This window comes from Sorex fumeus, unplaced genomic scaffold, assembly GCF_029834395.1.
Source record: "Sorex fumeus unplaced genomic scaffold, SorFum_2.1 ptg000072l, whole genome shotgun sequence".
Classification (NCBI taxonomy): Eukaryota; Metazoa; Chordata; class Mammalia; order Eulipotyphla; family Soricidae; genus Sorex; species Sorex fumeus.
In genome coordinates this window covers 14,321,618-14,462,425 of record NW_026606129.1, presented here as the reverse complement: position 1 = coordinate 14,462,425, position 140,808 = coordinate 14,321,618, and the positions used below count along the sequence as shown (strand labels likewise).

Sequence of the window (140,808 nt, the reverse complement as noted above, 5' to 3'; positions counted from 1 at the left end):
CTCACACATGGACACACACACCTGGACATGAGCACCTGGACTCGCACACCTGGACACACACACCAGAACACACACACCTGGACACGCACATCTGCTTTTCCCTAGCACATTTTCTGTGCAGGAGATTCGAGGCTCCTAGGTGAAGCCAGCCAGGTAGCGGTGACACTTCAGGTGTGATCAACTGTCCTCTGTGATAAACAAGTCACCAAGGACAAAGAACTGCTCCTTCAGGGACCAGAATGGTAGGACAGCAGGGAGGGCATTTGCCTTGCATATGGCCAACATGGTTCAATTCCTGGCATCCCATAGGTTCCCTGAGTACAGCCAGGAGTAATTCCAGAGCACAGAACCCCTGAGCACCACTGGGGCTGTCTGTCTGCTGTCTGTCCTGCCGTTGTTCATCAATTTGCTCGAGCGGGCCCAGTAACGTCTCCATTTTGAAACTTGTTGTTACTGTTTTTGGCATATTGAATACATCATGGGTAGCTTGCCAGGCTTTGCCATGTGGGCGTGATACTCTCGGTAGCTTGCCAGGCTCTCCGAGAGGGGCAGAGGAATCGAACCCGGCTTGGCCGGGCTGGCTGCATGCAAGGCAAATGCCCTACTGCTGTGCTATCACACAGCCCCCTCCCAAAAAATAACAACAAAAGAACTATTTCTTCAACTGGACAAACCCACGAGCACCCTCTCTGCTCCAAACATGGGGTGGTTTATGGGCAAGGAGTTCAAACAGCGGCAGTTAGTCAGCGCCTCCAGCCCTCAGAGTGAACAGGATCCTATGTTCCTGTCATATAACAGAGCCTGTCCTGGATGCAGGGCTGTGGCGGGGGCCAGCATTAGTGAGGACCAGATAGGGCTCTTCGGGGAGGTCAGAGAAAGGAAGGGCTGGCAGGAAAGACCCAAGGACCCTCGAAGTTCCCACTGGCACCCACTCCCCACACCCCAGCCCTTGCCAAGGGTCACCAGCCTGCCAGGGATGCTGGGAGGGTGCTTGTGCCCAGAGAGAGGAGCTCCTCACGGCACTCACACGGCAACGCATGAAGGGACTGGCAGCCAGCTTGAGGCAAGGGTCCCTATCTGGGTGACAAGCCACCCGAGTTAACACCGCTGACCTTAAGAGCTGGGAAGCCAGGGTATTTAGCCAACAGCTGCTAATGTCCTGGGGCCGAGTCAGAGAGAGAAGAGGAAGATGGAGGGAAGCCAGTTCCAGGATGGGGGGGGGGGGGTGACCAGGGAGGGTCTCTGAGGAGGCGGCTCTGTGGAGTCTGAGGCGGGGCAAGAGGAAAGGGCGGCCCAGGGCAGCTGGCAGGTGCCAAGACCCGAGGCAGGAGCGAGGCTGACGCATGCAGCGTTGACAGGAAGCTGAAGCCCAGGACCAGCTGTGAGGCTGTGAGGGTGGGGTATGTGGAAAGTGGGGGGGACAGGGGTCCCCAGAATTAGTATCACAGCCCACAGGAAGATGCCACCTCAGGCTCCAGAGGTGTGTCTGTTAGTGAAAGAGAATCTCACAGGCCGTCTCTCAACAGAAATCCTCACCCCCCACTGACTCCTCCCACCACCTCCCAATCCTGAATTCCCACGGTACCCCCCCACCCACAGTCCTCACACCATCCCCACACTCCTGAACCCTCGCACCATCTCCCAACTCCCAGTTCTCACACCATCCCCCAGTCAGCAACCCCCATAGCCTCCCCCAACCACGTGTGCCCACCCCGCCTCCACCCTGCTCTTCACAACCACGATGACAATCATCCTGTTGTTCGTCGATTGCCTCGAGCAGGCACCAGTAACATCTCCTTCTTCCTAGCCCTGAGATTTTATAAGAGCCATATTCAATGCTCTTTCAGGGCTAGGAGAATGAGACCCATCATTGTTACTGATATTTGGCATATTGAGTACGACACGAGAAGTTTGCCAGACTCTGCCGTGCGGGCAGGATACTTTTGGTAGCCTGCTGGGTTCTCCAAAGTCACTTAATCACTTAACTTCCCGTTAGTCGTCGATTTGCTCGAGCGGGCGCCAGTAACGTCTCCATTTGTCCCTGTCGCGTGCTAGTGTAGCCCAATGGCATCTCTTCGCTCCGGGAACATGGAGGGCCTCAAACCGATCGTTCATGACCTTGACAAAGAAGTCTGACCATCTGGTAGGTGGGCGGCCACGCGGTCTCTTGACATCCCGTGGAATCCAATCAGTAACAGCTCTAGTCCAACGGTCGTCTTTAAATCTCATTACGTGACCAGCCCATCTGATTTTCGACACCTTGGCAAATGAGACAGCGTCCCTGATCCTTGATCGTCGACGGATGTCAGAACTCCGGATTCGTTCTCTCATTTGAGTGAAACGTGATATTCCAAGCATAGCTCTTTCTATTCTTCTTTGGGAGACCTGAATGGCGTTCTCATCTTGTTTGCGTAGGGCCCAGGTCTCTGAGGCATATGTTAATGCAGGAAGAACAGTGGAATCAAAGAGATGTGCCCGGAGCCGGAGGTTCTTCGTCCTCTTAGCTATTTCTTCGACGTTCTTGAAGGCGTTCCAAGCCGCTCTCTTCCTCCTGCGCAGCTCAGGTGCCAGGTCATTTGTCATGTTGACCTCTCGACCTAGGTACACATAGCTGTTGCATTCGGAGATGGTCGTTCCATTGAGAGCGAATGGGGCGTCAGGAACAAGGCTGTTTCTCATAAACATTGTCTTCGTAAGATTCAGCTGTAGTCCTACCTTTCCACACTCACGGTCAAAGTCGGCCAGCATTTGTGCCGCTTGGCTGATGTTTGGTGTTATTAAAACAATGTCATCAGCAAAGCGGAGGTGTTGTAGTTGCCGACCATCTATCTTCACTCCCATTCCTTCCCATTCCAGTCGTCGCATGATGTTCTCGAGGGTGGCACTGAAGAGTTTTGGTGAAATGGTATCACCCTGCCGCACCCCTCTCTTGACATCAATGATCACTTCTTTGTAGAATGGTGAGATCCTGGTAGTGAATCCGCAATACAGCTCACGGAGGATCCTGATGTATTGGGCTTGAATGCCCTGATTGGCTAGGGCTTCAATGACCGCTTCCGTCTCAACAGAATCAAAGGCCTTCTTTAAATCAATGAACGTTAAGCAGAGCGGCATCTTGAACTCCCGAGAAACCTCAATGAGTTTGGTTATCGTGTGGATATGGTCGATGGTGCTGAATCCTTTGCGGAACCCTGCTTGCTCACATGGTTGTCCTTCATCTAGTGTTCTGCCAATCCTATTCAGGATGACTCGAGTGAACAACTTGTAGATGACAGACAATAGGCAGATCGGGCGATAGTTGCCAATGTCATGGATGTCTCCCTTCTTGAACAGTAGTACGGTCCTGCTGGTTTTCCATTGAGATGGAACCTTGCATTCAGACAGGTAGCGAGTGAAGAGCCGAGCCAGTGTATTGATGAGTACTGACGGCAGGTTCTTCAGGTGTTCAGGTCTGACCTTGTCTGGGCCGGGTGCTGTTTGCTTCTTTACTGACGAAATGGCGTGTCGGATTTCGGAAGGGAGAACGTTGGGAACGACATACCCATCCTGTGGAATTTGGTATGTCGGCAAGTGGACATGGCTATCGAAGAGATTTGAGTAGAAGTCATGGATAATCTTCTCCACTGCCGTTCTGGAGGATGTGATGGATCCATCAGGACGTCGGAGGGCAGTCACCTTGGTCTTATAGTTGGCGAAGGACAGGCGGGCCTTACGAATACTTTTCCCGGCTTCTGCCGCATCTACCAGTACTTCTGCTCTTCTCTCTTTGAGGTCTTCCTTGATCGCATCTCTGCACTGCTTTGCAAGCTTGGACTTTAGCTTGCGGTTGCCTGAGGCATGCGCCAAACCACGCTGGCGAATTAGCTCAAGAGTTTTCGAAGATAGGCGATTTTTTGTGGCTATCTCTCTCTTGGCGTTCCTCGCACATTCATGGAGGTGCTGAACCAGTCGATTGTATTCCTCGTCAATGTTGTCAACAATGGCATCTTCCCATGTTGCCGCAATAGTACCAAAGAGTTCCCAGTTGGTGGTCGTTCTGGGAGTTCTCTTTTTGAACTTTGCAGCCCTTTCTCCCCGCTCTGTGAAGTAGAATTTTGCACGAAGGAGACGGTGGTCCGATCCCGTTCGAAATTTTGGGACAACAGCGACATCAGTCAGGCAAAACCGTCGATTGAATATGATGTGGTCTATTTCGTTGTGGAATCGTCCACCGGGAGACTCCCATGTCCATCGTTTAGATTCTGCCTTCTGGAACTGTGAGTTACCATGAATGGTCTTGGTCGACATGATGAACTCAGACAGTCTCTCACCCTGTTCGTTCCATTCTAGGCCATGGGTTCCGATGTGAAGTTCTTCAGCTGATCTTCTCTGTCCTATCTTGGCATTAAAATCACCCACAATGATCTTGTAGAAGGTGTGGTCTTCTTTATAGAACTTCTCTAGCTCCATGTAGAACTTCTCGATTTCTCTTTCATCATAATGAGATGTTGGTGCGTAGACAACGAAGATAGAAACTGCAGGCAGTGAGCCACATCTATTCAAATGTAAACGTCCGATTCGGGTTGTTAGGCATTCGAATGAATCAATGCTCTTGGCCAAATTTGTGTTGACAAGGACACCGACGCCTCCAACACCTCTTTTATCGCATGTTCCGAGGAACAATTCTTCTCCAGTGTCGAAAACGGCATGGTGAGATTCGTGTCTTCTTGTCTCGGTCAGACCAATGATGTCGTACTTGATCACAACTGAAGACCCACAGAACAAGGTAAGCGGAACTCTCTGAGACCTTGGACTCCAGGCTCGGCGGACCCAGGGACAGAGCTTCTCTGCTTGCTCCCACCACCACAGGTGACAAAGGGATTCTAATCAGGAGCCCCACCCTACCCTGCCCTGTCTGCTTCCATCAACCACCCAGGGATCGAATTGTGCACAGGAGACCCACCCTACCCAGATAAATACCCCACTGGCAGACTTCCACTCTCGACACTACTTCCACTACCCAGCCGTCGCCACACTCCAGGACGCTTTCCGGACCCGCGCGGCCGCTTTGCGACACATCATAAGACACTAAATACCCGTCTTCTGGAATTGTCGTACCATATTTGATAGGGTTCAAATATGGTAACACCTACAAGGGTGATTAGAGGTCACCCCAAAAGCCTCTATACCTCTCGGAAAGACTGGCAAGCTACCGAGAGTATTCCGCCCGCACGGAAGAGCCTGGCAAGCTATCCGCTGTGTATTCGATATGCCAAAACCAGTAACTACAACTGGTCTCATTCACCTGACCCTGAAGGCTTCACCGACATGGCAGCACTGAGAAGGATGAGAAAGGAGAGGCCGACAAAATCTCAAGGCCGACCTAGACTGCCACAACGAAGGAAGACAAAAATGATCGTCTGTACTTTCTCCAAAGTAAAAATGAGATTATAAGATGTCGCACGGCCGCCAATGTGGCCGCATGCTTCTGGGAGCTGAGTTTTATAGTCTCTCTGGGTCTTGGCCGTTGATAGGACCACTGGCGCTGGCAGCAGCTGGTGGATGTAATGCCTACCTACTGGAAGATGGGGGATCTGGGTGGAGAAGGCCCAGTCCCAGTCCGAGCAGGCTTGGAGATCTCAGCCCCGGGACCTGCATGCCTGGGTTCCTCTTCCAGTTCCTTCATACATGAGGCTTGTCCGGACGTGTGGAGAGTGGTCTCAGCATGGCTGTGGCTGGTTCTGGAGGTCTTTGGCTGCTGGGGCTCTGCTCAGGGTGGGGAGGGAAACTCAACCCGCCCCCCACCAAGGGGCCCCAGTGAGGACAGCCAGGCGCAGGGGCAGGAGACCTTCACCCTGCTCTTACTGACTTTATTCCCTCCAAGGCAGGCCATGGAAGAACAAGAGCTCCTGTCACACTAGGTGCCACGAAAGGAATAATAGCCTCCAGGAACACTAGGGGCCATGGTTTTCTGTCACATGAGGGGCCCACAGGAGGAATGTGGTCTCCTTCTACACTCAGGCCACAGAAGGAACACACAATCCTGTCACAGTCAGGCCACAGAAGGACACGGACTCCTGCCACACTGGGTGCCACGGAAGGAACTGGCCTCCTGCCCTACTCAGGCCAATGCTCTTTACAGGGCAACCAAGATTCTGCTTGGGGTCTCAGGGCAGTACATGCTACAGTCACCAGATGGTTCTTCTGGGGTGTGTGTGTGTGTGTGTGTGTGTGTGTGTGTGTGTGTAGCAGGCTCTGTGGGACCCTGTCATGCAGTAGGTGTCCAGCAGGACAAGAAAGTGATCCTACACAGGCTGAAGGGACCAAATTCACAGTAAGACTCTTGACAAGACGGGGAAGGTCAGGGTAGTGGGGGTCCACCTGAGGGTGGGGAGGTGTGAGTAGGTCACCTCAGGTGCCAGACAGGAAGAAGAGGAACACACCCCCCCTCTCTGTGTCCCCCATCACTCTAGGGGCCTCCTTGCAGCCCTGCCAAGCCAGACAAGGCAGTGGAGGCCCCAGGCCCCAGCCCAGAAGTCAGCCTCCTGGACCAGGCCACAAGGGGCAGTGCATGGACAGTGACCCCCATGCTCAGATGAGGGAGGGTCAGGCGAGCGACAGGCACGCTCAGATTAGCTGCTAGACACAAATGAGAAAAAGGATCTGCTTCCTCTTCAAGCCTGTTTGGAAAAGACAAGATGGGACCAGAGTGATAGAACAGCAAGTAGGGTGACTTGCTTGCACGTGGACCTGGGCTTGATCCCGGCACCCCACAAGGTCTTCCGAGCCCTGCCGGAAGTGAGCCCTGAGCACAGAGCCAGGAGTCAGCCCTGAGCACTGAGCACTACTGGGTCAGCCGGAAAAAAATTAAAAAGGACAAGAGGGGGAGAGGCGAGATGTGGGTTGGGGGGTTCCGGTTTGGAGGCACACAGATTCCGAGTCAGCCCACTTGGGCACAGACCTGGTGGGGGGCCCTCTGTGCGGAGTCACTGGAAGCCCCCCGCCCCCCAATGACAACAGGGTTGGTGGGGGGTCAGGGGAAGCAACTCAGACATCTCACCCAGGCATCTTTCCTCAGAGTGTCCTTTGGGACAAGGGAGGGGTTATGCTGGAACATTCTGAAGACAACAGCAAAACACTGGACCAAGATGGAGCTCTGCCTGGGATGGGGTTTGGGGTTCGGGGGCCCCAGCCAGCAGGAAGAAGGAGGCCAGAGGTTCTCCCAGACCCGGCGGGCTCGGGGAAGAGCCCAGCCATGTCTGGCCACTGCCCTGCTTCTGGAGTCCATCCCCCGTCTGCTTTGCTGCTACTTCCAACTGCCCGGGGACAGTGCCAAGTGCACTCAGCGAGGTTAAAAACAGAACTCCAGAGCCAGAGCTATCCAACAGCGGGCAGGCGGGTGCTTGCCTCGCACACGGCTGACCCAGGGTAAGCTCCTGCTCCCCATAGGGTCCTGAGCCCCGCCAGGAGTGATTGCTGAGCACAGAGCCGGAAGGAAGCCATCAGTGTGGCCCAAAATCTACGACGATGAAACACAGCAGACCTCGTGGGAAAGGATGGGACTGAAAAGGAGAGAGAAACTCGGAGCAGATCTCACTCAGAGCAGATCTCACAGTGGGCGAGCACAGCTCCGGGAACTGGGCTGTTGGGGGTTGCTTTTTTTTTTTTTAATTTTTTTCCTCCTTTTCTTTTGTTTCGATTTTTCGGCCATACCCACCAGTCCTTGGGGGTTCCTCCTGGCTCTGTCCCGGGGGGAGGGGGTTTCTCCCAGCAGTGTTGGGGATCAGTCCTAGGTTGGCAAGTGCCTTAACCCCTGTACTATCCCTCCAGACCCTCAAAGTGCTTTTCTTTAGTTAGGTGATAGAGATGTTTTTTTCTGGAGGTGTGTTGGGGTGTGGGGAGGGTCTGCATTTCCAGGCAAGGGTCCTGGCTTCCTTCCTCCATTGGCACATCAGACCCCACACAGGAAGCTCCCCGAGGCTGTGCTGTCCCCCAGGAATGTGTGTAAATGCTGCTGAGAAGGACACTGAGGGCCAGGGAGAAAGGGTGGCCTGTCCAGGACCATTCAGCCAGAGCCCCGAGTGCCGGGAGTGGCGAGAAGAGCAACGAGGAGGAGTTGGCACTGAGGTGACAGCTGTGTGTGTGTGTGTGTGTGTGTGTGTGTGTGTGTGTGTGTCTGCCACCCGCCAGCTCCTTATGCCTCAGCAGCCCAGAGCTTCCTGTTAAGAAGGGAGCTTAAGTGTAACCTGGACGAACCAGACGTTCATTCCAGTTAGACTGGAACGACAAGACACGTCCTTCTCAGGACTGCAGGAACAGCGGGCACGCGAGATGTGAGGCCCCACCAGGGTGAGACTCACAGGAGACTGTCACTGCCCTTGAGCCTGGCATGTGCAAAGGCCCTGGGGTGATAAACCGAGAGAGAGAGAGAGAGAGAGAGAGAGAGAGAGAGAGAGAGAGAGAGGCCGAAGCACCCATACCAAAGGGTGGGTCCATTGCTTGCCAGGGGCTGTCGCATGGCAGCCCTACCTGGTTCAAACAGGATGGTACACTGAGTGACAACCTGGGCCGAAGCCCAGGAAGGTGCCAAGGAGTGAAAATCTACTTACAGAGATACAAGCAGTCCCCGCTTCTGGGTGCCAGCTGCTGGGCAATGACCACACGTGTTTGTTTTTAGTATAGTGGTTTTTTCTATGTGATTTGTGTGCACAGCCAAGAAGGGGCATGGAAAAACGCACATCCCTCCGGCTGCCCCCAGCCCTTGGCACGGCCAGGTCTGTGACTGGCAGATAAGCATCTTCGCCTTTAAAACAAGAGCAGGATTCCAACTGCAGCGTCCTCAGCTGTGGCTCCCCCTGCTGCTGCAGCAAGGGCCCCCACACCCCACCCACTGGAATGGCTTTTGCTCCCCAGGAATGTGTCTGGAGCAGAAGGGGCCTGCAGGGAGGGGGAGGGGCATGGGGGGCAAGCGTGTGCTTTTGTTTGATTGGGGGGCCACACCCCACAGTGCTCAGGGCCTGATCCTGACTCCACACTCAGGGGCCACTCTTGGTGGGGCTAGGGACCTCATGGGGATGGAAACAAGGTGGGCTGTGTGCAGGGCTGAAACCCTCCCCACTGAGCGAGGGTTCTAACCCCCGCGTGTGTTTTCAGAGTTGGTGGGAGATCTGGGCGGAGTCTGGGGAACTCTCAGGTACAATCCTGGAAATAGACTTACTTGGAACCAGGGCTCCAGGCCCCTTCCTGTTCTCTCGTTCTCCTCCTACACACACACACACACACACACACACACACACACACACACACACACTGTCTCCCCAGTGCCCAGGACACCAGCACCCCCACCCCACTCCCTGCTTCTGGGCCTCTGCTGGGCCAGGCCTGGGCTCCCCATCCTGTGAGGGGGAGCAGAAGACCTCCTCGGAGCCAGGCGCCCCACCCCCATGTTCTGAGCCCTCAGGTTCCACTGCTCTTCCGGTGTCTTCACCACCCGCTCTCCCCCAGCCAGTCTCGGGCCGTCCTTCCTAGGGCCAAGACCTCTTCAGTGACCTGGAAATGGGCTTTGACCTGGTCCTTGTCCTGCCGAAGACCGTTTTCCATGCCTCTGGCCACTTCTTGCAAGAGCAAATGTTTCTCATTCAGCGTTGGGCGCGTTGCCACATTGAAGGGGCCAGGGAAGCGCAGGAGCCTTTGGTGGGAGTCCTGTGTGGTCCGTGGACTCGGGGCAATACGCTGGGGGGCTGGGGTGCACCCCCGTCACTGCAGTGCCTCTCAGATATGCACCCAAAGGAGGGCAGCTTAAAGAGATGGGGGTCTCCACACCCAGGGAGCCCCAGGAAGCTGCCTTTTCCCACACGCTCCCCTGGAACATGCCTGGAGGGGCGTGTGGCTCCACCTTGGGCCATGGTGTATCCGAGGGGATAGGTACCAGCTGGGCATCAGGGCCACGATGAATGCATGGGCAGAGATGCCTGCCCCCGGGAGCCCCTCATTCTCGGGGCACGCGAAACCACGGAAAGAAGACCTGTGTTGTGAGTGGCAGGAAGGCAAGGTTGGGGCCCGTAGGAGGATGTGGGGAGGCAAGGTGACAACACTCGCAGAGAAAGGGGAGCGCTGAGCCTGCCCAGGAGGACCGGCAGCCCAGGCGCAAGCCATCAGGCTGGGATGGGCCACTCAGCAGCACCGCTCACCTTCCTGGAGGTGCAGGGGGTCCCTCCAGCTCCCCAGATCACCGGTTCCCTCTGTCCCCTCCTCCGAGTGGATTTCACCCTGCAAAGGGCCGCGGGCCCCTGGGCAGACCAGGGCAGCAGGAGGTAACCAGGAGCTCGGTGTGCAGTGCTCCATCCTTCCAACCCCAGCCCGACCTTTCAGGGTGTCTTCTCCCACTTCCCTCGTCCCCAGATTTGCATTCCTGTGGAGGCTGCATGGACGCCCCCCAGCAGGGACAGGACTGGGCAGGCAGGTGGCCGACCAGGCCAAGCAGACAGGCAGGGCTGGAGACGGGGCCAGGCACAGAGTGAGTGTCCCCGGGCGGGGGGGGGGGGGGCTGCTACGTGTGCACCAGCCATCAGTGCTGAGCTTGGGGAGGTCACAGAGGCGAGGGGACCCCAGGGTCTCACATCCACCGCCTGCTCAGGGGCTTGCCAGCTAGCCCAGTTTGTTGTGGACGTCGCCAGGACCCCACTGCCCACTCTGTGCAGCCAAGCAGTCAACGGTCAGCCCAGGTTTCACCCTGCAAAGGGCCACGGGCCCCTGGGCAGACCCAGACAGCGGGAGGCAACCAGGAGCTCAGTGTGCAGTGCTCCATCCCCCCACTCCAGCCCAACCTTTCAGAGTGTCTTCATCCACCCAAGCCTGTTTGTCAAGGGCAAAGCAGAAGCCGCATCCTCGAGAGGAATTTCCAGTTCCTTCCAGGGAGACCTCAGGCACTCGGTATTTTCCTTCCAAGTATGCCCAAATGCCCGGCGGGTCATCAATGGGCGTGCGCTCACTCGTCTCCCTCTCTCCCTCCCCCTCCCTCTTTCCCTATCTCTTTCTCTCTTCCTCTCTCTCTCCCTCTCTCCCTCTCTCTCCTCCACTCTCTCTCCTCTTTCTCCCCCTCTCTCCCTCTCTTTTCCCTTGTCTCCCCTCTCTCTCTCTTTCCCTCTGTCTCCTTCTCTCCATCTCTGTCTCTCTCTGTCTCTCTCTCTCTCTCCCTCATCCCATCCCTCCCTCCGTCCCTTCATCCCTCCCTCTAACATCACCTCTACAAAGGGAGGCATCTTTCATTCTTTGGCACCAGGGCATGTGTATATGTGTGGTGCGTATGTATGGTATGTGTGTATGTATGGTGTGTTTGTGTATATGTGTGGTGCATGTGTATATGTGATGTGTAGATGTGGATGTGTGCAAGTGCGGGGTGTGTATACATATGGTGTATATATGTGAGGCATCATATATATACCCCATATACATCTGTGTATATGGGGTGTGGTAGGTATTAGTGTGTGTGTGTGTAAATGTGTGTATAATTGTGTGTATGTGTGTGAATGTATGTGTATGTGTGTATGTGAGTATGTGTGTGGTGTGTGCAGCTGTGAGTAGATGTGGTGTGTGTGAGTGTGTGTGTGGTATGTATGTAAGTATGTGTTGTAAATGGGGGTGTGATGTATTATGTGTTGAGTGTGTGCTGTAAGTTGAGTGTGTGTGTTGTGAGTGCATATGTGAGTGTGTGATGTGTACAGTGTGTGGTGTGTGTATGTGAGTGTGGACTGTGTTGTGTGTGAATGTGGTGTGTATTGTGTGTGCTGTATGTGTGGTGTGTGTATATGTGTGGTGTTTGTGTGTATGCTGTGTGGTGTGTGTGGTGTGTGCGTGTGTGTGGTGTCTGTGTGAGTGTGTGTGGTGCGTGGCTTGTGTTGGTATGTGCGGTGTGTGTATGTATGTGGTGTTTGTGTGAGTGTGTATTGTGTGTGTTGTGTTGTGTATGTGATGTGTAGTGTGTGTGTTGTGTGTGTATGGTGTTTGTGTGAGTGTGTGGTGTGTGTGGTGTGAATGAGTGTGGTGGTGTGTGTGAGCACATGTGGAGCGCAGTGAGTCCTTGGTGGTGATCGGGGCCTCCTCCTCCTTTGCAAACATGTGTAAATGGCCTCTTCAGCCAGGGTTCAGGGAACAGTAGGTGGCCAGGCACTGCAGGCAGTTCACCCTGGGGCCGGCTGGACACAGGCTTCCTGCCCCCTCACTGCCCTGGGCTCCATGGGGCTCCCCTCTCTGGCCTCCTGCCTGGTCCCCGGCCCCCTTTCCCTCTGCTGTCCCCAGCAGGGCTCTGCAGTGACCTCTGGGTCTGAGTCCTCAGGCCCCAGGCGTGTGGCCCCAGCAGCCCCTGGGCTCATCTTTGTCGTGCTTCTGAGGAAGCTGACATTCTTAGACTTGGGGTGAGACCTGAGGGGCCAGAGGGAGTGGCAGGACCCCCGGACGGCAGCAGGGCGGGCCCACGTTCCTCCCAGCGCCCGTCCAGGCAGCAGGTGTGCACCAGAGAGGTGTCTCTCTTCTGCTGTGCCCTCTACCCTGTGAGTGCTTGAGTCACTACCATGGAGGACAAGAGCTGTTGGGGTGAGGAGGTGCACGTCCCCCCTCTCCGAAGCAGGGGGCACACCTGACAGAGCTGGGACCGCTCTCTCTTCCTGGCTCGGTGCTCGGGGTCACTCCTGGCCACTCTCACCAGACCTGGCCAAGTCTCTGCAAACGTGGTGTGAATGGCTGACTGGATCCTGACACCGAGAGGGGAGCCCCAGGCCTCCTGGCTGCCCGATGGGCCCCTGGGACTTGGTACCTGCCGAGGATGCCAGCCTGGCTCTGCTCTCAGGGCTTCTGTTCATACCCGCTTGGGCGGGGAGTGGCCACCTCGGCTCCATCTGGCATCAACTGTGTCCTTGTCACCTGCAACAGACTGCGTCACAGTCTCTTGTCCCCATGCTCCTCTGAGGACTAACATGCCGAGAGAGGGCCTTGCTCATGTGCCTGGGGACTGTGCATTCTCAGATGTCACCCCTGCCGAGCCCCAGCCACAGCGACCACACGTGGCCTGCCCACGTGGCCAGGGCACCTGCTCATAAGGAGACTAGTTTCCGGCTCCGAGGGTGCCAAGAGAGAGCCAAGAGGAACCCATCACTGATGATGATCCGGTTTGGAAAGTCAGACGACCCTCTGTCTGCCATGGTCCCGCTGTCTGGATGGTGACAGAGCCCTGCCCACCTGCCCCCATCTGGTGGGGGAGGGAAGTTTTTGTGTCCTGAGAGAAAAGAAGATTCTAGAAGAGCATGTGGTACCAGTATACGCCTTTGTCTATTGTCGGAAACTATGATTTGCCACAATAGGTCACCGAATATCCCAGGAGACAACCGTCGCTGCCGAGAATTCCACACCCAGTGAGCCGCCTGGCTTTTCAGGAATCGAGTCTCAGAGGTGTGAATCTTTCTTAGAAAGCTACAAAATGAATGCCTGACTCAACTCAAGAATGCAGGGCTGCATTGCCTCTTTTGCAAACCACAATACCCAATAAGAGAGAGAGAACAAAAGGGAATGCCCTGCCACAGAGGCAGGGTGGGATGAGGCGGGATGGGGGGTGGGAGGGATACTGGGATCCGTGGTGGTGGGAAATGGGCATTGGTGGAGGGATGGGCACTCAATCATTGTTTAACTGAAACCCAAGCACAAAAATTTCTAAATCTACAACTGTACCTCATGATGTCTCACTAATAAAAATTGAAAAAAACAAAAGAATGCGGGGCTGGCAAGATAGCATAGGGGCTAAAGTGTTTGCCTTACATGCGGCAGACCCCGAGTCAATCCATGGCACCACATACAGCCCCTCTGAGTACCACCAGGCCCTCTGAATACCACCAGGCCCCCTGAGTTCTACCTGGCACCCTGAGTACCACCAAGCCCCAAGTACTACCTGAACACAGAGTCAGGAAAGCTCAAAAGTGCTTCTGAGTATGGCCCTAAAACCCAATCCCACCACCACCACCATCACCACCACCACCACACACACACACACACACACTAATAATAGTAATAGTAATAATAACAGTCACTGTCACTGTCCCCCCGTTGTCCACTGATTTGCTAGAGTGGGCCCAGTAACATTGTGAGACTTGTTGTTACTGTGTTTGGCATATTGAACACGTCACGGGTAGCTTGCCAGGCTTTGCCGTGCGTGCGAGATACTCTCGGTAGCTTGCCGGGCTCTCCGAGAGGGGCGGAGGAATCAAATTCGGGTTGGCCATGTTGGCTGCTTGCAAGGCAAACACCCTACCCACTGTGCTATCGCTCCAGCCCATAATAACAGTAATAATAATAATAATATAAAACAACAAAGAAATTCCCTTTGGGAAGCAGAGGCTGTTCACTCCTGGAATCCAATTTAAACAGTGCTAGCTAAGAGGAGCTAGAGAGGCAGGACAATCTGTAGGGCATTTGTCTTGCACACAGCTGACCTGGATTAGATCCCCAGCATCTCATATGGTCCCCCATGCATCGCCAGGAGTAATTTCTGAGCACAGATTCAGAAGTAACCCCTAGCATTGCTGGGTATGATCCCAAAACCAACAAAAACCAAAAATGCTAAGAGGATATTGTGTTGAAAGCCAAGAAATGTCTCAGTGGGCATTAGAGCAAGATGTGGGGTACCTAGAAGAGGGAGGTACAAAAAGCATTGAACCCTTCTATGATCTTTATCTTGTGTGTCTGTCCCTTAGAAAATGATACAAAGGGGTCCCAGAGTGATAATACAGTGAGTACAGCACTTGCCTTGTATGTGAGCAACCTGGATTCGATCCCTGGCATCCCATATGGTCCCCTGAGCACCATCAAGAGTGATTCCTGAGTAACCAAGAGTAACCCCTGAGCATCGCCAGTGTGGCCCCCCAAAATAAAAACATAAATAAAAATTAAAAAGAAGAAAATAAAATGATACATAGAGTAGTTGTGAGATTTGATGATGATAACGTAGATGCTCAGATAACAGAGACCAACAGGATGGAACAGGGCCAAGATGGAGAGCCACAGTTCACTGGACACTTAGGACACAGCTGTGGTAACTGCACCCACAGGGAAGAGGGACTCTTCAACCCTTGGACCACAGCACCAGCTCAGTCAACTGAGGACAAAGTGAGGCTCAACCCAGACGAGACACACAAAGAACATCCACCTGAATTGAAGACCAATGGCTGCAGGGCAAATCTGTCGAGTTTCTGGGAAATGAAGTTCTCTGTCATGCATCCATCTCTTGAACCAGGGAAGAGACTGCACGGCCCAGCAAGAATTCCTGGGCAAGGCTTTGAGAGATGATCTGTGGGGCCATGGTGGAGCGTTTGAAGTGCCAGGCCAGAGCGAAGCAAAAGGAGCCTGGGTCTGAATTTACAGGGGTCTGGCCCATCCAGGGCACAGCGCCCCACCCAGCCGGGCAGAGACGTACACAGCTGGAAGGAGCCGGGAAGAGAGTCCTAAGGCGGGACCATGGGCTGGAGGCACCGTGTAACCTCCCACACCCATGGTCTCTGGCCTTGAGCACTGCTGCCAGTGACACCCTAGGCACCTGAGCACCACTGGAGGTGGCCCACAAACCAAGCAAAGAAAGAGAGAGGGACTAGAGAGATGGGACAGTGGACAAGGCCCTGGCCTTGCACGTGGCCGACCTGGTTTCATTCCCAGCATCCCATATGACCCCCACCCTGGGCACTGCCAGGAGTAATCCCTGAGCGTGGAGCCAGGACCAAACCCTGAGCCACAGCTGGATGTGGGCCCCCCACCACAGAAAAAGGGAAATTTCTGCCAATGTACCAGGACCAGTCCTAGAGGGCAAATAGCCTCAGGCAAGGCTTTGAGAGACGATCTGTGGGGCCGGGGTGGAGCGTTTGAAGTGCCAGGCCAGAGCGAAGCAAAAGGAGCCTGGGTCTGAATTTACAGGGGTCTGACCCACCCAGGGCACAGCGCCCCACCCAGCCGGGCAGAGACGTACACAGCTGGAAGGAGCAAACCTCATACCCCCAGAGGCGGCCAGTTGTGGGCACATGCGTCCTCAGACTGCAGAGCATCTCTGTGTCAGAAGCGATTCATCCCTGCCGGGTGGTGCCCACAAGAACCAAGCCGGAGGGTACATGTGACTGACACAGCGCAAGAGAGGCCTCGTGGATCCCCCCCCCCCCCCACACTGCTATGGGTAATACTCCATGCCGCACTGTCTCAAAGCTGAAGGAGTACTCGAGTGAGCCCCGCCCCAAAGGGGCACAACCAGATTGCAAACCAGCGGTTCTTGGAGGTTTGTGCAGAGAAGAGCACCGGAATGGTGAAAGGGACATTGACATTGAACTCCCTCCGTTGGGTCCTTTGGTTTTGTTGCACCCACTAAGTATTCGAGCATTTCTAGCCACTTTTTTGGGGGGGTCACACCTGGAGATGCACAGGGCTTACTCCCGGCTCTGCACTCAGGAGTTACTCCTGGCGGTGCTCAGGGAACCATATGGGATGCTGGGAATCGAACCTGGGTCGGCCGCGTGCAAGGCAAACGCCCTACCCTCTGTGCTATCTCTCCAGGCCCTTTTCTGTGTTTCAAGCCGTTTCTGAATTCACGCTTGGGTCTGAAGCCGGCTCAGATTGGGATGGAATGAAGTTTGATGGCCTCTAAATTCAGAGGTGCCCTGGGCCTGGTAGCAAAGTGCCTGCCTTGCAAGGAGAAATCGCTTTCCCTCCCCTACCCAGTCCAAAGGCCCCAGTGAATCCAGCACCTGCAGGAGAGCACGGTCTGGGGGCTACGGCAGCCAAGCATATGCAAGCAGAACCAGGCGTGGACCCATATCAACATCCAAGGTGGGAGACAGGGCCAGGGAGGGTTTAACCCCCCCCCCCCCCCCCCCCCCCCCCCCCCCCGCCAGGAGATTGAGAAGATGGGGCGGGGCTTGGGGGTAGGGTCTGACCAAGCAAGGGGACCTCCTCAGACTATATTGACATCCAAGGCAGCAGAAGGGGGTCAGGGGCTGACTGCCTTTCTGGCCATCAGAGTAAGAAGCAGCTTGGGGGTAGGGTCTGACTGGTGCTAGAAGGCACAGCCGAGTTGGAATAGAAATTAGAGGCCTGAAGGGCCCACAGGGCGCTCCCCTTGCACACAGCCCACCCAGGCTAGGCTAGATTCCCCGCATCCCGGATGGTTCTTCCCCATCCCCACTCCAACAGCTAGGAGTGATTTTTGAGCTTTGAGGCAACGAGAAGCAATCCCTGGGGTGTGGCTCCTACCCCAAAACATACAAACAAATAAACAAACATAAATGCAGACCAAAGAGGGAGGAAGGAAGGAAGGAAGGAAGGAAGGAAGGAAGGAAGGAAGGAAGGAAGGAAGGAAGAGAAGGGGAGGGGAGGGGAGGGGAGGGGAGGGAGGGAGGGAGCTGGGAGGGAGGGTGGGAGGGAGAAAGGAAGGAGAGAAAGGAAGAAAAGAGAGAGAAAAAGAAAGAAAGAAAGAAAGAAAGAAAGAAAGAAAGAAAGAAAGAAAGAAAGAAAGAAAGGAAGAAGAGAGAGAAAAGGGAGGGGAAAGAAGAAAGAAAGAAAGAAAGAAAGAAAGAAAGAAAGAAAGAAAGAAAGAAAGAAAGAAGGAAGGAAGGAGAGGAGAAAGAAAGAAAAGAGAAAAGAGGAGAGAAAAGGAAGGGAGGGAGGAAGGGAGGAAGGAAGAACGGATAGAAGGAAGGAGAAAGGAGAGGGGAAAGAAAAAAGAAAAGGAAGGAAGGAAGGAAGGAAGGAAGGAAGGAAGGAAGGAAGGAAGGAAGGAAGGAAGGAAGGAAGGAAGGAAGAACGCGGTTCTGAATTTAGAACAAATTAGAATTCCACTGGGCTGGTGGGCTGTCCCGTTCGGTTTGGAATCCTGTGGGTTCGAAAGTGTGGGGGTGTTCGCTTTGAGGTGGGCGAACGGCTTCGCAGGTTTGGAGGGCCCGACCCCCACCCCAACACCTCCCTACAGCTTTCTGAGCGCCTCTGAGTCCCCCACGGGACTCCGGGCCGCAGCCCCGCCGCGCAGCTCCGCCGACTCGACCCGGCGCTGTGCGCCCACCCGGCCTCAGACCCCGACCCGGCCGGGCGCGCGGAGCCAAGGTCGCCGCCGAGGCCCTGTTTGCGCGTCTCCCTTGACGTGGGCCGTCGCGCAGCGCTTTTTCAACTTGTTTACTAGCCTGCGTCACTCAGGAACCTTTCACCGCTGCCTGGGACAAAAGGTTCCTCTTTTGCAAGTTCCCTTTGGGCAGACGGGGCAGGCACCCGGGCCCGGTACGCAGGTGGTGAGGGGCGCCACCCCGCGGTGGATTGGCACCACACTGCCCTTGGGCTCAAGAATCTAGGCACTGTACCCTCCCCTGCAGCTCATCCATGCCTTCCCACCATCTTCCGTCCTTCCAACCATCCACCCACCCACCCACCTATCCACCCATCCATCTACCCACTCATCCATCCACCCACCCATTCATCCATCTGTCCATCTATCCGTCCACATATTCATCCATCCACATTCATCCATCCAGCCATTCAGCCATCCACCCATCCATCCACCCACTCATCCATCCACCCATCCATCCATCCACATTCATCCATCCACCCATCCATCCACACATTCATCCATCACCCACTCATCCATCCACCCATCCATCCATCCACATATTCATCCATCCACATTCATCCATCCACCCATCCATCCATCCACACATTTATCCATTCACATTCATCCATCCACCCATCCATCCATTCACACACCCATCCATCCACCCACTCATCCATCCACCCACTCATCCATCCACCCATCCATCCATCCATCCACATTCATCCATCCATATTCATCCATCCATATTCATCCATCCATCCACACACCCATCCATCCACCCACTCATCCATCCACCCATCCATCCATCCATCCACATTATCCATCCATATTCATCCATCCACCCATCCATCCATCCACACACCTGTCCATCCACCCACTCATCCATTCATCCACCCACCCATCCATCCATCCATCCACATTCATCCATTCACCCATCCATCCATCCATCCACACACCCATCCGTCCACCCACTCATCCATCCATCCATACATCCACACATTCATCCATCTACATTCATCCATCCACCCATCCATCCATCCATCCATCCATCTACACATTCATCCGTCCACACATTCCATCATCCACAGACATCCACGCATTCATTCATGCTATCCCCATCCTGTCACTATAATTCACCTTTTTTCCGTGTAAATGTATGTCCTCCCATTCACCATCTGTCTACTCACTCTCCTCTCTCCATTGCTTCATTTTGACAAGGCACAAGATGGAGCTCCTGTGTGCCAGCCCTGCACAAAGGATTTGGGTCACGAGGGCACAGGACACATTCCTGTTCTTAGGGAAGAGAGGTAGACACCACAGTGGTCCAGCGAAATGGCCTTTGCTCTGAAAAGGCTCCAGGGCAATGTAACACATCTGTCAGCCTAGACTGAGGGTCCAAGAATAGCTGGGATGGTCAAAGGACTTCTACAGCTGAGACTAAAGTAATCGCTGGGGACCAGAGAGAAAGTTCAATGGGATGAGATTTGAGAGCATCTCTGTTTTGTCTTGAGCCACATCCAGCTGTACTCGGGGCCTATTCCTGACTCCGCGTTCCAGGATCACCTGTGGTAGTGCTCAGGGACTATATGCAGTGCTAGCTATTAAACTGAGGACAGCTCTACATCAAATATTTTATCAGCTCCACTATCTCTCCTGGCCCTGAAGACATGCTTTCTCATGTAAGAATAACCACCAGGAGTGACTTGAGAGCAAAGGCCAGACTGTTTTGCCAACAACGTCACAGAAGAGTTTCCTCTTTTCTCTGAGCATTTTCTTTGTTACAGAAACAATGCAACCTTTCTGTAAATTTCAAAGAGAGAGAGGAAGGGCTGGAGAAACCAGACCAGTGGTTAAGGTGCTTGATTGCAATGCAAGCAATGGGTGTTCAATCTCCAGCACTACATATGGCTCCCTGAACATAGCCAGGAGTCACTCCTGAGCCCAGAGCCAGGAATAGCCCCTGAGTGATGCAGGTGTGGCCCTATCCATCCCCTCCCCCCAACACACACACACACACACACACACACACACACACACAATAGTGAAAAATCAGTGAGTTAATATAGCCCATAATCCAACCCTACAGATACTCTGGTACACATTCCGGGGCTGCTGGCATTGTGCCCCTTTGCAAATATTCTCTCCCTTTCTCTTGATCTTTGGTGGCATCATTGAGAGCCAAAAGATTTGTTTTTATTTTGATGAAGTTTAGTCTATCTAGTTTATCACTTTGGTCACTTGCTAAGTAAACTTAGTCAGTGAGAGAAAAACAACTAACTGTGTGGTGATGGATGTTAACAGATGGTGTTGATCACAGAGCCACATGCACAACTACTGACTCATGATGTGGTGTTTGAATAAAGACCCCTGAAACTGATGGTCTTTATCATTTACACAACTATCAACTACACACCCTTTTATATAAAAAGGAAAATAAAAAAGAAAAGAGAGAGGAAGGAAAGAAGGAAGGAAGGAAGGAATAAACGAATGAATGAACGAAGCAAACGACAACTTCTAGTCTAAGTTGGATTTGTGGGGTCAGGATGAAAAGTTTTCAGCAGGCCACATTTTCTAGAAGATTCTCTTTCTAACCTAACCGCCCAAACCATGAATATCTGCATGGCCTAAAGAAATTGCCTCACTCTCAGGCACACCTTGGCACTTCATAGGCTTTTTCCTAAGTGCAGGAATTGTTGTCTTTGGTCGTTGCAGGAAATGACAAAACATTCCTGGTGAGAGGCTGAGAGTATCCAAGTGTCCATATCCGACTCAGAGATGGAAACGAAAAGTTCACTGTCTGTTCTCTGGGGCTCCTGGCTCACCCCCGAACATCTCCGACCTTCTGTGATTGGCTCTCCTCGAGGGGAAACAGAAGAATCACAACATCCATTTTCCAGACTGGCTCCCTTGGGTGATGCTGGGAACAGGGGGACATGGAAACGCCATGGCTCCACCCCCTACCTATTGGCTCCTCCCCCAACCTGTTGGCCCCTCCCCCTACCTATTGGCCCCTACCTAGTGGCTCCTCCCCCGACCTGTTGCCTCAGTCTTCTAAGGCGTTCCCTCTCTCTGGTTTATTTCATCCAGGGCTCAGGACTCATTCCAGATCCTGGTGTTTCTTTACGAAGACCGTTTCCAACTGTTTGCTTTCCCACCTCAGTTGCTAGTTAGCAGCGTCTCCCATAGTAGCTGGCCTTTGTGCTCTGGTCAATGGACCAGAAGGAAAGGCTAGAGGCAGGGCTGGATCACCCAGGATTCCACATGCGTAACTACTTCAGAAGCCCACTGGCGGCGGCTGGGCATGAGGACAATCACTTGGCTGTCCTGGGGGGTTCAGGGTGGGGAGGGCTCACAACAGCTGTGGGGCAGAACGTGCACTCAGATATCCAAATCACGCTCAGGGCTCCTCACAAGAAAACGTCCTTCCTCACTCAAAGCCCGCTCCGGACACTGCAGCCCACTCCAGACACTGCATGCTAAGACTTGCTAAGAAACTGTCTTCCTAGATGATTTCAGGAAAGAAGCTCTTTTACCCCAGGGTGCCTTCCAGCTTGGAGACCTCCAGGAGCCTCAGAGAACAGAGAACTGGTCTCCCCATCCCACCTCATCTCACATCCCACTTGTCTTAAGTAGGATCAGGAGTTTCTGGGTTCTCACTGATCTGCAGACCAAGTCACACTGAATGCTGCTTCTGAGTAGAGTGTTCCGTTCCTGAAAAGTGGGTTCCTCCAGTTCTGAGCAGCCTTTGTTAACCTGTAAATTCCCTAAAGGGGTGGAGTTATCAGGAATAGCAGGCAGGGGTCCTCTTCTGAAGGTGAGACGAGTCAGCAGGTAGCAAGCTTGCCCTGAGCTGGGGGAGAGAATTGACCCTTATGGCCCCTCTAACCCACAATAGCTAGAGAATCTAGATGCTTCCAGCTGGGTCACAGCCCTTGATCATTCCCACGCTCCGACGGACAGAACTTGTCCCTCTATGCCTTAGAGTCGCACTCACTCTCTGGAGAAGTGCAAATTTCAGTCCACAGCGGGAGGCTGCAAACCACGCGGGCTGGGCTGCAAGGGGGAGGAGGAGGGGTGGGGCTGGCAGGGAGTGGGGGTGGGCGGGTATTCTGACCTCAGAGTTCGACTCCGGATTGGAGCCTGGGCATTTGCTTCTCTATGGAATTCCCAGCGTTTCTGATTCTACTGGCCCACCCCCACCCCACACTTCACCCCACTTGAAAGAACCACAGAAAGTCGGGCGGTGGCCTAGCACGCTGGTCTCCCTGGGCCTGATCCCAGCATCCCATATAACGCCCACTCCACCCCCCACCTCGTCTCCGCCAGCCCCAGAGAACAGGGGAAGAGTAATTCCTGAGTGCAGAGCGGGGAGTAACCCTTGAGCACCGCCGTGTGTAACCCTTCCCTAAAATAAAAAGAAATTAAATGACTTAAAAACCACCCAGAGAGGGGGGTGGGTCACTCCATGGAAAAGAGGCGGCCGTTTGGGGGCCCATCCCGAGTAGTCCTCTCCCGCTGCAGTGCCGGGCACTCCCCGGGAACAAAGCAGTGAAGAAGCGCGAAGGCCGGGCCCAGGACTTGGGAGAATGAATGAGGGAGCGAGCATTCGGGGGACGCAGCAAGCCCCCGCCCCGGCGGCCGGGCCTTTGTGACGTCAGAGGGCGGGATAATGGTTGCCTTGGCGACGGGGCCGCGGGGGAGCCGGGAGCAGCGGCGCGGAGGCTTCGGAGCGAGCCGGGGCGCGCGCAGCTCGGTGGGTGCGCACGGGGCGGGCGGCGGGAGCGCGCGGGGCCGTGGGGGCGGGGGCGGGGGGCGGGCGCCGGGGGCCGAGTCCTCGGGCGCCCCTCGCAAGAGCCCCCCCCTGCAAGACTCCCCGCTCGTCGCCCCCCCGCTGCCCCCCACCCCCCGGCTCTGACACTTTGCTTTCTCCACTCCCGGGTACCCCGCGATCGCTCCACGCCTGACTCCCGGGCGCGGGCGCGGGTGCAGGGTCTGCGCCGGGAAGCCTGGAAGGACACGAGTGTTAGCGGCGAGGAATCTTGGGGCTGGAATTCCAGCCACCAGGGCCCCTCCTGGCTGTGTGGCCTTGCACGGCTCGCGGAATCTCCACTGCGCCCTCCTCTGAAAAAAAAAAAAAGAAAGAAAGAAAGAAAAAGAAAGAAAGAAAGAAAGAAAGAAAGAAAGAAAGAAAGAAAGAAAGAAAGAAAGAAAGAGAAAAAGCATTCAGCATGCAAAACTGCAAAGCGCCGCAATTTGCGTATTGCGCGGCTGCTAAAATCAGAAAAGGACCTCGTAGTGCTTCCATTTCAGGGGGAAAGGCTTTGCACGCGATAAAATCACCAAAGAGGGTCAATGCAGAGAAAGAAAGTCAAATCCTCAGGGCGAGGAAGGAAGGCTTCTCCCGAGCCTCCTCCGATCTGAAACGCAGGTGACTCCCCACCTCCAGCTGAATATGGAGCAAGGCCTGACACATGCAAAGATCCTGGGGCCCACCCGGGTGCTTGTGTTCTTGGGACTGGAAGAAAAGTTGCTGGACTGGAGGAGGGGACAATGTTGCAAGGAGACCTCCGGCCAGCAGGTGTTGCCAGGGGCACTGTCCCCTTGGTAAATGCCAGCTACTCTCAGACACTCAGGCCAGAGCTCCCTGGGTCCCTGGGCACCCTGGACTCAAGCACCGTGTCCTTCTGCAGGTTGGACTCTCCCAGAGCAAGTGTCAGGTGCTCCAGCCAACCTTTGTTCTGCCCAGACGTTCAGGATGCTGTCTCCGGCCTTGGTGCTCAAGGAGAAGCCCTCCGATGGTATGTGGGTGGGGGGCAGGCAGGTGGCCACCTGGGGGCGGTGCTGAGCGGGTTATGAAGGCCCCCCCCCCCCCCCCCCAGGAGAGAATCATGGGCCCTAGGAGCTCCACCGTGTTCAGGGCAGCTGGAACAAAGGCCCCTCAAAGGGAGATGTAACCACATAGACTTGGTGCCTCAGGGTTCAGGGGGCTGGAAGCCGAGACCCAGCGGTGGGCAGGAAGGTGGCATTTGTTCCAGGCCTGCTGGAGCTCCTGCTAGGTTGCTGGCATTCTCTGACATCTAGAAGTAACTGCCTCCAACACCCTCCCTCTGTCCCCACCTTCCTGCCCCCCCCCTCCCCCCGGGTGCTTGCCTGAAGTAGGGCCAAGCTTCTGGTGAACACTGTGAATACCCCTGAAGTGCTGGATAGTTAAAATTGTTTGAACGGGGGCCAGGGTGGTAGCATAGTGGGGAAGGTGTTTGCTTTGCATGCGCCCATCTGGATTTGATTCACGACATCCTATATGGTCCCCCGAGCTCGCCAGGAGTAAACCCTGAGCACTGCCGGGTGTGGTCCCCAAACCAAACAACAACAACAACAAGTAATAGTTAATATGAGCTGGTGAGTTGGCTTGAGAGGTCGCAACTCACACTTTGCTTGCAGAGAACCCAGGTCTGATCCTTGGTGGCCTGTAGTCCCCCAATAAACATTGTTTTAGGTTAAAGTGGCAACTTTATGTTAGGAAATGATACCCCAGTGAAAAGATACAGTGTAACAATGCATAGACTAAGTGGAGGAACAAACCAAATTGTTGCTTTTTGCAAGAGTGCTAAGGACTCTAGCAAAGGAAAGTGATTCTAAAATGACTTTGGGGGGGAGGGGCACATTTAGAGAGGCTAGCTTTGCCTGGAATGCTTCCTGGAGGAGAGGGCCTTTGAGCAGAACTGAGGGAATGGGGTCTAATACTGCCTTATGCATACACCAGGGGAGGGAGCTTCGGAGAGCTGGCGGGGGGGGGGGGGGGGGGGGCGGTGGAGAGGGGTTCAGGGGAAGAAAGGGAGGTAGTACAGTGGACATGTTAGTGGGGATATGACAGTCCTAGCTGGAATGTTCTGGGTGCTGCGTGGAGAGACAGGACAACCTGGATGTTTGGGAGGGGGTCAGAGATTGGGGTCCTCAGCAGACCCCTGTCACCATCCAAGCTCCCAGAGGGGTCCAGGAGAGGACTGAAGGCAGAGGGTACAGACAGGCAGTGTACTGCCTCGACCAGGCAGTGGGACCCCAGGACCCACAGGGGTGGCCCTGTGAAGTCCCTACCAGGTCACTGCGAAATGGTTGGGCCCAGCTTTACTACTGAGCTACTTGGGGCTTCCACCCTTGAGCCCTGCGTCCCTCCATGCCCAATCATGACATTGGCACAAGTCTGTGCAGAGGCAGCAGCCAGGGTGCAAGTCGGCTCAGCCCACCTCTCAGGCAGCACCGGCCCCACCACAGCTCCTACCGGATGTCTGGATGCGAGGAGGGACCCCGGATCTCCTTCCCCAAACCTCCCCCAGGAGCGAGCCCTACGCACTTTTGAGGGTCTGAGGGCAGCATAAAGGGGGGCTCCCAATGGGGCAGGGGCTGGCCCTGGTGGCCAAGGGGATGAGGAGGGAGAGATGAACAGTCAGACCTGCAACATACACCTGCACACCTTCTCCATCCTGCAGTGTGGAAACCTTCCCAGCAAACACACATGAACACATGGACACACACATACATGTATATGCACACACATGTTCACAGGCACACACACATGCACGCACACACGTATACAAGTGCATATACACATGTATATGTGCAAACTCAATATATGCATATATACGTGCAGCACACATGTGTGCACATGGTACATGTACACATGTGCACACACACATGCATACACACATTCATGATCATGCACATACATGTACCTTGCGCTCCCTCTGGAGTGTGAAGCCATTGGTGACCCTGCGGCTCCTCAAGGCTCGCCGTGTGGAAGCCCCCCAACGTGGATGTGTGTGGGGTGAAAGGCCGTGAGGCCCGGAGGTCCTCCCCACAGCCCACCTCCGTCAGTGCACTGCCTGCCTTTTTTTTGCTACTGGTGCTCTGCTTCTTCCACAAAGAAAAGTGTGATAAGGATTTGCTCTGATGTGTGTGTGGGGGGGGGGGGGGTTCTAGTCACGTAACAGTGGTCCCCTCTGATCTCTGGGCTCCATTCTCCTGGAAACATCCCCTGAGGGAGCATTCGTCATAAAGACGTGGCAGCCCCTGAGACTTCCGGCCTCACTCTATATTTATTTATTTATTTATTTTTTGCTTTTTGGGTCACACCTGACGATGCACAGGAGTTACTCCTGGCTCTGCTCTCAGCAATTACTCCTGGCGGTGCTCAGGGGACCATATGGGATACTGGGAATCGAACCCAGGTTGACCGAGTGCAAGGCAAATGCCCTACCCACGATGCTATCGCTACAACCCCCTCGGCCTCCCTCTTGCCACCCTCAGAGCTGCTGCTTCCCGGAAGGCCCGAGTGCCCACCACAGTCCCGCCCTGCCCTCCTCACCTGATTCTCCCCTCGAACCGCTCTCCCCAGCTCCACCACCCATGTGGCCTCAGGATCATGTCCACATGCAACCGGCCCCCCTCATGTTCCCACCCCCTCCCCAGCCCTGCAGGCTCTGGGGCAGCTTCCGGCCCTCCTGTGGGCAACTGGCAGCCTTTCTGGGCACAACAGGAAGTGGACCCCAGAGTTTTCTACTCAAGCTCTGAAGGAAGCTTCCAGGGACAGGGGCCCCGGGCACAGGCCCTGTGAAGCAACTCTGCCTCTGAAGGAGCAGAGCGAAGGCAGAGAAAGAAGAGGCCACGTGACTATTTTCTTTTACAATTGCCCATTCCCTCCCCTACCCCCCTCCACCGTCAGTGTGACCCCCTTCGATGTCAAGTTTCCATCTCCTAAAAGCCACAGGTCAAAGCCAGAGCGTGTCTGTCCCTCCCCAGCCTCACACTGCCTTCGCCTACCAGACCTGAGAGCCATTCACTGCAACCCTCACTTTTGCGTCCCCACAGAGAACATCCCGGAATCTTTAGACAGTTTTTCAGCCTCGGAAGAGAAGAAAGAGACAAATGTGGGAAAAAGGAAAGGTAACTATCACACGTCAGGAGCTGACGTCCACGTTGATGGGAATGGTGTCCTGAGGGAGTTCCAGAGGGAGGGGTGTGTGTGTGTGTATGTGTGTATGTGTGTGTGTGTGTGCATGTGGGGAAGGAGGGTGTGCGTGCATGTGTATGGTCCTAGTCTCCAGTGTGAAGGATGAAGGAAACGCTCTGATTCCTTTAGGAACTGGGTTACTGAGACCTGACCCCACAGGATTGTAATCCAAGTTGGATTTACTTTTCTCTTGATAATGGGATCTCTTGGAGGCAGCACAGGACTTCATGAGCCGTCACACACAGCAGCTAGACAAAATGATTTGGGTCACAAGGCCCCAAGTCTTTTTGCTCAATGGTCTTTCGTGGTAGGGCTTTCAACAAGGTTGTCATATGGGCACAAAATGGCTGTTGTAGTTCCAGCCATTGCATCTGATTCCAGATAAGAGAAAGGAGCTCGGGGAAGGGCAGAACTGTCCCCCTGTCAACTCAGTTCTCCCTGAGAATAAATATACCCATCCCAGAAGCCCCATCCAGCAAGGTCTGCTTACACTCTGTTGGTCATGACATGTGTCCTGTCCAGGTTTAGAACAGAGTGTGAATGAAGCCTTGGAGAGCCCGGGAACCATGCCAGCATCAGGGCAGGGCAACATGCAACTCCTCTCCCACCACCCTCAGTGGATGGTTTCAAGTGGGCCTTCACTGTTCATCTTGATCTCTCTTGTGAGGACATGTTGAGACCCTCAAAGCTTAACTTCCAACCCTGGGAAGGTGTTGTCTTCCTGCTGGGAAGGGTTCAAGGGACCAGGTTTCCAGAAATTGAGCCTGAGAGACTCCTCAGGCTGGAAATAACCCACTGGGAACACTGACTTTCAGGATCCCTCAGAAAATTTGTTCCAAGTGATGGGGGTGGGGGGCAGAGTGGAGCAATAGTACAGCGGGTAGGGTGTTTGCCTTGCACATGGCTGACCCGGGTTCAATCCCTGGCATTCCATATGGTCCCCCAAGCACCACCAGGAGTAATTCCTGAGTGAAGAGCCAGGAGGAACCCCTGAGCATCGCTGGGTGTGACCCAAAAAGCACTGTAGCACTGTCCTCCCATTGTTCATCAATTTGCTCGAGCGGGCACCAGTAATGTCTCCATTGTGAGACTTGTTGTTACTGTTTTGGGCATATTGAATACACCACGGGGAGCTTGCCAGGCTTTGCCGTGCGGGCGGGATACTCTCAGTAGCTTGCCGGGCTCTCCAAGAGGGGCAGAGGAATCGAACCCGGGTCGGCCATGTGCAAGGCAAATGCCCTACCCGCTGTGCTATTGCTCCAGCCTTACCCAAAAAGCCAAAAAATAAAAAATAAAAGACCAAGTTCTGTGGGACATTTGGATCAGCATATTGGGTCCCCTGAGTGCTTTACTGCAGCCCTTTCCATGGGACAAGGTGGTAGAGCAGGTATTTGAGACCCAGGAAGGGCCTGCCATGTGGGAGGCCCTGGGTTCTACCCCCAGCCCCATGCAAGGCAAGCGTCTTCCCTGGCAGGCTCTCTCCAATCCTGCAGTATATTTTGAAAGTGCTTGTTTCTACCCTCCTGAACGCCCCCTGAGCCGTGGGGACCTCTCCCTGACTCCCAGAGTTGGAGGTAGTAGACACTGGGGTCCTTGGCAGCTTCTTGCCTTCCTACCCTATCACCCCACCCCTAAGCACCTTGTCATCATGCCACAGGCCCCTGTACTTACAACCACCCACTTGCAAATGCAGACACTCACCGCCCTGCTCTACAGAGCCAGTGAGGCTTTCTGAGATTTTTTTAAAACAGAACTTTATCCAGACTATTTTATTTATTATTATTATTAATATTATATTTTGCTTTTTGGGTCACACCCAAGCGATGCTCAGGGGTCACTCCTGGCTCTGCACTCAGGAATTACTCCTGGAAGTGCTTGGGGGACCATATGGGATGCCAGGGATCGAACCTGGGTCGGCCGCATGCAAGGCAAATGCCCTATCTGCTGTCCTGTCGCTACGGCCCCCCCATTTGTGTTTTTGTTTCTTTTAATTTTATTTTTTTTCTTTTGGGGTCACACCCAGTGATGCACAGGGGTTACTCCTGGCTCTGCACTCAGGAGTTACTCCTGGCGGTGCTCAGGGAACCATACTGGATGCTGGGAATCGAACCCAGGTCGGCTGCGTGCAAGGCAAACACCCTACCCGCTGTGCTATCACTCCAACCCCGTTTTTGTTTCTTTTGAGGGTCACACTTGGCGATGTTCAGGGATTACTCCTGGCTTTGCACTCAGGAATTACTCCTGGAAGTGCTTGGGGGACCATATGGGATGCCAGGGATCAAACCCGGGTCGGCCACATGCAAGGCAACATCCTACCCGCTGTGTTATCGCTCCGGCCCCGCTTTCTGAGATTTTAACTGAGCAAAGTCAAAAGGTCAGGAGAGAGAGAGAACGCAGATGTTTGAGACCCAGGAAGGGCTTTGCGCACAAGGCTGAGATGCCAGGACCGAATCCCTGCCGGGTTAAACCAGAGAGGTGAGTTTCCGGAGCTGGAAGGGCCGAGTGGAGTTCAGGCACAGCTGGATCAATCCTCACTTCCTCAAGCTTTCATGGGCGCTGGGCCAGAAGATGTCAGGACCGCAGAGGCCCAGAAGACCTGACCCCACCCTCCAACCAGCTGTCTCCCTCCCCAGGGGTTAAGTTCGTTGCTGATCGTTCCTCTAATCCTTTCTACCTTTCTGAGACCATGGATGTCTTCTCATATAGAGAACAGGAATGGAAGAGGATTCGCGCAGTGAGTAGCCAGGACTGAGGCCTGCCCCCACCCCACAGTTCCCTCCCTCACCCAAAGAACAACCAGATGACCCTTCTCTGAGGAGCACTTTCCTCTGAGCACTCGCTCACTGTGGAAGGCTCACCGTTTCCAACGGTCAACAGCCCTGTGGCTCTGCCGGCTCTGCCTGGTCCTGGGTCTTGGACAGGTGGGCGCCCATCTGAGCCATAGTGGGCATGGCCTTGGCTACTTCATCTTTGCTTCTGCTGGCTCTGCTGGACAAGACTGTCACTGTCACTGTCCTCCCATTGTTCATCGATTTGCTCAAGCAGACCCAGTAACATCTCCATTGTGAGACTTGTTGTTACTGTGTTTGGCATATTGAATATATCACGGGTAGCTTGCCAGGCTTTGCCGTGCGGGTGAGATACTCTCGGTAGCTTGCCGGGCTCTCCGAGAGGGGAGGAGGAATCGAACTCGGGTTGGCCATGTTGGCTGCGTGCAAGGCAAACGCCCTACCCGCTGTGCTATTGCTCCAGCCCACTGGACAGGACAAGCTCTCCTAAATCTTCTTGTCTCCCTGAAACCCCAGGAACCCCTTGACATCCCCCAGGAATGTCGCCTCAGCTCCAGCCATGCATGGTTCCCTCTGGCTGAGATTGAGATTCTTGGAGAGTCAGACACACACACACACACACACACACACACACACACACACACACACACACACCCCTTGGGCATTATTCTGGGACTTCCAGTCTCCACCCCCACCCATTCCAGGCCTGCACCCCAGTACAGTCTTCGTCCCCCTCTTTGTTGAGCACCTCCCTCTCCCCCGGCAGGCAAGGGAGCACCCCACCAGGGGCATCTTCCCAAAAGTGGCCAGACATGACCATGGTCTGGGAGCCATTCCCAGACATTAAGACTTGGCCAAGGTCATGAAGCTCCCTCCAGGGCCGACTGTCCATCGACTCAGGGCTCAGCCTGAGGCCACCAAATGGGCCAGGATGTATACACAGATGACCTCGAGCCCCCTAGATGCCCCACGAGGAGAGCCCCCCAGCCCTGCTTCCCCATCCTCTGAGCAGCTCTGGCACCACACACACACACACACACACACACACACACACATACACATGCCACACACAGCACATCCCCTCCGCCATCCAGCACAGCCCCTGCCTTGCCTGACGTCACCCCAAGTAACTGTGCCCCAGGATCTGTGGGGCAGGAGTGTCTGGGGCGCTGAGCTAATGTGGAGAGACTCAGGGTCTGGACAAGAGCCTGAAGTCCTGGGGAGAAGGGTCCCTTCACCCCAACTTGGGTCTCCCCTGGTGAAGAGCTGGGAGGTTAGCCTGGTCACCGCAGGGAGGAGAGCTGGGGAGGGCACCTCTAGGGGTGGCAGTGCTCCCCCCAACACTGTCAGGGCACTCAGTGAGTCCCCCGGAACCTGGATCGGGGTGCTAACCGAGCGGTCCCGGGTTGAATCGCGACAAGAGGAGCATCACTGAGCCAGACCAGTGCGTATCCCCCGCCCGCGGCGCCCCCAGCCCGGCTCCTGGGCGTGCAGGCACTGGCCCCACTGAGGAGACCCCTGGGCAGTCCCTCCTCAGCCGCAGGGGAGGGGGAGGCGGGCCCCTCCCGACCCCCGCCCCGCCCCCAGGAGCGGATTCAGAAGCGGAGCCAGTCGGTGCAGGAGAAGAAGACGCTGTCGTCCAAGACGCTCCCCAAGCACTCGGACCTAAAACGCGAGCTGCAGCAGCAGGACCGGCAGGACCACGAGGAGATGCGCGCCGAGGCCGAGAGGCAGCGAACCTTCCAGCAGAACACGCTCTGGAAGCTCCTCATGACCAAAGGTACACGCGCCCGCGGGCTGCTTACAACGGGGTCCCTCGCGAGTCTGCCCCCGACCTTGAATCAGCGGCTCTGCAGGCCCTGTTGCGTGCGGAAAATCAGGCCCCGCAGGAGGTGGTCAGACGCCCATGCCTGGGTCCGGGCTGGCCGCAGCGTTCTGTGGCCTCGCTGCCGTCCGGCGAGGTGCCCGCTCCTTTACTGGGTGATTGACGGGCGACAGAGCGGCCTCATGAGTCTTGCTACGCCACCGAGGGGAAAGCAGATCTAACCCCACTGTTATTTTTATGACCCAATAGAAATCTTTTTCTTTCTTTTTTTTCTTTTCTTTTTTTTGGGGGGGGGGGGAAATGGGTGTGGGGGGTGGGGCCAGTGCTCAAGAGACTATTCCTGGCTCTGTGCTCAGGAATGACCCCTGGGGAACAGAGGTGGAAGAACCATGTGGTGCCAGAGATTTAATGGGGTTTGCAACATGCAAAGCAAGCACCTAACCTCTGTGCTACCCCTCTGGCACAAAGCTTTTTTTGGGGGGGCGGGGCATGTCTTATAGGGGCAAAACAAGCTCTATCCTGAACTACATCCCTTTACTTACCGGCCTTGTAGGAAATCTTTTTTCTTTTTTTTTTTAAATGGAATCAGTGTGAGATACACAGTTACACAGTTGTTCATGATTGGGTTTCAATCATACAATGTTCAACACCTGTCCCTTCACCAGGGTACATTTCCCAACAACCACCCACTGCACCCAATCAGTCATCTTCTCCTTCTCCGTCTCCTTCTCCTTTTCCTTCTCCTTCCTCCTCCTCCTCCTCCTTCGTCGTAGTCGTCATCTTCTTCTTCTTCTTCTTCTTCTTCTTCTTCTTCTTCTTCTTCTTCTTCTTCTTCTTCTTCTTCGTCGTCGTCGTCGTCGTCGTCGTCTCCTCCTCCTCCTCCTCTTCCTCCTCCTCCTCCTCCTCCTCCTCCTCCTCCGTCTTCTTCTTCTTCTTCTTCTTCTTCTTCTTCTTCTTCTTCATCTCCCCTTCCTCCTCCTCTTCCTCCTCCTCCTCCTCCTCCTCCTTCTTCTTCTTCTCCTCCTCCTCCTCCTCCTCCTCCTTCTCCTCCTCTTCCACCTTCTCTCCCTCCCTCCCTCCCTCCCCCCCTTTCTCTCTCTTTCTCCTGGGCATTATGGTTTGCAGTTCAGGTACTGAAGAGTTGTCATACATATCCCTTTATCTACTCTCAGCACTCAGATCTTGCGTAGGAAATCTTTAGTACTGAGTCCGTATTAATATTCTAGCAAACCCAATGATAAAACATATCACAAAACTAGAAAAGGCAATGGCAGATGGGAAGCAGGCTGAGGACTGGAGCGCATGCCCGGTCTGCGAGCGGGGCCCTGGTTGGACCCCCAGCACTGAAATATCACATGGTCTCCTGAGCAACCCTTAGAACCAAAGTGTGTGGCTCCACCCCCCCCCCCCCCGACCCCAAGGCGGTAGGGCCCAGTGCTGGAACGCACTGGGGTAAGTTTACTTCATCAGTCCCCAACGTGACCACACCCCGCAACTGTGGCTTATTGGTTGGGAGGTAGGAAGCGCTGGTGTAAGGCGTGTTGCCCTCAGCAGGTGTGGAAGCACAGGACCCGAGAGAGGCAAGTGGCATCTGACCCCTAGGGTCAGGGGTCTCTGCGTCCCGGTTTCTCTCCCCCACCTCCTGGGTTCCATTCCCAGCACCACATAGAGTCCCCCAGCCCCACCAGGGGTCGCTCCTGAGCACAGAGCCTGGAGTAAGCCCTGAGCCCAACCAGACGTGGCCCTAAAACAAGCAAAACAGCCCCAGCTTCCATCATGGAGCAGCTGGGATAGGCAGAGGCTTCTCCAGGGAGCTCAGGGTGGTGGAGACGCGGCCGACGGGAGCCTGCCTGAGTCTTCACTAGCTGCACCCAAGTACTGCCGAGGAGACGGTGGGCAGGACCTGGGAGGGGACAGCACCTCCTTCCTCACTCCCCACCCCGTACTCCAGCTGATCAACCTATTGTGAAGTCCAGTGGGGTCACTTTCCAGGTCACGGGGCCCTATCCAGGGGTGCAGAGAGCACTAGTGAGCATCAGACACCTGAATGGACGCTCCCCTTTCTGACCCATCCAGGCTCCAGCCCTAGACAGTGAAAACCTGTGTGCAGAATCTTGTTTCCTGGTACAGGGTCAGGACACCCCGGGCACCGAGGCTGACCAGGTGGCTCCGGTGTGCGGCCCACCCTCCTGACATGCCTCTCGTCTCCTTCCAGAAAAGAAAACTGAATCGGAGGACATCAACAAGTACATTGAGCGCAAGCGGCAGATGTTCCTCCTCCAGGTAGGCCTCCGGGCACCCCCATGGCCTTCGCGGGGACCTCAGCCAGCAAGTCCCAGCGTGGAGCAAGTGTGACCACTGCCGCTCGCCCGGGGGCCCCCTCAGTATGCCCTGGATATGAAGCGGAATGAGATCCAGCGGATGGAGATGCTGATGAGCAAGGAGGAGGAGGAGCTGGTGAGGGCCGAGAAGTCCCTGGAGAAGGACGCGTCCCTGTTTGATGAATTCCTGCGGGACAATGACTGCAGCTCCGTGCAGGCGCTGAAAGTGTGAGCGCTGCTGCCGTCCAGACAGCCCTGGCCCCTGCCCCGAGCCCAGCCTGCCCCCGCCCCCCTCCTTAACAGTGCCAGCCACCAGCTCCCCAATGGCCTTTACTGCCCCCCACCCCCCACCCCCAGGGCTGAGAAGGAGACCAAAGCCAAGATGGAGAAGATCATTGAGATCCGGGATCTGACAGTGCAGATGTTGAATATCAAAAGGTGACGGCTCAGGGCTGGAGGAGACATTGTACATAGAGCAGGGAGGACCCTGGCCTTGCTTGCAGCCCACCATAGCTCTGTCTCTAGCATAGGGTCCCCTGAGCACTCCAGGAGTGATGCTTGAGTGCAGAGCCAAGAGTAACCCCTGAGGGGCTGGAGCAATAGTACAGTGTCCTCCCATTGTTCATCGATTTGCTCGATCAGGGCCCAGTAACGTCTCCATTGTGAGACTTGTTCCTGTGTTGGCATATTGAATGCGTCATGGGGAGCTTGCCAGGCTTTGCCTTGCCGGCGAGATATTCTCAGTAGCTTGCCGGGCTCTCTGAGAGGGGCAGAGGAATCAAACCCGGCTTAGCCGGACTGGCTGCGGGCAAGGCAAGCGCCCTACCGCTGTGCTATCGCTCCAGCCCCAATAGTACAGCAGGGAGGGCATTTGCCTTGCATACAGCCGACCCAGGTTCGATCTCCAACATCCTATAGGGTCCCCTGAGGACCGCCAGGACTAATTCCTGAGTGCAGAGCCAGGAGGAACCCCTGTGCATTGCCGGTGTGACCCAAAAGGCCAATAAATAAATTAATTAATTTAAAAAAAAGAGTAACCCCTGAGCATTGCCAGGTGTTCCTCTCCACTCAAATAAATAAAAATAAATAAATAAATAAATAAAGGTGAGGGTGACTCAGGGCTGGAGCGACAATAGTCTAGCAGGTGGGATGTTCACCTTGCACCCAATCAAGCTGGATTCAATCCCCAGCATCCCATAGGCACCGCCAGGAGTGAATCCTGAGAGCAGAGCCAGGAGTAACCCCTGAGCATCACCGGATAGGGCCTAAAAACCAAACCCTTGGGGGAGGGGGAGGGGTGGTGGTTAGACTGTGAGGGGAGCACTGGGCCCTGTTTTGCAGGTGAGGTTAAGAGGCCTAGAGGAATTGGGTGATTTACCCAAGGTCCCACCACCAGGGGGCAGCACCCAGCCCCAGCTCCACCTGTGGCCTCCAGCAAGAGGAACAATCCTTAATCAGGGAGCAAGTCTGTCCTGGCCTGGGGAGAGGGGTGGCGGGGAGGGCATGGTGGCCCTCAGCCCTTCTCTGCTTCTCCCTGGGGTCTAGTGAAATGTCCAAATTTGAGGATACACTCCAGCAGTACAAAGTCTACAAGGAATTCCTATACAAGCTGTCACCCCGGGAATGGCTGGAAGAGCGGAAGAAGAAGCACCCGCTGGTCAAGTTGTCCCGAGAGAAGAGTGAAGATACTGCCTTGCTCTCCGCCAGCCCCGGTTCGATCTCCAGCCTCCCATATGGCCCCCTGAGCACTGCTAGGAGCGATCCCTGAGTGCAGAGCCAAGAGTATTCCCTGAGCATTGCTGGGTATAGACACCCCAACCCACCCCCGCCAAAAAAAAAGAAAAGAAAAGAAAAGCCAGAGAGGAACCCAAGGGTGCTCAAAGAAAGCAGTAAAGGGAACCACCAGGGACCACCTCTGCCCTGGGTGCAGCAGGCAAGGGCCATGGAAGCCTCCTTCGTGGCCCCGCCAGAGTGGCAGGCGCTCCGTGGCCTGCAGCCTCCAAAGTCTCTCCTGGGCAGGGAGTGAGTTCTAACCCAGACTCTGGGGGTTTTCAGCTCTCGTGCAGCCAGGAGGATCCTGGGAGAGCCCCGTGGCCCCGAGCAGCACCCTAGCACCCCCTTTCCTACAGTCCCATCAGATGCCAAGGCCAAAGTGGAGTCGAAGAGCGGGTCGCTCTTGCAGCTGGATCCTGCCCCGCTTCTGCTGTCAGCAGACAGGAAGAGCTCCAAGAGGCTCCTGAAGCGCTCACAGCAGCCCCACAGCAGCCTGGGCAAGTTCACCCTGCAGAGCAACCTGTCCTCGCCCAGTTCCAAGTCCAGCCAGTTGGACATGAAGTTGTAAGTGGCCACGTGGCCTCTGGGGGTCCACCTGGAGGCTAAGGCGGCGTGAATACGTGAGGACAGCCTCAAGGGGCCACCGGAACGGGAGATTCTGGCTCACTCCCACACTCTGTCCTTTGGTCCAGGGTCCTTGGATGCTGGCTGCGGAGACTAGAGGGCCAGGGCCTGTTAGGAGAAACAGGAAACCTGGATTTTCATAGGTTACCCAGATTTCAGTGTCAATTTTCATGTTTCCTTTGTTTTGCGGTGTGAGGCAGCGTGCAGGACTAAACCTGGGCTCTCACTTGCCAAACACTTTTTTTTTTTCATTTTTGGGGCTGAAGCGATAGCACAGCAGTAGGGCGTTTGCCTTGCGCACAGCCGGCCTGACCGAGCCAGGTTCGATTCCTCCGCCCCTCTCAGAGAGCCTGGCAAGCTACCAAGAGTATCTCTCCCGCACCCATAAAAAGCACAACCCTCAAACAAGGTGCAGGCTGAGATCTCGACCCGCCCAGTTCTGAAGTGCCTCCTCCTCTCCCAGCCTTGCCCCCTCACCCCCCCCCCCCCCCCAGCATGCAGATAGTGGGAATCAACAGAAAGAAGAGGCAGGCAGGGTGATTGTGCAAAAGAGCTTCCTCCTGGAAGAGAGGCAAAGGAGTTAGGCTCAACCTTCCTGCTGGCCCCATTCTCACCCAGTGGGGGCGCTATGGGTCCCTTTCAGTCTAATTTTCTGGTGACTTGCGTTTTCAAGTAGAGTTCATTGATAGGAAAGTGTAGGTTCTGCCAGGTCATGTTATCATAAGGTGGCCACCCACACAAGACCAAACAAGACAAAAGGGGAGGACTTGGGGGGATGGAGGCAGAGGAGAGGAGGCTGAAGCCTTTCCTTTCCTCTGGTTCTGCAAGGAGGACCTCATGAGACAAGGAATAGGACTGACTGGGTTGGATGGACAGGAGCCTGCAGGCTTCTCAGCTGTATAGTACCTAGTCCTGGTCCTTTAGGGAAGACTGGGAAGCTCGATGGCTGCCATCAACCAGAGACCATTGGACAGTCAGGTTTGGGTCCGCAGTGACAAGACATGCGGGGCCTCATGGGACAGGGGTGGAGCCGGCCCTTTCCTCCCCGTACCAATGAGACCCCAAGTCACCGCCCATAAACGGCCTTTCTGGCTCCTGATCAAGCTGCTTAACGGCCATGATCCAAGAGACTCAGGAACAAATCTTGGAACCCAGCAGGTTTTGGCAGATATCCCTCCAGATTTGGTTGTTGGGATTTCTGAGTTTCAGGGTCATGCAGCCACTACTGCAGCCATGCGACATTGTGTGTTGTTCATGGTCAGCAGTAGAAAGCAGGTTGTCTACTGTTGCCTTTTCGGGGGATCTGGGTGTTGGGGTGGAATCCCAGGTGGTGAGGGTGGTTCTGGTGTCAAAATGTTGAGTGTGGTCGGGGTGAAGGGAGAGTGATGTGGAGGTTGTCTGCCCCACAGGTGGGGGGAGGGTGTGGGATGGGGGTATACTGGGTTTTTTTTTGGGGGGAGGGTGGGCACTGGTGGGGATGTGGATGTTTTGTTGTGTGACCGAGATTTGAACCCAGGGGCTTTGTGACTGCTCTCACGGTAATTCAATAAATGGTGGAAAACGGAAAGGAAAAAAAAAAGTAAGGTGGAGTTCATGCCCAATTAAATCAGCTTATCAGGGGCTGAATAAATAACAGTACTCCTACATAAAAACAAATAAATTAAATAAATAAATAATGAGAATCCTCCTTACAGGGACCAGAATTTTTTTTTTTAAGGGGAGGGCTGGAGGGTGAACAGGGGAGTGATCCCTTAGGTGGCTTTCACTGTGTTGATTTGCATTTAAAAAGCACCTTCAGTGGGCTGGAGCGATAGCACAGCGGGTAGGGCGTTTGCCTTGCATGCAGCCAACATGGCCGACCCAGGTTCGATTCCCAGCAACCCAGCTCGGTTCCCTGAGCACTTCCAGGAGTGATTCCTGAGTGCATGAGCCAGGAGTGACCCCCTGAGCATCGCTGGGTGTGACCCAAAAAGAAAAAGAAAAGCACCTTCACAGGGACTAGAGGGATAGTACAGAGGGTAGGGCACTGGCCCTGTACGCAGCTTATCTGGGTTTGACCCCAGGCATCCCATGAGGCCCCCAAACACTGCCAAGGGAAACGCCCAAGTATAGAGCCAGGAGTAAGTGCTGAGCATCTCTGGGTGTCACCGAAAAACAAAGCACGAGAAGATGCACCCTTGGCTAATGTGTCAGTGGTGCCTTGGCCTCCGGGGGTCCCTATAAGACTCCCTGCCCCCCCCCTTTACATCAGCTGGCTCTGGGCCCAGAAGTGCCTCTGCCCTGCCCACAGAACCTGCCTACCTGGGCTGTGAGGGGTCAGCTGAAGTTGGGTCCCCAAACTGAAAGGCCAATGCCCTGAGCCTGCGAGGTCTTTGCCACACCTGAGGAGGTGCCCTGGGGGTAGCTGGAGGCTGAGAGGGTCGCAGTAGATGAGAGTGGACCCTTCCAGGACCTGAATAGAGGAGCAGACAGATCCTAGGATGGAGGGAGCTGGCTGGGGTCGGCGCTTGTGCAAAGTTCCTGTGGTCAACACCTAGAGCTGGGAACCATGCTGACACTGGTGGGTGGGGATGGGAGACTAGAGGAGGTGACGTGCAGCAGTAGGGGCTTCATAAACTCCTGGGAGATGAGTTTCCTTTTTCCTGGAGATGAGCTCACTGAAGTTGAAAACTCGCCCCTGGTATCTGGGTGACAGATGGGGGTCAAGAGGAGGCAGGTGACACCATTTGGGAAACTTCTGGGCCGATTGACGGAGCCCGAGGGCCTGGAGGTGCCGCTCTGGTGATGTCAGGCGCCCTCAGCCCAGGATACCCAGGATCAGGTGGTCGTGCCCTAATCCTGTGAGTCTCTGCAGGTCTGGCTCCTCCACCCTCCATTTGCCAGAAGAAAGGGAGAGCGATGAAGAGGTAAGTGGCCTGGCTGTGGGGGTGGTGGGAGTGGTTTGGGGCGGGGTCAGGGTGGTCCTTGGGCGGGGCCTGGCTGCGATGGGGCTAGAAAAGGGCGGGGCTGGGTCGAGGAGGGTGGGGCTAGGGGCGGGGCTAAGGAGGGGCGGGGCTAAAGGGATGGAGCTAGGGCAGGGACTGGCTGGGTCAGGAAGGGCTGGGGCGGGGTTAGGGAGGGGCGGGGCCAGAGGGGTGGAGCTAGGGCAAGGATGGGCTGGGTCAGGAAGGGATGGGGCGGGGTTATGGAGGGCGGGGCGAAGGATGGGCGGGGCTGGGGCGGGGCTAGGGAGGAGCAGGGCTAGGGCTGGGGCGAGGCTAGGGAGAGGTGGGTTTAGGGTGGGACAGAGGCTGGGCCGGGTGGGCTAGGCCCGGCCTTGCAGGGTTGGCAGACATGTGGCCGCCTCGCTGTGCTCCGTGGCTGTCTTGCAGGAGCTGGATCTGTATTTCACCGAGCCCAAGCAGCTCCTGGATATCTTCGTGGTCCTGGAGGAGCAGAACCTCTCTCTGATCCAGAACACTCAGGAGATGCAGGAGACCCTGGACGACCTAGGATTCACCATGAGAAACACCAGAATTCGCATGTAGGTCTCTCCCTGGCTGGGGTAGGGGCACCACTGGCGGCCATACTGCGACACCCCCCTCTGCCCACTTTCTGGAAAACTCTATTTGAAGGGGCCAGGAAAATAGCAAAGGGTGAGAGCCCTGTATCACTGGTGTGGCTCTGGGGAGCCCCAGGCTTGCCAAGGTGGCCCTGGTGGTCCCTGGCAACACAGATTCTAGTGGTAAGGCATCCTTGGGCCAAGCATAAACTGTGGACTCAGCTGGCCTGGTCCTGCTGAGTACCACCATTCCACCCACCCCCACACCCACCCCAGCCCTGTGCATCTTGAACACCTCTGAGGGGCCCCTGCCACACACACCAAAAATAGCAGCAGTAGCAGAGCACTTGATGTGAGTCTTCCAGGCCTGGCTCTGGGCCGGGGTAGGCCAGGTGGGTGGGGCCCTGGGTTGGTCAGAGCAGCACAACAACCCCCCTCCCCCACTGTACTTCTGTCCACGGCTGTGCTTCTGTCCACCAGAAGAGCCCAGCTGGTCAGTGAGGCTGGCTGGGAGCAAAGAACCATCAACTCACTCCTGAGTACTGCAGAGCCTCTATGCTGGGGCCAGCAGGGACCATAGCAGTTACTGACAGCCAGTGTCCGCAGAAAACCGCACCCCCCCCCCCCCCCCCCCGTGTCACAGATGCTAGAAAGTGACAGATGCTAGGAAGAAAACAAAGAGATCTCATGAGAGGGGCCCCAAAGTATAGTGTGACCCCAGGTGGGAGAAGGCAGGGAGCACTTCCCAGAGGGAGTGGTACTGAAAACACACTTCCTGAGGAATGGGAAGAAAGCCAGCAGTGCTTGGATCTGGGGTGAGTGGGTCCCAGGCAGTGGAGGGCATGAACAGAGGTCCTGAGTTGGGGGTCAGCTTCCTATGCATGGCGACTGTCCTGCCTTCAGGGAGTCCCAGGATGAGATGAAATCACCAATATTTGGGCAGGACCGTGCTTTCTCGGGAGCTGAGGGGAGCAGGCACGGAGAGAGGAGCTGGGGAAAGAAGCCTGATGCCCTGGTTCTGAGAACAGTAAGAGGCCCCCACACATGCGCACACACATGCACATACCCCCTGAAGCGGAACTGGTGTGTGTTTATGAAGTGTGTGTGTGGAGGGGGGAGGGGGACTACTCTCCAGTAGCTGGTCCTCATCAGTGGAACCACTGCCAAGGATGCCAACACTATTTCCAGGCTACTCAGAGCCTGGGCATTAAACATATGTTAAAGTAGCCACCCTTTCTTGCAAAGAGAAGACACCTTTAAAATGCCTATATAAGGGGGCTGGAGCAATAGCACTGCGGGTAGGGCGTTTGCCTTGCACGTGGCCGACCCGGGTTTGATTCCCAGCATCCCATATGGTCCCCTGAGCACCGCCAGGGGTGATTCCTAAGTGCAGAACCAGGAGTAACCCCTGTGCATCGCCAGATGTGCCCCAAAAAGCAAAAAAACAAAAAGCATATACAACAGAAAAACATCAGAATAGGTTTCCCTACTAAATGAAATGGAATCAGTAATGCACACCTGTCAAGAACAGGAAAGACAGATCCAGACAGAGTCTCCCATGACTATTTCAGTAGCAGAGTCAAGGAAGAAATTACACCAATTCCCTCCAAATCTCCTTTAGACCATGGAAACATTATACACCAAGACCAGTGGGGATTTTCCCCAGGCATGCAAAAGCAGCTCAACCTCTGGAAATTAATTCATATCACCGAGCACATCAACAGGCTAAAACAGAAAAATGACATGATCATTTCAATGGATGCTGAAATAAGTGTTTGATAAAATTTAATATCTATGCAATTAAAAAAAGCCTTTCAAAACCAAAAACATCTACAAAACTCCAACAATTAGTCTCATACTTAAAGTGTTCCGCTAAGATCAGGAACAATGCAACACTTCACCATTCAGCATGACCGTCACTCTGGGAATCCCGCCTAGTGCAATAAGACAAGAAAAGGAAATGGAACAATGATGTAGCATGGGCATACCTGGAGCATCTGCCTCACATGTGCGAGGACATGGGTTTGCTTTGAGCACTGCCAAAGAAGAGGGGGAGAAGGAAAGGAAATCAAAGGCAAACAACTTGGGAATAAAGATGTGTCTTTGTTCCCAGATCGTCTCTGTAGAAAATACCAAAGTATCCACAACAAAATGTTCCTGGAAGTAATGAAGCCACCATAGAAAGGCTAATACAGAAAACAAGATGTATAGAACATAGTCTCTTCCCTTAAGCCAGCAATGAACAAGTGGGACCTAGGTTTTAAGTGTGCCATTGTGTGGGTGGGAAAGGTTACGTTTCACACAAGTGCTGTTTCATACAAGGAAAGCAGATTCTCTACCCCTGAACCTTATCTCAAGCCATATCCATTTTTTGATTGAAAAACAACACCACTTAATTACCATCACTGCAAAAATGAAATGCCCAAGTGTAAACCTAACAAGACTATGTGCAAGATCTACGTGAGGAAAACTAAACTTCTGAAAGAAATCAGAGAAGGAAGAAATTAATGAAGAGGTATTCCATGATGATGGGAGGAAGATAGACTATTGACACAATACAATTTCTTCCTGGGGACTGGAGGAAGTACAGTAGGTAGGGCACTTGCCTTGCACTCAGATGATCTGGGTTTGATCCCTGGCACCCCAATATGGCCCCCAGAGCTCCACCAAGAATGATCCATGAGCACAAACCCAAGAGTAAGCCCTGGGCACAGCTGGGTATGGTCCCACCCCTCCAAAAAAAATTAACAAGAAGAAATTCTTCCCACCTTGATGCACGAATTCAGTGAAATCTTGGTCAAATCCTCAGCATATGACAATGGGCTCCACAAATGGGCGCTAAAGCTTAAGTGTAGACACAAAAGGTCAAGAGAAGCAAGCAAAGACCCTCTGGAGGAGAACAAAGTGAGACACTGACCCCGCCCAACTTTGATTTATTCTAAAGCTACAGTAATCAAGACGTGTGGTATTGGCTGAAGAACAGACACACAGGTATGGGGGTCAGAATAGTTGGGCCAGAAATAAGCCCACCTCAGTGTAAGCCCACCAGCGGATCTCTCACCCACTAGCCAGGGCAGCACAAAGGAGCCAAATTGTCCTTTCCTAAGTGGTGCTGGAACCATCGACAGCCACATGGCAGAAATGTTTATAAAAACCTAACACGTCCTGGAGCCGGAGCAATATTATACCAGGTGGTAGGGCATCTGCCTTGCACATGTCCGATCCAGGTTCAGTCCCTGGCAAATCCCATATGGTCCCCTGAGCAATGCTAGGAGTAATTCCTGGCACCTTATCCACTGAACTATCTGTCCAGCCCCTTCTGATTCTAAGAATTTTAAAATTTATTTTTGGACCATACCTGGAGGTGCTCAGGGCTTACTTCTGGCTCTGAGGCCAAGAATCAATCCTCGCAGTGCTTGGGACCTCAGCTGCTCCCGATCTGGGCACCCTCAAAAGCAAAGGTATCAGACATGATGAACTATTTTTTTTCCTCTAATTTGCACTCTATCTGTAAATATCCAATCAGAATTGACAGCAGGTCCTGGGTATGGGGACCAGAGAACAGGACGTGCTCTGCATGCAGCTGACCCCCTGTTTGAACCCCAACAACACATATCTCCCCCCTCAAAAAAGTATTCCTGGGTGCATTCCTTGGGGCGGGAGGGTCCCTGAGCATCACTGAAGTGGCCCGGAGCCGGAGTACCATTGGGCTCATGCAGAATCAGGGGCTCCCAATAATTAACAAAAGGGAACAGGGAGTCTTCAGATCACCAGCTAGGAATGCTCCCTAGTCCTACTAAACAAACAAAACCCTTTAAAAATAAAAACAGCCCATTTTGTGATGTCCACATTATTACCAAGAGCCAAAACTCCAACATCCAGGGCTGGAGAGATAGCACAGTGGGTAGAGCGTTTGCCTTGCACGCGGCCGACCCGGGTTCGATTCCCAGCATCCCAGCATTCCCTGAGCACCGCCAGGAGTAACTCCTAAGTGCAGAGCCAGGAGGAACCCCTGTGCATCGTCAGTTGTAACCCAAAAAGCAAAAAAAAAAAAAAAACCTCCAACATCCATTCATGGATGAAAGATCCAATCAATGAAAACTAGACCGACACTGGAATTTCCTTCAGTGACAAGAAGCAGCGAAATCCTGACAGCTGCCACAGGAATGGCCTTGAAAACGTGACCTCAGCAAGAGGTCATGCCTGAGCAATGTGCAGAAGAGAAAAGGCAGGGGAAGGGAAGACAGGGCATGTGTACTAATGTGTCTTTCTCTGGTAAGGGAAATGGTCTCAGATTATTGTGGGGCCGATAGTGTAGTGAATATACAGGAAATGACTCAATGTGGGCCAGACAGACAGCTCGTGGGGACATGCTTTGCATGTTGACCTCCAGAGTTCCGATCCCTGGCATAGTCCCCAAAGCAGTGCAGGGAGCAACTTCCGAGCAAGGACAGGTATGTCAACTGTCCATCACGGTGGATATCACAGTGGGGGGCGAGGATAGTCTTTGGGTCATACCCAGTCATGCTTCAGGGGTTACTCCTGGCTCTGCACTCAGGAATTACTCCGGGTGGTGCTCAGGGGACCATATGGAGTGCCAGGGATCGAACTCAGGCCGGCTGTCTGCAGGGCAAGCGCCCTAGCCACTGTAATTGTTCCTGTCCCTGGACTGTTCAGACTGTTCACCTTAAACCTTATGGTCTTTGGAGGGTGGAGGAGGGAAGATGACTGTGGTGGTGGGATTGGTGTTGAACTACTAAGTGCCTGTAACGAATCATCATGAACAACTTTGTAAATAAACCATGGTGTTTAAATGGGGTGTGTGGGGGGGAGGGGAATCTTAGGATCTGTGAGTTAGACGGCAATGAAAGTGTTTCTTCAGGCGATGTGTTACCGCTGCGTCTCACCAGCTGTGACCTCTGGGTCTGCAGACACTGGCACTCGGGATCCATCCCATGCGCACAGAGAGCCAAGTGCCTGCCGCTCCCTCCGCAGGGACAAGGAGATCAAGCAGCTGAAGGAGTGGATGAAGACGCTGATGGAGTCCATCAACAAGGAGGAGGAAATGGCGGCTAACCTCCAGCTCAAGGCCCGAGTCTTCTACTATGGTGAATACAAAGGCGGCCAGGAGGTAAGCACTGTGGAGAGGTATTGGGGTGGGTGGGAGAATCATGGGCACCCAGAGCCCAGCAGCGGAGTGGAAACATGGCTGGGCATCATACCTGGTCCCTAGGGAGGAACTGCTCCATGCAGACATGCCCCATGGTGCCCAACACCCCCTCCCTGCTCTCCTTAGTTCAACCAATGTTGCTTCCCAGGCATAGTGTCCAGAGGCACCTTGCTTGGAGAAAGACAGTCCAGGAGGGGTCTCGGGTAGGACAGGACTTGGTGCTGACCAAGATGGGCAGCTCTCTGGGTGCAGGCTTGGGGGTGGTGCCAGTGTCCATGTCCTGCTGGGCCTTGCCGGGTGCTGGTGGTGCCCCCGGACCTTGAAGAGTGAACGTGTAAGAACAGGGATGGAAGAGGGGCAACACTGATTGGCCCTGGCTGCCCCTAAAGTGGCTGACAGGACAGGGTCTGGGGTTGAGTCAAGGTCAGCAGTGGGTCAGGCAGATTAGAGCGGGCTCCCTGGAAGAGGGGCCTGAGGGGGGCCGGACCCCAAGCTCCGCGCCCTGGCTAGGAAAGCCCAGGAGGTCAAGCTCTTCCTGAACCTCCTTCCTGTGTCGGACTGGGGTGGGGGGTGGGAGGGGCGGTGGTGCAGGCCCGCACCTCTGCTGGAGGCCCACCCACCTCACAGGACAGGCTGCTGGAGAGCCTGAACCGCAAGGTGTTGTCCGTGTACAAGCACTGCATCGGCAGCAGTCAGGAGACCAACCTGGGCACCCTGCAGATGCTCACTGTCATCGAGCACCAGCTCCACGAGCTGCTCGAGAACCTGGAGCGCATGCCCCCCTCCAAGGTGGAGCAGGCTGAGATGGCCAAGGAGAAGGAGCGGCGTCAGAGGTAAGCGCCGGGCAGCCCCCCGCCTGCCTCTGGGACCCGTGAGGGCACCACGCTGTGAGCCCTGGGCTCGTGCAGGGCGGTTGGAGAATGAATGGTGGTGGGAGGATGAATGTTGGGTGCATCCCCGGCCTGCTAGCCGTGGCTCCTCTGCGTGTGGCCTGCTCGGCACGTTACTCCTATGCAGAGCGCAGGACAGCAACCGGTGGTCCCTCAAACAAGCTCAAAGGCCCTTCCTGGGTTCCTGTTTCCAGCTTGGTCCTGGGCAAGGCCCAAGGAGTCAAGGTGGCCCTGGAGACAGAGCCCTGAGCTTGCTGGGACTGGCCTGTAGGGAGCGCCATGGTCCTCATCCCTGAGCTGGGTACTATGGGCAAGGGGGCAAGGGGGAGGGGGGAGGAGTCTGGGGGTACAGGCTCCTGGGAGCCTTAGAGGGCCTGTTCCGGGAAGCTGGAACACCAGAGAGAGGGGCTGAAGCTGGGCGTGGGGCTGCATCCTCATGGTGGGGAGAGGGTGGGTTGGCAGGATTGGGGGGCGGCACTGGGAAGATTCCTGGGAGTTGCCGTGACTCCTGGGGCGGCTGCCACCAGGGCCCGAGAGGAGAAGATCCGGCAGCAGAAGCTGCAGCAGGAGGAGCGGCTGGCGCGGTTCCAGGCACGGTCCCAGGCGGAGATCAAGAAGAAGGTGGGCAGGGGCCACTGGCCACCCACAGTCCACTCGGGGGCCTGTCCACGCACATCCCTCAGCACTAGGGGAGACTGGGAGACCCAGGCCTCCACCCTGTGCGCCCCTAGGCAGGCCTGAGCCCCGAAACAGCTCCAGTAGACCGTGAGCCAGGGAGCTTTCTGGGAGCTGCTTCACACCATCTCCATGAACTCAGGGAGGGAGGCGTGCAGGGGTGAGGGGAATTGGGGAGGGGGCTGATATCGGACACACCTGGAGGCGGGCACCCCATCCCTCCCGTTACCCCACCTCCACACCCGAGGCCAGCACCCCTTCCTGTACCTGCCCATACATTGCCCCCAGAGGCCAGTCCCCCCTCTTGTAGCCCCCCCCAACTCACCTCTCCCCAGGCTGACACCAAGGAACAGCTCCATGGCGTGGGCCTGGCCTCCCCAGGACTCCAGGCTGTGTGTGTGTGTGTGTGTGTGTGTGTGTGTGTGTGTGTGTGTGTGTTGGGACGTCTCATAGCAAGGAACAGCACAACTGCGTGGGCCTGACCTCCCCAGGACTTCAGGCTGTGTGTGTGTGTGTTGGGGTCTCATGGCAAGGAACAGCTCCACTGCGTGGGCCTGGCCTCCCCAGGACTTCAGGCTTTGTGTGTATGTGTGTATGTTGGGACGTCTCATGGCAAGGAACAGTTCCATTGTGTGGGCCTGGCCTCCTTAGGACTCCAGGCTTTGTGTGTGTGTGTGTGTGTCTGCGCGCACACGCACACATGCATCTTAGGATGTCTCATGGCACCCCCAACTGCAGGAAGGCAGGCGGCTGGTGTACCGTTCTAAGCCCCTGGAGGTGAAAGCCAAGGAGGTGGCCCCGCAGGAATGGGTTGACAAGGAAAAGGAGGAGCTGCTGTTCTTCTTCACGTAGCAGGACGGGCAGAACAGTCCGAAGCCTGCATGGCCCGTCTTATGCTGCCGCTCCCTCTGCACCTCCGTGCGCTCCGCCCCCCCCCCCCCCCACCTTCCCGTCATGTCCTGCTGGACCCTCCCTCGTGTGAAATAAACTTGTGTTTGGTACCTCGGGCCTGTTTAAGGAGAAGGCCCGCTCCACAGGTCTGTGTCCACAGTGAGATGCTGGCGTGCGGGTGGGGCCTTGGCTCCCTCGGCAAAGGGTACGGTGGAAGAACACGTTGACTCCCTGGCAGGAGGAGGGTTGGGGTTCACCTCGACACCAAACTCAGCAAAGCAAGCCCAGCTTGATGGACAGAAAAAGTGACCTCAACGCTAGACAAGCAGCTCCTTTCAAAGGAGGCCGTGGAACCTTCAACGTGTGACTGTACAAAACGTTTATTCTTTTGCACTACAAGTCGGGCCCATTTATCAGCAGGAACCGCCAGTGTCCAAGACTGACAGCTTTCAGAACCCCAACCCTCTTCCTGGTGGACATTTCAAAGGGCCCAGGGGAGCGAATGTCCCATAGGCCAGGCGCTTCTCCCTCCAGCAGAAGGATGAGGTGTGGCCCAGGGTCCAGGTCCTGGTGGCTGGCCTGGCTTTTCTGGGCAGGACACAGGCACTGGAAGCCCATAAGGAGCTCGTTCCCCAAAGTCAACATCCGGAAACTCAAACAAGAAACACGGAACAGGGAGAGTTTGGATGATTCCAAATCTTGAGAATCAAAATAGTGTCTGAATAAACATTTCTTCAAAAGGCACAAAAGGAGTTGAGGGTGGGGGGTGGGGGGTGGGGGGAGAAACCTCCCAGTTACCCTGCACCCAGTCTAATCAACATACGTGCAAGGCTATCAACTCGTTTCCTTTTCCAAGACGGACCTTCCCCCGTCAAGGTATGTGGGGACAGCTGAAAGGGCTGTCTCCACCCTCAGCAAGGACGCCAGCACCACAGCCCTGCACAGCATTTATAGTACCAGGAACTCGAGGCCCTGGGGCCAGATCACTGGCAAATGTTAATACCTAATACAGCGTCTCGAAAAATGGTCTTTAAAGCATGAACTGGACCTTCCCGGAAGGGTGAGCTCGAAGCTGAGTCTGTCCAGAGACTCACCACCAGGGTCCCCTTCTCTGCCCCACTACTGGCTCCTCCCATCAGGCGCTCACCTGCTGGTCCCCCAGAACCCAGACTAAACATAACTGCCCTGTGACAAGGATGGTGACAGGGCCGCGTCTGCCCCCTGGTGTGGCAAGTGCAAACCTGCCTCCAGAATCCCCCATGCCCGAGGTGGGAAACGGCCCGGGAAGGACAGACATCCCCTACTCACGCTAGGTGGGCCAGGCAAACGCTCCCATCACACATGGGGACAGAAAGACCCCGTCTAGTCTGACCTCAGGAGAAAGCATCTTGGACTGGGGGTCTGGAGCTGAGCCCTGCCTCTCTGCCCTAACCGTGCTCCTGGCCCAGGGCTGTCTGCAGAAGCGAGGGGGGAGTGGTGGGATGCATCCCAAGGCAGCCTCGTGTCTCCCCGTGCTCTGCTCCTGCCATGCAGCTTCCAAAATGTGAGCCCCACGGCCTGGACGAATGTCATCCAAGTCTCTGAAGAACCAGGCTGGCGGCCTGAGCGGAAACCGGAGCATCTCCCCAGGCTGGCTGCCTGAGGCTGCCTCAGTGCAGGTCCTGCAGGTTAATGGTGCTCCCAGTGCTCAGCGGGTCCTGAGGCCCAGTGTCGGCATCGGCGGTGGGAGACACTTCCTGCAAAACCGCAGATGGTGAGACCACAGGGACCTCAGGACAACTGCCCATGGGCTGCGGCTCCCTCCCACCAGAGGCAAGGGGCTGTGGGTATGTCCCCACCAGAAAGCACCAGCCCCCCCCCTTTTTTTTACATGACTGTAACCATGAGAGAGGAATTCAAATATAAACACACATCGTGAGGCACGAGCTCTGGGCAGTGTGACAGGTTATCTTGAAAGCAAGCAAGCCTGATGGTTTCGTCTAAAACCTTGCCCAGCCTCAGGCTAGGGCCAGGCGGGTCCTGGGGAACAGGGCCCAGCCACGGCCTGTGGCAGGCAGGCCCTCTGTGCTGCTCTGGCCGACTTCTGTGGGGGTTTTCTGGACATGGGTTCACAGGGCCTCTGATTCTGTCTCACCCGCAGTGGCCAGGGACCTACACCAGGCCAGCATGCCTATTTATTTCTAATATTAAGGAAAATGGAACAGCCCAATCTAAAAGTCACAAAACCAGATTTAGATTTTTTTCTTGACTGGTGGGGCCCAGGGAACCAACTGTGGTACCAGTGATTAAACCCATGTTGACCACGTGCAAGACATGCATCCTACCCACTGTACTATCTCTCTGATCCTAAATTTTTTAAATTTTTTTCTTTTTGGGTCACACCAATGATGCACAGGCGTTACTTCTGGCTCTGCACTCAGGAGTTACTCCTGGCGGTGCTCGGGGAACCATATGGGATGCTGGGAATTGAACCCAGGTTGGCCGCATTCAAGGCAAATGCCCTACCAGCTGTGCTATTGGTTCAAGGCAAACGCCCTACCAGCTGTGCTATTGGTTCAAGGCAAACGCCCTACCTGCTGTGCTATTGGTTCCAGTCCCCCCTAAAATGATTTTATGAATTTTTATAGAGACATTTAAGCCAAAGGGAAGAAATATCAGATTGCATGCCTCTGTGACTTTATGTTCAAATTTAAATGTCACCAGCTTAACCACTTACATAATCAAATAATGTAATTGGCCTGCATCTACCTTGCCACAGGTAGGGGTGGGGGGGGGGGGTAACTGGCGAGCCTACTGACCACAGGAGAAAGTGAGCAGAACTTGGAAATATTCAACAGTAGCATAGCACAGGAACTTGCACCCAGCACCGCGCAATCGACCTGCATTTGTCAGCCACTGACCCACCTGCCTAGTGGGTGGCCCCGTGGACGCCCACTGCACCACCCACCTCACGCACCCACCTGGAGCACGTATATGGGCAGGTCCACGGCGGCATACAGCGGGTGGAAGGTGGACGGCTGCGGGCTCAGGGCCAGCGGCAAGACTCCTTCTCCTGAAGGGTCATCCTGGGGAGGCAATGGAAGGTTTCAGGGTCCTCCCTTCCCTCAGCCTGAGGAGTCCTGTCCCCGGGGCCCCAGCAGACCCCGAGACTCACTGCTCTCAGGCGAGGCGACCGCCCTCTGCCTCCCACGAGGCCAGGGCTGGCGGCCACCTGCCCTTCCCCCCATCCCCTTGCTGTGATTACAGCCCGCAGCAGGCTGTGTGTGTGTGGGGGGGGGGGGCAGGTGGGGGACGGCAGCCATTGCTCACCCAGTTCAGGAAAGGGTCCTGGAGCACCTGACCCACCTCATCTGCTGTCCCGGCCATCCCCGCCCACCCGACAAGACCCTGTCGCCACCAGCAGCCTCTCTCTCTCTCTTCATCCTCTTATACAGGAAACAGCCCCAAGAGCAGGCGGGCGGGACTGGGCAGGGGCAGTCAAGGGACAAACTCCAGCCATTTCTGCTCACAGCCGGTCTCCACCCTCTGCTCCTGGCTTCTCCCCTCGCGACTGCCCAGTGTGGTTGGGAGCAAATCCACGCTGATCCTCTCCACCCTCCCCCCCAGCCCACCCAACTGTCCACCCTTGGGGGTTCCCCATCGCTTGAGTGCTCCAACCCCCCCAGATCCAGGCCAGCAAACGGGGAGATGCGTCTTCCCTCTCATCTCTGCAGATGCATCCTAGCCCCTCAGGTTCTTACGCCCACAGCCAGGGTCCCCACCCAGAGCAAGGCTGCATGTTGAGCCTGCCTGCCACACTGTCCCTCTCCCCCTCCACCCCCATGCTGTTCCCAGCTCCCTTCTACCTGGATGGATGCCACAGACCCGTGAGAAGCCCTTCATGGCCTGCGAGTCTCCCCGACCCCCACCCCCACCCCTGGAACTGGTCCAGGATGATGGAGCACAGGAGCCTGGCCAAGCCACTTCCCAGACAGCCTAGCCCCCAGGGGCCCCCTCAGGCCCCACGATGCAGAATGCCCCAAGGGCTGGACGCACAGGGGCACCCGAGGAAGCAGGGCTGTGAGCAAGCATGTCAGGGCTCTAACTCCCCCCTCCCCACAATGCTCCCAGAGGACCCTTGTCTCTCCCCCAGCCCCCAAAGCTGAGAGGGCACACACAGGTGCCCAGGTGTGTGGCCATGCGTGTCCTATGAGCAGCCTTGGCGTCTGCTGATTCAGAGCACTGGTTGCATGTGTGGCCGGTCCTGACCTTGGGGACCGCCACTTGGCAGGCACTAAAGGTTGTGGTGGTGGTGGTGGGGGGTGCCGACATTCTCGAGTGCCACCAATAGTCCCCAGGAGCCGATGGGACCCACCAGGGTTGGAAGCGCCAGAGCAGACACAGAGCCTGCCCGTTACCTTGGGCTCCCCAGGGCTGCAAGGCCGTGGCCAACGGGGTGTCAGGCAACCCTGACCCCAAGGAAAAGGCCTGGATAAGAGCCTGTGCTGAGGGGATGGAGCGATAGCACAGGGGGTAGGGCGTTTGCCTTGCACGCGGCCAACCCAGGTTCGATTCCCAGCATCCCATGTGGTCCCCTGAGCACCTCCAGGAGTAATTCCTGAGTGCAGAGCCAGGAGTAACCCCTGAGCGTCGCTGGATGTGACCCAAAAATAAAAAAAAAAAATTAAAGAAAGAGCCTGTGCTGGGACAGAGGAGCAGGGACAGGCAGAAGGGAAGCCCCCTGGGGCTCTACCCGGCCCACCGCTCTTACCTGCGGCAACTGGACCTGCACACACGGCGCCCCGGCAACTGAGGCGGGTCCCGGCAGACTGTCACTGGGCACCACCAGGTTCCCATACAGCCACCTGCTCAGGTCTGCGTGGCAGTGAGTGGGACTGGCTTTACCACCTCTGACTTTTCTCTGAGCAGACCCGGAGGTGCCTAAAAGGAGAGACAAAAAGAGACATTCCATGTCTAGTGTCCAGGTCACTGTCCTTGTGGCGCCCACACTAGTGCAGGGTGGCAGAGGGGGACGACGACCACTTCCCCATGAACTGCCCGGCCCCACAGATGGGAAGCAACCCTCAGGGGTTGCAAGAAAGGTTGAAAAAAAGAAAAAACAGCTTTGGGGGCTGGAGCAGTAGTACAGTAGTACAGCCGTTTTTAGGTTTGATTCCCGGTATCCCATAGGGTCTCTGGGGCCCCACCAGGAGTAATTCTTGAGTGCAGAAGCAGAAGTAAGTCGTAAGCATTGCTGGGTATGGCCCCCAAACAAAAAACCCAGGTTCTGTGTGTTTTCAGCAAATGGCTCATAGAGGTTCTTTGGTTTATTTGAAAGGTGTGTGTGCGGTGAGGGCAGGGAGCCGGAGGGTGACACCCGGTGGTGTGCTGGGCTGACATGACTCCTAGTTCTGCACTTCACCTCTGGCAGGGCTTAATCGTATGTGGTGCCAGGGATCGAACACAGGTCAGCTGCCTACAAGGCAAGGGCCTTACCTGCTGTTATCTCTCCAGCCTTAGGAGAGACAGCAATCAGGACCCCCATTACCTACTCGTGGACTTCGGTACCCTCCACCCCTCTGGCTCCCGAGTCCCGGCATACAAGGGTTCCCTGAGCCCACTGGGTACAGCTAACACAAGGAGAAGTGGCCTCAGAGCTGGGGAAAGCAGGCAGGAGGGACCACACCCTCAGGCTGCCGCTGCCTGGTCTCCTGCCAAGACTCATTACTTGGGTGGGTGCATATAAACACGCTTCAAAACAAACTGTGTACACGATGGAGTACTATGTAGCTGTTAGAAAGGATGAAGTCATGAAATTTACAAACAAGTGGTACTAGCAGAAAGTATCATGCTAATCAAAATGCGTCAGAAAGAGAGGGACAGACACAGAAAGATTGCATTCATCTGGGGAAGATAAAATAACAAAATAGGAGACTAACACCCAAGAATAGCCAAGATAAGTACCAGGAGATTTACTCTATGGCTTGGAGGCCAGCCACACACTAGGGGAAAAGGCAGCTCAGATAGAGAAGGGAGCACCAAATAAAGGGTGTTGGGAAGATCCGCCCAGGATGGGAGATGCATGCTGAAAGTGGACTATAGATCAAACATGATTGCCACTCAATGCCTCTTTTGCAAACCACAACACCCAAAAGGAGAGAGAGAACAAAAGGGAATGCCCTGCCACAGAGGCGGGGGTGGGGGTGGGAGGGATACTGAGATCAGTGGTGGTGGAGAATGGGCACAGGTGGAGGGAAGGGTACTCGATCATTGTATAACTGAAAACCAATCACAAAAATTTGTAAGTCTACAACTGTACCTGTAGACTGTGTTTCATTAATAAAAATTGTAATGTAACTGTGTTTCATTAATAAAAATTAAAAAAGAAAAAAAACTGTGTACAAAGAAGAGAGGAAGAACTCTAACCCAGCAAAGGTTTCCTCACTCACTAGGAGTCTGGGAAGCAGGAAATGCCAAAGGCGGCCTAGAGAGGGGATTAAGAGGAGGTATAACCCTTGGGGAAGGCACTGCCTTGCACACAGCTGACCCAGGCTCAATCCCCAGCATCCCTCATGGTCCCCCGAGTACCAGCAGGAGTGACCCCAGCGATCTTTGCAAAGCAAATATCTGACCTTCTGCACTATTTATCACTGCGGCCCATCAACTGTACTGCATTTCAACCAAAGGAAGCAACAAAACAGAAGGAAGAGCTAGGCTCTGAGAAGATATTTCTTTGTGAAACCTCTAAACTGCTCTTAAGTTTGGGGCTCTGTGGAGGATTCAAAAGCAAACAAAAAACCCTGTGCTCTGAGATGCTGAGGATTTATCAGAAATGCCAATCTGTGCGAGGTCAACTTAGGGGATGCAGGAGAAAGCTGAAAAGCTGTCCTTCAGCAAGAACAGTTCCGGGAGCAGAGGGAAGATCCCCCGTCTGGGTCCTTAGCGGCACAGACTGGCACTCCGCCTGACTCTGAGCTCCTGTGCGGGGCAGTGCTGGCCACCTCACCCCCAACTCAGGAACTGGCCAGCAGTACAGATGGGCCAGGGCTGCTCTGAAGTAACTGCTCCTGCTCTAAGGAACTGCTTCAGGCCTGCGAATGTGGGTCTCCAGAGACCCACCAGGACACTGGCATGGAAGTTCCCGGCCCCCTGGGGTGCCCAGGACATCATAACCTTTGGGATGGCACAGACTTTCTCTGCTGGGCTTCTTCTACAGGGCACTGTCAGTGACCATCTCTCACCTCTCCCACAGATGCCAGCACTGGCCCATTGTCACAGATGGTGAACTCATTGGTTTGTGAGGCCTTTAGTCCCACACAGCTCTATCAACGGCAAGTGCTACAAATGTGTTTATTCACAAGGAAAATTCTCAAGCTACTCATAGCACTGAATAGATACAAAAACGTGCATTGGGGCCAGAGAGCGTCTAAGGTGCTTGCCTTACATGTGTCTGACCTGGGTCTGATTTGGGCTTGGGGAACCATATGACATCCTCCTGGTGGGGCTCAGGAGTACCGTATGGTGCCCGAGCCCCGCCAGGAGTAACCCCCGAGCCCTATGCACTGATGTGTGTGGACCCAAACCAAACAAATAAAAATACACCTATCCATTTTTAAAACCTCTGCAGTCTATGTTCATAGGAAAATGTTTAATGTTGAAACAGGAGATGGGGTTCTCCAGGTAATGGGGTTTCGGGAAAAGGGAACAGGAAACCCACCCTTCATGTTTCCAAAGAGTAAATCAACCTTGTACAGCCACACTCCGAGGGCTCATCCTTTCAACAGCGAGCGTACCTGGACTGTCCCAGTTTTCTTGGAGGCAGCTCTCCAGACCACCCTAGGGCTGGGCTTAGTGGCCAGCACAGCAGCCTTCCTGCCCCACTATTTCTCCTTGTCCAGGCCTGCCTAGATCCCAGGACTAAGTTATTCCTCCAGAGGAACCTTAAACCCGCAGTGTTTTACGTTTTGGGGTCATTAACAGAGCTGAATAACACGACGGATGAGAATCTTGTCTTCCCTTCTAAGGACAGGGCTGCCTTGAAGAGAACAAAGGGAAAGAGCCCCTTTGTTGTGAGACCCAGTGTGTCTAGTTCTAATTAGTCAATTGCCTTGGGCTAAGCCTAAGAACCACATCATCGCTAAGTGGTCAGTATCTCTTCCTTTCTATTTGATCACCTTCCTCTAAAACGTCTATAAATAAGGGGCCAGAGCAATAGTTCAGTGGGTAGAGCGTTTGCCTTGCATGTAGACTACCCGGGTTCAATCTCTGGCATCCCATATGGTCCCTCAAGCACTCCCAGGAGTAATTCCTGAGTGCAGAGCCAGGAGTAACCCCTGAACAATGTTGGGTGTGACCCCAAAAAAGCAAAAATAAATAAAAATAAAACTTCTATAAATAGTGTTTAAATTTACAGGCAGAGAAAGAGCTCAATGGGTTGAGGACTTGCAAACTTTTGCAAGCTGGCTTCCCAAGCCCCACTGGGAGCACTGTGGGGTAAGACACAAAACAAACAAGGGTCTCATATTATTACATCTTTGGCCTGGCTGCCTTTCCCCAGACTGTACTGGAATCCGTCCCCAGCAAAAATGACTGTGTCACTAGAAGTCATTTTGGTTTCAGCTGACTGAGGTCTGTGATTTGTAAAGATCAGCGGTGAACTGTTTCAGGGCCTTGTTCGGCAAGGGAAGGGACACTATAGTTCTCTGATCCTCTAAGTGACCCAGAGCCCTGGCAGGTGGTCTGGGGACCTCAAGGCTCATCATCCAGAGCCCACATGCTAGGACCTCTGGGGTTCCACAGCCACGTCACTTGCTGAAAGGGAGACCGTTTTTCTGTTGAATTACAATGATAGGGTTATCTGGCCTCCAGGTCTGGGCCCACACCCACTAACTTGGTAGCCCTTCTTCAGGAGTTTCTCTGTGCCTCACATTCCTCATGCAGAAATCAGGGTCTCAGTACCCAGGCCGGTCTTGGTATCTGTATCTGGGTGGGTAACCCTGGACCAGGTGTGACCCAAAAAGCCAAAATTAAATAATTAAAATCCCAAACTTCCTGGAGCTTGCAGCTGCAACATCTCACACTCTGCAACACTGATGAATCAGTAGTAGCACCAGACTGGACGGGATGTAACGTTTAGAAGACAACCAATCTCGATGAACAAACATAAACACAAGACTTGACCTATAATAACATCTTAGGAATCGCTTATACGAAGATGTAATGGCTCTATGGTGAGATACATTTTTCACGCATTTTCTTCTAAGGAAACTTTTTTGATCATTCTGTTAGCAAATTATTGATAACAAGCAATATAAATTAAAGTATTGAGGACCTACTATGGGGGCAGGCTTAAGGGGTGGTTGGGAAAATTGGAGACAATGGTGGAGGGAAGGGGTAATGGTGGTGGGATTGGTGTTGGAATACTGGATGCTTGTAACAAATCATCATGAACAACTTTGTAAACTACAATCTTTATATGAAGCGTAAGGGGGAAATTTACATACGTAGGCCTAATCTATTCCATGTAAACTTCAATGAATTGCTTTAAGTGTTAGTGACAGGTGAGACATGATTATTACCATAATGAGATCCAAGTACAAAACAAAATTTAATGTAATCTTTAGATTCCATAGTTGATAAAGTATATATATAGGCATTTTTATATTGTATCTGATGGTTTTAATTTTCTTATTTACATAGGTCAAAATTATTTAGTAATCACTAATTGGCTCTTACTGATTTATTTTCTGATCATTTTATTTGCCAGTTCTTAAAAGTTTTGTTGGAATAGGCAATATAAAGTAAATTTGGTTTGTGCCAAAGGGAGTAAGTTGGGGTTGGGAGGGAAACTGGGAATACTGGTGGGAGGAAGGTCACACTGGTGGAATTAGAAGACTAAATGTTTGCTACAACTTAGTATGATGAACAAACTTTGTAAATCACAGTGTTCTTAATAAAAATCAATTAAAAAAACCCAAGTTCGATTCCTCCGCCCCCTCTCTGAGAGCCCTGCAAGCTACCGAGAGTATCTCGCCCACACGGCGAAGCCTGGCAAGCTGCCTGTGCCAAATACATTCGATATGCCAAACACAGTAACAAGTCTCACAATGGAGACATTACTGGGCCCGCTCGAGCAAATCCATGAACAAGGGGAGGACAGTGACAATAAAAAAATAAATAAAAGGAGGTGGAAGGAAGAATGATGGCTGGCACAGGTGGGAAGAACTTCCCCTTCCATGGAGAACAGGTTCTCCCTGAGTGACAGGCAAGGCTGGGCAGGCTGCGAGCACACACAGCCCTCCTCGGGCCCCTTTGGGCGCTCAGGACCATTCCAGCGTGTAGCGGGCAGAGGGCAGGGGACAGCAGGAAACCTTTCCCAGTCGCAGGCCTGCCAATGACCTCCAAGGGCTGGTGTCCTGCCTTTATCCTCATTTTGCACCAAAAATCTGTCCCATGAATGTACAAAAGCAGACGGTGTAATGAGCACAGAGAACGCGTGACTTCATCTCTCTCGGTCATTTCCAGAACAAACAGGGGCCCCTGACAATGGGCTGGAGGGCCAGGAGGGACCAGAACATGCACCGGACCTGCAGCCAAGGAGCCAGAGAAGGCTGCGCACCCCAGCAGGAGGGGGGCAGAAACCAGAGGAAGCGAGATGTGATAGAAGCAAAAGTTGACCGCCTGCGGTCAACAGATGTCGGTGGCCAAGATCCCTGTCATCTATTCTCCACTGGACACCATCACCGTCCTCTGGGAGAGGGCTGGCCCTGCCAGCTGTCCGGACCACAGCTCTAGCCCAGAATCCACGAATCTCAGGCCTGTAGGAGCAGCAACCAGATGCGACTGTGACCTGGACTGTAGAGGGTCTGAGGGAAGCGCCCATGCTGACGTCGACTGATCCCCTAACCCCCACGGTGGGGCTATGACACCTCTTCTTGGCTTCAGTCGCCATCTGCCCTGTGGTTCTCTGTGCCCCCGACAGCTCTTGCCAGCTCAGCAGAGAAAGCCACGACAGTCCCACGTTCTGTTGCCTCCGTTTAGCTGCTCCCGTGCACTGCGGCATCTCCCCTGGATCGTTTCCAACTCCTGGTGCTACAGCAAACGTGACTTTTCTCCCACTGGAATTCCAAGCCAGCTGCTCCCACCACAAGAAACACTCCCCGCGGCCTCGAAGGTTTCACTGCAACTGGGGAGAACTTACATGTTTCTTAAGTTCGAAGTATTCGTGTTGATTCTTTTGGGTTTCCTAATACACAGATCCTGCCGGCTGTTACACGCTTCCTCCCTGCACTCAGAGCTTCTCGCGTGTTCCAAGGGCGTCTCCACCACCTGGACAGCAGTGGTGAGTAAAGCAACTCTGCAGGCGTGGCACTTGCCTTTGCTAACAGCCACCAAACAAATGCAGATCTGCTGCCCAAATGGCCTTTTGGAGTTTGTATCTTTTAATTTTTTTAAATAGTTTCAACTTAGCATGTGCCTCTCCCAGACAACACGCAGTTGGAATTTTGCTTTTTACTCCATTTTGCCTCTTCAGAAGAAAGTCATATTTCTTTACATTTTCACTGTAGCACAAATAAGTTTTCCGTTCTGAAGTGGGTTATCTTTTCAAGCTCACATTTTGTGAATCACCACTGGGTCTCAATAATAAAAAGTTCTTTTTATGTCAGTAGCACAATTGCTCATTTACACTGAGGGGAGAACCTTAATTCTTAAGATAAACTTGCACAACTTTCTTTCTATATTCACTCAAAACCCAATAGGGAGCCTTGGATTTCGAGTCATGTGTCTTGTTTGGCAATCAGTAGACTCTGTATTTCAGAGCCCATGTGCACTCTGTACCTAGCTGTGACGCCAGCAATGAAGACCATGTCGCAATCACTTTGTTTTATGAATACTTCTCTTACCTCCAGCCTCTGTTACTGCACTTTTTTTTTGTTCTGGGCTATTATCGGGTGGTACGCTGGGCTTACTCCTGGCTCTGCACTCAAGGATCACTTCTGGTAGGCTCAGGAGACCATATGGGATGCCAGGGATCAAATCCTGGATGGCCATGAGACCATATGGGATGACATGTGCAAGGCAAGTGCCCTACCTACTGTACCATAGTTCTGGCAACTCTGTTCCTGCTCTTTATGCCTTAATTCCTTTAAACTCCTAAAATCCAGTAAGAAAAAAAAAACACATTGTCTGAGTTGGTGCCAAAAATAATTTAGCAGAGGGCCAAGGAGTTCCCGCAGCAGTACAGGTGTGAAACCCTAAGTACAGCCCTAGAGCTGTGTCCCCAGTCCCCAATAAGAAATTAGAAGCAGCATCTGATGAGATCTGAAGTAAAGTCCAGTTTAAAGAAAAGACTTTTAAACTAAAGTAAAGACTCAGTCTTCTCGGCGGATCCCACTTAAATGCCTGTAGTTGGCTGAAAAGTACCCATGTAGTAACTACAAGCTTTAAGAAATGCAGAAGGGGGCTGGAGCGATAGCACAGCGGCTAGGGCGTTTGCCTTGCACACAGCCAACCCTGGTTCGATTCCCAGCATCCCATATGGTCCCCTGAGCACCGCCAAGAGCAATTCCTGAGTGCATGAGACAGGAGTAACCCCTGAGCATCGCCGGGTGTGACCCAAAAAGAAAAAAAAAAAAGAAATGCAGAACACGCACACTGAATTACCGTTCCAAAACTTGAAATATTCTGAATCCAAAGTAGACGAATGTGTCTCGGATACAGACATCTGCACTGGAGCACAGTCCACTTAGGCATGAGAGTGGGGGGCACAATGTCGATGCTCCAGAGACAAGGCACAGCAAGATGGGTACTGGAGACTGAGTACCCAGCACACAGAACTCAGTCTCCAGTACCTGTCTACAATACAAGCACTGTGAAGAAGGGGCTGACTCCAGGGCTGGGGCAGGGGTACAAGATAAGCCTGGTGGTACCAGAACGTCGGGAGGTACCTCCCCTAGCCCCACAAAACACAGTATCGAGCATGTTGAAAGGGTACAAGGATCCAGCCAAAAGAGGTCCTCAGCCAAAGACAGAACAATCTCAACAACAAAAGAAATACAGGTAACATTTATTTACAACTCAGAGGATAAAACAAGTACTGCTGAGTTCATCCTAATATCAGTGACCGAATAAATAAATGGGAGAACGTCAGCTCTTCCTGAAGCAGCCTAGGAGGTAAGGCGCTTGCCCAATCCTGGGTCGAATCCCCTGCACTACACATGGTCCTGGGAATACCACCAGGGGTCGCTCCTGAGCACAGTCGGGAATGACCCCAGGGCACTTCTGGGTGTGGCCCAAGTCCTCTCCCCACAGCCCCAGCCCAAATTCTAATAACTGAACAAGAATGAGGAAAACTGAAAATCACCATCAGACCTCTTTAGTAATACCACTACCCTTAAGAGCCAACCAAGTTTAAGAAGCAATGCAGTATGTTGTTACCCAAAGAGGGGCTGAGCAGAGCCGGGGGAGCCCTACCCCATTTCAAGGGAGGGTTTTCAAGGACCCTGAGATGTCCTGTTTACCGGGGGGTCCCTGAGCCACGATGGAGTCTAAATATGTGACTTCTATCACAGTTTATAATACCAGGGGGAAGATAGCTTGATACTCTGTGAGAGGGTCCTTTCATTACAATGACCGATACCATGAGTACAGAGTCTTAATCACTGACTTGAAGAGCAATCTTGAAGACCCCTGAGTATGTAACTGTGTCAAAGTGAAAATGATTTTGGCAACGTCCTCCCACCCCCACAAGGGTTATGTACCTTCTCCAAGTATCTTCCTCAAAATTAATTTTTTAACTCTAAGGGAAAATGAGTTACTATTACTAACTTCGGTTCAACATGGCCAGCAACCCCGTGACCTCATGATCAAGATTTCCATCGCCTGCAATACACTGATTGCTAATGGCCCCCAATAGAGAAGGGCACCTCACTTCTGGTCCTAAAAACCCTGACCAATCACAAGCAAGCACCAGACCAAACCTAAGGCCAGTCCAGAGTAAGGGAAGGACAGCATTCCTGAGCAGCAGTAACAGGCTGGACAAGTGCCATGTGGGACCCTGGACCCAGCAAGGGACACAAGTCAGATCCAGACATTAGGTCCGCAGCGCAGCCCCTGGGCAGTAATCACATTTCAAAGCTGATCAGCATGCTCAGGTCAGGGATGGGGGGTGGAGGGACTGGGTGAAAAGTGCCTGGAAGGACACATGGACACAATGGCCAGAGCAATGTTGACTAGGGACAAACTTTCCCGCACATCTCAATCCTAACAAAATACAGTGTCTGGCGAGCACTGCTGGTCCCAAGGGATTGGAAAATGTTCCATGGGGCCATATTAACAGTTTCCTTTCTCTGGCCACTACTCATTTTTTTCCCTCCAAGCCCATGCAGGACAAGTGCTCGCCCACTGAGCCATCCCACCTCCAAGACCCCAGTTCTAGGGGATTTTCACGAAGAATATGGGAGTGGTATATAAAGGCCTTCGGGGTTACAAGGCTAATTTTCTAAAACTTACTCAGTAGGTTCCAGGTCTCTAATTCCTTTCAATCCCTGAAACATCTATTAAATAATCAAATCTATGAGTGCATGAAAACACGTTGACCACAATTAGAAGCTGCTAAGAAACCAGTTCATTACTTTGAAAACTAATCAAGAGAAACATTCTGACACTTATCCTGACCTTCCTGCTCTGCACCTCATGTTCCCACAAATCAAACTTTAATCAGATCAAGCCTCTAGAGTGAGCACTAGTTTAGAGGAAACAGAGTCAGACACCTGTTAAACTGCAGCACAGAAGTGCAATCTGGACAGAATAACCTAGATTCTTCAAAAATATGTAGGAGAAAGGAGTGAGCAACTTAGAGATGTAGAAGAGACAAAAAATAATGCATCAAAATACAGTAACATCTGACCCTTACACAGACGCTAATAAAAGTCATCAAAGAACTCAATGCATCTGAAACAATTGGAAATTTGAACAGGGACCAACAGTAAGGAAATGTTGCTAATTTTTAAGAAGTATTAGCAAACTGCAGTTGTTTTAAATACAAAATACAGATTTTTAAAAAAACTGACCCACCTCTAGTGCTGCTACTAGAAAGCAATGGTGGGTCTACAGCACATATGTGTACCTGAATGTCTGCAGTAGTCATTTTCCTTGACGCTTTACCTATCAAATCAAAGCATTGGATTTCTTTCATTTGCCTGCTGTGTGTTGCAGTTAGCATTGTACAAATTCCGACCACCAAATATACCCACTCTATCATCCTTGCCAGTTCCTGTTGGGCCCTGGTGAATGGGGGGAGTTAACCCTTTCTCAGTTACAATGAGCACTGACATGTACCACATCCACGACAGGGCACACTGGTTTTTAAGAAAACCAATCATAGAAAATAAGCCTGTTTTATTGTTATTATTATTATTATTATTTTTTTATAAAGAGAAAAGCTAAGGCATTACTGAGATGAGAGAGATATAAAGTTATATTGCTGGTCTCATGTACCAAGTTATCAGCAGCACGTTCATTATATTGAAAATAAACTTCAGGCAGATATAAAGGACAAAGATAACACATTAAAAGAATTCACTGTTGGCTTTCAAAAAGGATTCATTGCACGTGCCTTGGAACAGAGACCCCCCCCCCCCCCCATTCCATTTCAGGATGAACAGATGACCAAGTGCATGAGGTCTCACGCCAGGTCTTGTTTGTCCCAGTATGATTTTTCATTGCTGATACTTTCAATAAAATTTCAGGGGCTAGAGAGATTATACAGTGGGTAGGGCACTTGCCTTGCACGCAGCTGGTCTGGGTTCAATCCCTGGCACCCCATATGGTCTCCGGGGCCCTGTCAGGAAGTGATCCCTGAATACAGCATCAGGAGTAAGCCCTGGGCACAGCCGGGTGTGGCCCAAATACAAATAATAATAAAACAAAATCAAATTTCGGCAGAACTGTGAACTGGTAATCTGTCATGCCACATGCCAACCCTGTTAAAGGTCAGCTCTGGAGACAGCCCACCGAGGGATTCCTGTCCCAAAATCAAGTGCTCACCTCTATTTGGACCCACCCTCCTCACCCTTATGGGCCCACCTGGTAACACAATGGCTTTTGCAACCATTCACATTTACTCAGGAAACTGTGTCCACACTGATGCTGAGAGTTTTGCTAATCTGCTTTTAAACCCACATGAAATGAAGAAGAAAAAAAGCATGGTGTGCATGGAAAGTAAGAGAAAGCACAGGAACAGCCTCTGGTCCGGCTTCTCCTCCGTGAGCCCCCAGGAGCCCGCGAGCCCTCACTCCCCGGCACGGTAGCACACACAGCCTCACCTGTGTTGCTCCCAGGTCCTCTCTGCTTTTTTTTCTTGGCTAGTTGAATGGCTCGGGAATCAGTTCTTGCTGAGCCCCCACTGTCCTGAGACCAAAGAAAAGTGTGTCAGTCACTCGATCCAAACAGCAAGGGGAGGCTAGCAAAGGAACTACTGACTCGGATTAAGTCTGCTCCCGAACAGAGCAGGGTCCAGTCTCTCTGAGAGCTGCAGCAGAGGCTCACACAGAATCAAATGCTACATCCAGAGACGGTGCAAACTAAACAAAATTAAGAGGTGGAACAATATAGAGAACTTTATTAGCCGGAGAAGCAAGTTTTATTCCTCCAAAGTCTAAAACATATCAGGGTATTTTACACAGAAACTTGACAATGAACAACAGACATACTTCTCTGTGGTCTGAAACCAGGGGTGACCGGGACTGACTGCGTGCAGTGCCGCCCCCAGGATAGCTCTGGCCACACCACAACGGAGAGACCCGAGGGGCCCGCCTGTCTCCTGCTGCAGGGGCCTCGCTGGCAGCAGGCATGACTGAGACTGAGTTACTGTGCCTGCAACCAGCCACGTTACTGAGGGGGCTGATGGGCCTCCAGGAAGATTTACCCCCCTGTCAATCTGTGAAAGAGTTACAACACTGCTGACTACTTATCCCTAAAAAAAAAACAGCCCTCTCCAGTTTCTGGCATACCTGTAACCCACTCACCACACACCACCTGTGCTCAGAGAACTGAGACTGCCCAGAGTCACACAGCTAGCGAGGACAATGGGGGAAGGGGTGAGGATCAAGGCCATGCCGGCTCCACCTGCCTCCACCCCCAAAACTGGCTCTGGAGATGTAGGGGCCCTGCAACACCAGGGCCCTGCCACAGACTCCGCCTGTCCTCCCACTTGGCCGAGATGGGGCCATCTCTCTGCCTGGTTCCATCATCTGCCGGCTTAGGAACTGCTACGGTGGCCAAAACAAGGGGCGAAAGAAGGAAAGCTCAGTCACCAATAAGCGACAAGCAAGCACAGAGGCGGGCAACAGTCACTGGTGCCTCCTACAGACGGAAAGAAATCCAAGCTGGCTCGTGGCAGTGGGTTATCTAACATTCCGACAACCCGCCCTAATTCCGAAATTCCACTTTTTTTAAAAAAAATTGTAGTAAAATAGTATTTCGCATTGTAAACAAATTTACCATCAAATTCAATGTGTGCCACAAAGATAAAAACCTTTTTGATCATTCCCATCCGAAACTGACAAAGTCAAGACTCCCCCCAAATCTTTAAATTATTTTAAATTAAATTATATTAACTGCATTCCTGGCATAAATAGAATTAAAGTATATTAACTTTGAGCCTTCAAACTGGAGAAGTGCTTTTATAACCCTCCAGAAACCAAGGCTCACAAACTACTCCTCTTTTCTCATTCATTCTAGTTTAAAAAAAAATTTTTTTTTGCACAGTTTTAAAGTTCCCATTCAACCTTCAGAGATGGTTGATGTCACAACTCTTCCCCTTTTCATTAATAAATCCAAAGACCTGTCGTTACGTGAAACGCACAAAGGCAGAACATTTCAACATTATGAAACAACCCAATGTTCAAAAAGAAAAAGAAACACATTATCACAGAACTCAAAAGGACCTTCGAGATCATCTAACCAAACCCCCTCATTTTAGAAATAAATGAGAATTTAAGGCTTAGATAGGTTAAGTGATTTTGCTCAAGGTCAGAAAAACGAGTCCGTTCCAGACTCTGGATCGGAATTCAGATCTCCAGACTTGTAGTCCAGGGCTCCTTGCTTTAGCAAACCAGTTAAGAAATGTCTGCACACAAAGGAGTGATCCAGAGCTTCCTCCCAGTGGAGTGGTAGAGGAGTGGGCTAGTGGTGGCGACCGAGAGAGCACGTCATACCAAATAGAAGCAGCCGTCCCCTGCACTGAGCCCCGGCTCTCTCTGATGACTGGGCTTCTCTGCAGGGCTGGAGAACACAGTCCGGGCCAGGCCTCTGCTGTGCTCCTGCTGCCGGACCGCACCCGGGCCAGCAGCGGAGTCCGGGTCCACTTTGATGGGAGCCAGCAGCTCCGGGATGTTGGGGTTTCCCTGGGCGGCACTGACCGGGGCCGGGGTGCTGGTGTTCTCGGCTGCGTGGCTGCTGGACGGCAGGACCTGTGGGTCCTGACTCAAGTTCTTCACTGGCAGAGCGACCAGACAGCCTAAGGCCCCTGCGCTCATTGCCTGCACGTCGTCCAAACCAAAGCTGCTCTGCTGAAGAACGGTGGCTGCGGGCCCGAGCACCAGAGGGCTGTCCAGGCTGGGAGGAATGTCACTGTGGGCGACCAAGACCAGAGGTTCCATGGGCCCTAAGGAACTACCGTGAGCGGGGAGGGCCCCCCCAAGCGAGGAGCTCACAGAAGTCACGTCAATCGTCAGCATTCCGGAGTGGAGCGCCTCGTCCGGGGTCCCCGTGCTGGTGCTGCTCTCGCCGGGCGCCTCAGAGAAGAGCGCCGCCAGGTCGAGATTGTTGAGCTCGTTCTGGCCCGGGCTGCCCAGTTCACTGCTGGACGTAAGAGAACTTGGAGCTCCGAGCTGAGGGAATAGATCTGGAAAGGAATGAACACGCAGTCATTTTAGGGCAGGACGGTTCCTTTCCGCACGCTAACAGGTGACCCCTCGGGGCCCCATCTGCTGAAGGAGGCCCTGCACTGAAGGGAGGCGCCACCGGAACATGCATGGCCTCTGATGTGTCCCCTCAAATCCACAGGCTGACAGGCCTGCCTTCTGGCAGGTACCATGACTCCAGAGCCTGAACAACTTTTCCTCAAATTACATCAACTGGTAAACAGAAAAAAGGCAAGCCTTGAAGCCATGTCTTTGTGGCTTCGACCCATCTTCTTCCTGCTACGCCACAGATGCCAGCCCTGAGAAGACTATACAACACCAGGAACACAAATCTCATTCAGACACAGAAGACAAACTTTAGTCAGTCACACAGAACACAAACTTCAGTGGGTTACTCAGAAAACAAACCTCAGTCAGTCACACAAAACACAAACCTTAGTCACACAGAACATAAATCTGTCAGACACAGAACACAAACCTCCATGGGTCACTCAGAACACAAACCTCAGTCAGTCACTCAGAACATAAACCTCATTCGATCACACAAAACACAAACTTCAGTCAGACACAGAACACAAACCTCAATCAGTCACACAGAACACAAACTTCAGTCACACAGAAGAAGAATCTCAGTCAGACATAGAACACAAACCTCAGTGGGTCACTCAGAACACAAACCTTACTCAATCACACAAACCACAAACTTCAGTCACTTGAACACAAACCTCAGTTGGCTTCTAAGAACACAAAGCGCACTTGGTCATTCAGAACACAAACTTCAGTCATACACAAGCTCCACTCTGGCTCAAGGCTAGTGGTGGTGCCAACTTCTGCCAGTTTGGACCATGTCATACTCTATGCTGCACCCCACAACTGATGGCCACTCCCGCAGAGATCTGAGTCGCTGGAGGTAATCAGCAAGGAAAACCCTGGTACCAGGCCCAAGCACAGGGATCACAGACCAAGCTTCTGGGGGGTGCTGGAAACTGGGACGCGAAGTGCCTAGGCACTGAAGTGAACCCCTGGATGGGGCTTCTCCTGAGGGCCCCCCCTTCCCTCTGCTATGCTTGTTCCAAACTCTGACACGCCTTCTCCCCACTCCTATGATCATCTTGAGAATCCGAGTCATCTTTGTTCCTTTAGCACAAGGTGCGGGGCCTGGGTCATAAGTTCTAGGACTTGCTGATGATAAAAAATGCCAACAGAGCCTTCATTCTGTTGTAACTGCGGCACACCACACTCTTTAGTACTTGATTATTTGTGACCTGGGTAATTTAAATAATCTGAGTCCCAATGAAGAAATAGTGAATATTGTCATTTATAAAAGTGACATTTATAACATGACATTTATAGCGATAGCACAGCGGTAGGGCGTTTGCCTTGCAGGCAGCCGACATGGCCGACCCGAGTTCGATTCCTCCGCCCCTCTCGGAGAGCCCGGCAAGCTACCAAGAGTATCTCGCCCGCATAAGCTCCCCGTGACGTATTCGATATGCCAGACACAGTAACAACAAAGTCTCCAATGGAGATGTTACTGGGCCCGCTCGAGCAAATCGATGAACAACGGGAGGGCCTTTACCTTTACCTTTATAAAAATGACAATATTCAATAGCAAGCTTAATGACTATATTCAATACCAAGTTTACATATAAGAACATGCCTATCATCTCAAATTCTAGTATTCTTCAAGCACCAAGCAAACAGAAAATGGGAACACACACACACACACACAACGAGAATAAAACAGGCTTTAACATCCTTTCTGAAGCAATAGCTACCTGAACCTTCTAGAACATTCAGTGCATGGTCAGAGGGAAGTTTCTCTCAGTTCCTTCCCTGACAACTGTTAATTACTGCCAAGCTCATGCTTTCTAGCTGAGGAAACCCAGAGCACCTCTTGTGCTTCTAATGCAAACAGGTGTAAGAAATTTGTTCTACATTCCAAGATCTGGGCCTCGATGATATTATTCTATTGGCAAAGGTAACAAAAACAAAAATAAACATGGGAGTACATCAAACTTAAGAGTTTCTACATGGTACCAGAAACACAGGCTAAAACTAAAGGACAACCACTGAACTGGAGGAAATATTTGCACTCAACATAAGGTAAAGAGTTTCCTTAACCCAAATATATAAAGCACTCACAGATTCACAGCAAATCCAAAACCCTATCAAAAAAATATGGAAGGAAAATGAAAAGATACTTCTCTGAAAACACACAGATGGCCAACAGGCACAAGAAAAAATGCTCATCATCACTTACTACCAAGAAAATCCAAATCAAGATGGCAATGAGAGAAGATAGCATCTCAGCAGTGAAAAAGGCACATACACACCCCCCCCAAAAAATACACAAACAAACAAAAAACCTGGAAATAATCTGAGTTGGTGGGGATATGATGTGAGAAGAATTCATCCACTACTGTCTAGTTCAACCCTATGAAAAACAGTGTGAGGGCCAGAACCATAGTCCAGCAGCTAGGGCAACTGACTTGGACATAGCCATCCATGTTCTATGTAGATCGTCCCATACAGGTCCTCTGAGTCCACCAGGAGTGATCCCTGAGCACAGAGCCAGAAGTAAGCCTCATATAAAAACATTCACAGGAAAGAACAGAATTTTGCCATATGACCTGGAAAAGAACATTGCCATATGACCAGGCAATCCAATTTCTTGATAATACCCCCAAGACAAAAAACATCCAATTAAAAGAACCTGTACACACCACTATTCACTGCAGCACTTAGCACAATAGCTTGGATATGAAAAAAAACAGGTGTCCAGTAACAGAGGAGTGGATAATGAAGGTGTGCTATACACACAATGGAATACTCTGTAGCTGCAAGGAATGATGAAATCGTGCGATCCACTGCAATGTGGATGGAACTTGAGGATGTAAGATTAAGAGGAGTCAGGAGGAGGAGGACAAATACTGGCTGATCTCACTTAACTGTGGTAAATAGAATTTCAGGACAAAAGAATGCAAGGCATCAAATGAGAGAGACCTAAGTTACCCTGAACCCTAAGTTACAAAAATGAGAAGAGAGAGGAGGAAGGAAATTGGGGGAGGGAGGAGAGAAGGGGCGGAAGGGACATGTAAGGGGCAGAAGTCAGGGGCCTCGGGCATATCCGGTGGTGCAAGAAGTGAGGTAGGCATGTGTCTATATACACGGTAGCCAGAAGACGCAAACTCAAAAACGTGCCTGAAAAGAAGGCAGGCTTGGGGTGCTAGGGAGGCTGGGTTATTGGGGGAGGACATAAGCCCTTCGAAGCAAAGTGTCAGGGAGGACACGGCCTCTCAATGGCAGTGACTGACCACACAGGACAACCCGTCAGAACTGCTCAGAGTCCCCACCCAAGCTGACTGATGAGGCTGAGGCAGGTGGCAGTGGGCAGGACCCGGTCAGTAGTGCCACAGGCCACTCTACACTTGCCTGGGTCTTAGCAGGCATGCCCGACCAGAAGCAACAGCCCTCCTGCCCTGGGGAGCACAACAGGGTGAGGGCCCGAAAGAGAGGTCACCACTGGCTACCTCGACCCAGCCTCAATCTGCCCAAGATGGGCCCATGTGAGCTTAAGGTAGAATTCTGAGCTTCAGACCATGATGCAACCAGGTGACTGGGCCCTCCGGTACCCAGCACCCCCATTCTTTGGGGGCTATCCCTGGCTATGTCCAAGTCCCTCTCCAGGCCTCAGGTGCCACCCTGTCCTGGAGTCAGACTTGTTTGGGCATAAGGGCTCTCCTCACCAGTGGGAGGAAGGATGGGAGACAGAAGAAAGTGCTCAGAGAAGAGGCCTCCAGGATGAGAAGGGGGAGGAACATACTCCGAACTCAGGACAGAGATCACAAGCAGGATAGAGACTTAGGAGACATCCAGATTAGAAACATCCAGAAGACCAGAGGAAACCACTTCAAACTCCAGGGCAGGCTGGAGTCAGGTGAGTAAGAAGCATGAGAGAGCTGAAGAAAGGTCCTAGGTCCCAAGGCCTTGGCAGGCTTGGTCTATGAGCTCGCGAGAAGTGACTGATGAGATGTGCTTCACCTACAAACTAGACACCTCGAGCTAGGCGCTGAGGAGGCCGCCTGCCTGCCCACACCCCTGCAAGGCCCCAGGGGGCTGGGAGGTGAGCAGACCTGGGCGCTGGCTGTGCTGTCGGACCACGTGCGCCTTCATGCTGTGCTTGGAGGTGAAGAGTCTGTTACAGCTGGAGACAGGGCAGCGGCTCTTCGGGGCGCCCACGTCCTGCACGTGCTTCTTGGAGTGAATGTACAGACTGCTGCGGGCGGAGAACCTGGCACAGCACCCTGGAACAGAGGACAAGGGTCAATCCTGAGCAATGCGGCCATCTTCTTATCCCCTCCCCACTCTCTAGCAAAGCACCCCCAGGAGGCGTACCCTGAGTCTAACTTGGAGCCATGTGGCAAAGAACGAAAGTCAGAAGCAAACTCTTCAAAGGAGACCTTCTCAGCTGCCCTTAAGACTTGAGAGTATGAACGAACTACCAAGACCATTTCCTCCGCCCCAGCACAGGGCTGCTGGGAAGATACTAGCCAACTAATTCAGTGCTGAAACAACTCAGGAATCTAACCACTAAAAATTATACTAATTATCTTTGAAGCTATTCTTTAGAATAGCCTATATATATTTTGTTGTTGTTGTTTTTTAATTTTTATTAGGGAAACACCGTGAGATACAGTTGGAGACTTACAAATTTTGGTGCTTGGATTTCAATTATACAATGATCCAATACCTATCCCTCCACCAGTGCCCATTTTCCACCAGCACGGGTCCCAGTATCCCTCCCCACTCCATCCTCCCCCCCCCATCCCACCCTGCCTCTGTGGCAGGGTATTCCCTTTTGTTCTCTCTCTCCTTTTGGGTCCTGTGGTTTGCAAAAGAAACAGTGAGTGGAAATCATGTTTGGTTCATAGCCTACTTTCAGCATGCTTCTCCCATCCTGGGAAGATCCTCCCAACAGTCTTGATTTGGTGCTCCCTTCTCTATCTGAGCTGCCTTTCCCCCTAGCATGTGCGGCTGGCCTCCAAGCCATGGAGTGAACCTCCTGGTACTTATCTCAGCTATTCTTGGGTATTAGTCTCCTATTTTGTTACTTTATGTTCCGCAGATGAATGCAATCTTTCTATGTCTGTCCCTCTCTTTCTGACTCATTTCACTTAGCATGATACTTTCCATGTATTACAACTTGTATGTAAATTTCGTGACTTCATCTTTTCTATAGCACAGCAGGTAGGGCGTCTGCCTTGCACGCAGCCAACATGGCTGACCCGAGTTCGATTCCTCCGCCCCTCTCGGAGAGCCCGGCAAGCTACCGAGAGTATTCGATATGCCAGACACAGTAACAACAAAGTCTCCAATGGAGACGTTACTGGGCCCGCTCGAGCAAATCGACGATCAACGGGAGGGCCTTTACTTTACTTTACATCTTTTCTAACAGCTACATAGTACTCCACTGTGTAGATGTACCAAAGTTTCTTTAACCAGTCATCTGTTCTTGGGCACTCAGGTTTTATCCAGATTCTTAGAATAGCCTATATTTTAACCCCATACAACTTCGAGGTAAAAACTCAACACTCCTGGAGCTGGAGCAATAGCACAGCGGGTAGGGCATTTGCCTTGTACACAGCCAAACCAGGTTCGATTCTCAGCATCCCATATGGTCCCCTGAGCACTGCCAGGGGTAATTCCTGAGCGCAGAGCCAGGAGTAACCCTGTGCATCGCCGGGTGTGACCCAAAAAGAAAAAAAAATTTAAACTCAACAGCTCCCCAAAGTCTATTCCTCCAATTTCACAGCGAGGCAAGATGCCACAGAGCAAAGCAAATGACTCAAACTGCACAGGACTGGTGGGGCCTGGGGATGCCCAGCCCTGCCCACTGACCCAGCGCAGTCAGGAAGATACCCCAGGTCATCTCTGTGCAACTCCGAATCCACCTACCCCGGGGGCTCTCATCTGTACTATTGGGGCTGTGTTCCCTAAGGACACGGCCCTGAGACCTGGGAGGGGCAGGGAAAGAGCTATGAGCTGATAAAAAAAAAAAAGGTGGCCTAAGGGCAAGGAGCATCTGAACCTGAGAGAAGGCAGGGGCCACCAGCAGCCGAGCATCAGGGCCCAGGGCGCCGGGGAGCTAAGACGTGAGGGCCACAAAGAATAGCGGGGCTCAAGCTAGTGAGACTGACTCCACTTCAGCACAGCCCCGACAAGCCATGCAACCTGGCTAAGCCCTCCAGGATCTCCTGGACCTCCTCTCTGTAGTGCTACTGACCCCTGCCTTGCAGGGGCACCAGGATCCCATGAAATAGCACATCAGCATCCCTGCACAGAGTGTGTCCACATAGAAGGCACATCACAAGTGCAGGAGTCCAGGCCAGGGCGAAAGCCTGCGCCAGGCAGTCAGGTCAAGGCACACTGCCTCGGGGCTACACCAGGGAGAGGCCATCGGCTCTGATGGCCTCTCTCTCACATGAAGCTTCAGCTACACTTCCAGGCCAGGCTCAAGAGAGAACATCTGCGGCATGCCGCAGAGGGAACCCCAGCTTGCTCGCCAGAGATATGGGAGCAAGAGTGGGGCTCTCCTCCCTCCCAGGTCCCTGAGCCCCCTTTGCCAGCCACGGTCCTCGGTGCAGCTTCTGGAGGCAGAGCCAGAGCGGGAACGCTGAGTTCATCCAGTTTTCCCAGACCAGGTTCCGGCACAACTGGGCCATCCGCCACACTCTCGCCAGCAGGGAGTTTCCTTTTCTCCCCCAAAATTACTTGCTAATTCAAGAGGCAACAAAATTAATTTCATTTTAATAAAGTATGACTCAGCCAACAACCTACATGCGCCCCAAGGGGCAGAACAGCACCCGCAGAGCTGACACAGCAGCCCGCCTGTTAATGCATGCACTGTCCCGGGCCCCCACCCAGGGGCCCGACATGCTCTTTCTCTTGTTACTTTGGCAAAGGAAGGGGGGCAGGTGGTGGGGTGGGTGATGATTTAACTTTATATTATGGAACATGTTAATTACCTCCCAAAGCCAGAAAGTTAACAATCGACTCCAGAGTCCATCTCGCCAACGACCAAGTCTCAGCACATCTGATAAAGGCTCCTCCAAGCCCTCCACAGGCTCCTGTCTTCAGCTCCACTCCCCGGAGCAGAGCATGCTCGACCAGCACCCCCTCACCTCCCCACCCCCCCAGCAGGGCATCCCAGCAGTCTGGGCTGGCACAGGGTGGTGCAGCCCCAGCTCTCAGAGGGCCCTGCCTGCCTGCCTCCCAGCACCCCCCCTTACCCCTCTGCCTCCAGCCCCACCCGGAATCCTCTTCTAGCCTATAAGCAGAATTTGGCAGTCCCCACCTAAGATTTTGCTCTAGTCACTTTCCTTTTTTTGTTTTGATTTGGGGCCATGCCCCAGCTCTGCACTCAGGAATCACTCCTGATGGTGCTCTGAGGACCATATGGGATGCCCAGGATTGAATCTGGGCAAGGCAAGTGCCCTCCCAGCTGGAATAGCTCTCTGGCCCCTGCTCTAGTCTTTTTTTTTTTTTTTGGCCAGATAATAATGCAACCAACAGTGGAGGGTGACACTGAACTTGGGCACACTCAGAAGAATCCAGAGTCTCATCAGCACTTTCCAGATGATCTGCTCCCAGAGGCCCACCTCTCCCTAGCACTAAGATCAACTCTCTGACGGCTTCTGGAGGTCAGCGCCCATTTCAGGACACTAATGACGAGAGCCACGACCGCTCCGCTCACCAAGCCCCAGCAGCACGCGGCCTGCCTTCCCTCCTGAGCACCTGAGCTTGGAAAACCCACGGGTAAAATGCAGCCTGTCCAAACCAACTCCTTGTCCTTCCTCCAATCATCCCACCACGGTCCCCAGACCAAGTGAGACACTGTCCCCCAACTCAGGCCACTCCCTAGCCCCCAGCCCCCAAGCAACGCCAACTCTTATGTCATCTGTCAAACCCCAGCCCTGGTCCCTTCCCCTCTCCCCAGGAGACCAAATTGGGCTGAGACTCAAGCAGGTCCTCAGACTCCCTTGCTCCCAGCATTCATCCTGATGCAGGCACCCAGGGTGGGGGTGAGGGGGTGGTTGCTCCCACACTGGCCTTTCTACTCCATCAGCCAAGACCCTCTTTGCCTGGCTAGTCACTGTTTCCCAGCACCTGCGGGTCACTCATGTGTATTCCCTACCTGAGCTTGACAGAACAATGCCAATCATCATAGTACCTGTCCTATGGTCATCATGTTCCAGGACTGACCCCAGCTTCAATGAGTGTTTATTACTTTTGCGGGGCGAGGGGTGCAAAGCCGATGCTCTCCTACTGAGCTCCAGCCCTGCCCCCCCCCATGGATGGCGATGGACCCCTTTTCTGGGTAAGAAACTGAGGCCCTGAAAAGCTGGCTTGAGGCCACCAACAGGTCTCTTGGCTTCCTAAACCAGAGCATCCGCAGCACTGGGTGGGCCCAGCAGAGACCAGCTGCATTGTGGACTCTGGTGAGTGTCTGGGAGAAATCATCCTTTCTGAAAAGCAGCCTCACTTTCCTGCTCTCCAAGAGTCCCAGGCAGATGCCTCACAGCCAGTTCCGACATGCCAGCTGCCAACATGGCTGTCTACATGTCCATTCCCAAGTAAGCCAGGCAGGTCACTGAGAGTGGCCACGCCTGCAGGTGCACCGTGGGCAAGGCAGGGACATGGGTCTCCTCTTTCTAACACACCGAAAACAGGCTGAGTCAGTCTAACACTGCAACTCTTAGCCACAAACACTCGCCTTTAAACAACCTGAAACTGACAGCAACGGTGCGGACAGGTACTAGTTCACAGCTCAAAGCACTAGGTTCAAATCTACCTTCCACAGGACACTCAAACGGCTTCGTGCCCAGGTGGGTTATGCTGTGGCCCTTCAGGTGCTCTGCCCTGGTGAATGACTTCCCACAGCCTTCCACAGGGCAGGTGAACCTCCGGTCGTCATCGTGTTTCCTGCCGGAACGAAACACAGGGGTTACTCTTGACAGCTCAGAGGCACCAAATCTCATTTGTGGCTTAAAATTCTATAAATTACATCAGACAAACTCTGCATTTAAGAAAATGATTGGTCGGGGCCAGAGCGATAGCACAGCGGGTAGGGCGTTTATGCCTTGCGCGCGGCTGACCTGGGTTTGATCCCCAGCATCCCATATGGTTCCCCCAAGCACCGCCAGGAGTAATTCCTGAGTGCAGAGCCAGGAATAACCCCTGTGCATCGCTGGGTGTGACCCCAAAAGTTAAAAAAAAAGATTGGTACCTCTCAAACACCTGAACTGTATCACTAGTCCACATGGGCAGACCTGCATGCACCCTAAATTAGGATGTCTACAGGAGTCACCAACAATTAGTGCTGCTCCACCCAGAACAGCCAAAGCCCAAATATATTGGTGCGGCTGCTCCCATGATCTGGAAATTCTGATAAGTTAAGTTTGCACTCTACAGAGGGCAATACGAAGAAGCATGTACCCAGAATCGTCCCAGTGCAACGAGGAAGAGTGAGGACACCAGAATCATAATGACCCTTAATGAGAAGAGGGTCACAGACAGACAAGTGCACCTGGGCTCTGCCCATGGTTGTCCACAAAAAGCTTAGGGCAGAAATCCTCTTAACTGAAGGCATATTCTTCAGCAGTAAGCTCTTTTCAGTGTCACGTGCACACAAGCACAGAGATCATGCCTGTAGAAGTTGTATGCATGCCCACCAAGTCGACAGGTGATAGCACTGAACGATTCTGCTTACAGTTTCCGAAATTTTCCAGCTTGTTTCCATTGAGCTCCTTTCATCACTTCAAACATTCTAAAAAATATTTCCTCCTTCAGTATCTGCTAACAAACTTGAGAATACACACCAAACATAAAGATTCACCTTTTGTGCCGCAGGAGTTTAGACATGCTAGTGAAGGTCCAGCCACAGCTGTCAGAGTCACAGATAAAAGGTCTTTCACCTTAGAAAAGAAGACAGTGACACCACAGTTATGAACCCAACAGCTACTCAGGTCCACCAGCTGCTGCCTCTCCAAGAGCAGGGCTCGACTTTCCCACTCACGACCATGGTCTCATCAACTAGATTTATGGGCAGCAAATCATAAATGGATTGTGAAACAAACCACTTGAACCCCCAAGCCCCACTCCACCCCAGTTCTTTTTTTTTTTAATTTGTATTAGTGAAACAACATGAGGTACAGTTGTCTACTTACAAATTTTTGTGCTTGGATTTCAGTTATACAATGATCGAGTACCCATCCCTCCACCAGTGCCCATTCTCCACCATCACCAATCCCAGTATCCCTCCCATCCCCCCATCTCCACTCCAGTTCTGGAGGCGTTACCTGTGTGGCTCCTCAGGTGAATTTTCAGGCGACAGGCTTTGTCATACTGTTTGCTGCAGCCAGGGAAGGAGCACGAGAAGAGTTCTTGTTCCCTGAAGTGAGCGCGGTTGTGGGAGAACAGTGCACTCACTGTGATGAAGGTCTTCTCGCAACCTGATAAAGAAAACGCGCATCTTGCTCGTGGGCGTGACAGGCTCACCTAGTCCCCACCCCAGGACACTGTGGGCTCCAATGCAGGCAAGGGGAGCGCAACTGCGCAAGGACCTCCTGGTGGTGGCTTGGCAAGGCCAGGAGGGGAGGCTGCAGACAGTCAGCGGGCACACGGGAGCCACCAGGGGTCATGTGACAATGAGCCCAGGTGCAGACCTGCCACGTCTGCAGCCTGGTCGGATTCTGCAGCTCTGGGTGTGTCTTGCAGGAAACCAAACATCAGAGCTGCCGGTTTCACCCAAGCAGGCCAGGGGGAGAAATTACACCCAGCAGAAGTCACTACTTCACAGCAGGGCAGGTCCTTGGAAAGAGAGACTTTACATAGAACTGCTCTGACCCTCGGCACATGGATATAAAAGAGAGGGATGTTCCTAACACACAGTGCTGATCTGTCTCACATACAAATCACCAAACCTCTAAAAAAGAACCCAAACATTTTCAGGGAAGAAACAACCATTTGTTTTCCAACCTGCTGCTTCCAGTCAGTCTCAGAGGGCGCGAGTCTCACGCGGCAGCCCAGAGCAACTCTGGCCAGCCCCATTCCAACACCGCATGCATCACATCACACATGCACTCAGACCAGGACAGCTGTGGCAGGCGAACGAGCCCGGGATGGGATGAGGGAGAAAACTGACGAGCTGGAAGGAACCCACAGACACAGGGGAACAAGCGGAAGACAGAGGACACCAGTGCATAGTGTCCCGGGCCTCCAGCACTAAATGAAGCAGCTTCTGCACAGGCGACTGGGCTTTAGAGGCTGGGGAACAACACCAGACCTGAGACCTTCGCACCCACACACTCAGATATAAACTCCCAACAGCCTTCCTTCAGCTTCTTTCTCTCCTGTGCCCACCCTGGGCAGGGCTCCCTGCTCTGTCCAAGGAGATCCCATAGGGCCTTCTGGGTTATCTGGGGTCTTCAGTCTCTCCAGTCAAACCTATCTGAGCAATCCTGAGGACCCTCATCCACAGCTCTCAGAGCTCTTATCCACAAGAAACACTCTTTAACTCTGGTTAGAAAGTATCTGGGCAAGCTGATTCTCTTCTTGGACAGAAACAACTTGCCCAGATACTTTCTAACCAGAGTACTTCATACTTCATACTTCTCTTCCTATTTCTGCTCAGAACCTGCCACCTAAGCAGCAGCAGGGCAGGGAACGCGGATGAACATGCACCCAAAAAGGCACCCCCTTCCCCACCAGCCCAGCACACAGGCTATGAGCTGCACCCCAGGGCTCCCCTCCCCAGATGGGCGTGGACTCTGGGAACCACACATTCTCCAAACCTCTGGCTAGCAAGCCCCACCGGTCCACCCACAAACCAGTCCTGACCAGTCCTTGATTCTCCCAACAGCCTTCCCTACCTGAAGCAGCCCACTGGCAGGACACTGACCCTGGCCCTTGGTTCTCATCTGTTTCTGCCCAGCCCCTCGCTGACCATCTGACTCGAACCCCTTCAGAGCACATCATCCCTTGCAAGAACCACCTGGCAAGGAACTATAACTTGCTGGGCTCCGGTGCCCAGCACTGAAAAAGGTTTCCCCCCAGGAGTCTAGAGCCACGTTCCTGCCCCACCCCCACCCCCAGAAGGGACACTCCAAACTGTCCACATACGCTGCCCTAAAAGACCGACACTCCAAACTGTGCACAGTTGCAGAAGACACGAGCCAGCATCCCCAGCATAGCTCGGTTTGCCTCCACTGGGGCTGCCCCAACCCCCAAGGGCACGCAGGCACACAACTGGGCAGCACCGGAGCCCTGGACAAAGACCCCCGCCGGCTCTTACACTTCTCGGCCTTCCTTCGCTGGGGCAGAACCAGGCTCACTATCAGAACTTAACTGCTCAGAGCCTCCCACCTAAGCAGCAGCAGGGCAGGGCACACGATGCAGATGCACCCAGAAAGGCACCTGGGAAGCCCAAAGGAAGTCAAAATGCAACAAGCTCTACTCAGGTGGCCGGGGGGAAGATGCGACCACAGAGGGTCTCGAGGTGCAGGAGGCAAAGAAAGGCGCCCCTCAGGGACCCTGGAAGCACCTATGGCAGATCGGGCGCCTCCAGGGTGGGGAGGCTGGACTGGGGCTGGGGAGGTGGGGTGGGAGGGACTCTCCCTGCTGACACCTCTGGGGTGTCAAGTGGAGTCAGGGCAGCACAGCAAAGCGCACAAGCACTCACACTCACACACATACACACACTGAAAAGCAGCAAAGCACACACACACACTGGCAAAGCAGCAAAACACATACACACCCCACAAAGCAGCAACACACACACACTCCCACAAAGCAGCAAAGGACACACACACACCGGCAAAGCAGCAAGGCACACACACACACACCACAAAGCAGCAACATACATACACACCCCGCAAAGCAACACACACATACACCCGTAAAGCAGCAAGGCACACACACATACCCACAAAGCAACAACACACACACACACACACACGCCTGCAAAGCAGCAAAGGACACAAACACACACACCGGCAAAGCAGCAAAACACAGACACACCCCGCAAAGCAGCAACACACACACACACTCCCACAAAGCAGCAAAAGACACAAACACACACACCCCGCAAAGCAGCAACACATGCACACACACACACTCCCGTAAAGCAGCAACACACATACACACCCCGCAAAGCAACACACACACACCTGTAAAGCAGCAAGGCACACACACACACACACCCGCAAAGCAGCAAAGGACAAACACACACACACCCGCAAAGCAGCAACGCACATACACACATACCCCGCAAAGCAGCAACACACATAACACCCCGCAAAGCAGCAACACACACACATACACACTCCCGCAAAGCAGCAAGGCACACACACAGACACACACACACCCCACAAAGCAGCAACACACACACACACACACACACACACACACCCCGTAAAGCAGCAAGGCACACACACACACTCCCGTAAAGCAGCAAGACACACACACACACACACACCCCGCAAAGCAGCAACACACATACACACCCCGCAAAGCAACACACACACACCTGTAAAGCAGCAAGGCACACACACACACACCCCCGCAAAGCAGCAAAGGACAAATACACACACACCCGCAAAGCAGCAACGCACATACACACATACCCCGCAAAGCAGCAACACACATACACACCCCGCAAAGCAGCAACACACACACACACACATACCCCGCAAAGCAGCAAAGGACACAAACACACACACTCCGCAAAGCAGCAACACACACACATACACACCCCGCAAAGCAGCAACACATACACACACATACACACTCCCGCAAAGCAGCAAGGCGCACACACAGACACACACACACCCCACAAAGCAGCAACACACACACACACACACACACACCCCTGTAAAGCAGCAAGGCACACACAAACACACACACCCCCGCAAAGCAGCAACACACATACCCCGCAAAGCAGCAACACACATACACACTCCCGCAAAGCAGCAACACACACACACACTCCCGCAAAGCAGCAAAAACGCACCCCCGCGCACGCGCGCGCGCCTTACCGGGGAAGTCGCACTTGTAGGGCCGCTCGGGCTCGAAGTGGCTGCGCTGGTGCGAGCTGAGCTTGGCGTGCGTGGGGAAGCGCTCGGCGCACACCTCGCACTTGAACAGGCTCTCCTGCTCGTGGCCCTTCATGTGCGCCTTGAGGTTGTACACGGTGGTGAACTTCTTGCCGCAGCCGCCCACGGGGCAGCCGAAGGGCCGCAGCTTGTCGTGCGACTGCAGGTGCCGCTTGAGCTTGTAGGAGGTGGTGAAGGCCCAGCCGCAGCCGTCCAGCGGGCACTTGAAGGGCCGGCGGCCCTGGCTGGCGCCGTGCGTCAGCTGGTGCACCTTCAGCTGGTGCTTCTTGGCGAAGGCGAGCGCGCACTGCGGCTCGGGGCAGCGGTAGGCGGGCGCGGCGCGGCGGCCGTCGGCGGGGCTCGCGGCCTCGTCGGCGGGCGGCGGCGCAGGGGGCCCCGGGGGCTGCGAGCCGGGGGTCGGCGGCGGCGGCGGCGGGGGCGGCGGCGGCGGCGGGGGCGGCGCGGCGGCCGCCAGCGTGAACACGCCGTGATCGAAGCGCACCAGCAGGTCGTGGCTGTTGAGGGTGACGGTGCCCGCCAGGCCCGCGCCCACACCGGGGGCGGCGGCGGCGGCGGGGCCCGGCGGAGGGGGGCGGCCGGCGCCCGGCTCGGCCTCGGCCTCGGCCTCCCGCCGCTCGGGCCCGTCGGCCGCGCCGCCGCGCGCCACCTCCAGCAGCACCACGAAGGCGTCGCCGTCGTCGGGGCCCGGCGAGCTCGGCGCGGCGCCGCTCGGGCCCGCACCCGCCGCCGCCGCCGCCGCCCCGGCCTCCGCGCCATCTTCCCGGCCCCGCAGCAGCAGCAGGCGGCGGCGCGCGGGGCTCGGCGGGCTGCCCGGGGCGGCGGCGCCGCGACAGAACCGGCCGGGCCCCCCGCCGCCGCCGCCGGTCTGAAGGGCCCCGCGCGGGCCGACGGGCGCCACCAGCAGCGCCGGCTGCTCCATCTCAGGGCCCATCGCGGCAGCAGCGGCCGCCTCGGAGGAAGCCCCGTCCGGCCCGGCCCGCCCCGCCCCGGCCCGGCCCGGCCCCCGGCGTGCGTGACGCCCCGAGGCCGCCGCCCCCCCCCCCCCCACGCGCCCGCCCGCCCCGCCCCGCCCACCGCGGCGGGTCGGCGCCAAAGCCCGGCGGGGATCGGCGGCCCCGGAGCCCGGCCCGGATTTCTGCCCGGAGCTGCGCGTGCGCAGGAGCCTCGAGGGGGCGGGGCCGAGGAGGGCCGGCGCGCGGGGCCTGCTGGGAGCGGGCGACGTCACGCGCCCGGCCCCGCCCCCTCTCGCGAGCTTCCGTTGGCTCTCGCCGAGGCGGAGCGCCGAGGCTCGCGGGCGCTCGGGAACCGTCGTCGCTCTGCGCCTACCGAGCGCTTTCCTGTCAGAGGGCGCCCGAGACCGGGTCCGAGGCTCCATTAGTGCCGTAACCCAGACGGAAAAGCGCAGCGGGGAGCGCCTTGGCCCGGCACGCGGCTGCCCGGGGTTCGATCGCCGGCGTTCCCTGAGCACCCCGCCCCCCGGGAGAGATCCCTGAACATTGCAGGCGGGGAGGCCAAAGCTAAGATAATAATGAAGAAGAAGGGACCCTTTTTCGTTCCTGTCCACTTAGCTGGACCTTCCCCGGGGTGTCCCCGAACGGCCCTGCTGGCCCCTGCAGGATGCTGGCCCGACCCGCTGCCCTCATCTTCAGTTGGTTTTTCCTGCAAAAAATCTCACGTGGCGTCGCGCGTGGCTCCACTGTTGTGCGAACTGAGAGGGTTTTTTTTTTTAATTTCTCCTCAGCCTAGCGTGCCCTCGTGCTTCCTCCCCTCAGACCTGAGTCTGTCCACTTTTCCTGACGCGGTGACCCAGATCTCAGCCCCAAGCTCACGCCTCCCTTTGTCCGTCTTTTAGGAGATGACCACCCATCCTGTTGTCCATCTCCGTCATGACCCTTCAAATTTCCACGGAACTGACGTTTGTGAGCGTCCCGAGTCGCTAGTCTGATGATGCCCACCCGAATTGCTAGTCATACGATGCCCACCCTTTCCGTGCGCGCCCTTACTCTCTGGGCTTGGTCTCTCCTTCAGCTACTGATGCTTCTCCTTCATTACAACTTTCCTCTCCATTCTGCAATCCCCCTAGAACCTTCTTTCCCCTTGTACCTCTTAAAAGCCGAGTTAGGTCAGCTTAGAGATTTTATACAGTTTACAGGTACTCCAGGAAGATGCGAGTCTCCGGGACCTGGTCACCCAGGTCCCTGGCATCGAAATGGGCCAGGCCAAAGTGCTATAATACTCAACTATAAGTTGAGGGCATGATCATGGACAAATGCAGTCATGATCCAAAAGTAAGTAACAACGAGACTAGGACCCTGCTGGGCTAGGAAGACTAACCTGGCCTGAGGACTGTAATCTATCTATCTATCTATCTATCTATCTATATATCACGATCACCCTGTTGTTCGTCGATTTCCTCGAGCAGGCACTAGTAATGTCTCCTTCTTCTAGCCCTGAGATTTTAAAAGAGCCATTTCAATGCTCTTCCAGAATTAGGAGAATGAGACTCATCATTGTTACTGGTATTTGGCATATTGAGTACGACACGGGAAGTTTGCCAGACTCTGCCGTGCGGGCAGGATATTTCCGGGAGCTGGATTTTATAGTCTCTGCATCTTGGCTGTTGATGGAACCAACCTGGCGCTGGCGGCAGCTGGTGGATGTGACGCCTACCTACTGGAAGATGGCCTAGTCCCAATTCAAATAGGCTTGGAGACCTCAGCCCCGGGACCCGCATGCCTGGGTTCCTCTGCCAGTTCTTTCATGTATGAGGCCCATCCGGACGTGTGGACAGTGCTCCCAGCATGGCCGTGGCTGGCTCCGGAGGTCCTCAGCTGCTGGAGCTCTGCTTGGGGCGGGGGGAGGGGGAGAGAAACTCAACCCTCCCCCCTCCAAGGGGCCCTGGTGAGGACAGCCAGGCATGGGGGCAGGAGACACTCTCTCTCTCTCTCTCTCTCTCTCTCTCTCTCTCTCTCTCTCTCTCTCTCTCTCTCTCCACATATATATATATATTTATATGGTAGGGCGTTCGCCTTACATGCGGCCAACATGGCCGACCCGAGTTCGATTCCTCCGCCCCTCTCAGAGAGCCCGGCAAGCTACCGAGAGTATTCGATATGCCAGACACAGTAACAACAAAGTCTCCAATGGAGACGTTACTGGGCCCGCTCGAGCAAATCGACGATCAACGGGAGGGCCTTTACCTTTACCTTTACCTTATATATATAGAGCTGGAGCGATAGCACAGCGGGTAGGGCGTCTGCCTTGCACGCAGCCAACATGGCCGACCCGAGTTTGATTCCTCCGCCCCTCTCGGAGAGCCCGGCAAGCTACCGAGAGTATTCGATATGCCAAACACAGTAACAACAAAGTCTCCAATGGAGACGTTACTGGGCCCGCTCGAGCAAATCGATGATCAACGGGAGGGCCTTTACTTTTACTTTACATATATATATATATATATGTATATATATATACACATACATATACATATATATATAGCGGAATATATAGTGAGATTTCCTCAGGAAGAACCAAACTGTAAGTTTATCTCTTACTGTGCTCATACAGAATGACATTGCTAGAAATATTAGAAGTAGACTTACTACAACTATTTAAGTAGATTACTAGCTGAGGAAAGAACACACCCTTGTTGGGATCCCACCCTTGAGCAGATCTCCTAGTAATCTGGAATAAATCTCTTTAGATTTAATCCTTGAGTTAATCTCCTCAAGGAGTGGTTTTACCTCTCTTTGCTGATTTGTTAATGTTCAACCCACCTTTGTGTCACCATCCTACGTGATTGCTATATAAACTAAGACTGTAAGCTCGAAGGGGGCTTGGGGCTGGAGAGAGCAGAGACTGAGGCTCAGGCTGAGGCTCGGGCAGAGGCTCAAGATTGGAATAAACTACAATTGATATTGACCAGCCTGGCTCTCGTTCATTGCTTTGCCTGCCCATCGCCATCAACCTCCCTGAGGTGGGGGAAATGGCTCGAGACTACCGAATGCGGGCGGTAGAGATAGAATGCCGCTGGACCCTTCTGAAAACACACAACCAGGAACAAAAAGCAATTCAAAATGGATCAAAGACAAGTGTAAGAGCTAAAAGTACAGACGAAACAGTGCATATCTGTGTGACCTTGGATAAAAGACTGGTTTCTCAGGCATGAAATCAAAAGCACAAGAAATGGAAGAATAAGATTGATCTTCATCAAAATTAAAGACTTTCAGGTCAAAAAACACCAGCATGAAAATGAAAAGACTATGCACAGAATGGGAGGAAAATGGCAAATTATACATTATATATATATATATATATATATATATATATATATATGCAAGATCTGTGATCATTTTTTTAAAACACAACTGAAAAAAAGCAACCCAATTTTAAAACACATGGATTTAAATGGGCATTTCTCCAGAGAAACATAAATATAATAAGCATAGGAAAAGTTACTCAGCATTCCTAGTCGCCAGGGACATGCAAATCAAAATCACAGGGAGTTTCAAACTTGGTACCCTCATACGTTTTCTCTCATCTCTTAAAATGAAAAGGAATGAGTGCTGATGAAAATGTGGAAAAATTGAAACATTTAGGTAGGAATATAAATGAGGCAACAGCTGTGGAAACAGCTTGACAGTTCCTAAAAAAGTTATAGTTTTTGTGACTCAGCAATTCTGCTCTTACAAATAGACCCTTGCGACATAAAAACACACCCATATGAAAACTTGTATGTGAGTATTCAGAGTGGTCAAAGAAATAATCGAGTGTCCATCAACAAATAGGGTTGATAGGTTATCCCTCAGCCCACATATGGGCAAGCAAAATGTCCAGTGCAACATCATTCAGCTACAAAAAGGAAATGACACCAATGCATATCATAGCAAAGAAGGACCTTGCACACAGGCTGAGGGGAAATAGCCAGATAGCAGAGCCACAGACCTGATGGATGCATTTCTACAAAATGTCCCCAACACTGGGAAATCTACAGGAACCAAAAGTAGACTGGTGGCCATCAGAATCTGGGGGAGTAAGAGGGACAATTGACAGATTGCCAGTTGCTATGGGTTTCTTTGGAAGGCCATGGAAACCAGAAGTAGGAAGTCATGAGGAGCACGGAATAGGGAATATTCCAAACCACTGGCATGTACATCCTAAAACAATGACTTTGATGTGTATATCTCCACCTCCCAAAAATAAATATTTTGTTGGGGGGAAATAAATGCAGAACATTGTTTAGGAAGATCCCATTCACAAAGGACCATTCCATAGGTATGTGCCTATGCTTGGGTAAAGGTAAAGGTAAAGGTAAAGGCCCTCCCGTTGATCGTCGATTTGCTCGAGCGGGCCCAGTAACGTCTCCATTGGAGACTTTGTTGTTACTGTGTCTGGCATATCCAATACTCTCGGTAGCTTGCCGGGCTCTCCGAGAGGGGCGGAGGAATCGAACTCGGGTCGGCCATGTTGGCCGCGTGTAAGGCGAACGCCCTACCCGCTGTGCTATATACTGAAATGTTTTTGATCATTTGTTAGTTCTTTAGTAGTAACAAGAAATATAAAATAAATTGTGTGCTTGCTAAGGGGGCAAGTTTGAGGGGATGGGATTGGAGAAATGGGGAAAAGAGTGGAGGAAAGGTCACTGGTGGTGGGAGTGGTGTTGGAATACTGAAATCCGGTATTATGAACATGTTTGTATATTATTTAAATCTGTAGCGGGCTGGAGCGAAGCACAGTGGGTAGGGCGTTCGCCTTACACGCGGCCAACATGGCCGACCCGAGTTCGATTCCTCCGCCCCTCTCGGAGAGCCCGGCAAGCTACCGAGAGTATTGGATATGCCAGACACAGTAACAACAAAGTCTCCAATGGAGACGTTACTGGGCCCGCTCGAGCAAATCGACGATCAACGGGAGGGCCTTTACCTTATGCTTGGGAAGTTCTAGAAAAATCTAAGAATTTTCTGATGCTTGTGACTGCATCTGAAGCAGGAAGAGGAATGGGGAGAGGGGTGGCGAAAGACTTTCCCTACATACTTCACTCCCTTTGGCATGATTTGATTTCCAAAGCACGAGTGTCGTAATTCAATTTGTCATCCCTACTATGGGAAACAGTATGTTCCTTTAAAAAAATGGCACTATTATATAGATCAGCAATCCCACTTCTGGGTATCCCTGATCTCCCCCGCAAATTAAAGGACTATAAAGGAGGGGTTTGAATAACTATGGTCCAACGCCCATCTCAGCACTTGCCCCTTCCCAAAATAAGAAAGACCCCAAAGAACCACTTTGTTGGATCTTGAGAAACAAAATGTGGTCTCTGGTACTGGACAGCAGAGCAGGAATGTCTCTCTGTACAATGGTCACATCTCAGTGTGGACAGGTTCCTCTCACCCATCATCCCTGCACAGGGCATTTCATGAGTCAGCTTGAGTGCAACGACTAGACACTGTTCAGGATGTCCAGGGTTTTCCCGGATGAAACAGATATGTTTCCATAGAAGAACACCCTCAAGTCTCTAGTCTCTTGCCCATGAGGGTGGGCTTCATTGAGTCTTTTGGAGGTTGAACTAGAACCAAGGGCCCAGGGAGGAAGAATTCTCCATTTTTTTGTGGTCTCAATGATTGAGTGCGGCTGACTCATCATCCTTCCCTGCTCTCACACTGGTAATCACATCTTAGGACTGCAAGATTCTCAGATCTTCAGATGTCACCCAGACACACCACCAGCTTTCCTGAGTCTAAGGGATATGTGATAAGAGGCTGATAATAAACCCAGCCTCCCTCTGACATGCCCACCAGACAACCAGAGATTCCCAAAGCCAGGCCAAAGTGTGTGTCTCCTGCCCCCTTTTATTCTGCTCCCTATACCCCCAGCTAGGTCAGATGGAAAATTACCCTCACCTATTTTTAAAAATAAAATACTTGATTTAAACGGGCTGGAGCGACAGCACAGCGGTAGAGCGTTTTGCCTTGCAAGCCGCAGGCCCGGCCGAGCCAGGTTCGATTCCTCCGCCCCCTCGGAGAGCCCGGCAAGCCACCGAGAGTATCTTTGCACGGCAAAGCCTGGCAAGGTACCCGTGACATATTCAAAATTATATTCAATATGCCAAACACAGTAATAACGAGTCTCACAATGGAGACGTTACTGGGCCCGCTTGAGCAAATCGATGAACAATGGGAAGACAGTGCGACAGTGCTACAGATTTCACGGTCCGGTCACGGTCCTCCCATTATTCATCGATTTGCTCGAGCGGGCCCAGTAACGTCTCCATCGTGAGACTTGTTGTTACTGTGTTTGGCATATTGAATACGTCACGGGGAGCTTGCCAGGCTCTGCCGAGCGGGCGAGATACTCTCGGTAGGTTGCTGGGCTCTCCGAGAGGGGCGGAGGAATCAACTTGGGTCGGCCATATTGGCCGATTGCAAGGCAAACGCCTTACCCACTGTGCTTCGCTCCAGCCCGCTACAGATTTAAATAATATACAAACATGTTCATAATACCGGATTTCAGTATTCCAACACCACTCCCACCACCAGTGACCTTTCCTCCACTCTTTTCCCCATTTCTCCAATCCCATCCCCTCAAACTTGCCCCCTTAGCAAGCACACAATTTATTTTATATTTCTTGTTACTACTAAAGAACTAACAAATGATCAAAAACATTTCAGTAAAATAAAATGTGTGAAAATTATTTTATCTCACCATGGGGTTGTTAAGTCCTTGTCTGAGGGTTTACTAGCTGCTTGCTGCTAATTAAGTCTTCTGCATTATTGTTTATTGAGCATAGTTGGCTTGTATGCCAGTTTCCATCTAATTTGGTGTGCTCCTACTGGAATTTCAGTATTGTGAGACTTGGGGATGTCGTGCGGCTGGTATGTGGCATCAGAAACTTCAGCATCTATAGAACTAAATTGATGACATGACATGGCAGTAGGTGGTGTGGTTGCAGGGGCTTCCGGAAGTATAGAGGGTGAGGGGAGGTAGTCCCCATCCCACTCCAAGAAGATCCCAGACGTCTCAGCCTGAACACCTAGTATCTAGCATTTTCACGGTTTGGTGTCTCTGCAGAGATTGTTCATGCAGCAATGGAGCTGGGTTGGCAGCAGGGGGATGTGGGAGTGGGTACCTAGCTTTCAGCAGGGCAGGGACTTGGCCTGCCCGCCTTTTGAGAGCGCCCTGAGTTTTCCGCCTGGAGATCAGTGTGTGTCGGAGAGTTTTAGCTGCCTGACTTCATCTCACCTCCTCATGTGTTTGACAGCTTCGCACTGGAGGCTTCGAGAGCCCAAGGCGCTCAGATCCCACAGCCGGAAAAAAGGGGTGTGCATGTCTTGATTTAGGAATTCTTTGTGTAGCAAAGAAACATACCCACTTTGGAGACTAGAAAGCTAGAGTTGGCCTCTAGAACCCTCTGTGCGTAGCCGATTTAAAGAAATTTCAGTTTGATTAGAGTTAAAGAAATTTAGATTTTATTAGACGCGTGCCGTTTCCTTTTTAAAGTCGAGTCAATTATAAGAGGGTTCCATATCCCCTTGGTCTCCCAGGCCTGGTCCTGTAGCATGACAGTGGCAGGTCTGTCCTAGACTGGGGGTGGGGACTCCTCCTGAAGGAGCCTCTTTTGGGGAAAGCCAAGATTGTGTGGACTGGGATCCTATTATTTGAGCCAAGCAAGACAAGCATCCACACCCCAGTAAGCTCACCTCTGCCCTCGGTGGATAACACTCTTCAGGGAGTCCGCTTTCTCCCACTGTCTCCCAACCCCCGGGCTCCTCCCAGCCTGGCCTCCGTAGCACCAGAGGGAGTATGTGTGGGTGAAGCATCAAGAGGGGACCTGGGGCCACCAGGGACAGGGAGGGAAGGACCCCAAAAGAGGGAACTGGCAAAAATCAAACACAAAAGTACCCGTTTCAGGAAAAGCAAGGCCTCTGCCAGGGTGCTCAGTGGCGGAAGGAGCCCATGAATCCAGACTCGTGCTGGGCGCAGATGCCCGGGACTCAGGATTCCTGAGTGGACGTCTGTCCTAAATTATGGACTGTATTTCTGCGTGACCCCTGGTGTGGCACCCCCCCACACACATTTTCCCCAGCCACGCATCACTTATCCCTTAGGAGAGAGCCTGGCTGGTCCCCAGGCCCCCGCCTCTGGCTTGTCTGGACACAACTCACTGGGGAAGCTTGGACTGCCCTGTCCACCTTCCCTGGACCCCTCCAAACTCAGGGCCTGGGCCTGGTCCTCAGGGTGGCCACAGCCGGAGCCCCAAGGCCAGAGGCGAGCAGATGGGCCACGGGATGAAGGGAAGGCAGACAGTGATGAGCCAGTCGCGTGGAGGGTGGGACGTAGAGGCAGGCTACGTCATGGCAGGCTCCAGGGAGGATTCGGGCCCAGTGGGGTATCATGACCCCCGGATCTCGGGGTATCAACAGGCTCCCAGCCAAACTGGGGCTGGGGGTGGCACAGCCTGTGGGTGAGGGCAGGGCTGCGTGAGGGGAGGTATGATGCTTCTGATCCTGGAGATCAGGCGGGCAGTGGAGGGGGCAGAGTGGCTGTGAGGGTCAGGCTGGGGACTGCAGGCATGGGGGGGGCTTGGCTGGCAGCGAACTCGGTTCACGCCTGCAGAGCCTGCTGGAGCATGCGCTCATCAGCCACCTCCTGAGGGAGGGTGACCACCAGGCCCTCGTTCTCCTGCATGGTCTGACGGATGATCTCGTAGGCCTTCGGGTTCCCCGACCAACAGCGCCGGGCCACCTGCAGGTGGGGCAGGAAGATGGGATGGAGGCAGATTCCTGCCAAGGTATGTGCGGGACACACACACACACACATGCCATATACACACACAACTTTGCACACACATATATGCACATTCTCCACATGGACACACATGTGCCATACACACACACCACACACACATATATACAAACCACAGTTTCCACACAGACACACGTGTGCCATATATACACACAATTTCTACACACACATATATACACACTTTCCACATGGACACACACATGCCATATACACACACTTTCCACACAGACATACTTTCTACACAGACACACATGTGCCATATATACACACAGTTCCTACACAGACTCATACACGCCATATATTCACACTTTCCATACACATATTATATACAAATCACACACACTTTCCACACAAACACACACACGTGCCATATACACACTTTTCACACACACACATATATATACAAACCACACACACTTTCCACACAGATAAACACACTTGCCATATGTACACATTTACCATAGACATGTATATACAAACCACACACACTTTCACACAGATGCACACTGTACCACACATGTACACCCTGTTCACACATACATATACACATACTTTCCACACACAACACACACTTTCCACACACACCTGTACACATACACGCATATCATTGATATACACTTTCCACACACATTTATATACAACTCACACACTTTTCATATAACACATATCATATTTACACTTTCTACACATATATACACACCACATACTGCACACAAATTCCACACTTACCACACATATATACACACTATACATCAACACATACACGTGTATACATCTACCACACACTTTACACTCACCACATATATATACACACCACTACTGCACACTTTCCTCACATACACACACATATACACTCCATACACACTACACATATATATACACAACACAAATGTGCAACACACACTACATACCACACATCACATACACTTTACACACACACACTCACACACACATAGATGCATGCAAGTGCTGCTCCCCCAAACCTGGCCTGCCGCACCAAACAGGCTCTGCTGAGAGGCCAGCTGTGTCTGCCCCTGGTGCTCCCCACTCAGGGCCCCGCCTCTCCTGAAGAGCCCCGGAGTCGTGTCAGACCCTCCTCTTGTCCTTCTGGAACCAACGCGGGCCTCAGAGCAACCTTCGAGTCTCCCCCAGGGGGCTCCTACCTTCCCCCAAGCCCAGCAGCCACCCGGGGCTTCCCCGGGCCTTAGCACCCCCTACCCCACTCCCTAGCTGCCACATGCAAATCAAACCCCCACCACACACATCCTCCTGCCCCCTGCCTCCAGGGTGAAGACCACCCTGACCTCTGGGGGCTCCCCAGAGACTTGGTCCCTCCCTCACTGTCATGCTCACACTCTGGGCCCAGATGCCCAATTCCACACACATCTGCCGTTACCTGACCTGGCTCTCCTCACCCGCAGGGATGTGTCCCGGAGAGGATGGGGTGCCCCCGCCCCTACACACACACTGAGCAGACAGAAGGCTGGCCTGGCCAGAGAAGCACTCCTGGACCTGCCCACACTCAGAGTGGGGGAGGCATCTTGCTTCTTCTCCCTACACCTCCCAGCACTGGGGTCTTAGAGAACCCCTGCGTGGTCCCCCTCCAGGCAGAACTGGAGGTGAAGGTGAGGGAGGAAGACACAAAGGGGCTCCGGATCAGGTCTGGAGAGGTGCCAAAAAGCCGAGGAGCAGACAGGCCCCTGGCTTGTCCGGGGAGGGTTCAGGACTGAGCTCTGCAGTCCGGAGGGGCCCCCAGTGGAAGGGCTGAGGTGGGGGCAGGTTAAGGACTTACTCCATTGGAGACATCCCAGCCGAGCATCATCCTGGCCCTCTGCTCTGCCTCCTGGGTCCCATCCAGCACGAGGCCAAATCCTCCATTGATCACCTCACCCCTGCAAAGAAGCACAAGTGCCCCCAGTTCACTTCCGGGTCATGACCATGCCCAGAGCCTGGTAGAATGTTTCAGATGGGATGCTTGGTGGTGGCGGGGCAGTCACCCCTGCTGCCCCAAGTCCTTACCACTCACCCCTGCCCCTCAACTTCAGTTGGCTGCCTACACAACTGTGACTCTTCCTGACTGCTTCTAATCTTTATGATCCCTTCCTCCTTCGTTAGGTGTCTTTGGGAGAACTGGTTACTGGCTTGGAAGTCAGAGTTCCTTTACTTTCTGACTTCCTGTTGTGTGTGTGTGTGTGTGTGTCTGTGTGTGTGTGTCTTCTGTGTGTGCATGCACGCACGTGCACAGACTTTATTTTAAATATTTGTAACACCCTCCCCCCCAGGTGAGACAGCAGCTGTGGAAACTTAGGGACCACATGCAGAACTCCCCAGAACAGAGGCCACGGGAGCCTGGGCTGCTGACCCAATTGGACCCAGGCAGGGAAGGGAAGGTGCCACTCTGCCAGTCAGCCCCTTCCTGCCCTCTGCTGTGCTGTTCACCACAAGGCATGGACATAGGACACGGCAGATCAGGGCCCCATGGCCAGCTCTGTGGCTTTGGGTAAGTCATACAACCTGCAGAGTGCAGAGTCTCTCTCTCTCTCTCTCTCTCTCTCTCTCCCCCCCCCCCCCCGTCTCCTCTTCTCTCTCCTCTCCCTCCCTCCCCTCCCTCTCCTTCTCTCCCTCTCTCTCTCCATTCTCTCTCTCTCTCTCTCTCTCTCTCTCTCTCTCTCTCTCTCTCGGCTGTAGCTCGGGATTCTGGCCTTGATGGGTGCAAGAATGCCCAGGGAAGACTGCACGCGTAAGGCCATGGCTGGAAGGACCATGCTTGATGGGGCCCAAGTAGGCTAAGTGGTCAGGGCCGAGCTAGCGGGCCTGGGGAGCGGTGCTCCTCCCTGTGGCCACAGCGCCCTCTGCTGTTCGAGACCTCTAGGACGCCTGCTGGGCAGGGAGCCTCCCCGAGGCTTGGCATTTGTACTCTCCCTTCCCTGGTTTGCAAAGCGTCTTTTCCTTCCTTGGGGGAGGGAGTGGATTCAGAGTGTGCTGTTGCTGCTGGTTCTGTCTTGAGGCCATATCCGGCGGTGCTCAGGGCTTACTCCTGGCTCTGATCGCTCCTGGTGATGTTCGGGGGGGCCATACGCAGGGATTAAACTGGGGGTGCCGCCTGCAGGGTGACCTTACCCCTTGCTCTCTGGCCTTGGATTTCAAGAGTTTAGCAAATGCTTCCCCATGTGGACCATGTGCAAGGTGTTAATTACTTCTCATTCTGAGCAGCGGATGGAACCGTGGCCCATATGTAACTAGAGATTTGGTCTCCACCTCTGTTCTTGGCAACAGAGCTCCTAAAATGCTTGGAATTTCCTAAGTGATGAGAGCAATAAAAAAGGTGCTTAGTGGGGCTGGAGCGACAGTACAGTGGGTAGGGTGTTTGCCTTGCATACGGCCGACCCGGGTTTGATTCCCGGCATCCCATATGGTCCCCCAAGCACTGCCAGGAGTAATTCCTGAATACAGAGCCAGGAGTAACCCCTGAGCATCGCTGGGTGTGACCCAAAAAAAAAAAGGTACTTGGTTATGTTACCAAGGTGAGTGACATTAGGTCCTCGCCTAAGGAGATGGGGAGGGGTGTCTGGTGACCAGGGGAACCAACTGCCTGCCCAAAAGTAGGAGCTTACATCTCACTGCTCCCACCACACCCTGTAAGGGAACAGAAGCTGCAGGTGGCCTGCGGCAGCTGATCTATGATTTAGTTGCTTATGTTTATGTCACAAGTCACCAATACAGCCCCTCCTCAAAAAAAAAAAGAATGGGGATTTGCAAAGCTTTGGGGTTTTGTTGTTGTTGTTGTTGTTCCACGATCCTAGTCCCCAAACTCGGTATGGACCAAAGTGCTAGTCCTCACTCTGTGGGTCTTACCACCTAGGCGAGGACTGGATACTTTAGTATCCTTTGTAAAGCACCTGCCCTCCAACCAGTAATCAGGTTCCCCAAGTTCTGTGGATTGCCTTTGCAAACTCAGGAGTCTGACAAAGGGTGGTGAAAGCCCTGGGGTATAGAGAGGCAGCCAGAGGTGCAGAGGTACCACCTGGAGGCTGAACTGGACGCGTTTTTGTGGGTCACACAGAGGGGCACTGTGGGACACTCAATCCATGACTAAGAATTGGCTGGTGGTGTGGGAAAGCCTCCCACGTGTAGGCATTGGGTGGGAGGGGTGTGAAGAATCCCAGGGAGCATCTGCAGGATGCATCAATGAGTTTTCTGGGAGGAGTGAGACCTACCCAGGAACCTCAACCAGTGTCCTCATGCCACAGGCTCGAGACAAGCCCAAGAGGAACAGAGCTGAGGGCAGCGCGGCCTCAAACCCAGGTCACCTAGCCTGGCTGCCACAGAAACCCTGAGAATTCCTCCCAAACTGACCGAAAGCAAGGTGAAACTGATAAGAAACTGACATGCACGACACCCATCACTGACCTGAGTCCCACGTGTCAGCTGAGAGGCCCTGAAAGGCAGAATGGCCTGTCCCGGACATCACCCCTTTCTCGGGCACCCAAATTTCTAGCCCTCCAGCTCTCGGGCAGAGCCTGGCCTTGCAAAGCCAGCAGCAGAGAATGCTCAAGGGAGGCAAACCCCAAGACACCCCGTGAGCCTAAGCCCGGCCACGTGGGTCCCCCAAACCTGCTTACCAGCCGACGCCTCCTCCGTTGTGAAGGGAGACCCAGGTGGCCCCGCGAAAGGCGTCTCCCACGAAGTTCTGCACGGCCATGTCTGCGGAAACAGAGGCCCCCCGGCGGTCACTTCCTGAGCACAGTGGCCCCTCCCGGGCTGTGGCCCCGGTTGACAGTGGCCCTCAGCAGCTGCTCCGGGCTGAGCGAGAACTTCCGCCGTCCTATCTCACCCGCACAGAAGGCGGAGCCGTCATAGATGTTGGAGGTCTCCCTGAAGGGGCTGTCGGTGCCACTCACATCGTGGTGGTCTCGGCTCAGGACCACCGGTGCCTGCGGGACAGGAGGGGGTCAGCCGGCAGAGGGCGGAGGGCAAGGGTCAGGTCAACAGCTGCCCTACGCAACCCTCGCCCTAGAGGCCAGATGGACAGCAAGGGACAGTGCAACCCTTTCTGGGATTCTCTGAGACACCCATAGGTCCCACCGCTCTGGGCACTTGCTCTCTGCCTGGGACCTACGTGCCGTGTGTTTGTGGTAGCTCACAGGTCTTTATGACCACCTAGCCCGGGGACAGTTGCCATTTTGTAGAGAGAAAAGCAGGGTGGCAGCCTGCCCAGTGTCACACACTGGTAAAGGGACAGGTGGGAATGTCAATTCCGCCAGTAGAGCCATCAGCCAGCCCCTGGGTCTCCAACCACTTCAACTTTGTGCTGAACTTGGCCACCTTCCAGAACATTCTGCTCGCGGCTCGACCGACATCAGTGATTCACGAGGGCCTGTCCTCCCCATCTCATCGGAATTTGTCACTCACTTCCCCTCTCCCCCCACTGCCCATACATTTTCCTCAGGATCGGTCGCTTTCTGGAATGTTCTCTGAGCTGATGGATCCTCTCCCTGTGACTTGTAAGTGGCCCCTCACTAGTGGAGCCCTGCCCATTCTTAGCTCATGGCAGCATAGAGGCGCTCAATCAAGACTGCTAAAGGAATAAATGAACAGTGTCCAGCTCTCGGCTTAACCAATGTGAGGCAGTTTTCAGGGAGGAAGACACACCACCCCCAAATACAACATGAGTTTCGGGGGGCTCCTGAGGGGGCATGCTCTGGGGAGCTCCCTGGGCAGGGCTGAGCCTCTGCCTCTGAGGCTGGTGCTCTCTGGACCGTCCATGGGGATGGTTCTGGCACACAGTCTTGGCCACCTCTTTCCACGAGAGGGCCAGGCCTCCTGTCACTTCCTTGACACACAGCGTGGGGGTCAGTCCCCCTGCCCAAGCTCCATGTCTACCCAAGTGGGTCTGGCAAATGGAGAAGACTGGGCAGAAGCAGGACACACGCCTTGGTCTGAAGCATCCCACAGAGAGGCAGGGAGCAGTGCGAGGAAGCTGCCACATTCCACCCCAGCCCCAGCTCTGAGCATCTCATGATTGTCACCGCTCACAAGAGGGAAAGGAAGCTCAGAGACTCTCACAGCAGGGGATGGCCTGGGGCACATCACCTTGATCTTTCCATTGGCGATGGCACGGTTGAAGGCCACGGCAATGGCCACGCGGCCCTTCTGGTCAGAGTACAGGATCCGTGCCTGGGAGCCCACGACCTGAGCAGAGACAGGCCCGGGGAAAGGTCAGCTGGGAGTCTGCGGACACACGGCAACAGGCTCCACCAAGGCATGAGGGACTCCTGGCAGAAGTGCAGGAGGACCCCCGAGACAGGTGGTCACTCTAAAGCCTAAAGGCTCAGGCCCAGCCCAGCCGGCAGAGCTGGCCCCACCTGGCCACACACTCTCTGGGCGCCCAGAGTCCCCCCAAGACCCGGCCCTGCAGGGCTCACAGCCGCACTGTCCTGTACCTGTGCAACAGGGAGCACCCTAAAAACCCCAGGTGGGGGGCTGGAGCGATAGCACAGCAGGGAGGGCGTTTGCTTTGCACGTGGCCAACCCGTGTTCGATTCCCAGCATCCCATATGGTCCCCCAAGCACCGCCAGGAGTAATTCCTGAGTGCATAAGCCAGGAGTAACCCCTGTGCATCGCTGGGTGTGACCAAAAGAGAAAAAAAAAAAAGATGGGGGCAGAGACCCAGGAAGGTGGGGAAAGTCCCCTCCAGGCCCTGGGGAACCCCCAGTGCCTTCTGAGAGCCCAGTTTTGGGCTGGTGCCTCAGTTGCCCCCTCCCTCTATGCTTCCACGCTGCCCCCCTCCCCCCCCCCCCAGGCCAAGTCTCACCATGCGGTGCTTGGCCGCCTCCCGGATCCAGCGGATGTTGTCCATATACTGCAGCTTCACCACGGGGTTCACTGCAGACACAGAAAGGGGCGTTTTCATGGAAATTGGGGCCCTGCCTCGTGTGTTGGGGGGTTCGTCCTTCTGGAAGGCTAACGGGAGAGGTGGTTCTGCTGTGGCTGAGATCTCTAAGCCCGCTCGGATCGGGACTGGGCCTCCTCCACCCAGATCCCCAGTTTTCCAGTAGCTTGCCAGCCACACCACAAACTGCCTTCCCCCCCCCCCCCCCCCCCGTCCCATCAATGGCCAAGATCTAGAGACTATAAACTAAAGCTCCCGGAAGAGAGCGATGCAGTATTTTCTGGAGCGCGTGGCCACGACCTCTTATAACTAAAGTAGCACACGTGTGTTTGGTTCTAACATACTTGCTTGTATTCTTGTGCATACGAGCTTAAATGGCCCCATAATGAAACGCAACAATCTTCGCACACTTCCCTCTTATTGTGGTGGGAAGATGCTCACTGGTTGGGTGGATGTTTGCAGATTATCTGTAATGAACTACTTTGAACTACTTTATGAAAATAAAATGCATAAAAATAAAAATAAAATGAAAAAATGTAAAAAAAAATTTATAAAATGTAAAAAAATAAATTGTACAAGAATTTTACAATAAAAATTCTAAAATAAAGTCTATAATTAAGGCTATGAGGCACAAATGTAAATTTATCAGAAAAGAAAGTTATTTTTTTGTAAAATGCCTAGTGATTAAATTCATTTAGAAAAAGAATAAGTCAATTTTCTTGAATATTCATCACATGAAGACTTCAAATTTTGTTTTCAAATAAATACGATACTACATCTTAAAAAAAAAAAAGAGATGGAGGTCCTGTGCCCTGTCCCGTCCAGGCCATCATGACTTTGGGCACCCCACAGGCCCTCTGATCCAGTAGGTGCATGAATGACAAAAACATGAGCACTGGGAGTACGTCACTGGGCTGGTGGCATAAGGAACCAATGGCCTCCCTGGGGAGGGGACAGTCAAGCTAAGTCCTATAGACAAAGGACCTCGGGGTGGAGGGTGCCCAGTTCTAAGTAGAAGGCCTGTCAAAGGTCGAGTGGGGTATGGGGAGAAGTTGCTTGTCCCAGAGACACCAGCGGCCACCACAGGCCGAGGGCAGGAGCCTGGCACTTTCGTAGTTCCCATCAGCTTGTGGGTAAGACCACAGGGGCTGGGGTGGGAGTTAACACTGGCATCACCAAGACATCAGTGAACCCAACTGATGGGGTCAGAGAGATAGCACAGCGGGCGGGGTGTTTGCCTTGCATGTGGCCGACCTGGGTTCAATCTCCAGCATCCCATAGTGTCTCCTAAGCACCTCCAGGAGTGATCCTGAGCACTGCTGGGTGTGTGTCCCCATTCTGAAAGCATCTGCCAAGAAAGAAGGGGAGACCCCTGCCTTCCTAATCGCTACCTGTGACAGGGTGCTCTGGGCCCCACCTTGGCTGGTCTTCCTTTCCGCCTGGAGGAACAGCTATTCCCACATCTCCCCACTCCAGCGGTAGTGCGGACCCCAAGGCCAGGGTCAGCCGGAGTCAGAAGGCCCCTCCCTAAAGAGAGGCCTGGGGGTGCAGCCCACACCGGCGCCCTGGTCTCTGGGGGCTGTGCAGCTGCTCCACCATCAGGAGCCTCAGGAAACATCGGGGACCCCGCCTCGATGTACTCCCACTCCTGCCTGCCCTTAGCCTGGTTCTGCAACTTTGGACCCCCGTGAGCCAGACCCCACTCGTCCCTCCAGCGTGGATGTGCAGTGGGCAAATGTGCCATCAGAGAACCTCCAGGGGAGAGAGGATGGCCCGGGAGGGCGAAAGGGTCTGTAAGAGCCGCCTGTAAGCCGGGCGGGGATCATCCCACAGGGAGAAAGAGGGCGGGAGGGTTGGAGGGCGGCACCATGGGCAGTCAGGAACTCGCAGGCCTCCGGAGACCCTGTGTGTCCCCAGCGCGGCCCTACTGGCCACCTGCCGCCCGTGACCTCACCTCCGCCGGCGATGATCTCCTCCAGCACAGACGTGGCCAACTGGTCCGTGAGCGCCAGGTCCTGCGGGTCCCCCGACGTGCACACCCAGCGGAAAGGCCCGAAGCCCAGGGAGAAAATGTCCCTGCGGGGAGGGAGCTGTCACCAGGAGCCAACAGCGGTGCAGGAGCTGAGCACCTCAAGAATCCCTCAGTCCCTTCCTGCTCTCCTCCGGAGGGACCCCCCACTACCCCCACACCGCCCACCATTTCCTCGCCACCCCCCACGGCCCACCACAGCACCCCCCAGACCCACCCGCCACCCTTCACCCCGACCCTGACATGCGGCCCATGGCCCGGCCCACTCTGGCCTGCATCTCGCCCACGAAGAACCTGAGATGAGGGTCCCCCAGGGCTCAAACCTCTCCCCACTGTCCTCCGGCCCCTGTTCCAAGCCGCCCTGCGCCCGTGTGACTGCTTGGTGTGACCACCAGGCTTAGGCACTCAGCCCGGTCCTGGGTCATCTCCACACCTTCCCCACCCCCACAGAGCCCCCCACCCCGGCCTCCGAGCCTCGGGACCCCAGGAGCATCAGTACTTGGGGTCACAGCTGCAGCCCCCACCATGTTCCCCAAGGGCGCCTGTCCTCTCTGTCCCCTGGAGGAGGACAGTTCACGGTGGCGCCACGGCCACTCCACCTGACCAGACTCTCACACAGAAGCTGGTTACACACCGTACTTCCCCCCATCACAGGGCCCTGTCACTCACCCCATGATGTGTTGCACATACGAGGGGTAGCGGAACTCAGTCGTGTTGGCCCCTTTCTTCTCCACATCAGCACCTGTGGCGAGAGCCGTCAGCACAGTGTCACAGGCCTGGAGGACTGGGAGTGGGGGCGGGCGCACCCCTCCACCACAACCCTCCAGGCGGCGCTGCAACAAAGGGTCCCAGCAAGACCTGGAGAGGCCTCGCCTGGGCTGGGAGGCATGAGGGGAAATGGGGGGGGGCAGCAGGGAGGGCACGTGGACCTGGCCGGGAGGACACGTACCCACCTAGGCTCACAGCCGCCACCCCCAACACCCCCAGTCCACGTGCTTCCGGGAGCAGCGCAGGTGGTGGGACACGGGGCTGGGTGGGACCCAGCCCCCTGCCCCTCCATGAACAATCCCCTTTGACTTTGCGCTGGCAGTAAGGCTCACCCTGGACACAGCTAAGGGTCACTCTTGAGCCCAGAGCTAGAAGGAACCCCTGAGCGCTGCCAAGTGTGGCCCCAAACCCACCCCCAACATAAATCTAAAATGAGCTTTGTTTTTTTTTTGTTTTTTTTTTTTTCTTTTTGGGTCACACCCAGCAATGCTCAGGGAGGGGTTATTCCTGGCTCTGCACTCAGGATTCCTGGCGATGCTTGGGGGACCATATGGAATTCCGGGGATCGAACCCAGGTCGGCTGCATGCAAAACAAACGCCCTACCCGCTGTGCTATCACTCTGGTCCCCTAAAATGAGCTTTGTGTTTGCACCTTCCCTACCCTCGGTGGTGGCTGCCAGGCCCAGGGGTGGCGCCTTCCAGCCTCTGTGCCCCCACCCCCACTTGACAGGATGGGGTGGGGGGTGCCAGCCAGCACGTGCTTTTCTGTAACACAGGGCTAGGGGGGAGGGATCTGGGGTGATACTTGGGCACATGGGCTGTGCTGGGATGCCCTTGGAGGCCTCCGATCTGCGAGGACACAGTCCTCCACCACAGGGAAACTGAGGCCCAGAGATGCCAGGGACCTGGAAGAGCCACCACAATACCCTGCCCACTGTTCTGGGCGGTGGCGGGGACCCCCTCAGTGCCGCCCCTGCTCTCACCTGCTCGCTTGGCCTCCAGGAGAAATGCGTTGCCGTAGTCCCAGAAGAAGAATTTCTCCTGGGCCAGCCTGTTGATGGCGGCCACGTGCCTCCTCAGGCTGCAACAGAGCCCCGAGTCCTGCTCATCGGGACGTGCTCCGGCCACCGGGTCACCCCCAGCCCCGCTGACTGCTGCTGCTGTCCCTCGGAAACCCTATTCTCCAGGGTCCCGGCCACCGGCTTGGGTAGTGCCTCTAACGGGCAACACGGGGCTCCTACCCAACCCACACCCCCTTCAGTCCTCACTTCAAGCATCTACATATGGACAAGCATTTCCTGGTCACCTGGGCCAGGCTCTGGGGAGCACAGAGGCTAGCGTCCTGCCCAGAGCCAGGGAGCGGGTTCACGTGCTAACTGAGCCAATGTCTGCATCCAGAACCTTCCCCCCCAACACACACTCCATCAGCATCTACTCAGCACCCCCGGGTGTCTGGAGCTGCAAATATCCCAGATGGTTCCCCAGCATTGCCGAGGGGTACCAGTGCCCGTGGGGTTCTGTCTGACAGAGGAGGCCCAAGGCCATGCAGCTGACCCCAGAGGCACAGGCAGAGAGGCAGGTGTCCTGCCTGACCCCACTCCCACCCTACACAGCCCCGGCACCTGCATCACCTTTCCTGGACCAGGCCCTTGAAGGCGGCAGGGTCGGAGGCCATGAGGCTCTGGGCCTCGGCGAAGCCCAGCTGCACGGGGTAGTAGCCGCCGTTGAACGGGTTGTGGCAGGAAGTCTGGTCTGACCCCAAGTCCACCAACAGCTCCCCTGTGGTCTCCAGCTCCTGCACCAGGCGCTCCCTGGAGAAGCCACGGTGGTCAGAGCTGGCCAGGGCCATCCCCCACTGCTGGTCCTGCCCTCAGCTTCCCCCTGGGAAATTCTTCAGCGTGCCTGATGGATGCCTGGAGTTTGGACCAAGCTCTGGGCTGTGGATGCTGTGGGCAGGACCTTCGCAGAGCCTCGAGGCCGCAGTCAGGAGGAGGAGGTGGAGGAGGGGTCCCCAAGGGTCCACCCTCCCGACTTACCAAAGATCCACCACGTTGCCATGGTACCCAAGGCTAAGCACTTCCTTTTTCTTCCTGGCTACCCTAGAGGGACAAAGAACAGCAGAGATGGCTGTCCCAGCTGTCCCAGACGTCCCTACCCACACAGATGGCCCCTGATGGCACAAATGAAGAGGACCCAAAGCATATGTGCTGGCAGGGCCACGTCATGGGGACCTATGGGGCCAGGCCATCAGGGACATGGAACCAGGGCAACCCAGTGATGGGAGAATGGACCAGACCACCCCTCCGAGTATTCTCTCCCTGGGGGCCAGAAATGTCCCAACTCTAACGGGGATCTTTCTAGAACCAGCCCCCAATGACTGAGAATTGTGGAAATCATGAAGATGACCCCAAATAGCATTTGGAAAGGTGAGAAGAGAAAAACACATGGAGACATTGTGGGAAACGGATTTGCAGACCCGGGCGCCTTTTTACAGAGAAGAGAGGAGGCAAAAATGCGGTGGGACTGGGCAGGGCGGCCACAGCAGGGGAAACGGGCAGAGGCCCCCGACTAATGCCCAAGGACGGGCCCTGTGGTCTAGGTCTGGGAGAGACATGTGTGCCCCTCACAGTGTCTGCCTGCTGGAAGGACAGCAGGGTCCCAGGATTCCCACCCACACGCCCTGCAGCTCAGAGAGGAGTGAGATGGAGCAGCCAAAGGCCATTAACCAGGACTAGGTTGGCCTGATCTGTGAGTGTGTGTGTGTGTCTGTGAGTGTGTGTGTGTGTGTGTGTGTGATCAAAAAATAAGCTAGCCCAAGCTGTAGAAGTGACAAGAAGCCAGATGGAAGCGTGACATACAGAGATGACTAAAATATCAGGGTGGCAGGAGTGTGTCTGTGATTGTGTGTGAGTGTGAATGAGTGTGTGTGAGTGTGAGTGTGTGTACCCGTATGAGCATATATGCAATTATGTATGTCTATGTGACTCTGAGTGTGTCATGCAGATATGCACGTGTGTGTGCCCATGTGTGTGTGTAGAGTGTGCAGGACACACACAGGCTCGTCAGACAGGAGTCAAACCATGCAGTCCCCTAATCAATGCACATTGGGGGGGGTGTAGGCTTTCTCCCCCATGAGCAAAGAACTGTGTGTGTAAGGGGGCGCCCACTTCTGGAGGGTCTGTGGGTGAGCCAGTTTACTTAGAAGGGAGAGGTTGGGGGACAGAACTGTTTCTCAAGTCTGTGTGTGTTTGACGTCTGCTGGTTTGGGGGTGCATCTCCTTGGTGATGCTCGGGGGGCACCAGGGGCACAGCTGGTGGCACTGAGGATGGCACGCAGGGTGGGGGTTTAATCAGGTCCTTGTGCTCCAGATGTCCTCCAGTCTTTGTGTTATCTCCCTGCCCCTTACGAACATTTTCGTGAGCCTCCCGGGATGCCGTGGGGCTGAGTGCTCCCTGGCGTGGCCTCCTCGTGGCCAGTGGCCGGTGTCAGTGAACCTCCTCACACTTCAGTGGAGCTGCGAGCCCCTGCCCACTGCCCACCTGAGTCTCTCGATGCAGCGGTCCAGGCTGTCGGTCACCTCCATCAGCCAGCCCTGCTGGTGGCGTTTCAGGAGGGCGGCCTTATCCACCTGCGGGGACACATGGAGACACCCAGTCACGTCAGACACCACTCATGGACTTAGATACATAAAACCGAAACATTCGCTCCTGGCACCATGTTCTGGGACCAGTTCTGGGAGATTAAATACACCTTTTTTCGAAGCAGGGAGGGGACCCTCCCAGTTGTGCTCAGGGTTTACTCCTGACTGCAAACAGGGTTCACTCCTGGTGGGATTTGAACCTGGGTCCACTGCCTGCACAAGCGGCACACAACCTGCCATACTGTCTCTCTAGCTCCTTGTTGTGGGGCGGTCATGACCATCCATCCCAGAACACGTGTGTGTGTATGTGTGTGTGTGTGTGTGTGTCAGGCCTTGTGCATGTGTTGTGCTGTTGAGCCACTTTTCCAGGCCCCATCCAGTTTATCAACCAAGACTCCCCTTAAACACCATCTCCCTCCCCAACTCCTGCCAGGCCCTCACAACCACACACATGTCAACCATGGGTCTCTGCTAAACCATAGGGTCACATGACAGATAGTTGTGTGGAACTCTCATCCTGCTTTCTGTGGCACTGACATCTCCACCAATAGGGTGGAGGGTGGGGGGATTCGCTCTCCCCAGCCCCCTGCCCCAAGACACTATCCACGCCTCTCACACGCCTCAGGGCCATCGGACACTTACCCTGTCCTGATTTCCTGGTCCACTTCTTTGTGTGTGATTATTTCTATTTATTTATTTTTGTTGTTATTGTGTTTGGCATATCGAATACATCGCGGGTAGGTTGCCAGGCTCTGCCGTGCAGGTGAGATACTCTCGGTAGCTTGCCGGGCTCTCCGAGAGGGGCGGAGGAATCGAACTCGGGTCAGCCATGTTGGCTGCGTGCAAGGCAAATGCCCTACCGCTGTGCTATCATGCCCAGCGAGGTGCAGGAGTTACTACTCCTGGCTCTATACTCAGGAATTACTCCCAGTGGTGCACGAGGGACCATGTGGGATGCTGGGGATTGAAACCAGGTGGGGCGCATTCCAGGCAAGTGCCCACCCCCTGTGCTATCACTGTGGCCCCTGGTCCACTTCTTAATATTCAGCACACCCCGCCTTCCCCAGCTCAGCCCCAGGAAGTGAACCTCCATCCAGCTATTCCTAACCCTCCTCTGCATGCTTCTAGCATCCCCTGCAAGATAAGAATATATCCGTTTGATCCAACACTTGTTCAGCGCAGGGAAGCGGGGAGAAAGGGGTTGAAGGACATTCGTCACTTATAGTAGGTGCGTAGTATCTTCTCTGCTCTCCCTGCTTGTCTGTGGAGGAACAGCTGGGACTGGAGTAGCTCTTAGTTTCAGGAGAGGCCCTAGACTAATCTTTGTTGTTGTTTTTGCATCACACCTGGCAATGCTCAGCAGTTACTCCTGGTTCTGCACTCAGTAATTACTCCTAGCACTGCTTGGGAGACTGTATGGGATGCCAGGGATTGAACCTGGGTCTGGCTCATGCAAGGCAAATGCCCTCCCTACTGAACTACTGCAAAATCCCCCCTAATCCCACCGTGAGAATCTTGAGTCACTGTCCCCTACTGTTGAGCCCGCATCTTCGATGTGGGAGGCAGGAAAAGTATCCCCCTGTGGAAGTTAGCCACTGCAGTGCCAGATCCTACCGAAGAGGTTCAGTATTGGCCAAGTGCAAGTTGCAAGGGTGCCCATGTGCCGGTGGCGGGCGGGGGGGAGGGGACCTTCTGCCCCAGGGCCTAGCTGGGAGCATCCCCTCCTTGGCACCAGGAGAAAGCCATCTGCACCCAGCTCTGCTGATGGCTGCTCCCCTCCTGAGAACGGGGCTGGGGAGACACTGCACAGGGCATCCACCCCGAGTAACGGTAACTGGCAGGTCTCAAAAAGTTGTTTGCACACCCCATTTTGCAGCAGCGTCACCGACCAGACGGACCCCCTGATCGATACATGGACTAGCAAAAGCACAGACAAGCTCTCGCCAAGCTCGCTGCAGCCCCGCTCTGGCCCATGCCCAGAGAATTTGCTGTCTCAGAAAGCCAGGGACAGGCACTGGGGCATTGGGAGGGTTGAGAGCGGGCGCCATGGAGCATCCCCGGGAATCTTTGGGGAGGTGGGGGGGTGGGTGCGCATGTTCGGCTCACCTCTGCTATCACGCCGATACACCCCACGATCGCTGCAGCCTTGGCCTGGGCCCCACTCATTCCGCCCAGCCCCGAGGTGACGAAGACCTTCCCGGTCAGGTCCTGGGCGCCCAGGTACCGACGCCCGGCGTTCAGCACAGTGAGCTGCAGGGAGGGAGGAGGAGGGGGAGGCACTCAGAGTCCACTCCTGGGACAGCCACCACCCGTCCCTGGGGTCGGCGGGGCCCTGTCTCTTACCACGGTGCCGTGGACAATCCCTTGGGGCCCGATGTAGCAGTAACTGCCCGCTGTCATCTGGCCATACCTGACCGCAGAGAAGGCAAACACGGGGTGAGGCGGGTACCAGGAAGAAGTCCCCGCCAGCCCTGTGGGAGGCTTTCACCTCACGGGTACTTGGCCCAGTGCATTTCATGTCACCTTTAGCACACAGCAGTGCGGAAGAGGCCAACCGCCCCCCCCCGATTCTGGCCCTCCCTAGCCCCCCAGATCTTTTCTCACAGGTTCATTCTCATACCGTACTGACCAGGTGATGATATGGAGGTGAGGGTGTGTGTGCCTGGATCAGGTTTGATCCCTGGCACTTTGTGGCCTTCAGAGCATCACCAGGTGTAGGTTGGGGTGGCCCTGGGGGCATCTGGGCCCTGGCACCGAAATAGCTCGATTGGCCGAGTAGTACCAGAAATGGCCCCCAGATCCCTGGATCACCTCTTAGGAGGATCCCCAAATACAAACAAAAACTATGGTATCTTTGATAAAAGTAATTTTAAGAAAACAGGCTGGGGACGTGTCAAGTGGTAGAGCATATTCCTGGCACTGTATGGTCCCTCAAGAACTTCTGGGTATAGCCCTGGTGACCCCTAAAACTTCCAGGTGTGGGCAGACACAACAATTTATAGACATAGCACATGGTTCCCGAAGAGTGCCAGGGTGGCCTAAGTGCCCTAGGGAGGGCCATGATGAAAGTCTATGTATATGCACATAAATATAAACATTTACATCCTGTCCTGGGCTGGAGTGGTAGCACAGCGGGTAGGGCGTTTGTCTTGCACACGGCCCACACAGCCGACCTGAGTTCGATTCCTCTGCCCCTCTAGGAGAGCCCGGCAATCTACCGAGAGTATCTCACCCACACGGCAAAGCCTGGCAAGCTACCCGTGATGTATTTGATATGCCAAACACAGTAACAACAAGTCTCACAATGGAGACGTTGCTGGGCCCGCTCGAAAAAATCGATGAACAGTGGGAGGACAGTGCTATAGTGCTACATCTTGTTTTACTATAAAGCACAGCCAGCCAGATCATGATGAGTGAATGAATGGGTGAGTGAATGAGAGGATGGGTGGATGGACGAATGGATGGGTGGGTGAATGAATGGTGTCCCATAATATAAATGGAAGTGGCCACTTACATTGTGACCCCCAAGGCAAACATCTTCTCGTACTCGGCCCTGGAGGAGTAGTTGGGAATAACCTGGAAGAGAGGGTGGGGGTGGGGAATGGGGCAACACAGAGACCCTGGAAACGGGACATAGGGGGGCTCTAGGCTGTCCTGCTGCACCCCAGGACCCACCATCCCATTAGTGATGACCAGCCTGGGGCCAGAGGGGCTGCTGGGGAAGAGGCCAAGTGGGTGTCCGCTGTACATGACCAGTGTCTGCTCCTCGGTCATCTGTGACAAGTAGGCCATGGTCAGCCAGAACTGCAGGGGAGCAGAGCAAGGAGAGAGTGAGAGGAGGAACATCCTGGGAGCCCCCCAAGGCTCCAGGGATCCCCCAGTTCCCAGGAGAGTCCCGGAGGGTCCCACCCCACACCACAGTGTAGTCATCTCAGACATCTGAGTGGCCGGATGAACAGGGGAGTAGCTGGAGAGGGCAGGGGAATGGCCGGAGGGGCAGGAGAGCAATCAGAGGAGTCAGGGGAGTGGCCAGAGAGGTAGGGGAGCGGCCAGAGGGTCAGGAGAGTGGCTAGAGGGGCAGGGGAATGGCAGGAGGGGCAGGGGAGCAGCCAGAGGAGCAGCGGAATGGCGGGAGGGGCGGCCAGCTCCTGCATACCTGAGCCCAGTTGCTGAACACCTGCCCATTTCCTCCGTAGGTCACGAGCTCCTGGGGAAACTGCAGGAGAGGTGGGACCATCTGAGACGGGGTTCCAGGGAGGGGAGGGGGGGAGCTCCATCCTGCAGGAGCTCCAATGGGGCATGGGGCTAGAGGAATGGGGGGGCTCCCTGCATGGGGGAGCCACCTGAAGGGGCAAGTCCCAGGGCTACGTCTAGGGGTAAGGCTAGCGCGGGCTGTGGGGGCTCTCAGGGGAACTCATTCCAGCCTGCTGTCCTCCTGGGCCCACATTCAAGGCTCAGGGCTAGGGCCGAGAAAGTTTCCCACTGCCACTGGTGGTCAAATGCCCTGAGGAGTAATAATCCTTGGGGACTGACCCCTACAGGCCCGGGTCTTTCTCAAGTTGGGGGGTGCTGGGCCCAGAGAGCTCTCCCAGACTGCCCATGACAGGCACACATGGCCAGTGAGTAACCATCGCACGTGAGCATCACCACTCCCCATATAAAGTGTGGCCCTCCCAGCCAAGGCCAAGCGGGAGAAGCCACTGCAAGAACATGTCAACGCTTTTCAAGCTGCTGCCATGCCCATATTCTCCTGGATGAATAAAGTCCATCTTTGTACGTTTCTTTGTATGTTTTGTTTGGTTTCATTGGGGGTGGGGGGGCGCGCACATCTGCCAGAGATCAGGAGTCACTCCAACCAGCCTTGGGAGATATGGGGTGCCCGGGAGCAAACTTAGCAAACCAAGCTCCTGCCCACTGTCCTCCAGCCCTCTAGGTGAGGCCACACATGGCCTTGGCGCCGGCACTGGTCATCTGGATGCTTGCCGGGCCCTAGTTTCTGAGGCTGAAGCTATGCGGGTGGAAACTTCTAGACGGGTTGATTGTCCTCTCTGGCTGGTCTATGCAACTCTCTGTGAATCTAGTGTTATTTCTACCAAAGAGGTTAAATGTCCCCACCACCCCCTGGCGCGTCTGGGCTGGACAGTGCGCACGCCGCTCTTGCCCGGTCTCCCCAACCTCACCTGGGCTACGGCAGGGTCCAGGTTGTTCATGATCATGTGCATGATGGCCGCAGCAGCTCTCGTCCGGCAGGGGTACTGCTGGATCGGGTAGGCCCTGCAGGGGAGACGGGCCCCAGGCATGAGGCCGGGTGAGGGAAGGACGGGGTGGGGGGACACCAGCTTTGTCCTCTCTAAAACCAGACCCACCCCTGACCCAGACCATCCCCCCTCCCCACCAAGCAGGTGCCAGCTGGGAGAAAGCTGACCTTGACACCCACTTTCTAGAAACTTCTACTCTGCGCCGTGTTTATTCATCTCTTCTTTCCTTCCTGCCACCTGCCCTCCTGGGCACCTGTCTGTCCTAGAGCAAGTTCCTCCCTGCCGATGGGGAGAATACTCCCTGCGAGATTCAATCGGAGCTTCTGGCATGTTCCAGAACATGGCTCTGATTGTGGTTTTCGGTGGGATTGGCAGTGGTTGGGGGTGTGGGAGCTGGGGGTACCTCCCTTCCCTCCCACCCCAGAACTGTGGGATCCGAAGGCAGCAAGTCTGGGGTGAGGCTTAACCCTGTGCATGTTCACCAGTTCCGTGAAAGACCCCCTAACATGACCTTATGACAACCCCCATGTGGGCAGGCCATGGCCCCCCAGTGTGAAAGCCCAGAACAGCCCAATCTGCTGCCACTTTCTGGGGGTTCCTGACTCCAGCAAGTGTCCTTTCGGGGCCTCCGAAGCTGCTCACCTCATTTCAATGGTGGGGGAGAAGCGGTACATGTAAATATGCCCATACAGCCGCAGTTCCTGGGCGAACTCAGGGGCCAGCTGCTTCTGGATGTCCGGGGGGAAGTAGCGCAAGGCGTTCTTCAGAGCCAGCTGTGTGCGCATCGGGGAGGGAGAGTGAGCAGTGGGAGGAGGCGGGTGCAGGCCCAGCATCCTGGGGCTTCTGGTGACTCATCCCACTTCCTCAGTTGGATTTGCCTCTGCCCCACTCAGAAACACGTGGCAGTACTCAGAGGCTGTTTTGTTCTCACCCCAGATTCCCCACAATGCCACCTTGTGCAGGAAGTCCTCCCTGACTGCTCCCTCTTTCATGTAGGTAGACCTCTAGTTCTTCTCTCTACTGGCTAGCTGAGGGACAGACTGTTTGACCCCAGACAAGGCCCTGAGGGCTAGTGGTGGAGGCAGATTCAAGGGGAAGGAGAACAGTTCTTCCAAGGGTGCAGGCGCCTGGTCTGGGCGTAGACAAATGGCCTCCACCAGCCTGGCAAGGAGCCTGGGGCCAGTGCCAGGCATGGGCACAGGAAGCCAAGAGAAAGGACCCTTCTAAGGGCTGTCATTGAACCAGGGAGAGAGGTTCAGAACTCCCAAGGGGAGGAGATAAGTGAGGGGGGTCAGGGCAGGGGTACTGCTGGATGGATTGTGGTGTCCAACTATCTTCCCTCAGTGAGACTTCTGAGGGTGAGGGGAGACAAGAGATTAGGGTAGTGCATTCATCCACCCACCCATCGATCCATCGATCCATCCACTCACCTATCCATCCACTCATCCACCCATCCATCCACCCATCCATCCAACCACCCATTCACCCACCCACCCATCCACCCACCCACCCATCCACCAATCCATCCACCCATCCATCCATCCACCCATCCATCTACCCACCAACCCATCCACCCATCCATCCATCCACCCAACCAACCACCCACCCACCCATCCACCCACCCACCCATCCACTCACCCATCCATCCACTCACCCATCCACCCACCCACCCATCTACTCACCCATCCATCCACTCACCCATCCACCCACCCACCCACCCATCCACCTACCCACTCATCCACTCATCCATCCATCCACTCACCCATCCATCCACTCACCCATCCACCCACCCACCCATCTACTCACCCATCCATCCACTCACCCATCCACCCACCCACCCACCCATCCACCTACTCACTCATCCACTCATCCATCCATCCATCCATCCACCTATCCACTCATCCATCCATCCATCCATCCATTCATCCATCCATCCATGTCAACTGAAGGAAAGAGTTGTGTGAGTTTCAGAGGAGACCAGTTTTCAACTCTGGAAGGCTTGAGGTGACAGCACAGTTGTGGACTCAGGACACGGCATGTGAATTTGGGCAGGGGTAGCAGTCCCGGCCAGGAAGACAGGTGGATCCCAGGCAGGGGCCGAATAACAGGGGGAGGAAGGCGGGCAGGGAAAGAAATCATTCCCAAGCTTGCGGGGGCAGAGCAGGCAAAGAGGAGGCGCCCTGGAGGAGCTGGTAACCCCCAGAGGCTGCCAGCTACAGCCTCCTCTCTGTGTCTCATTTCTGCCTGGCTCTGCACACACCCTCCTCCTGGAAAGAGTGAGCAGAAAAGACAGAAACTAGAGGGACTGGAGCAATAGCACAGCAGGTAGGGCTTTTGCCTTGCACGCAGCCAACCCGGGTTCGACTCCCAGCATCCCATATGGTCCCCTGAGCACCCCCAGGAATAATTTCTGAGTGCATGAGCCAGGAGTAACCCCTGTGCATCACTGGGTGTGACCCAAAAAGAAAAAAAACAGAACAGAAACTAGAACCATGTGGCACCAGGGGCATGTGTCCTACTTGCCCAGAGGCCTGGGTGGGTTGCCTCCAGGACTCTGATTAGCCTTTCCAATAGCTTCTTGGGGGCTGTGACTATAGGCAGACACCCCGCTTTGGGAATCCTAACAGGGCAGCTCCTTGCAGTTACGACAGACCAGCCTCCCTTAGGCAGGCACAAAAGGTCATTAGAGATCAAGTGCAAGAGGTTAGGGGCTGGAGCGATAGCACAGCAGGTAGGGCGTTTGCCTTGTACGCGGCCAACTCGGGTTCGATCCCCAGCATCCCATATGGTCCTCTGAGCTACCGCCAGGAGTAATTCCTGAGTGCAGAGCCAGGAGTCACCCCTGTGCATTGCCAGGTGTGACCCAAAAAAGTCAGAAAAAAATCCACAAAACAAGTGCAAGAGGTTAGAGGTAGGGGTTCAGGGGCATCTGTGAGATGACCCTATCCCTCCCCTCTGCCTGCACCCTCCTGAGATGACATCTGTGCACAGGTGGCTCCAGTTGCCAGCTGTTTGGGTGCCCCAGCAACATGAAGACTAGAGTTTGGCACTTGTGTCTGCTAACTATGGGTGGCGATGCTTCTAATCAGAGCTCGCCAGGGATAGAACATTCAAGAACACAATCGCAGGGCTGGGGATGTGGCTTGAGCAGCGGCGCTCAGGCCTGGCATGTGTGGGACCCTGGGTTGCTCCCTCACAATGTACCGTCTCCCCACACCATCAGGGGCAGCCCCCACAACTAACCAAGATTTTGAAAGCAAAGTGTACATACACACACACACACACACGCACGCACACACACGCACACACACGCCTTATTGCCCAGTCTCTCCTAGTCTAGTTTCCTGTGCTCTGTGTTCTCTGCATTAGCTGCTGGCAGGGGGGGGGGGGGGTGCAGGGGGGGTGCAGGGCAGTGATGGGAGCACTGCAGGGCTGAGCTCTGATGCCCATGTTCTTCCAGCAACATGTTCTCTGCGCATGTTCTGAGATTGGCTGTTACATCTGATCCTCTCTCCTGTGCCAGCCGAGGGAGGCCTGGGTTAACCTCACAGGAGCTTCGGGGATTTTGTGCAGGTCATCAGGGAGCAACCGGAGGAGCCCGGGCAGCGTCAGAGGGAAAGCCTGGCAGAGCCCAACATGCTCTGAGCCGTACGTGGCGGCAGCAGGAATTCAGTTGGCTTGGATGAAGCAAGGCATGCGTGCTGGGAGCAGGAAGCAGATTCTAGCAACTTCTTGAAGCCTAAACACAGTGCAAAGCCCTGTCCGCCATTCTGCTGTTCCCTTAGCTACAATCTTACATAGATTTTATTTTTAGGATGGGGGGTGGCTTGGGGGCCACCACTACTGGCAGTGCCTGGAGACCCTTACAAGGCTACACGGAGCTATCTCCCTGGCCCAAGGTTTCCTTTCTATTTCGCTGAAGCTTTTTCTTTTTCCTTTTTGGGTCACACCAGCAATGCACAAGGGTTCCTCCTGGCTCTGTACTCAGGAACCATCCCTGGTGGTGCTCAGGGAACCACATGGGATGCTGGGAATCGAACCCGGGTTGGCCGCGTGCAAGGCTTTCTTTACCTCCAGTTCAGTAATTTAGCTGAGCCATTCCTTTTTATTTGGGTTTGGTTTTGGGCGGGGGTGGTGGTATTAGGGCCACCTAAGTCAGTGCTCAATGCTCAGGGACCTCTCCTGGCAGTGCTCAGGGGTCGAACTCAGGCTGGCCCCATGTAACATAAGCACCTTCACCCCTGTATTCCAGTTCAAGCTGGTTCATGGCTGACCACCGGCTCATCTACCTCAACCTTTCCCCTTTTTCCTTCTTCTGAGGAAAATCCGCAATTCCACGCACATTTTCTCAGTTGTGCTTGGTCTGCTGCTGGCAAAGTGCTGCGTGCCAGTTCCACAGAGGGCAGCATGGACAAGTGACCTCTGCTGGGCTCCAGCCACTGGCTGGGGGGGCGTGAAGGAGCCACTACCAGGGGTGCCCCCTTGTCCCTGGCAGCCTCAGAGAGGAAGAAGTGACAGGACAGGGGGGTGTCCTTTCTGTGGAGAGTAGGGAGGGCAGGGAGGAGTGCATGCCTCCCACCTGGTCACCTGGGACATGTCACCAGAACCTTGGTGACCACATCACAGCCTGGCCCTCCACACTGCTCTTTCTCTCTCCCAGCGGAGCCTCTGCGCTCCGGGCCCTGAGAAGCTCTAGAAACTTCTCTCCGGGTAGGAGTACTCCGCAGCTGCAGGTCACGGTCGCTGCGCCCTGGGAAGTGCGCGTGGCGCAGGGGGCGGTGACATCGCGGGGCTTGACCTTTCGAGGGACTGGGGAGCCGAGTGCCCCTCCCTCAACTCGCCCTGTCCTTTCGCTCCTCCTGGCCCCGCCCACCGCAGTCCCGGGGCGTCCCGTCTGGGGCGCGTCCCAGGTGGGTGCGCTGTGCCCAGTGCGCGCGTCTCTGTCTCTGGCCCGGCTGGCAAGTTCTGAGTCTAGAGACCAGAAGCTGGAGAACACCCTGGATCTCTCTGACTCTGTCCCGCACCCCGCACCCGCACCTCGCACCTCCAAGCTGCTCCCACCAGCGCACCCAGCTGGGGGTGCGGGCGGGTGGGGGGGTAGCGGTGCAAGGGTGGAAGTTCAAAGTCCAGGACCAGCCCCTGGCCGGCAGCACTTCCCCGCCCTGCCCTGCCCGTTCAGGCCTGCGGCCCAGGCTGTCTCCTGGAGTCCTCATCTCTAACGGGGACTGTGATTCTGCACCCCAGCGCGGCCACTGAGCAGGGAATGAGGGTGAGGGGGGTGTGACCCCCACACTGGATCCGTCGGATCCCTTGGATCCCTCCCCCAAGGGAATCTGGGAGGTTGAGTGGAAGGACTGGAAGGGGGGACCCCCAAGGACATCTCCATCCCCACCCAGGGGTCCAGGGGCCCCAGCTTCTTACCTGCTCCTCAGAAGGGCTGAGACCAGGGGTCCTGACAGGGGCGTGGGGCACCCCAGACCAGCGTCCCCTGTTCTCGGGGAGCGGCCGCAGGGGCAGGCCTGAGCACAGGGCCTGGAGGCTGGACATGGTGGTTGAGAGGGAGGCCAGGAAGAAAATGTGAGGACAAATCCCGTTCACGTCAAGGACCTCAGCCGGCCACCTCCCTCAGCCCCTCATTGGACCCTGGGACCGTGGAAGGGGCCACGTGGGGGCCAGCAGGTCACTGGTCCCTTGGCTGGCTGCCTGCCTTCTGCACGGATGTGGGACAGCAGGAAGGGGGGTGGGAGGGGACTGTCCTGGGCTTTCTGCGGGGGAGATGGGGTGCTGGGGACCGTGTGTCCTGCGTGGGGGTGGGGGGGATCCACCTCGAGAGGCTGGGTTTTCTGGGCCGCATCGTGGAGCACAGAGTTGGGGGGTTGCTCTGGTCCCTTTTACAGGAGAGTCCCAGGGGGAAGCAATGTTGGGGTTTGTGACTCGGCGGCCATAGAGAGCCTGCAGTGTGGGTGCAGGAAGCAGACAGTGGCCCCATAGGGGAGAGTGGGGACAGGCTGCTAGGAGCCCACTCAGCAGGTGGAACCCCCAGTCACCCCCCCCTCCCACACACACACCACTACCAGGTACGTCTGCCCCAAGCCCCAGGGAGCTCCCATCCTTGGTGCCAAAGACAGGCTTCTAGAATGCGCTGCTCCCTCACCCCCACCCCATGGACAGCAATACCAGCCCAGGCTCAATGTACCAGCCTCAGGAGTTGGGGAAGCTGGTCTCAGCCTGTCCAGTCCCATGGCCTTGGGTCACTGTCCCTCCCGAGCAGTTATGAGGGCCGGGGGGGGCGCGTCGTGCACACCTTGAGCTGAAAGAAACCTCCAATCTCACCTGTCAACTCTGCTCAGCCCCTGTGTGTAGGTTTACCCCGCTCTCCGACCCCCAGGAGGGCACCATTCCATTTCGCAGATGTGGAAACTGAGGACACTTGCCCACGACCACATCAGGCAGGTTGTGGGCTGAGCTGGGATGTGAATGGAGCCCAGGGGTCTGGCTGGGGCCACTCTGTGACTTGTCCAGGATCAGTGGGGAAGGCACCATGTAGGCTGTGGTTTTCCCCCTCCCCCGGGACCCTGCACAGATAGGAGTACGGAGCTACTTCCTACACCCAGCAGGCTCCTGGGTGCTCGGTCCTGGTGCAGCCCTGCCCCCCAGCCCTGCTCTTGGCTTCCAGGGACCCCCTCTTGAGGACAGCCCCATCCTCACTGATCTGGGCGGGGGGTGGGGTTGAGAGAAAATAGCCAACGCCCTTGCCCCTGGGCTGGGTAGTCGCATGTCACTGCGTAATTGTCACACCCTGGTACTTCAGTCCCAATACTGGTTTAAACTTTTTAAAAATCTTTTTTTTTTTTTCACATAAATGCATCCCACTTTTTTTTGTTTGGAAAAATAGATACTGACATAAAAATTCACAACTGGCACCCAGAGATAGAACAGAGGTTGGGGTGCATGCTCCCGACCTGGGTTTTATTCCTGGGTCCACATGGTTCCCTGAACTTCACCAGGGGCAGCCTTGGTGGCCCAGGTCTCCCCACATTGCAAGGCCCCTGTGATACTGACAACGAAGTTCCCTGAGTCTCAGGGTTGGGGCTCCGCCCTCCTGAGCCTCGCATAGGAGGACCCCCACAATGAAGAAAAATCTACAATAATCATGTAACCCTGGGACGCTCCCACAGGTCCTCCCCGCCCCGGTCCGCGTTTCTTGGATGTATCCCACCTCTGTGGGCCTTTGTCCCTTCTCTTCACTGCTCCAAATGAAAACTGCTCCAGACAGAAACTACCTCATCTCCATTGGCTTCTGGGGAGCCCTCAACATCCCGGGGGTCCTGAGAACGGAAATCTAAACCCTCCTGAGAAACGGCACCATGACCTGTGTCCCTCTAGGGTCCTGGTCTCACTATGAGCCGCCCACGACTCCTCAGATGCGGCGGAGGAGAGGGGGTATGCAGGGGACCCAGTTGGGGCAGGAAGCAGAGAGTTTGCCTCTCCTGGAAGAATTCCCCCTGGTGCAGAAGCTGCAAAGCTGGACAAGGACAATAAATGAGCACCTGCTGTACCCTGTCCTGGAATACCGTGGCAACAGGCATCTCCCCTTTCCACCTTCCACCAGCTCCTGTCTTTGGTAAGGTTTTACTTGCAAGCCCACGGGCCTGGTAAGGGTCTGCCAACAGTTAATGAGTTACCAATGCTGGACACCGAAAGGTGAAAATAATAAGACCTTAGAACAGTTAGAACCGGAAGAGCCAAGTGACCGGATAGATAACCCGGGTCATTTCGCAACAAGCTCATTATAATATATTTACATGAAAAGCCACGCCCACTCTCCCTGCCAGTTTACAGTTGCCATGGCAGCCGCAGGATGTGGTCAAGGATTCCAATGTGGGTGGTGCTTGGACTCTGACAAATCACCACCCCACCAAAAGCTCTTTCTTCTCTGAAATCCTAAGCGTTTTCTACCTTATCTTATTCATTTCTAGACCTATAGAACTTAGAGATTTGTGTAAAAAAAAAAGGTGCTATGCCTTTGAAACTCTACCTCACAATGACCCTGGAATACTGTAATACTTTCCTCTTGTTTTGTTTCTGAGAGGTCATACCCAGTGATGCTCAGGGGTTCCTCCTGGCTCTGCACTTAGGAATCACTCGGGGAACCATACGGGGTGCTGGGGATCGAACCCCGGTTGGCTGCGTGAAAGGTAAGCGCCCAGCTTGTGGCACTATTGCTGTGGTCCCAGACCCGAAATACTTTTAATACAACCCTCTGTCTTGGAAACAACGCCATTCTCTTCCGGTTATTCCCACACCCTGATTCTTGAGCCTGTACTTGCTGTGAGAAACTGCTCAGCAGCTCACGTTTCTCTGACTTGCTCTTGCATTCTTTCCCGAGGCAAAGTCAGGAACCTGGACCCCAAGAGGCAGAGAGAACAGGGAGGGAGCCTTAGGCCTGATGGCGGCTTTCCTCGCCCCATCTCAGCAACCCGGCTCCCCGCGGTTCCTTATATGATCACACGGGGGCGCTGCTCTTCGGCCTGAACCCACTTGTCAGGGACCCTTGTAGGTGGCCTGAAGCTCTCTGGGCACAGTCCAAGCACCCGGGAGCCCCAGGCTGAAGGATGCCTTAGGGAGGGTGCTTGGTGACTACCTGGCTAACCCACAGTGAGCTGTCAGGGATGGCCAGCTGGGGCTCAGTTTCCAGATGACCAGACCGAGCTGCCATCTGAGAGATCAGAATGAATACACACACACACACACCCAGCTCCCCTCCCCGCCCCCCCCACCCCCCGCCGGGGAAGCAACCCCTTGCCCTCTGTCCAGTTCCAGCCCTACACAACTGTGAATAACCTCCCTACGGTGTTTGAAGCTACTCAGGTTTGGGGCCCGTTCCCTATTGGGTTCATTATTCAGCCACAGCTCCCGAAATTTTGTCTCAGAGCCTGTCCTGGGACTGGGCCAGGGATCGCCCCTACAGAGACTCCCCCCCCCGCCCCCATCCCTTTGTCCTGCTTTATTTTCCTGAAAAATGGCTGGAGCGATAGCACAGCGCTAGGGCATTTGCATATCTTCAGCGTTCCTTCGCTATGGGCTGGACAGAGTGAGTGACCATGGTGTGGCCTCAGGTGAACCTCTCGGGGGACAGCAAAGGATGCCGGCAGCAGGGTTCTCAGAGCAAAGCTCGAGGCCTGATCCTCTAGCCTGGACTATTCCCCCTCCCCCCTCCCCCCCCCGCCCCCCGCCCCATGCCCAAGTCCCACCTTGGACTCACATTCGGAGACAGGGACTCCAGTGACATTTCTGGATGCTGGGTCAAGTTGTGGTGGTCAATATTGACCACCAGGTGGCAGAGCAAGAAGCCGCTGCATCCTCCTGTGTCAGGACCACCACGCAGGGAGGGCTTCCCTCTGAGAGCGGAGCTTGGAGCTATACGCTCCCAAGGCTGACTTGTCCGAGCAGCTGGAAAGTGGCAAGATTGGGGTTTTCTCTGGCTTCATCTGGGCTTCCCACTCCTCTGCACGTCATCACCGCGGGGGGACACATCACATTTTTATTTCATTTTATCTTAGGTTTTGTTTTCTTTTGCAGAGCCCCGCCAGGCACAGGCAGTAACATCATCCTCAATGACCCCCCCCCATGGCAAATAAGTCCAGTGGCACTGCCAAATGTCCCAAACTTGAGTGCCAGCCAGCTGTATCCAACTTCTCAGCTGATCTCATTCCATTCTCACCACACCAGGTGCATGCACTGTCCAGGGGAAAGGGGCTCAGAGAGGTCAGGCCACTTTCCAGGCCTCACACAGCAGACAAGCAACACCAGCAGGGTTTGGGGTATGCGTGTGTGTGTTTCCCAAGAGCAGTTCAAAAGTTGGGGTTCACAGGGGCACTCTACCCCACACACCACCATGCCAGGTGGAGCTCTGAAACCCCCCCTCCCACCACCACCACCACCCAGCCAGAACCCTTTTGGATACATCTGGTTTCCATTCAGTAGGGCTGTCTGTGGGGTCTTCTGCAAAGGCTGGACTCGGCTTTACAGTGGCCACCTCTAGTGCGGGCATCAGCAGCACAAGGGCATGGGGGCAGGCCATTCCCCGTGAGGCTTGACCAGGTGGTACTGGGGTGCATGGAGGGAAGGGAGGGGCAAAAGGGGGGTTTTCCTGGTGGGGTTGGGGGTGGGCGGGAATCGGGTCTCTTGTCCGCAGCCCCTCCAAGGCGGGACTTGATTCTTGTCCCGACACAGCCCCAGGTGATGGGCTGAAGGCGCATGCATGGCCCCCCAAAGTCGCGAGAGGCCAAGAGGAAAGATTTGGTGCTGGGACAAGGGGCTCCCAGGGGAGACACGGGCAGTTTCCCCGTACCAGCCCTGGCTGGGGTCCTTGGCACCGGGAAGCAGCAAAGTACAGCCAAGGGACCCTCTATTCAGGAGGTGCTCCTCGGCCACTTAGGGAGGACGGCGCCCCGGAAAATAAAACCAGAAAGGCCGGGGCGTCAGCGGGAACAGGCTCTCCACGGGTCCAAGCTCCCGCCACCCACCGCCTGGCCTCGGTCGCCCTGGACCGGGTGCGGGAGCGCAGACGGGACAAGACCCGCCTTTCCCCGCGCTCCCCGGGGCCACCCGGCCGGCCCTGCCCGCGCGCGCGCCCGGCGCCCGCACCCCCGCGCCGGCGCCTTGGTACGAGCCGCGGGGCGGGCCGTCCCGGGGCGGGTCCCGGGCCGGCGACACCCGCAGCCCCCCGCGCGCTGGCCGGCCGGTCGCCCCGGGTCCGGCGCAGCATGGGGCCGCGCGGCTGGCGGAGGCGCGCGCTGGCCGCCGCGTGTCTCGGCTGCGCGCTGCTGCTGTTCCTGGGCGCCGCGCCCCGCGCCCTGCGCTCCGGTGAGTGTCCGCTGGGGGGGGGGGATCCGCTCCGGACACCCCCACCCCCCACGATCTTGATCCCACCTCGGAGGGGTGTTCGGACCTCGGGCTCGGCGCTTGGGGAAAGCCGGGACGCCCTCAGTTATCTCCTCCCCCACCCACTTGGTGCCCCCAAGTCCTGCCCCGGGGCGGAACCTGCAACAATTGCTCTGTCCCCGGGTGGCGGCTGGGCCCCCTGGGGGTTAGGGGTTGTGTGCAAAGACTCCTCTGCCATCCACCTCCAGGTCTGAGTGGGGAAACTGAGGCAGGCAGCGACCTGGCCCCCTGCCCTGGTCTTAGCTACGAGGCTTTTTGCTCAGATCATTTCCCCATTTCACAGAAGAGGAAACTGAGGTCAACGAGAGGTGGAGGGTGGGGTGGGGTGGCTCAGGTGCCCCCCCCAACAGGGGCACCAACTGTGGGGACCCCAGTGCCTGGCAGCTGCTGGCTCGTCTGACTCTGGCTGTGTGCCTTTTCCATGGGGGAATGTGACTGCATCCGTAAGAGTGTGTGTGTGTGTGTGTGTGTGTGTGTGAGAGAGAGAGAGAGGGGGGGGGGTATGTGTGCAGAGGGGTGTGTGTGAGTGTGGGTTGTGTTTTGGGAGGAGTGTGTGATACGTGAGTGTCCACTCTACCTCACCCAGTGGACTCCTCAAGAATCCGTAGGGGTCCCCTCTTGGACAACCACAGACTCTGGCTCCCCGGGCGAGGAACTGCACCCCAGGGTGGGCAGAGACGTGGCTGGGGGGTCTGGCAAGAGGAAAAGGGGAGGCCACAGCCTTAGGGACACCTGCAGAACTGGGTGCTCGGGTTCAGGGGAGGGAACTTGGAGGAGCTGGAGCAGCGTCACTGTCCTGAGGTCATGACTGGGGTGCCTCTGTGCTCCCCGTAACCTCCCAGACTAGGCCAGGACGAGACCGGGTGCCTGAGAGGAGCTGCGGTCCCACTGAGGCCCGGCCACCCTGAGCACCAGTCTGGACTGCCCGAGCCCACAGGAGAGAGTGGGGGTCCCTCTCCACCCTCTGTGGGCCGGTCCTCCCGCTGTCCTCCATGTCCATACACCCGACTCTTCCTAGAGTTCACCCAGCGCCTGAGATGCGGAGTGGGGTGCCCTGGCCTGTGACTGGAGGGGGGTTGCCCCAGGAGTGCATGGAGGAGAGGCCTGTGTGTAGGGGCACCTCTGGGGTGTACAACCCCCCCAGCTTAGGATGCATCTTTCCTTGTGTCCCCGACTCAGCCTGGCCTGTAGGAACCCCCACCCATCCCCCACCCCGCCACACCCCCCTGCAGACAGCTCTCAAGTCGGCCCCAGAGACTCTTCTTGGCCCTGAGCCCACTGCTTCTAGACTGGGGGTCTCTGAGCCCCACGTCACAGCCCCTGCTGCCCCCAGAGCCCCCCTGCACACCTGCTGCACGGTCTGGGCTTGGGGATCTCTGGGCAGGCTAAGGCGGGGTCCCCAGCATTTCCCATACTCCACTGTTTGATGCTTCTTGAACCCGTCAGAGCTGAGAAGCCAGTGTGGGTGTGTGGTGGGGGGCACGTGGCCCACTCAGGGGGCCAGTGGGGGTCAGGGCCTCGTCCTGCAGGCTGCCAGGACTCTGGAAATGGCTGCGGTGGGTTCCTTCTCCCTGTATTTGAGGGGGCCGGGCTAGAAGGGGTGAGGGTGAGCCCCTCAGGGCCAGGACCCAGGAAATCTCCCAACTCTCACTCAGGGTGTGTGGGCTGACCCTGGCACCCCAAAAGGGGCCAGTTCAAGCCCAGGGTTCTGCCCCCTCTGCTTTGGGGCTCCTGGCCCTTCTCCCTGGGCTCCTGCCCCCTTCCTGGGGCTCCCACTCCCCTCCCTGTCCCAGTGTGGCCATTGGGACTCTGACCACCAGTCCAGTGGCCCCAGGGTCCATTGCTATGCAGTGCTGGACCAGGGGCCAGTGCACAGCAGGAGGGAAACGTCCATCTCTGGTATGATACCCCCAACTCTGACTGCAGCCCCTGCCCCCAGGGCAGCCCCAGGGAGAGCCTGGGCACGACCACTGAGCCCCCAGCCTGTGCTGACCCCTCCCCCATTGGCTCGCAGGCACTGGGCCTCTCTCCTGGCGCTGGGGTCACACGTGTTTCTGTTTACTCCAACCCCTTCCCCAGATCTGACCAGGTGAGTGAAGTGTCTGAGTCAGAGTCTCCAGATCTCCAAGTCTCAGCCCAGACCACCAGGCCCAACCCCACTTAGGCTGGCGTGGATGCCTTCAGGTCTGGATGGGTCCATGGGCTGCATCCATGCTGGCTCCAGCCCTAGGCGTGACTTTTCTCCGGAAGCCTCCGTCTCAGCAGCCCCAGGCCCAAAGGGAAGGTTCCTGGGGCTGGAGAGGGTACAGCAGGCAGGGCTCTTGCCTCGCATGCGGACAATCTGGGTCTGGTCCCTAGCACCCCATATGGTTCCCTGAGCACAGCACCAGGAGGAAGTCCTGTCTGAGCACTGCCAGGGGTGGCCCAAAAAAACAAACACAGAAGAGAGAGAGAGGAGAGAGAGAGAGAGAGAGAGACAGAGACAGAGACAGAGAGAGAGAGCAAAGAATGATGGTCTTTTTCCCCGGCGCTTTGTGGCATTCCAGGAAGAGAGTTCGATTTGGGAACAGGGGACAGAATCCAGACTTCCTCAAACACCCACACGAAAGGCGGGAAGGGCCTGTTCCCACCTCGGTCTGGTCACCTGAATGAATGTTCCTGACTCCAGGGGCCACAGGTCACCCCGGAGGCTGCAGCGTGACCCCCAGCCCACCCCAAGGCGGGCCATGTGGCCGGGGTCCTGCTCCTGCCAGCCTGGTCTTGCGACACAGCCCTGCGGGGACTGATTAACCAGCCGAGGGTGGCGTGACCTATGCTCACTGGACTGGGGTCACTAGTGCTTCCCTGAATGCCAAAGCCTGCAATCACCCCCCGAATGGCTTGTACCCCCCTGCCGGGGGCAACCGGAGACTCTCCTGGTGTGTGTATTAGAGGGAGGGGCTCCCCAGGCTGATCTCTCAGCATCCCTGCCCCGGGTCTGGCTGGATGGTCTCACACTGTCCCCGGACTTGGCCAAGGAGCGTCCCCACCGTGGTCTCAGGTGTCCCGCCCATCACCATGTGGCCCCGGGTGGCTCACTGTCCACTCTGTGCCCACCGGCCAGGGACTGGTGACGGGATGCCTGAAGAAGCTGGGAGGTAGAGGCAGGCAGAGGTCACTGGGGGTGCGGGCTTGCTGCTGGACCTTTAGGGGTGCCAGCATGCTGCTGGACGCAGGGCAAAATCCTGCTCTTCCATGATGGGAGGCTTGGCCTGGGTTTCTCTGACTTGCTCTGTGCCTCGGTTTCCCCATCTCTCAGATGGGGATAATAATAGTCTGTACCAGAGAGGAGTATGAGGGTTGGTGTGTGGGGAGCACCGGGCCGGGCGTTTCCCCCTTCCTGCCCTGCTTCCTGGCCTCCCTTTATGTCAGCCACCCCGTACCCAGGCTTAGCTGGGCTTGCAGCACCCAAAAGTCTGGGGTTGCATCATCCCCACAGCCTGAGCCCATCCCTCCCCCACCCCCACCCCGCCACCAGCCCTGGGCTTCCCCACGTCCAGCTGGCCTGTTTTCTGTCCACAGCTCTGGGATGGGTTCTGCCATCTCTGCCCAGACGCTGCCCTCGCTCTCTCTGGGGGCACTGGCCACCCCTGCCACGGCCACCCCTGCCCGGGGTCTGGCTGGACACAGACCATTGTCCTCTTCCCCTCTCTGGCCTCCGCTCAAGCTCCCACTATTTCTGTTTCCCCTTTTCTCCGTAGCAACCCTGGTGGTTCCTGCCCCACCCTGACCACCTGGTGACTCCTGGGGCTGCCTCCGTGGCAGGGGCCTGGGACCCGTAGCCAGAGGAGGGTCCCAAGTGAGGCACCGAGCCTGGCAGGCTGGGGGGATGGGAGGGCAGCAGGAGTGGGTGTGGGAATCTCCACTGGCCAGGAGGGCACAGTGGGGGACACCAGACCCCAATCTCCCAGTACTCCCCTCTGTTGCTCCATCCCTGTTGGGCCCGCCACCCTGCTCTGTGGCGGCTGGGCGGGGTGGCCGGCCCTGTAATCACCGGCCACAGCTATTCTGGGCCTCTCTCAGTGCTTTTCCGCCCACTGGTCCTGGACTTATTTTCCTGCAAGCAGGCAGGAGGGGGGCTGGCGTTTCTGGAAGGCTGGGTACTCCCACACTGCGGGTGGAAATTATTTGGGGGTACCTTCTGGGATGGGGTCCCCTCTGCCCACCCAGCTGATCCTGGACTTCAAGGGGCTGCCGGATCTCTCCACGCCTCCACGCTCCTGCTGCCTCTCAGGCCTGGGGGTGCTGTTCTATGTGGGGTGTTCCTGGACTCAAGGCAGCCCGCACGGTCACTCTCTCCAGGCCTGGGGCGGCGGACACTGGGTGACTGGGACCCTGGCTGCTGCCAGGAAGTACGACCTGGGGCGCCTGCCTCTTCCTGCGGGCTCTGGGCCTGTGTCCCCGTGTTCGCTCCTGGCCCCAGTCACTTGAGTGTCTGTCCTGCCTTCTCGCCGGGTGGAGTCTGGACATGTCAGTGACCGTGGTCATTTCCAAGCTGGTCAGCACAGCCACCGCTGGGAGCGCCCTCAGGTGCCGCCCATCGCTGGAGCTCTGGATACCTCCATGTTCCCGCTACCACATGGGGTGACAGGTCTGGGTCTCAGCTCTGCCCGTCTGCCTCCAGCCTCTGCCCTCGTATGGCGCACCCCAATTCTGGCATGCCAAGTCCCTCGGCACAAACCCCTAAGACGCTGGAGGCTGGCTGGGGCTCCTTCCATGCTGCTAGCCGGGAAACGGGTGGCCGGGCCCCACGGCCATCACGCAGCGGTGACACCTATGTCCCCCACAGCCTTGGAAACCAGGGCGCTGGGCTGGCTGAGTGGGCAGAGGAAGACCCCCCTGCAGAGGCTCTACGAGCTGGACCAGGTAGGTGAAGGACCCCAACACAGACACCTGGCAGCCCTCTACCTGAGACCTGAACACATCTGCCCCCCCGGGCTGCCCCTACCCACCCTGAGCTGTGCAGAGGTTTTGCCCCCAAATTCAGGATCTATCCAGTCCTACCTACCCCACACTAACCCAAGGCCACACTCTCATGCTCTTGATAAACCAATGTACGTGTGTGTGTGGGGGGGGGAGCAGATCAGCCATCTGGTGGGGTGAGCCTTTAAGTGAACCTCCAATTTCAGACCCAGCTGTATTTGGGAAACAGGTCGGTGCCCAGGAAGAGGTTAGGGGGTCTAGGAGGTATGAGGGGAGCTGGGCAGGGGGCCCTGGGGTCAGCAGCCCATGGGCCTGGGAGCTGGTACCTCTGAAGATGGGATGGGATGGGGTCCCCCAGGTAGCCCCAGGCAGAATGTCTGTCCCCCAGTCCCCTGGGAGGGGACCTATCCCCTGGGCATCTTCCCAGACATGTCCTAGGCACAACGTGGCTGTGGTCCAAGAGCTTCTCTCGCTGTCCTGTTCCCCCCTCTGAACCTCCCCTGCTGGATGCAGGTGCCTGCTCCCTTCTGGCACTTTTTAATTTAATTTAATTTAATTTTTTTGCTTTTTGGGTCACACCCGGCGATGCACAGAGGTCACTCCTGGCTTTTCACTCAGGAATTACCCCTGGCGGTGCTCGGGGGACCATATGGGATGCTGGGAATCGAACCCAGGTCAGCCGCGTGCAAGGCAAACTCGCTGTGCTATCGCTCCAGCCCCCATCTCTGCTGGCACTTCTGCCAAGTGTTTGGGGAGCCGCTGTTCAGCTCACACGCAGAAGCCGAGCACAGAGCACCCCTCCTCCCTGCGGCCCCCAGGCATGCTTCCCTGAGACCCTGCTCCCCACCCCCACACAGGCTCCCCGCCAGCCCTGGGGATGATCCGATGCCAGTGCAGCCTGTGACTCTGCAGTCGTTTCAGGAGGACCCCTTGAAAGCAGGCTGCCCCTCGGACCTGCCTCTTGGAGCCATTTTCACCCCCACCTGCATCTAACCCCCAAGTGTGACGCGCTAAATCCTGTTCCACAACTCAGCTTTCACCTGATATATGCTGGACGGCTGCAGGACACTTTCATTTATTTATTAATTTGGGGGTTTGGGGCTCACACCAGGCTCACCAGTGGCCTTCAGTCTCCTGACCGCTAGACAGAGCGGGGGCTCTTCACCCTTCCCATCTGCTCCCTCAGCTGCCCCCGACTTCCATCTGGCCCCTCCCCGGTGCCCACAGTCCCCACAGAGTGACCCCTTCAGTTCCCATGCGCCTGTCCATTCCCGAATGTCACCCCTCCCTCCTGCAGAGCTGCCTCCTGTGTCTTTATTGGTGATTTTTGTTTGTTTTGTCTTGGGGCCATACCTGGCAATGCTCAGGGCTTGCTCCTGGCTCTGTGCTCAGGAATCACTCCTGATGGGGCTCCAGGGACCCTATAGGGTACTAAGAATTGAATCCAGGTCAGCCACATGCAAGGCCAGCGTCCTCCCACTCCCAACCCCTCCACCTGACCAGCCCTTGCTCCCTTCCAGCCATGTTGCAGGATACTTTTAAAGGCAGTGAAGCAGATGGACGGACACACACACCCACACATGCACACGAGCACTCACACACGTTCTCCCTGCCCTCCCCCACCCCCATGTCAGGATTCCCCAGCCAAGGTGCAGAGTCCTGCCATTTCAATGCAGCTCTGTAGGTCAGTGGTATGGAAACGCCCTGAAATCCTTCCTCTTCGCCAGGAGAGAACCCAAAGGCAATAAAGCCCACCCTCCCAAGCCCCCAACTCAGGACTTTCCTACAGCTATGCAGCTGCCTGCCTAGCCTCACTATCTAGTTCCAGAACATTCCAGCAGGACTCAAAGCCCGCTGCCCATTAGCAGTCGCTCCTGCCCACTCCCAACCCCGCCACCTGACCAGCCCTTGCTCCCTTCCACATCCTGGGCCCCTGCGGGATGTTTTCAGGTAGTGGGATCACCCAGCGCAGAGTGTCCAGGGGCGCCTCCCCAGCACGCCGTTTCCGAAGCCGGCCATGTCTCGGCATGCTCAGAGCCCCACTCGGCTCTGGAACGGAGGCACGTTCCAGCTGTCTGCTCACCGCTCACCCTTCAGGGATGCGCCGGGAGGCTGCTCCCACCCACACGCTGTTCCGTGCAGCACAGCTGGGCGTGTGCACGCAGGTCTCAGATGAGCTGGGTTTGCAGTTCTCTCCGGCAGACACCCAGCTGGAACTGCGGGATCCTGAGCCTACTTTGGTTTTCAGCTGTGGTTCCATTTCATATTACTTTGCTGTTTTTGTTTTTCCCGTGTTTGAGTTTTTTGGGTTTTTTTTTTTTTTTTTGGCTAGCTCTTGTTTTTTCCTGTGCTCAGAGATCATTCCTGATGGTGGTCGGGAGATCATATATGGTGCTGGGGATGGAACCTGCGTCAGCCACATGCCAGACAAGCACCCTTCCTGCTGTACTATCTTTCCAGCCCCTTTGGTTGCTTTTCAGGCAGTTTTAAGGAATTAGAAAAAAATTTTCACCCAAGAACTCTGGGACAAAAAGCCATTAAGGGGAGGAGCAGAGGTTTTGGAGGTGGTCATCCTGTTTAGGGCAGAAAGGACTTGAGAACAGAAGACAGAGCTGGAGGTTTTGGCTGGGCATCTTCCCAGATCTGCACAATTCCCTCTGTTACTGCATAGCAGGGTGCCTGGCATGCAGTAGGTGCTCAGTAAAGACGGTGGTATTACACCGAGTTCTCTTAACCAAGCAGGAGATTAGAATCTGTGTGTAGGGTTGTGGGAGTAGAATTAAAGTTATCAAGGTCCCAAAGGTGTGTCAATCATAAACACAGAGCTACTGGCCAGACAGACAGTACAGCACTGGTCACAGTGCCTCACAGGTGGCTGATCCGGTTTGATTCCCAGAACCACATACAGTCCCCTGAGCACTGACAGGAATGAGTTCTGAGCACAGAGTCAAGGGTAAGGCCCCCGAACACAGCGCCTCGTGGCCCCCAAACTAAAAGCAAAGCAACCCGGAATGAGTTCATTTTATCATTGGACGAAAACCTATCCTGGTAGCCTGCCCATGTGCCCTTTTCCAACTCGTGCTGAAATGAACGTTACTGTTCCTTAAACACTGCACCTGTTAGGGCAACACCAATCCGTGGCTGCATCTGTGCTCAGAATGCGACACTCTGATGTCAGCAGTGCCGTCACTTTCAGACGCTCTGACGCCAGCAGTTCCAGCCCTCGGATGCTCTGATGCTAGCAGTGCCTGCAACCTTAGATGCTCTGACGTCAGCAGTGTCGGCAACCTTGGATACTCTGACGCTAGCAGTGCTGGCAACCTAGGTCGCTCTGATGTCAGCAATGCCATCAATGTCAGACGCTCTGGTGCCAGCAGTGCCAGCAACCTTGGATACTCTGACATCAGCAGGGCCATCAATGTCAGATGCTCTGGCCCCAGCAGGGCCGGCAACCTCCAACGCTCTAACGTCAGCAGAGCCAGCACGCTCAGCCGCTCTGACGTCAACAGTGCCGGCACTCTCGAATGCTCTGACGTCACCCAAGGCACTCTTGTCCTTCCCGGGCTGCCTCTGACGTCTTACTCAGTGGCCGTATTCCCCCCGAGGGCCCCCAGCGCCCTCCGTCCAGGTCCAGGATGTCACCTCGCGTGCCCAATTGCCCTGTGACGGGTTGGGGAGCGGGGGGGGGTGAGTGGGGGAGAGGTCCGGGCAGGGTCCTTGCTGGGGAGGGGGCGCCGGGGAATTGGCCCTGCCCCAACACCCGCCCGTCGCCCCCCGCAGGACCCGCGCTCCGCCCTGGCCGAGGTGCACCGGCAGCGGCGCGACCTGCTGCGCGGGGCCTGCAGCCGCCACACGCGCCGCCAGCGCCTGCTGCAGCCGTCCGACCTGCGACACGTGCTGGTGGACGACGCGCACGGCCTGCTGTACTGCTACGTGCCCAAGGTGGCCTGCACCAACTGGAAGCGCGTGCTGCTGGCGCTGCGCGGCGGCGCCCCGGGCCGCGACCCGCGCTCCATCCCCGCGCACGAGGCGCACGCGCCGGGCCGCCTGCCCTCGCTGGCCGACTTCGGGCCGGCCGAGATCAACCGGCGCCTGCGGACCTACCTGGCCTTCCTGTTCGTGCGCGAGCCCTTCGAGCGCCTGGCGTCGGCCTACCGCAACAAGCTGGCGCGGCCCTACAGCGCGGACTTCCAGCGGCGCTACGGCACGCGCATCGTGCAGCGCCTGCGGCCGCGCGCGCGCCCCGACGCCCGGGCCCGCGGCCACGACGTGCGCTTCGCCGAGTTCCTGGCCTACCTGCTGGACCCGCGCACGCGCCGCGACGAGCCCTTCAACGAGCACTGGGAGCGCGCGCACGCGCTCTGCCACCCGTGCCGCCTGCGCTACGACGTGGTGGGCAAGTTCGAGACGCTGGCCGAGGACGCCGCCTTCGTGCTGGGCCTGGCCGGCGCGCCCGCGCTGCGCTTCCCGGCCCCGCCGCGCCCCAAGGCGGCCGCCGCGGCGCGCGAACTGGCCGCGCGCCTCTTCCAGGACATCAGCCCCTTCTACCAGCGGCGCCTCTTCGACCTCTACCGCATGGACTTCGTGCTCTTCAACTACTCGGCGCCCTCCTACCTGCGGCTGCACTAGCGCTGGCGGGGCACTCCCCCAGCGGGCCTCGGTGGCCGCCGCAGAGCCGCTGAGATGCGCCCCAGCCTGGGCTGGGCACCAAGGAGGTGCAGCTGCTCCGCCAAGGCCCCCGGAGGAGGGAGTCAGCGCTGCCCGCGGGAAGCGCCGCATCGCCCTCTACCTGGTTCCCCCCGCGAGCCTCACCTTTGGGTGCATACACCTCCCGAGGCTGCGCACCTGTGTGCCTGGCGCCGGGCCGGCCTCACACTTGACTCTTGGGTCTCTAATTCCCCCTGCCGCAGGCCCCCGGATGGGGAGAAATGGATGATCAGTATTTATGGCTTTTTTTTTTTTTTTTTGCTTTTTGGGTCTCACCCAGCGATGCACAGAGGTTACTCCTGGATCATGCACTCAGGAATTACACCTGGCGGTGCTCGGGGGACCATATGGGATGCTGGGAAACGAACCAGGTCGGCCGCGTGCAAGGCAAAAGCCCTATCCATTGTGCTATTGCTCCAGCCTCTTTATTTTTTGTTTTCAGATCGGGTCCACTTACTGGTCCACACTGCCCTGGAGCCTGCTGATGGGAGCAGCGACCTGTGGTCCTCAGCAGTGCCCACCCCAAGTCTCCCGCCAGATCCAGCTGTTCTTTCTGGCTCCTTCCTGGCTGCCCGGTCCCCATTCTACCCTGGGTCTCAGCCTGGCCAGATGCCCTGTGTATGCACCCACGGGACCCAGGGTACTCCCCGGGATGGGCTCTCTCTCTCTCTCTCTCTCTCTCTCTCTCTCTCTCTCCCCCCCCCCCACCCCCTTGTGTGTGCATGCGGGTGCAGCCGCCCGGCCCAGGTATGCAGGTTTCTGGCACAGCCCGTTTTTTAATAAATGTGTTTTGTTACTTTCTGACACTGGGTGTTTCTCCTTTTCCTTTCCCGTCTGCTCTGAGATCTGGGGCTGTCAGACTGTGGGCACCTCACAGCCTCAGTTTCCCCCACTGTGATATGAAAAGAGCCTGACTGCCTCACAGCCCCTCGCAGTTGAGAGGGGCTCTCTGGGGAGCAGGGGAGGAGGGGTGCACACTCTTCGGGCAGGGAGGTGCTGAATTCTGCCTGCAGGGGCCTGGTGACACCCCTGGGGGAAGAGAGCAGCTTTCACTCAGCTGGGGTTTAGGCCAAAAGTAGCTCAGCAGAGCCTGCCCTCGGGCTGCCTGACTCATGTACATATGTGCATGCATGTGAATGTCCGCATGCCTGTGAGAAAGGCCACTATGTGAGCCTGCATGCATGCATGCATCTGTCCATATTCGTGTATGCGTGTGTGCGCGTGACCTTGGCACCTTGACAATCACCGTCCAATTGACAATTACTTGACAATTACTTCGGGAACTGGTCAGCCACAGGAGACCCTTGGGAGGCACTGTCCCCCTGGTGACTGGTTCGATACAATGCATAGTGGCCTTTATTTCTTCAGATGATTAATTAAAATGCCAGAACTGGGTATCCTCGGGGTGTTTTGGAGAGGCCAGTCAACACAGAAATCCGAGCACAACCAAGAAAGGCAGCCTAATTGTGGGGAGGCCAAAGCCTGTATTTGTGTGTGTGTGTGTGTGTGTGTGTGTGTGTGTGTGTGTGTGTGTGTTGGGGTCACAGCTGTGCTCCTGTTCCCTCCTCCCGTGAGGCCCCCCTTAGTCAGGCCAGTGCCAGGATCCTCTCAGAGTCCACTGGGCCCTTCAGGCCCGTGCCTCCTGGCCACCCCAGTGCTATGACCTGCCAGCATGGGTTGGAGCGGCAGTTCTGGTCAGCCTGGAAGGGACTGCCACTGTCCCATGGCTAGGACTGGGAGGGACCCCGGCAGGCTGAGGCGGGCGTGGTCCCGCATAGCCCCGGAAGCAGCCTTTCATACTGACTCCCACCCAATTTTCCAAAGCCACCTTTTGCCCAGTGGTGTCCCAAGTCACAGCCTCCTCAGAACGTGTCACCCCAGGCCTTCGTTCCAGCTCGCCAGCAGTGCTGTCTCCAGCGTGGCCTGGTGGTTGATGGCTCACACCCTCCCTGGGCACATGCCAACAGGAAGTGGTCCTGGCGGGTGCCAGGGAGCCTCTGTGCTCAGAGGTCCACTGACTCCCTATCAGCAGGTCCTGGCTGGGCCAGCGGGTGACTTGAGAAAGGCACCCCTCAGACACAGAGTTGGCAGGACCAGTGGGTGGCCCCATCCCCCACACCAGCCCCTGTGCTTGACTTAAAATTAGGATTGAAGGCACAAACCAACGGTGACAAGGTCTTTGAACCACCCTGCAAGTGCCTGGTCTTCCTTCCCCTCACTAAGGGTGCAATCAGCACATTCCCACTGGGAAGTGACTTGAGGGGAGTTCATAAACCAGTCACACAGACTTGTTTTATTAAAAATGAGTTTTCAGGGCCCGGGACAGCTCAATCACAAAAGTACTTGCCCTGTAAGCCTGAGACCCATGGCGTCCTGCCCCCTCACCCCGTCCCCATGCACTGAGGGAAATCCCAGCCGCTCCCATGCAGATGGTACAACAAAGCATGTGATCTCCGCCACACTGCAGCCGTGTGTGTGTGTGTGTGTGTGTGTGTGTGTGTGTGTATGCGCGTGCGCACTCCACCACCAACAGGCATGCCACCAGCCTGTGTGTGTGTGAGACACCAAAGGGGAAAACACACATTAAAATAAATGAATACAAATAACATCTCTTTTGCTTTTTCTGGCTTTCCCTGTCGGGATCTGCTTCCCAGATTTGGGGGAGCTATGCAGTTGCTGTGTTTGTTATTCAGATTTATTCATTTTGTGGCTTTTTCAGCCTGTGACCTCTGGGGAGGCATCCATCTGCCTTGCAAACTTCTGCTCCAAGCCCCAACCCTTTGTAACAGCAGAATCTCGGGCCTTACTCCCCTGTAACACTCACTCGGGTGACCAGAGTCTAGGTGGCCAGGCTTGGAGGTGGCCGGGCCCAGGGGCTGCCGAGACTGTTGCATCAGCAAAACCCTGTGAGAGACGTGGGAAACTGGGTCTCGAGGGGCTGCGACAAAGGCTTGACTGCAGTGATTTAGCCCAGGGGGGGGTCTCTCTTCCAGAGGAAGTGGGGAGGGCCTCCCTCAAGTCTGTTGGGAGCTGGGGGTCAGACTGAAGCTTCTGCTTCTGGGACACAATATGGAGTATCCAAGGGCTCTCTAGACTCAGCACCGGCTAACACAGAGGACCAGTGTTTGCTGATTTCCTCACCCACCCCCACTTCTCTTTGGGGAATCCCTTGAATCTCCCAAATAAATGCTTTGCAGGCATGCCCCTATCTCCAGATCAGGGGTCCTGGCTGCAGTGGGCAGGGAATCACCCACAATTCGAGTACCCCCTTTCTGCTGGCATGGTCCTTGCTGACTGAATCACCCCACCCCTCTCCCCTCGGGGAGGTCCCATTAATGTCCCCGATTTTATGTGCCATCCCAAGGACTCTGAGTGACTTTCTAGCTTCTCTCTTCATGGAATGGGGAGGGGATACAGCTTCAGCAGGTCCCCCCAGCCCCAACCTACATCGTTCACATCACTCAGCAGGACTGTGTTCATGCTGGGCTGGTACAGGCCACCTGCGAACTCTTGGTGGAAGCTGCAGTTCTTTGTTCAGGCAGAATCTTCCTCTCAACGCCTTGAGTGTTTCAGGCTACCCCATTTCACGGGGGTCTAACCAGAGGGGGGCGTCTGTTAGCTCCCTTGCCGCTTCCTACAGCGCCCGAATGAACAGCCCTTGTCCAAATGCTTCATCTTAGCATCTTAGGGGTGAGTCTGCCTTGGGGAGACGAGCCTCATCTGTTTTTGCAACCTCATCCCTGACACCAGAGGATGGAGCAGCATCCCCGGAGCAGACAGGGAAACGGCCCAGGGTTGTGGCCCAGTGAGTAGGGTTTGAATGCAGAGTTTACTGGTGGGCTTCAGAGGAGGGAAGGCTGGCCCACTGACCACGGCTCACCTCGGTCCAGAAGGGAAAACCCTATGGTGGTCCCAGAGGCGCCGTGGGACTCCCCACGGCACAGAGCTGGTTCTCACTGAGGTTTCAGGGTGCAGGGCTCTCGGGGGAGGGGGGCTGCCATCAGCACTTGGCCACAGGTCCGGAGAAGCGGCGGCTCAGGAGCTGGAGTTCCCAAAGGTAGCTCAGCGGTGACCGCGTGCGTGCTGGACAGAGGCTGGATGGTGATACTAACACTGGGGCCCCTGTCCTAGAGAAATCAGAGGCCCCTGCTGCCTGGCTTGTCCAGGAAAGCCCACCAGCAGCCCCCACCCCGGGATATTCTGCTCCCAGCCCTGCCCTGCAGGGCTGCAGTCACATAGCTCCAGGACCCCCACCAACACCTTCACAGACAGGACAGGACTTAGCAGAGACCACGCCCTCCTGAGACCCCCGCACCCGGAGACCCCGCCCCTGGCACCACGCCTTCACCCCAACACTCCGCCCCCTCACTGCCACCCCACACGATGCCACACCCCCTGAGACGCTGCCCCTCCCTATACCACGCCCACAAGATGCCTCACCCAGATCCCGCCCACCTGGTGCTACGCTCACAAGATGCCCCGCCCACCCATCACCTCACCATTCCTGATGCCACGCCCACAAGATGCCCCACCCAGACCCCGGCCCACCTGGTGCTACACCCACAAGATGCCCCGCCCACCTGAGACACCCTCACCCCCACCTGGCCAACCTGCCTGGCCGCCACATCTCCCCCCCCCCCCTGGACTTTGATCAGTTAAACTCAGGAGGTCTGGGCACACAGCCCTCCTGCTTCCCTGGCTTCAGTGGCTCCCCACCTCCCCTGAGAGGGCCAGTTCTGAGAGGGTGCTGTCAACTTTCTTCCCCAGGGCCTTTGCTCATGCTCCTCAACCTTACCTCTCCCGCGGCCCCTCTCGCGTCCACCCTCCACTTTCTCTGCTCTGCTGCCCTGGCCTTTCTCTGCCCTGGCTGCACTTCCCGCTCGCAGCCCAAGTGTCCAAGCTCTCAGGTGGGAGGAAAGAACAGGGACCCCTGGCCAGCGACTCTTCCCAGATTCTGAGCCGGTTTCTGCTGGCCAAAGGGTCCACGGCGGGGTTCAGGTTGTACGAGCGGCCCCCGGATGAAGAATCCGGTTCCGTGCCCTGCCCGCCCGACCCCACGCAGGACCCCAGCTTAAAACATCCTCCTGCGCAAGCTGCAGCTGATCCCCGACTCCCAACCCAGCATCTGAGCACCCCCTGCTTCCTGCTCTCGTCTCGGAAATCTAGACACGGGAGCGACTGGGACCAGGCAAAGCCTGCGCTAGTGTGGCCTGGTGTGTGTGCGAGTCCGTGTGTGTGCTAGTCTGTGTATTTATGTATGTGCATGTGTGTGTATGCCTGTGTGTGCGTGCATGTGTGTGCATAGGTCTGTGCATGCGTGTGTGTGTACCTGTGCCTATGGGGGATGCGCATGCAACTGTGTGTATGTGTGTGTGTGTGTGTGTGTGAGTGCCCATGTGTGTGCATGTGTGTGAGGGCCCACGTGTGCACATGGGTATGCACGCTCACCCTCTCCTCTGGGTCAGGGCCTTCGTGTCTCTGTGACCCGTGAGGGCTGCATGCTGTGTGGGCCCTGCAGTCAGAGCTGACCCTGACCTGCGCCCCCAGGACCCGAGCAGCGTAGTACTGAAGCTGCATTACTAGAGGGGCTGGGGGTGGTCACTGTGTGGGTGGGCAGGGGTATTAGAGGTTGGGGGGGGCTCTACCAGCTCCTCCCTCCAGTTCCTTCAAGAATCGGGGCTCTGGGATAGTACAGGGGTCAAGACTTGCTCGGCATGCACCCAAGCCAACCATGTCGCGGGGTCCCCTGATCCCTGACAGGAGTGATTTCCTGAACACTGGGTCAGGAGTAAGCCCCAAGCACTGCTGAGAGAGGCCCAGGAAACAAACAAAAGCCAGCTGGCAGCGGGGGTCAGCGGAACTGTGCCCTTATGTCTGTATGTGGGGGGCTGGGGGTCTTGGCCAGGGGCTGGGGGCTTCCCATGTGTTCCAGGCCCTGTGTGCGGTTGTGTTCTATAGTCAGCCCAGAGCTGCCCACTGTGTTGGGGTTGGAGGGTCCCCTGCCAGCCCCCAATCTCTCATCCTTGAGCCAGAATCTTTTTTTTTTCTTTTTGGGTCACACCTGGCGATGCACAGGGTTACTCCTGGCTCTGCACTCAGGAATTAACTCCTGGCGGTGCTTGAGGGAACATATGGGATGTTGGGAATCGAACTCAGGTTGGCTGCATGCAAGGCAAACGCCCTACCCGCGATGCTATTGCTCCAGCCCTTGGAGCCGGAATCTTGCCGCTTCACTTCTGCCTGACTCTGCCAGGCAGGTGAGTTAGGGTGCCCACCTGGGGCGGCCGGGGGCCTGCCTGGCAGCTGCGGAAGTGACCATAGGATGCCGCTACCCTTTCTGAGCTGGAGCCTGCTGGGGGTTGCGCCCCTGGGTGCTGGGCGGGGCAGCACCTGGCCAGCAGGGGCGCCTCCGCGCCAGGACTCCGCGGCGACTCACCCTTTGATGGGGATGGACCTCGTGGGCACCAGGGTCCTCTGCAGGGCATTCTGCTCCATGTGCTTTGACTTCACAGACTCCCAGGGCTTCAGGGCCTCGGGGCTGGGGTCCTTCAGCAGGCAGAACCTAGGGGGCCCCAGCAGTCAAGGGAAGCTGTTCTCTCTCCTCAAGAACCTCTTTGCGGGCGCTGCTCTCTTGACAGCCGATCTCCTTCACGCCTGCTCACCACCACATAGAGAGCCAGGGGGTCGGTCCCCACATGCCGCCGAAGAGGCGGCAAGTACAGAGAGGGACAGCGACTTGTCCAAAGTCACATAGCTGCGACGGGGCTCAGCCACAGGGCCCAAGATTTTAGCCACTGCAGCCAAGTCAGCCCCAGGTTTGGCCTCCTGGGTCTAACTCCGGGGACAGGGCCTCGGCAGCATGACACAGTTCCTGTGAGCCTTAACGGGGCTCCCGTCCCCAGGCCACTATTCAGGGTTCCCGTCCCCCTGTCCCCACTCTGGGCTCCCCATCCCCCCCGGCACTCCACCCAGAGGACTGGAGCAAGGCAGGTGGTACCAGAAGCATGACAGCGCAGAGGTGCTCAGAGCCCCTGTGGGGGAGAAATCTCTTTCCAGCGCTAGCGTCTGCCCCTACACCCCCAGCTTGTTTCTGGGGCTCCTGGGAGTAGCCGGAGGCAGGGCTGGGTTGGGGGTCAGTACCTGTATGGGATCTTGCTGGCAAATTTCTCCTGTGCCTTGACCCTATTCTCCTTACTCTTCCGGCCCTTCTTGGGGGCCCGCACATCCATTCTGGAAGGATGGTCACGGCTGGGGAGGAGAAAGGCGTCAGGGTGGCGGGTGGCCTGTGCCTGTGCCCGGAACCAGCAGATCGGGTTATGCTCCTGCTCTTGTGTGTACGTGTGTCTGTGTGTGGGGAGGTGTGTAGGAGTGTGAGTCTGTGACCTCCGAGTGAGTCTGTGTAGGAGTATGCGTCTGTGTGTGGAGAGGCGTGTTGGAGTATGTGCGAGTCTGTGACCTCTGTGTGAGTCTGTGTAGGAGTTTGTGTCTGTGTGTGGAGAGGTGTAGGAGTGTGTGAGTCTGTGACCTCTGTGTAGGAGTGTAAGTCTGTGTGACCTGTGTGTCTCTTGTGTGTCTATTGTGTGTCTGTGAGTGATCTCTGAGTGACCTGTGTGTGTGGGTGTGTGGGTGTGTGCCCGCCTGTAAGTGTCTTGATAGGCCTGGTCTGGCTTCGGCCCTGTGTAATCACCACGGTCAGCTGATCCTCAAGGATGATTCTGAGGCCCCGTTCTGGCCAGCCACCCCCTCCTCTGTCAGCCACACCCTCGCCCCTGGCAACCACTGGCCCCTCACTGTGGAGACGTGGCCTCTGACTTCCAGAATGTTCCAGAAGATGGATTCCTGCCCTTTGGAGCCTTTAGAGTAAGTTTCCGCCTTTCTTGCCGTGGCCCCTGTCCTATTGACTGTCCCCCGGCCCCACCCCCCACCAAGGCACCCACTCACGGGCTCTAGCCTGTCACTCCCTCGTGGGCTTCTTTCTCAGCTCTGGCCCAGCCATGGGCAACGTTGATGGTTCTGATGCCAGTCGGTTCCCGGGTGGCTTATGTGAACTTGAGAAGAGAGAGGGCAGCCTGGGGCAGGGGATGTGTCGCTTTCTCCCAATCCCCCTCTGCCCCGGGCACAGGCGGGGAGTGTAGGGCCTGCGATGAACCCTGCACGGCTCAGACCCACGAAGCCGCCAGCCCCGCCAGGCAGGCTCCAGCCGTACCTGACGTCCACTTGCCCTGGGCGGCCACCACCCGATTCCCAGGTCTCAGGCTGAAGCAGGGAACTGCTCTTTCGTAGGCAAGAAGAGTCAGTCCCAGACCTTCCCAGGGCCCGGGTTGGCTTGGGGGCCTTTGCCTTTCTCCCAGAAAAGAATTCAGGAGGAGACGCAGGCGCAAGTACATAGATTTTACTTGGAGGTTTTGAGGAATGGGAGGGAGGGAGGGAGAAAGGGCGAGAGTGAGAGAGAGCAAGAGAACTGGGCTTCTCCGAGGGAGGAGGGAACCCCACACACATCCCAGCATTGGGCATGAAAGTATGAAAGGACACGTCTGAAGGGGGCGGTGTGAGTGACGTGCTCGGGTGCCACACGTGCTCGGCCGCAGCACATGGGCCGGACAGCACATGGATACGAGCAGCACATGGGCCCGGCAGCACACAGGCACAGGCAACCCAAGCCACGCTTCTCTGTCCAGGCTGGTCATGGGGAATTTGCCAGACTTTGCCGTGAGGACAAGATACTCTCAGTAGCTTGCCGGGCTCTCCGAGAGGGGCAGAGGAATTGAACATGGGTCAGCCCGGTTGGCCGCGTGCAAGGCAAACGCCCTACCTCTGTGCTATCGCTCCAGCCCGCAGGCCTCACTCCCAGTTTTATTTTTGTGGTGGAATCAGGGCCTGGATACTGTCCCAGCCATGTCCTGTGTCCCGACTCCTGAAAGGAGCCTTGGTCCGCTCTGCCGCCTGGATGGGCCCTTTTTCGGAACCCCTCGCACCCCCCTCCTGCCCCCCTCTCCCCGTTCGGGGTCTTTTTCAATCAGAGTGGTGGGCGAATGTGAGTTCTCAGGGGGAGAGGAGTCCCCAATGGCTCCTTTGTCCTCTAAGCGCTGAGCCCGGTCACCAGAGCCACCCCTTGGGCCGCACCCCAGCCTTGGCGCTTGCTGGCGTTTGTCATTGATGCCCCGAGGCCAAGCGTTGTAGGGGTGAGGGGAGCAGACGGTAGGAACCCCAGCACGGACATGGAGACCAGGGGCCTGGAGGAAGCATGCGGGAGGCACCCGAGGCATGGGGTGACCCTCACCCTAGACAGCCGTGGGACATGCCAGTGACTGTGTCTGCTCACAGCTTCGGGATAGAGTGCCCTGGCAACGCTCCCCTGGGGCCCCCGAGGCAGCCCCCCTCAGGCTGCAGACTCAGAGTGGACCCAGCCATGGAGGTGGGCCACGGAGGGCCACAGAGTGGCACCTGACAGCCATCGGAGCAGCTTACAGACCACTGGCTAGTGGTGAAGCATCAGAAGCCAGTGAAGTCACAGTTGGTGACATGTGACTCAGAATGCAGAAGCATCTCTGGTCCAGGAGGTGACTCCAAGGTGGTGTGTGGCTGGGCTGGGCTGGCTGAGAGACGGGCACCCCCACATTCCCATGTCCTGCCCAGGGGTCCTTCCCACCTGATCCTGCAAGTCGATGCGAGAGGTCAGAAATGCTCTCAAACTCACCCTGGCAGTAGGGGAAAAAAAAAAAAAATCAAAGTGCAGCTTTTCTGCCCAAACTGGGCCTTGTGAGTTGGAGGGAGGGAGCCCAGGAGATGGGGTGGGTCAGGGCGTGGGTTCACCGTCAGACGAAGCTTGGTGTCCCTCAAAACTGCCAGTGACTAGTGTGGCCTGTTTGGGCTCAAGACTCAGCCGACCTGGAGGAGGGAAGGGGCCCACTGGGTGAGGGTTAGGCCTTGGACAGTCACACCAGCCAGGACCACTCGGAAGCGGGGAACAAGAGAGAGACAAGGGCAGAGGGAATGGCGGGGAGGGCCCGGCCAGGGAGACAACTCCCGGGGCTCGTACATGTTCCTTGGAAGCGCCAGACCTCAAGTTCGATCCCTGCCTCCCCCCCCACCCCGGAGCCTTTGACACCCCTGGGTGTAGCTCCGGTGAGCCCCCTGTATGCTGGACCCTGCAATATCCCTGACCTCCATGCTCACACACCCAGGCCCAATAGTTCAGGGAGTGACCCCTAGTCCCCACATTTTTCTTGGTAGCCCCACAACCCAACAAACAAAAAGACCCCTTACTGCCGTGTCCTCAGACTGTCCCGTGACCACAAGTTGGTGTGTGAGGGTGGCGGGTGAGGTGAGAGGGTCCCCCAGGGGCTGAGGAAAGACAAGGCACTCAGCAGGGTGGGTGCTCAGCAGAAAGTGGGGAGCAGGCGGCCTCGGGGGTCTCGACATGGAAAGGAGCCTCAAGCCTGTTGACAGAACCCCCATACACTGGGCCATGGGGACGGGGCGGCTGCAGGGACTGGGAAGGACTCAATGGGGGAGCCGTGTGGGGTGGGTGAGGGGGCACCTCGAGAAGCGGGAGGTCACCCAAGGAAGTGGCATGAGGTGTGCGCAGACCCCCATTCCAGGCGGGCTGGATCCGATGTCTACGGGTGGCTGGTGGGGCGGGAGTGACAGCACAGTGGGTAGAGCATTTGTCTTGCACACGGCCGACCCGGGTTTGATTCCCAGCATCCCATATGGTCCCCGGAGCATCTCCAGGAGTAATTCCTGAGTGCAGGGGCAGGAGGAACCCCTGTGCAACTGCGCAATGCCAGGTGTGACCCTAAAAGCACTGTAGCACTGTCCTCCCGTTGTTCATCAATTTGCTCGAACGGGCCCAGTAACGTCTCCATTGTTAGACTTGTTGTTACTGTATTTGGCATATCGAATACGTCACGGGTAGCTTGCCAGGCTTTGCTGTGACGGTGAGATACTCTTGGTAGCTTGCTGGGCTCTCCCGAAAGGGGCGGAGGAATCGAACTTGGGTTGGCCATGTTGGCTGTGTGCAAGGCAAATGCCCTACCGCTGTGCTATCGCTCCAGCCAGCAATCCTAAACGCAAAAAAAAAAAAACAAGGTTCACTGAGGGGCCGGGAGACAGTGCAGTGG

At 55.3% G+C, this 140,808-nt stretch overlaps 4 protein-coding genes across 4 annotated transcripts; 2 read left to right on the top strand and 2 right to left on the bottom strand.

The window, feature by feature from the left end:
* Positions 1-23,582: 23,582 nt before the first annotated feature.
* Positions 23,583-47,569, top strand: CFAP100 (cilia and flagella associated protein 100). The gene is made up of 16 exons (XM_056129301.1): positions 23,583-23,672; positions 23,785-23,892; positions 26,960-27,034; positions 29,735-29,835; positions 31,478-31,670; positions 33,931-33,998; positions 34,101-34,264; positions 34,394-34,474; positions 35,582-35,715; positions 36,166-36,373; positions 39,288-39,339; positions 39,805-39,956; positions 44,970-45,105; positions 45,772-45,977; positions 46,562-46,655; positions 47,448-47,569. The coding sequence occupies exons 1-16, from the start codon at positions 23,645-23,647 to the stop codon at positions 47,559-47,561; spliced, it is 1,914 nt and encodes a 637-aa protein (XP_055985276.1). The 5' UTR covers positions 23,583-23,644; the 3' UTR covers positions 47,562-47,569.
* Positions 47,570-48,008: 439 nt separating this feature from the next.
* On the bottom strand, positions 48,009-81,610 carry ZXDC (ZXD family zinc finger C). Its single transcript, XM_056129300.1, has 10 exons — positions 80,602-81,610; positions 76,867-77,019; positions 76,404-76,482; positions 75,360-75,490; positions 70,642-70,812; positions 65,798-66,486; positions 63,905-63,989; positions 52,351-52,520; positions 50,561-50,665; positions 48,009-49,336 (listed from the first exon to the last, which is right to left on the bottom strand). The coding sequence occupies exons 1-10, from the start codon at positions 81,608-81,610 to the stop codon at positions 49,250-49,252; spliced, it is 2,679 nt and encodes an 892-aa protein (XP_055985275.1). The 3' UTR covers positions 48,009-49,249.
* A 7,517-nt stretch (positions 81,611-89,127) lies between these two features.
* UROC1 (urocanate hydratase 1) lies at positions 89,128-114,655 on the bottom strand. The gene is made up of 20 exons (XM_056129783.1): positions 114,491-114,655; positions 109,712-109,842; positions 108,992-109,085; positions 107,968-108,027; positions 107,487-107,615; positions 107,326-107,387; positions 106,155-106,221; positions 105,918-106,061; positions 103,711-103,799; positions 102,207-102,269; positions 101,802-101,981; positions 101,154-101,251; positions 100,072-100,144; positions 99,328-99,449; positions 97,296-97,366; positions 96,574-96,672; positions 95,315-95,414; positions 95,103-95,184; positions 92,273-92,372; positions 89,128-90,420 (listed from the first exon to the last, which is right to left on the bottom strand). Exons 1-20 carry the CDS (start codon positions 114,614-114,616, stop codon positions 90,280-90,282), a joined length of 2,031 nt encoding a protein of 676 aa, XP_055985758.1. The 5' UTR covers positions 114,617-114,655; the 3' UTR covers positions 89,128-90,279.
* A 5,172-nt stretch (positions 114,656-119,827) lies between these two features.
* On the top strand, positions 119,828-130,482 carry CHST13 (carbohydrate sulfotransferase 13). The gene is made up of 3 exons (XM_056129562.1): positions 119,828-119,938; positions 124,845-124,921; positions 128,759-130,482. The coding sequence occupies exons 1-3, from the start codon at positions 119,839-119,841 to the stop codon at positions 129,605-129,607; spliced, it is 1,026 nt and encodes a 341-aa protein (XP_055985537.1). The 5' UTR covers positions 119,828-119,838; the 3' UTR covers positions 129,608-130,482.
* Positions 130,483-140,808: the final 10,326 nt, after the last annotated feature.

Excerpts from the sequence above, each read along its gene's own strand:
- CFAP100 (XM_056129301.1), top strand. The coding sequence starts at position 23,645 with ATGTTGCAAGGAGACCTCCGGCCAGCAG. Across the intron at positions 35,716-36,165 it reads CAAGTTGTCCCGAGAGAAGA|TCCCATCAGATGCCAAGGCC; the intron begins GTGAAGATACTG and ends CCTTTCCTACAG. Across the intron at positions 45,978-46,561 it reads GAGAAGGAGCGGCGTCAGAG|GGCCCGAGAGGAGAAGATCC; the intron begins GTAAGCGCCGGG and ends GGCTGCCACCAG.
- ZXDC (XM_056129300.1), bottom strand. The coding sequence starts at position 81,610 with ATGGGCCCTGAGATGGAGCAGCCGGCGCTGCTGGTGGCGCCCGTCGGC. Across the intron at positions 76,483-76,866 it reads TCACCTGAGGAGCCACACAG|GTGAAAGACCTTTTATCTGT; the intron begins GTAACGCCTCCA and ends TTCTTTTCTAAG. Across the intron at positions 52,521-63,904 it reads AGGACCTGGGAGCAACACAG|GCACCTCCGGGTCTGCTCAG; the intron begins GTGAGGCTGTGT and ends CTCTCCTTTTAG.
- UROC1 (XM_056129783.1), bottom strand. The coding sequence starts at position 114,616 with ATGTCCAGCCTCCAGGCCCTGTGCTCAGGCCTGCCCCTGCGGCCGCTC. Across the intron at positions 109,843-114,490 it reads TCAGCCCTTCTGAGGAGCAG|CTGGCTCTGAAGAACGCCTT; the intron begins GTAAGAAGCTGG and ends ATGCGCACACAG. Across the intron at positions 99,450-100,071 it reads TATGTGCAACACATCATGGG|GGACATTTTCTCCCTGGGCT; the intron begins GTGAGTGACAGG and ends CCCTCCCCGCAG.
- CHST13 (XM_056129562.1), top strand. The coding sequence starts at position 119,839 with ATGGGGCCGCGCGGCTGGCGGAGGCGCGCGCTGGCCGCCGCGTGTCTC. Across the intron at positions 119,939-124,844 it reads GCCCCGCGCCCTGCGCTCCG|CCTTGGAAACCAGGGCGCTG; the intron begins GTGAGTGTCCGC and ends TGTCCCCCACAG. Across the intron at positions 124,922-128,758 it reads GGCTCTACGAGCTGGACCAG|GACCCGCGCTCCGCCCTGGC; the intron begins GTAGGTGAAGGA and ends CGCCCCCCGCAG.